This window comes from Meleagris gallopavo, chromosome 1, assembly GCF_000146605.3.
Source record: "Meleagris gallopavo isolate NT-WF06-2002-E0010 breed Aviagen turkey brand Nicholas breeding stock chromosome 1, Turkey_5.1, whole genome shotgun sequence".
Lineage (NCBI taxonomy): Eukaryota > Metazoa > Chordata > Aves > Galliformes > Phasianidae > Meleagris > Meleagris gallopavo.
Genome location: NC_015011.2, coordinates 49635357 through 49768077, shown reverse-complemented (window position 1 = coordinate 49768077; position 132721 = coordinate 49635357). Strand labels below are relative to the sequence as shown.

The following is a 132721-nucleotide window of genomic DNA, read 5'->3' as shown; positions in this document are numbered from 1 at the left end:
AGGAAAAAAAAAAAAAAACAACACAAAAAACAGAAGCAATTGTATATATCAGTTTGGAAGTTATTCCAGCTTTCTTGAATTACTGTGAATTACCAGATCTGTCCCATTCTGCTGTTCCCTATTCCCAGGTGGACCACATGTCTTGGCCAAAACACCTTTTCCAAGGTACATTCTGACCTCTCCATTTTGGTGCTTAGAATCAGGACACAAAAAATGACTTCCTCAAATTAGAGAAATTGATTTATAGCTGCTTAGTTTATACTGAGAATGCCAAGCCCAGATTTTTTTGTTCCAGTTCTTCTCAGTCAGTATTTTCCCTCACTTGAACTTCTGTCTCTTTGAGAAAAAAATAAATAAATCGATTTTGGCTTTTCATCTCGATCATGGATGAATATGAACATCAAAACATCCATAGTTCTATCATGCTGGAGTGACAGGACATGGACTGCCCAACCAAGCCTTGTGCTCATGGTAAGAACTGCAGCAGCTTGTCATGGCCAGATTTCAGTGATACCAATGTACAAGGGAACTTTTTCATTTTCGCAAACAAGCGAAAATACCGTGGATGTTACTCACCCAAAGGCATACACTGTGCTTGAGTTGTAATATCGACCCAGCTCTGTGGAATGAATGAGATCTTTCAACTGCAATGAGAAAGTCACTTGATAACAATCATGCAATGATTACAGTGATGAATTACATATGTCCAGCCCTCCATCCCTCTTGCTGCACAGACCCACCAGGTCTGTTATTTAGATGAGGATATTTGACCCCTTCCTCTTTCACTCACTGAACTGCCTCAGGGCCAGCTCTGGTCATAATATTGCCTTACCATGTTCTGGAGTTTAGCTGACTCCAGCCAGAAGGCTCTGGATTCCACCTGTCCAAGCTCTGAGAAGTATCGGCGATTGAGGACCTGAAGACTGCCAGAGTAAAACTGCAGGATGGTTGGTTCCAGGTGCCATGGTCTGTAGTCTGCCAACAGAAGACACTTATAGATTACCCTGCTGATATGTAGGAGAGAGGGATTTGCTCAGTAATTTACTCAGTTTTCATCTGTAAAGATCACCAAAGGTCACAAGTGCTCATTGGCCTGGATGTTGCCTTTACTGTACCCCATCCACCTCCTATGTAGGGATAAAATATGTTGAATTTTTACCTAGGAAGTACCATGTTGCTGCAGCAGCTCCAGCCAGCAAGAGAAAGACTATTCCAAGAGACACATAGCGGAGGTAGACACGTGAGTTAGTCTCTGAATCACTCTTTGAAAGGGAGCTGGCATCTTCCTCCTGTTCCTCGGCCTCCATCAGGGGTATCTAGTGACAGAGTTTACCACAATCGGGATGAGTTTCCAACAGCCTCTTACATCCATCTTGGGAAGTGCACTGTCAGCTCTGTGATCCTCTCCCCAGATCTATATCCCCCAAGATATCTGTGGGCTAACCATCAAACATTTTGCTCAGTGCAAATGCAAGTTGAACTTCTATACAAATAGAAGACAGGCTTCTGGGACACTGTCCCATCTGTGGTCCCTGGGAATCCCCCAATTTTCAAAGATAATCATAGAATCATACGATTTGAAGGGACATTTAAAGGCCACCCAACCCAACTCCCCTGCAATGAACCGGGACAGCTACAGCTAGATCAGGGTGTTCAGAGCCTAGTCCAGCCTTGGCAAGAATGTCTCCATAAATGGGGCATACACCAAAATCCCTGGATTTCCTCTCCTGCCCAAAACACAAGTGAGTACAATAATAAAATTCCCCATAAACAAGATTGTTGTCCTCTCAGGCTGGGGATGGTTTTAAAACTGATATTTTGTTGACCTGGAGATCAACACAAAGGTAAATTGGTGCCCTCAATTTCATAAAGAGGTCACACACAGCAGCCCCAGCCTGGGACCCTGAAGTTGCACTTTGCCCTCAGTCCCTACAAGCAAACAAACCATGCCATTCCCACCCAGACACACATCCCAGGGCTAAGCCCATGGTGCCCCTGACTCAGGAGCTGTGCTAACACAGTGAGAGCATGCAAACAACTTCCATCCTTGGGATCGTTCACAGGACAAAGACTTCTTGGCCTGCCTCCTCTCCCCCCATTACTGAGCCTTAACACTCCAGGCTGGCTTGCAGCACAGAGACATGTTCACACAACGTAAACACTAAGTGATCCACTCCAGAAAATCAAGCCTAGCTTGGCAAACATCGACACTCTGACATACAGCAGCACAGTGCTTGCTCTGAGGCACTCTTCCAGAGATACATGCAGTATAAACAGGCCTAGCAGGGCTTCCCTGCAGGGTCACCTTTCTGTAGGTTCTCCTCACCGAACCCATTGGCTGGCCCAGGGGAGACACTACCATAGGATCTTTACAGCAACAGCAGACATAAGCAAAGAACCACAAACCAAGGGGCAGGGTGAGGGGAGGAGACAGGAAACGACAGCAGAAGAACCTCTTTGTTTGAAGGTTTAATTGTAGACACAGGGGTTTCCCCCCAGAGTTACAGACCTACCTTTGAAGCCTGCTGCCGCCTTGCGAGGATGAACCCAAACCCCCATGCAAGGCAGCTCACACATGCACAGGGAGGGAGAGGAGAGAAATCTATTTACCCAAGCTCAAGGTCTCCTCAGGGATCAATAATTGGATGCCATGTCCCTTTAGCTCGGCCTTTGTCCTGCACTGTCCCGCTGTGGTGGGTCAGCACACCCTGTGCACTCAGAGACGGAGTTTTCAGAGGCTTGCTGAAGGAGATCTACAGGTTAGGTGCACCTCCAGCTGTGCCGAGAGCAACCCCGGAGGCTGGTGCAGGTAGTTAGGCTGTCCTCCTCAGGAGACAGAGAGTTGCTGAGCGACTGTTGTATGTCTCAGGCACCCTCCTTGGTCCCATTGGGTGCTGGCAAGCAGAGCTCCTTGGCTGACAGGTGTAGAAGGTTCAAAAGAGGGAAGCAGACTGCATGCATTGATGGCAGCAGTCATGCTGATGAAAGCGAAGCACAGTGTCCATCAGTACAGACCTGAAACAGTCCCTCTGGTCTTCCTGGGCTCCTTGCTGCCCATTGTCCTGCTGTGGTGCTCCTCACACTCAGTTGCACCACTACTCCCTGTTTCCTGCAGCATCTGCTGCCTTCAATTCCCAGGTCCTTCTTGCCTGCACTACTTTCTCCCTATGGCTCCGCAGCTCTGTTCGTGTCCCTTATTTTTCACAGTGTAAATAGAGCTATCCTGTCAATAAAGCTGGGAGTAGAACACATGGTCTACTCTTGACCCAGGATTGAGTTCCAGCCAATGGGGGGCCAACTTGTGGTTGAGTGGCATTCTGAACCTGCCTGTCTGATGTAGGACTGAGTACTTCCTCCTTGCAGTCTGTGGAGGTGTCACACAGTCGGGTTGGGTTTCTTCCCATCATCACTGTTGTAGTAGCCTTGTGGTGGGTTTTAGCAGAAAAAATGTTGAGGGTGGATGAAACCTGCAGTGTTTGACTGGGAACGTGTCAATGTGGTTATCTTGACTAAGCCATTGCTGCACCTATGGGAAACTGAGGCATGCAATGACAATAAGAAATGCTTTCAGAACTGTTTAAGAGATTTAAGTGACAAGATTGCACTTTCAGAAATGTCTCTGAGCCAAAATTTCCCTAGATAACTGAAGAATAGCTGTATCTCTAAGTGTATATGTATGGCTTTCCAAAACTTACGCTACAAGAGTTTGCCTCAGTGGGTCAGAACCCAGCTGAGGGTATTACCCAGTGGCAGAGATCTTTCCTTTCCTGGAAAGAAGCACCTTCCTTCTCTGGTGTTTTCAGAAGAACAAAATATACAGGATTTCAATCTGATCTATCTAAACATACCACATCTATCACCACAGCCTTTTGAATCAACCAAGGACCCAAAACCTTGATCAGATTTGACTTCAGAGGAATTCCTTTTGCAAATACTCTTTACTTACTGCTTCTCCACAGCAAAAAAGAAACATAATAAAAACAAAACAACCAACAAACAGGAGGAATGTGGGATGTGTCTGAGAGTGATGTTGCAAATAAAGTATTTTGGAAAGAGGGAAATGAGAGATGTGACAGCTATCTTTGTTACCTCCAGGTTTAAGATAAAGAGAGGACTGATGCCTGTGGCTGTTAGCTGAACTGCTGTTCAATTTCGCTATGACTCTGGTAGTGATGGACATTGTCATTTGTCTGTGGTCTGACTTGCACTGCATGTTCACCTCAGCTTGGGAGGGGAACGTTTGCCCCTGTGACATTTCCAGATAGCTCTCAGGGACCCAGAAGAGAAAGGGCCCCATATCACTGAGTGTTGTGTCACCAGTGTTCACAACCTGGGTTACTCACATACGAGACCACATGACCTCATCTTCCTGGAAGAAAGGTCCAGTTATCGACAGATCTTATGTTGAGGGCTTCCTGCCACAGAGTGTCACACATTCACACCCAGTGTGGCTGCTAATGCAGTGCTAACAGCTTGCCGGTTCGAAAGCTGTCAGCATTTTCACAAGAGGGAAAAGTACTGAACCAGCAGGATGGTCCTCAAGGCCCCACAGCAGGATTCACTTCCAGCTCTGCTCTCTGGGCACATCTCAGTAAAACTGCCTCCTTCTTATGGCAGTATGCCAAACTTTCTGTGTTTGCTGTAGCTAACACATCTTCCCTTCTTTCTTAACCTTGGCAACCTGTGAAGTGGTGCATCTCCCCCTCAGAACTTCAGTCCGACCCTACTCCTCTTTGCCTGAATGTTGGAGCTGACTCAGAACGTGCTGAAGTCCATAGGGGAAGTGCCATTCACTACGAATGGCTTCTGATGGTTTACTTGCAGCTGTGTCCTCCAGGCAAATGTCTTTTGATACATCCTCTTCCTTTGCCCTGGCTTCAAAACCCACTTGCCCACACAGTGCAAATACCCCCTGTTTTAGGTGGTGGTGCGCCTTGAGAAACGGAGGAGCAAGAGGGCTAAAGGTATGTTCGTCCCATCTTTACCAAGCTTTACCTAGTCCCGTATTTATAAAATCTTTTAGGTATCCCCCCTCAACTCCAAATAAAACACTGTAGATTCTTTAATATTTCTTTTATTTACAAAGAGGAAAAAGGGGTAGGTTTTTTATTCTCATCATAGCAGCAAGAATAATTGAGAAGCTTATGAAGGTCTACATAGGGACAGGAGAACCATCCATAGAACTGGGATCCTTGACCTATGCAATGTATCAATTTGCCTCTTGAGGCAAGGGATTCAGTGTCTCCTTTTGAGCTCCATCTGGAAAGAATCCCAAAGCACAGCAAATAGCTGGGCAAATCTTGTGCTTGCTCATCTAGGAAGCTGTGGGGATATTCTTCATCTGATATGTCCTGGAGGCAAAGGGTCAGTCTACATCTTGAGGCAGATGAAGAAGCTGATGAGCAGAGGACAAGGGTTGCCCCAGCCCCCTCTGTTGTAGGCACGATCAAGTCCCTTGAGCAGCTCTTTTGAGGTGATACTCAAACGAGTGGCAAAAGTACCAAGAGGTTTGACAACCTTGAAAGTTTTTGATTTTAGAAGAAAGATCTGTAGCAACAGGTTGGTATTTTCCCATTTCTGAGTAGTCCAGAAACATGGCAAGAGAAAAGACAGACAGTACAGATGTTGAATGCAAGGATGGATGGAAGCAGAACAGCATGTCTCGCTCTGCCTTAACGCTTCTCTTCTGTGTTATTGCTGTTTATCAACCCAGATCAGCAAATGCAAAGAAAAAAAGTAGTCTTTGCAGTCTTCTTTTTTTTTTTTTTTCGGTGTATGGATTGAAGTCTTCTTTTCAATGAAGGTGCTGATTTGTGAGTTAGTTTTCTGGGCTCATTTACCATACCTTTGCCGCTAACTAGGCAATGGTTTCCCCTGAGCAATGGAAGGAATGGGCAGCACCTTTACGACGTTTTCCACTAATACAGGATGTGGAATGAACTACTCTGCAATCAGCTTATCGTAGTCAAATAATGGTATTTTGCCAGAAGAGCAGAGAGGCTTTCGATTTCATGAAAAATATTGCAGCAAGAATGGGAAATTGTGTGTGTTCTTTTTACTGCCATCATCAGACTTGGGGGAGAAAGTGGAAGGGGAGGGGATTTCCTCAGTATTTTTAACCCAATAATGGGGATTTCTTTTTACACTGCACTGCTTAGACAGCTGACACAGCTATGGCTCTGAGCTAATCTTAGAACCTGAGTTTAAAACTAGAGTGAGCAGCTCAGAATGTACTTTGATTGAAACCTGACATGAGGAAGAACATCATAGGAAAAAAATAAAAGACACTCTTGGTTAGTCAGGAAGAGATGTCTTCATGTATTTTGTCATCAGACCCATCTATGAATTTACGCCTTGTCCACCCTATGCCTTCCGCAGTTTTGCATCCCTCTAGAGTAACTCTGTTCTCCAGCCTCGTTAAAGAACAGTTCCAGTGGTTCAGTGACTGGAGACTACATTCATGCTCTGAATAGGAGAAATGTCCATCTAATCTTCCTCAGATAGAAGGTATTTCCTATGCTTGTAGACTTCCCCAAGTGATCCTAGACAGAGCCATGGCTGTATTGGCTTTGGAGGTCCTTGAGAGAAAGGTAGGCACCAGTGTTTGGCACTTGGCTGGAAAAGGCTGTTCTGCAAAGATCCTCATCCTGGGTTTGCCTTGGAGTTGCAGGCTGAGCAAAGGAAGAGGTAGCATGTGCTGCTGGAGCACTGGGATCAATTGGAGGGCCTGTTTTCCCACTTGATACATCAGAAGTATTGTTGTCATGCAGGTCTGGTGAGTCAGGAAAGTCTATGTCCACCTGGCATGGGGCCTCAGCAGATTGTAAAGCTGCTTTGTCAGTCATCTGCTCATCTTGCCTCAGAACTGGTGTTGGTGAGGTGCTTGCTCTTGACAGGGAAGCCATGGCCCACTGGGCTTCACCTTGTGTCTCTGCCACGAAGGAGATATTTTGGAAGCCCTGGATCCCATTTATACTGTGCAGAAAGTTGTAGGGCAACACTGGCATGTCCTCTGACAGTGTGCAGAGGTCTGGGGAGGGAAGATCATGGTAAGTCTCGCTGTCCTCGCTGCCATTGCCCTCCTGGGTGAAAGGCTCATATGTGAAGTAGACCTGACAGGGCTCGATCTCAAAGGAGTTGGGAAGGTGGAAGAAGAAGTAGCCCTGGTTGGTGAAGCAGCTGGACACAGAGTGTCCACTGGTTTCTGAGGGAGGATCAGGTGCCAAAGTTCCCTTGGAAAGCTGGGATTCCTGATCGTTCTTCTGCATCACCTCCAGCATTGAGATTTCTGGGACTGTACTGTTCACACACATGGAAGATGTAGAGAATGGGGAGGAGAGCCACTTCTGATGGGAAAGAAATACAGGAGAGAGACTGTTATGCTCAAACATAATACAGTGAGGAACAAAGAGCCTCTCCTTCTGAGCTATTAAGTGACCTTTTCTTTGCCCAAGCAATTGGAACTGGGGATACAGAAATCCATGTCTGTGTTGTCCCAATTGCAGTGTTTCAAAGGCATTATGTGTCACTATAAAATCAATAGCAGTCTTGCAAACCCATTTTGAAATTTCTGGAGGTAATTGAGGAGGGATGACTAAAAGGAAAAGTGAGGAGAAAGGGAGAGAAAAGAGAGGAGAGGAGAAGAGAGAGGAGAAGACAGGAGATGAGAGGAAAGGAAAAAGATAAAATGACAAGACTGGAATGAAGAGTGGAGGTGGAAACAGAGAAAGTACTACTCAGCTGTGTCTCATGCAATCTATTCCTAGGAACTGAACCAATTTTTAATACTTCTACATGGCTGCATGCAGCTCTTGTTTGAACTGCTCTCCCAATTTGATTGTGACTGGACTTCTACATTCACAACAAGTTACATCCTGCAGTGTGCCGTTATCCTTATAAATAATCTGGTTTTGATAATATCCAACTTAGTTTCATTTATCGTCAGTAAAGCAAATTCTTCTAGTTTTTTCAACGCTGAGAAAGTGACTCTGATGCCCACTGTACCTCCCTCCCTGGCACTCTTCCCTTCTAAGTTTAGCTTTCAAAGGCTTTTTGCACTTAAGCTTTTTCAAAACTTTGCTGTCCTATGGATTCTCTGCATTTTGTCTCCGTCCTTCTTAAAGTGAGATTGCTCATGGGACCACCTTCCAGTATTGCATCTAATGCTCCCTTTAAAGCTGCACAGAATGGTAATTGTCTCCTTGCCCATACTCAAGAAGAAACTGGAGAAGGGAGAAAGAGGAGAAAAACGGGATGGGGAAGGAAAGGAAAAGAAAGAAGAATGTAGAATATGGCTAAGTATCATCCAGAATAATGGCAATTAACATCAAGAGCAGAGGTAAAGCCTTCAACCAGAAGAAGGGAGAAAAAGCAGAAAATCTGTGAAGAGCTGGGCAGTCTGGGACAGGTGGAGGGAAAGAAGCAGATTGGAAGGGGATCTGAGAGGCCAAGCTGCCTCCCACAAGTTCTTTTTATTTTCTCAGGGTGTCCTGTTAGTGGAGCAGCATGCTGAGGTTTGCGTGGTTTGCCGTTTCTCGGTTCTGAAATCAGAGATGCATCAACCGGGTGTCAGGTTTTAGGTCAAAAAATAAAACTCAAGCAGAGAACCCAGCATCTGGTGCTATAGACACATGGGCTGTGTGTGCACGTGTAGGTCCACACACCAGATGTCTGCCCGAGGCACATGCAACTGGACCATCCTCTCCCTCATTTCTCCCTAATAACCATCTGGACCCTTCCCATACCTGAATGTCGCCTCCGTGAACAGAGATGAGTGGGGGAAAGAACTTCTCAGGATCTGGGATGTGAATCTTCAGGATCTTCTTAAACCTTGAGAAAAGAGAAGGAGATTGAGAAACGAAGTAGGGACTGATCCTAACCTCTCTGGCACTGTGGTAGTGGAGGAGCACTGCAGCTCACGGCTACTATCTTGATGTGGGGGAAAGGTAAAGTATAAGAGTATAAGAGTGATCCCACAACCAACAGTTCACAGCCTTCTCTACCTTGGTAGTCACCTTAGCATTTCCATTGCCCTCTGCTCATTTATAGGTCTGAAAAGGTCTCTTGTTTCCACGGCCCAACTTCTGCAAGTTGTCCCTCTCTTTGCTCACACCACAATAACTCAGTGGACCACATGACGTGAACAGGACCTCGCCATATGATATGGAACTTATTGGATGTGCAAGCCCATGTGAGCATGCCATACAACAGTAGAATGACCTCCGCTTTACTGGAACTAATGTGTTGTCACTTGAGGCAGCATGAAGTGATATCATCTGCTCCTCGGTCCCTCCAAGAGGTTGGCTAATCCTGTCAGCACATTGCTGGTACATTGCTTTGGAAGCTTAGAGAAGAGACCCTTCTGACCTCTGGAGGCAATCAATGCATTCTCGAAGCATGAGAATTTGCTAGTTTTTAAATATAAACTAGCATCACTTGAACACAAACTTACATCACTGCAGATGCTATTTTTATTCATGCATGTCTAATCCTTCCTTGCATCTTACCTCAGCATTATCCTTCATCCAAACCCACAAGTTAATTACACTCTGTGGAGATAGGCCTCTTTGTCTCCCTGTGTCCCATATAGCTAGTCCTTCCTCACCTTTTTGTTACGACTCAAGGCAGAGCACAGTGAGCAGTGATTTCCCTTGTGTCCATCTTAAGTTAATACCTTTCTCCTTTCTTTACAAAGAAACCATCTCAACTTCTGCTGCCTTCTTCCCTGAGAACATTTTTGCCACCAGTATCATTTGGTGCTGCAGTGGCACAGGCTGCGCAGGGAGGTGGTGGAGTCACCCTGGAGGTGTTTCAGAACTGTGTCGATGTGGCACTGAGGAACATGGTCAGTAGGCATGGTGGGGGTGGGCTGATGGTTGGACTGGGTGATCTCAGAGGTCTTTTCCAACCTTAATGATTCTACAATTTTAGGATTAGTGCCCTGTTTCTCTGTGCCTGTCCTGAGAAGAGAAAACCTGAAGCCATTTCTAATCTCACCTCAAAATGCTGAGACGTGAATAATATGAGTCTCTCTGTATGCTGAGTAATGCTTGTTAAAAAATGAACAAGAATATAAAGGACACACAATACACAGCAGAACAACAAACAGGAAAACTGATTCTCATTTACCATCTTGGGGTCCGTAAGTTTATAAGGAAGGCAGACCCAATGATCACAAAGATGCAAGTGCTCACTATAATCGCTGGCAGGACTGGCCGGGATGTTCCTGCAGGATAGGAGACAAAGAGGGAGTTGCAATGAACATTTAGCCAGGGTTCTGGACGTTGGAGCTACAGCACATCCACAGCTATTCAGACTGATCAAACTAAGTTTTTCCATGTTATTATTATATGATGTGTTGCTAATTATAATAATAAAATATAATAATAATAATATAGTATAATGCAATGTAATATAATACAATATAATTATAATGAGATGGGATGGGATAGAAATGAATAGAACAGAATAGAGTATATAGGTCAGATAAATGAGTTCTTCTCTGTTGTGTAGGATGCCTTGGAGCTTTGATGGGTTTCAGTGTCTGCTTGGCATGGTTTAATAGATTATTCTCGCTAAACAGCTGGAACTCCCTCTTCATAACAGCACCACAGCTGAGGACTGCCATGGATGAGGTGCCGCAGTCCACTAGTAGAAGTGCTCAACATCCTGCCCTATTCATTGCAAAAGGAAGCAGGGAGTCCTACAATCAGTTTAAGAGGGGTTGCAGAATTCAAAGAGCATTATGAGTCAGTGGAGAAAGAATCAAGGGGTTCATGGGTCTGGGTTAGAGGGCAGCAGGGCCAAGGATGGACAAGGCTGGGGTCAAGGGCTTAGCCTCTTCCTTTGGATATCTGGAGGAGAGCTTTCAGAAAGCTACAGCTTTCCACCACACGCTAATTTTGATACTTGAATTGTAAGGATAGTACAAAGTGAGTGAATTTCCTCATTACTAGCTCTGCCAGCATTCCTCAACCTTTTCTGGCATCATCTCCAACTTTTTTAATCTGCCTCTTTCACACATCTCCCCAAGGCACCTTTGCCTGGTCATGCTGTTCTGGTGCCTGGCTCCTCTGCCTGCCACCCTCATCTCCCTCCATCCCTAAGGCCCCTTGCTCTGGGCCTGCACAGCTTTTCTGGAGCACTTGTGAGGAAGCAGAGAGATATGAAAGAAGACAGTTTTAGAAAGCCCTTTCTTTGCCCGTCCTTGAGACACTACTCAGATCACTTTGTCTCCTCTGCCTTTGGTACCCTGGTTATCTTTGGTTCTTGGTTGCTATGACAACTGGTTGCGGCTGTATCCTGTTCATTGACATCACACACTGTCAAAATTTGATCGCCACAGCAACGCAATGCCCTTTCTAAACATAGCTCCTGTGTTTATATCAGCACCAGAAACAACAAGGAGGGACTGGGCAGGGACAGAGCAGGATGACGTGAAGAGGAATAACCTCTAGCAGCTTGTTTTCCAGGAAAGATGTGGCAGAGACCACAGCCCATGATTCACTAAAGAGGCTTGCTCAGAGCCTTGTATTTCAAGGCTGTAGGTGTCCACCATGCTGTGGTTCATGGTAATGACTGGCGCATCTCTCAGCAGAGCTTTTTGGAAGGAACTTATACACTTGTAAATCTCTTTCATTCTCTATGAGACTTTGCTTCGTAGATTCAAGTTTCATTGCATTTTACCGATCAGTGTCTTCACTGAACTGACCCTGAATTGTACCTTCTGAATTTTGCCTGCCCTCTGGGAGGCAGAGGGGTTGCTGCTATTTAATCTGTTGGGACTGGGAATCTTTGTGCTTAAGCCCTGTTAAGCCAGACTGACCAGCCAGATTAGGAGGAACTGACAGTTTCCAATCATCTCATTGTTCTTCAGTTAATGCAATCCTTCCTATCCTTCTTCTTCCAGATTTTCAGCCTAATTTGGGCCTCCTGCCTTGGGCCTCCTGCCTTGTTTTATCTGAGTTCCCTCTTCCCCCTCCCTGTCAGGCTGCCTGACTCTGATCCTTACCTTCAACATGTGTGCTCCACAGTACTGTCTTGCTCCAGTCACTCCACACACCTTTGCAGAAACATGAGGCACCTGGCTTTGCACGGACAGCAGCCTCGTACTTCATGTTGGGGGAGAGTCTTTCAAAAGGTGCCCACATCTGGTCCTGACTAATGATGAAGGTCTCGGCCTCCTGGAATAGGGAAAAAATTATAGCATCCCCAGCATCCTGCTGTGACTCAGCCTCATATATTCATTCTTTCCAAGACCCTCAGAGAGGACCTGTCTCAGATCCCTCCACTTTGTGCATTGCTTGTTTGCACTGGAGGACAAATCTTCACTTTGCATTTTTCATCCCAGAGGATACCTGTCCGTTGCTTTGTATTTCTCATCACTTTCAGGTGTGCCCTGGAGCTACCTGGATTTCTTTTGTGACAGCACCAAGTAAAATAAGCTTCCCATCAGTTTCCATGTCATTACCAAACACTGGCAGCAGATGACACACATAAGAGGGAGAGGGGAGACAAGCCCCTCATTAACGATGGACAACTAGGATCATCAAATCCAGCTGTCAGTCCATCCCCACCATGTCCACTGACCGTGTCCCTCAGTGCCACATCCACACGGTTCTGGAACACCTCCAGGGATGGTGACTGCACCACCTCCCTGGGCAGCTGTGCCACTGCAGCACTGCTCTTTCTGAGAAGAAGTATTTCCTAATATACAGCCTGAACCTGTCCTGGCCATTCTCTATACTACAACTTGTTCCATTCTGAGAGGAATTTCCTGGGTGATGTAAGGAAGACCAGGTTTTGTATGGTGTCTACTCACCTCCCATGACTGACTCGTGGTTCGGTACCGCACTTCATATTGCCGGTTCCCACTCAAGTAGTGAGAGGAAATATTCAGGCTCCACGTTAAGTTGTAGGTGTTTTTAGCTTTGCTGAACAGCTGAAGATTTCCTGGAGGCCACAATTTTACTGGAAAGAGAAAAAGAACTGGAATGTCACCAGTGCACCATCTGTGACAGGCTCCATTGTCAGACACCATGGCAGCTGGGTTGGTACATAGGCACACAGGCCTTAAGCACCGTGGCTGAGTGAGATCCTTAGTGAGTTCCTTCTTTCTGTTCATCCTTCTTACCCACTGGCCCTGGTGACAAAAGGCCTGGCACTACAGTAAAGGCAGCTCCTCCAGTAGCCTGTGAGAATTGCCACTGCATTCATCCTATCTCACAGGGTTATCCACAAGGCAGTTGTATGGACAGGAAAAGAGCACAGTTGGGGTGACAGCTTCTTCTCAGCTGCTCTTTCAGAGAGCTACAGCCACAGGGGCAGGAGTTACACAGACTGTCTGGGATGAATCTTCTCAACCCCTGATTCCAGGCATGACTTCTTATGGCTCACATTGCAGTAACTTCACTGGATGTCTTCTCAAGCCAAATAAACTCACACATCCAGCAAAAAAAGAAAAAGAACTAAGAAGATGATTTTTGACTGGATTAGTGAGTTGAATCAAGTCAGCAGATTGATTCTTGGCAAAGCTGGCTTAAAGGAGAGTGGAAGCACATGTCTTGTAGGAGGGGCAGAGCAACAAGACTTTCTCTCCTTCTTTAGCACGTATTTTTCAGAAAGTCAGCTGAGCTGTCATAGCCTGTTTGAAGCCAGAACTCCTATCACAATGTGTTATCATTCACCAGTGTCCCACATACAGAGCAGGATGGGAAGTGGCTGAATGACACTGCACACTAAATGGGGTGGGAGTCAATATGGTCGAATTGCTAGTTGTAGCAGGGGACAATGAAAACAGGTAATTCTGCTGTGAGTGTTGCATAGTTGTAGACAGGGACAAGAAATTGGGTATCCCTTCATAGGGGAGCTTCAGGGACTGCAAGACAGAAGAGCACTCACTATTTCGAAGTGGTCTAAAATCCTTCAGTTGTGCAGGTATAGACCTGTTCTCCCCAATCTGGCAGTCTACAGTCATGTTAAGACTATCTGCAGAAGTGAAGCATTGCATCTGCAAAGAAAATTTACCATTAGTAACAGGGAGCCTTATCAATAACCACTGATACTTCCAAGCATTGCCTGCATATAAGAGATTTAAAAATTCTTGACAGTAAGTACGGGTGACACTTGTCTTTGAAAAGCATAAGCTTCAGTTTTCAGTAGAGGAAACAAAACTTTTTACTCATTTTTTGTTGTTGCTCACTGAAGAGCAGGGCACAAAATATTTTGGTACGGTATTTTGCTGGGATTGCTATACATGCTGACTAAGCAGGAAAAAGTTACTTTCAGCAAGTGACATTTATTGAGATAAAATATTTTGACTAAAATGCTTTATGTTCACTGGTAAGATTGAGATAACATTGGTATTCAATTTTACTCTTGAAATGAGTAGAACTCTTGAACTGATAGAACACAGTTCTACAATGATACTAAAAAGCTATGTACATCACGCAGAATTGAATAAGAAATGGGCCAAACAGCTTGATTAGAAAGAAAATATGTTTGAAAGAGTAGCTTACGGAGTTGTTTACCAGCCCTACAATTTGTCTTCACATATGATGTGTGAAAGTAAAAAAAGCTTGGCTGTTGTCAGAACTCATTGTGACTCTGCAAATAAGGGGAATTAGCTATTTTATTTTTTCTTTCTGAAAACACAGAAATTACAGTAATTTCTGGATATGACTGAGGGAAGTACCCAATAAGCCTGAAAAAAGAGACTGATTTAAATAACGAATAATAAGCAGAGGATTTGTATCAATATTGGTTTCATTGATGTACAGCTGTTGCATCTTGCATTTGGCACATTTTACCAGGTTCCACAGTAGTTAATAATTTGGAATATGGTACTGAACTCTTCAATGAAGATAAGGTCTAGAGGTGTCTTCAGAGCTGGGGATCATGGTCATTCCTCCTCAGAGGAAGAGATGGGGGCAAAACCTAGATAAATATGACATGGGATGCTGCACGCAATCTACCCTGCACTTCTGCATGACTCAGGCCATCATGACCCAGCTCACAATGAAGCCAGTCCCCACACAGGGCATCACACAACAAGCCCAAGCCCAAAACTGCAGTCAAGCCTTGGGATTTTCATAGTGCTCCTGAGAGTCACACTCTATATTCCCCAAATTGACATACCATCCTTATAATTAGCCAGGACATCCTAGAGGAATTACTCACATTATAGTCTTTGCTGAAAATCTTGATGCATCTCCTCAGCCCAGTCATGTGTTCTGCCTTGGGTAACGCACAATGCTCGGATTTTTCAGATGAAGAATGTAACCTGGGTTTTAAACAGGAGAATTCCAGTAAGCTGGGGAATCTGTTTTACATGTTATTACAATGTTTTATATTTTATCTGACACTAAAGGCCTTTCAAGGTATGTTGCATCCTACCATACTCTGAACAGCTTACAGTTAGGATATAGTCCCTCTTTCCCTCCCCACTGCATCACTCAGACAAGTTTTACGTGCATGGAGAACAAATGCATCCCAGATATTTCAAACCAAAGATAATAGGAGGCTTCCAAACTTCTGTCTAACTCGTCTGCTACATATTGATTTGGGAGACGGTTGCCAGTTTCAGTCCCTTTAGGGCATCTCCTTCAAGCCACTGACAGCCCTACAGCATCTCAGACACCAGGCAGGAGGCATCTTCCAAACCAGGTCACATCCCAGCCAGCCAGGAGCGTACCTTACTTTTTGATTCAATTCCACAGGGCAAGGACATGTTTGATTGTCAAGGTCCATGTACCCAGCCTCAGAATGTGTCTGCCTATCTCACCCCATTGGAGACATCTCTACTGACAGTCAGGAGCAATCTGCCCTTGCCAGAACCACCTAGTCTTTTCTTATGACAAGCACCCAGTGAATCCCTGGGTAGACCAGTAACTCTTCCTACTGAAAATGTCATACTTGGAGACCACAGAGAAACAATCCAGCCCCTGCTGCAGTACTGGCTGCATACCTACCCCTCCTCCTTTGGGAGAGGAAAACATCATAGAATCATTAAAGTCAGAAAAGAGCTATACGACGATCTAGTCTGACCATTAGCCCTCCTCACCATGCCCACTAACCACGTCCCTCAGTGCCACATCCACACGGTTCTCGAGCACCTCCAGAGATGGAGACACCTGTGCCCGCTCTTTCAGAGAAGAAAATTTCACAAATATCCAACCTGTACTTCTCCTTGCACAACTTGTGACCAATCCCTCTCATCCTATTGTTGTTATCTGGGAGAAGAGACTGACCCCCACCTTACCACAACCTCCTTTCAGGTCATTGTAGGGAGCAATAACGTCTGCCCTGAGCTCCTCTTCTCCAGACTGAACAATCCCAGTTCCCTCAGCTGCTCTCCATCAAACTTCTGCTCCAGACCTTTCACAGCTCCATTGCCCGTTTCTGGGGTATCATTGACTCAGAGGGACGTAAGGGCCAAGGATGAAAAACGACAGGAGAACAATATATTTCTTCACTCACTGTTGCTCAGTGTGCAATCATCATGTCCATCTGACTCTGGCAATGAGCAGAAGGTCCCTATATAACTTTAATTCCATCTCCCTCTGCCCCTTTCTTTGCACATTCCTCTGTTCTGTTGAAAATGGCCTTTAATACAGAGGCTTGCTACTAGGGATGAAGGATTTTTGCAAAATGAAGGACAGCATGACAGAGTTGGGATATAAGCGGTGCTAGGCAGTTTAGAACCCTCAGATGACAAACACTGAGCAGTGGCCAATATCTCAGATCACCTGGGGTCAGAGACAGACAGATTTCAAAGACAAACCCTTCAGCTGTGTGACTCTGCCACACCTGGCTTTGTTAGAAGGAGCCTACATTGATGTTCTCTCCAGGACACTTTTCATTCAAAGCATTGCCTTCTCTCAGCCTTTCCAGTCACCCACCTGTCACAAAATTTGTATATTGATGAAATCGTCAGATTGCATGGTGCATCAGCAAGGTCCCTGCCTGAGTTCCAGTCACAAAGGAGAGCTGCCCTCGAGTCATACCAACAAGTGAGACTGGAGTTGCCTGTCAGCAGGGAAGAGATGGACAGCATTGTGGTTGAATTAACAATTACTTGACTTTTGGCATTAAGCAGCAACCACTAACCCCAGACAATTCTGCCCCATCCCAAACTACACACAGACCCCTCAGTCAGATAGCTGTCTCCAGGTAAGAAAGGCAGAGCCACTGACTCCTCTGGCTGCTTTCTGTCTTTGGAGGTTGGAGTGCTCCTAAAAGCTCTCTCATTAATGCAGCCTCCTCTGGTTGTATGTTACAACGTGGGCATTACTCAACAATGACACCAACACATGAGATCATTTCTTACCTTGTGTAGAGCCTGATGCCAACGAGAGAGGAATCAGACTGAGCAGCCAGAGGTGGTGCAGAAGCAGTGAGGAGGGCTTCATCTGTTCTGGGGACACACTGAAAGAGAGAAGACCACCCCCACAACCTCATTCAGCAATGCTAATTAAGAATTTGTCAACTCACATTGGGTATCCACTCTCCCTGAGCTCAAAACCAGTGTTTGTCTTCCATGCTCGTAAACTCATACCCCTTCTACTCCAGCCTGCTTTTCCTCAGCTCTTCATTGTTTTCCTGCCTTGCTGCTGCTTTGCTCAGCACTGAGCAACACAGATGGGCTGTTTGCAGAGTTGATGTCTTCTGGAAATGTGTGTGAGCGCACAGTACTCTGCACATACTGTTTCAGGCTGCTGCTGACTCAGGTAGAGAGTGCTGCCGTGGCTGCATGTGGCTTTTTTTGGTAAATCCTGGGACTGAAATCACTAGGGGTCTGCTGAATGAGAAGGCTGCAACTACCAGAAGTTGGCTTGGGAGGTAGATTTTGAATGGCTTGCTTGGGACAGGGAAAATGGTAAAATCAGGAAAGTTTACCAAGTTCTGGAAAGGTAAAGATTTACCATATCATAAAATATGACAGTTGCACACAAATTATGCACCATTCTTGCCAAGCAGACCCTGCACTGCCTTGAAAAGAGGTGTGCTTTCAGGTATAGCAGACAATTCAGGCTTTGCAATCAGGTAACCCCTGCAAAGCCTGTGCAGCCAATCCCCACAAATGGGGCTTATGCTCAAGCAAGCATCCCCCCTGTACCCATCCAACTACACACCCGTACCTTGAGGTCTGTCACTGCCTGCAGGAGAAGGGACCATCCTTACCTCTCCACACAGGCAGGGCTGGGCACAAGGCAGAGCCCTGCTGAACTCTACTGGGGAAGTGGGAGCTGGGGGTTTTTTAAAAGGCTGGCATGAGGCATGCTATAGATCCCAGTCATGATAAAAGATTAGGATCAGAGGAAGAAAAACAGTATGACAACACATTCAAGACAAATGGGGAGAGAAAGGGAAAGAAAGAAACCAGACGAAGTCGTTTTGAGATGCGGGGTATGATCTGAGAGGATTGTGGAAAGACAGAGATAAATACGCACTCAGCCCTCCCCAGTGACAAAAATCAGCTTGTCAGACCGAAACTCCATCCAAGACACTTCTCAGATCAGCCACCCCCATGTGGGACAGAGCTGGCATCACTTGCATTACCTTCCAGTTCCAGGCACCCAGTGCTCCATGGGTGGGGTTGCGAGGACAGATGGATGCAGGTGCTGTTGGCTCAACTGGGAGGGGAGCAGGGAGCAGGGAGAAGGGCTGGAGGGGGGCTCTGCTCAGAGCACATCCACCCACCAGCCAGAGCTGCTGGCATGAGAGGAGACAGGCTGGTCTGCTGCGGAGCTGTTCCTCTCGTGTGTGTTCAGTCTTTGCTCCCTCTCACCTTTGCACAGGAAGCTGCTGCTTGCTTGCCTTGTCAGAATGAGACGAGGCCCTGAAGTATCGAAAAGGCTAGCGAGGCCGAGAATAAAAAGCCCCAAACCACGTCCTACTTCCTGCTGGTAAAGCAATAGGTGCAGAAACAAGGGTGGAGAATCAGGTGTTAGCTCACAATGCTCAGATATACAAGGGACTAGTTTGTAACAATTACTGGGAAGTAAAAGAGAGGGAGAAAGACCTGTCCTCTCCAGAAACCATCAAGAGACCCGTAGCTTCCTTTTTCAGGTACCCAGAGAGGCTCAGTTTCAGTGTCTGCATACATGCACAGTTCAATCTGAAACTGAGGAAGGAGTCACTCTGCTGTAGAAATACAAAATGAACCACTTAGTGAAAAATAGCTCGAGTCGTTGACCTAAGCAACACCAGAATGAAACCAGCGTTGCCACCAGTGCCCCAGTTTCAGAGGATCCATCCTGGGTCAGAGCTGAAGTGGAACAAGGGCAGCGCTGAGCGAGCCAGCAGCACAACCCTCACACTTTAGATGGTGTGACACCACAGGAACACCTGTCCTGTAGTGTGCCTACCCAGCAAAACACCCCACTCATGCCACAGAAGAACGAACCCTTCCCTGTGAATTGAACCTCTCAGTTCAGACAGTCTATGCTAGCCCACAACAACTGCAGTGCCTACTTCACATGACTTAGTCCATTCAGCAGGATGCAAAAAATACATCAGTTTTCTTCTAAGGCTCAATCTACCCCCAGTTCTCCACGGAACAGTTAATAATAGAAGAGCCGTTCACTGCGGGCATCTTCCCAACACAACTTGCCCTCCCAAGCCAATCCAGATTGCAGTCCATAGGCCCACTAGTTGCCTGGCTCATAAATAAACTTGCACACACATGTGAACCCACACACCTCTCTTTTTCCATACACAAATAGAATTCTCTGAAACACACCTCACATTTCCTGTTTGGTCTGGACAGTACAAAGATGGCCACTGGTGTGTGGCAGGAAGATGAGACTCTCTTTTTATGCACACGGTGGTCACCACTCTCCCTGCTCTTCACTTTTCTCTCTTAGAGCAGCCCAAGGCCAAGGCACATGTCCACCAGCACATTCTCCCAACCAAAAATTACAAATCCCAGGTCTCCAGGCAGTTCCTTTTTGAGGACTAAACAAACTTGGAGGATGGGGCTTCCTGTAACAACAAAGGGATGTTGGTTTCAGGTAGTGGAAAAAGGGTGTGGGAGGAGGATGGGTTCTTAGTCACAGGCAGTCCAGCCAGAGAGCGGGTCTCAAGAAGATATCAGATCTTAAGAAGAGAGAATGTTGGAGCAAAACAGTGATTTGAAGGCACAGGCAGAGGCATTTTGAAGGAGGCTGCAATGCTGGGTCCTGAAAGCCATTTCTGGCAGAGCATTTCGGTTCAGATTGCAACACAGCGTCAAGCACATGGACTGGTCTGGAGCACAACATCTCTTCCCTGCTCTTGACAGTCCAGGGATTTCAGAGGTGTCATCTGGATGCTCTTGCTGACAATCTGAAGACTGGCAAGAGAGAAACTGGAGAATGTGACCAGTCAGCCCCTGTTGAAGAGGAATATGAATGAGAATGGGCTGTATGCTTGCTGTATGCTTAGACTGCACAAATTGCACCTTGAAGGCTCCCATCAGGATTGAGAGAGGGATGGCGGATAGGTACCTTGGGACTTTGAGTATCTCTTAGTATTTCTACCAGCACCTGTTCAAATCAGATCTACATTTCCCAAAGAATAGGCTGCAATCCTACATGTCCCCAGGGTATTGGAGACAGCCATCGGGCCCAATGTGTGGCAACTTGCTCTCAGCTTCTCCTGAAACAAACTCCTGGCTTTGAGGGCTTTTCTACACCACATCCAGACAGAAGATTCTCCTGATATGGATCATCAGGACACAGCATTTCCCAGGAGCTCTTAGCATGACTGCAGCTACACTGGTGCTGATAGCCTGGATGAAGCAATGACGTGCTCTGGGATTAACTTCTTGGTATCACCAGCTTTGCAGCTGCAATGCAGTATTCATGTTTACCATCATTTTTCTCATTTATCCTTCAGACAAAGAAATCTGCACCTTCCTTCACTTTGGGAAAGAAAGAGCATAAAACACACGTTTTATTGTGCAGCTAATCAAGCAAAGAAAATCCCACTGATTTCCTTGGTATTTTGTTTTTGTTTTAATGTATAAGAATCAGAAACTGATTGATTTTTTCCAAAACTGTGGGGGAAGGAAGAATGGTCTGACTGATCATCTAACAGAAAATACTCATGCATGAATACATGGACTGCCTTAGTACTGTTAATATCTGTTGGAAACACGTTGAGAATATATTAAAACAACAACTTCATGGAGTAGGAAGAAGGGGCTGTGTCTAGACCCTATCTGATACACAGTTTTCAGACTCAGTTGCCAAGGACACTGCACTACTGAGACTTTGGCACTTTTAAACTCCTTTACACTGGTGTTCTTAGGAATGGTGCCATTTGCAATTTAAAAAGCCAAACAAACCACACCGTGAGTGATAAGTGCAAGGTGTTCTAGTGATTGCCTTCCTGTCCTTACAATGGTGACTGAGGCATGCAAGCTCACCCGTAAGCTCAGCTGTGCAGAGTTAAAGCAGCAGGTAAAAGTGCACAGTTGGGGGTTTGGTAAAAGGTGTTATTTGGGCCAGACCAATGTGTCAGAAGCAATGTCAGTTTTTTCCAGCCCTCAAGGCTGGGACAGGTTGATCTTTTGCCTCCCTTCTGCTTTCATAAGAGAAGAGAAGTGCTGCTGAAACTTCTCATTTTCAGTTGCACGTCTGCTGAGTGACTCTTCAAGGTGGACAGGGGAACACTCTCACTAAATAGAAAGAGAGTGAAGAAGTGTGAAGTACAAAAGCATGGCATGATTTATTGTCTCATTAGCTGGTTAGGCTAGACACACCACTTCCCTTTGCTAGCTCTCAGCTGGAGCTGAGGTCCCAAGCTCATTGGGATGCCTTGCTTGTGGTTTAGAAATCATCAAGCTCACCAGGGACAAGCTCGGTGGAGGGCTCTGTAGATCCATCTCAATGTCATGTCTCTGTGATCTTCTTAAGTTGAGTGGTGGGAAGGTTGTAGACTCAGCAGGAAGCATGGAGATGTGGACAGAGATGGCCCTGATGGCCACCAAAGCTTGCTTTCTGCTAGGATATATTGTGAAGATCTCTAGACGCTCGTCAAGTTATTTCTGGTACTTTCCAAAAAATGCTCTCTTAACCTTTACTTTGAATTTCCTGCCCTGCACATACAAGCGCTTCTCAAAACTACAACATTGCACTATATCTGCTGTTATCTTCCCCTTAAACTGTGGTTCTACTCCGAAAAACGTCTGTTAAAATGGCTCTGCGGGGAGCCACTGTTTATTGTATCAGTGATCTTTTTATCGAATTTATTAACATTACCAGGATGCAAGAGGCTCTGCTTTGTATCAAAATGGCAACCTTGGCGTGGCATTAAAGCATCAAACTGTTTTTGTTCCCCCGATCTAACATCCCTAGTGACACTTTTGTTATAGACTAGACACTGCCCCCAGGTTAATTGACATAACTGTGTTTAAGAGGAGTGGCACTTAAATGATGGAATTTAAGTTCTGGGATCACGTACTGCAGTGGAGTCACCGTGCTGGTCAGCAAGTCTAGCTTTTGTCCCACGGAGAGCGACCCGAGAGATCTGCCTGATAATAGCAGAAGACATCAGATATACAAAGAAACACATAAAGTGTTCAAGAAGAGAAATTCTCTAGTCCTGTAGGCTGTGGAAGAACATGGATAAAAGTAGTAGAAAGCTGAGTTATTTGCAGATGCTCTCACATGCAGCAAGTCTGAGGCTGTAGGTGGGAGGAAGTGTTCACTTTCTCTCCCTGCTGGTGATGGTCACAGGCCCAGAGAAGAGAAACAAGAATGGGAGGGGAAACGTGCTACTTTCAAGCAGTTTCACTCTTAGCCTGGTTGGTCATAAACTCATCTGCATGAACATGAACATGGAGCAGTCATGAGATGCTCTGTCTCGTGGCTCTTGGGGACATGGTTTAGTGGTCAATACTGGTAGTAAGTGAATGGCTAGGCTAGATGATCTTAGAGGTCTTTTCCAACCTTCTGTGATTCTGTGATTCTACAGAACACCCATGGGCTCAGTGACCTGAAAGAACACCATTATCTATGCCCTTCTCTGAGCACATAGACATGCTGTGGGGAGGAGAGCATGTGTTTGAGGCAGAGCAATGTGACAAATGGCTGCTGAATTGTAGTATCTGCATTTGTGGATGTTCTTAGCCTGGGACACCTGCGATGGAAAGCTTATCAGTGTGAAGTGGAAGGAAGGTGACGTATTTACGGGACTCTTGACGTATTTATACAGCTCTTACATCCTCTCTCTCAGTTTCCTCAGCATAAAAAGGGGTCTGAAGGATGTTTCCCAACTTCTTCAAGAACTGAGATTCTCAGAACAGAGGCTAGATCCTGCATGACAAACAGGTGTCTGTTGACCAGGTCTGAAGGGACATTATATACTTCTAGTTCCTGAAAGTCATCCTGGCATTAAAAGCTGAAGATGAAAGGCTGAAGCACCTTGTGAACTTCCTTATAGACCTGTACTGAAGGATATCTCAGGATATCTGCTCTGATCTAGAGGTGTGTAGTGCGGGATTTAGAGATCAGAGTTATACCGAATCTGTACCTAAGCACAATTAGCAAGTGTTCCACTGGCCAATTTACTATTCAGCACCAGTGACTGCTATTGGTCTTGGGGTAGATTATTAACTTGTTAGTTGAACAGGCTTGGTAATGCAAAGCCCTATTTTGTTTTGTAGCTTGCCAAGGTGTTACGTCTCTCTCCAATTAAAGTTGGAAGGCTTTGTGTGCAAGCCTAATAGGAAACAATAATGGCTTCCAGACCTAATAAATTGAGAAGAATTCAGAGATTTATTTTACATTCAAAATTGCTTGAGGGCAATATGTGATGCTGCAAGGAGATTCTTGGGAATAAACTCTCAGGTGCTCAGATAAGCAGGGCTGCCTCTCATTTCCCTTCCTTCTCTATGGAATTTCTGTTTTCTTCATCTCTCTCTGAGTAGCGCTTAGAAAGGGATTAATTAGACTATTTTATTTTCAAATAAGTTTGATGATGTCATGCTTTTCCAGACTTTTCCTCCCAGAGAGGCTGAAGTAAACCATCTGTAGCAGAGCACCTCTGCATCTTGACAAGACAAGGTGACGTAGAACTGAAAAATCAATTATTTTCTAGCTGGGGGTGCTGGCGTAGAAAGGTCTGCACGGAATCATAGAATGGCTTGGGTTTGGAGGGCCCACGAAGACTGTCCAGTTCCAACTCTTTACCATGGGCAGGGCTGCCACCCACCAGCTCAGGCTGCCCAGGGCCCCGTCCAACCTGGCCTTGAGTCTCCAGGGATGGGGCACCACAGCTTCTCTGGGCAGCTGTGCCAGTGCCTCACTGCCCTCTGAGTAGAGAATTTCTTCCTAACACCTAACCTAAATCTCCCTTCTTTTAGTTCAAAGCAATTACCCCTTGTCCTACCACTATCACACGATGTAAAAAGTTGATCCTTTCTTCTTGATGCTGAGACAACTGACCTAATCCTGGTAAACATTTCAGGATCATCACTTGAAGAAAAAAAAAGAAGCAGTATGAAAATGGCTGTTTTTTCCCATTGTGGCCTCTGAGAAGCCTGAAGGTTTTGCATGTGAGATAGTATCGTAGAATCACAGAATTATAGAATCATCAACGTTGAAAAGACCACAAAGGTCATATAGTCCAACCATTTGTTACCCCATTGACTATATTTGTGCCTATATTTGTAAATGGTGAAGATCTCAGAGACAATTGGACTTGGTTTCTTGAGAGGAGGATAAGAGCAGGATGCCTCTTCTCTCCTCTTCTGGTTGCTGAGAACGGTATGCACGGACACGAGGGAAAGGCTCTTTAGAACTTTGTTCCAACACTTCATGCAAAAGAAGCAGAAAAGTACGCAGAGCACTGAAGCAGTTAATAGTTTCACTCTCCCGCTCTCTTCAGCTCAAAAGAGCAGTGACAGCTGTTGCAGCCAGCACTGGGCTGGGAAGGCTGCTTTGGGTAGGGTGCTGTGCCGCACGGCTGGGAACAGGCTGGGGAAAAGGCCTTGAGGGGAATGCCCATTAACTGCACCTGTGCACACAGTCACACCGACATATGCACGTAAACAGCTGCGGCCAACAGGGGAAACACAGAGGGGATCGAGTGCTTGGCTCCGCTCGAATGCTTACCCTGGAAACAGCCCAAGGACAGCACACGTCCACAGGCACCAGGGTCCCATCCCTCAGCCACAGCTCCTCAGGTAAGACCTGAATTCTAAGGGAAATGTGCATCATACCTTCTATGTTTCAAGGACAGGAGTGCCAATGCACTTATCTGACCAACCATCAGCAAGGACCTCCCTTTCTTTCTTTGCAAGAAGCAGGTTCTCAATGCCTGGAGGGAAGTTAGCTCTGGAGAAGGACTGCTCTGAGGTTTTTATTCCCCTTGCATCTTGGAAACGATGCCGGCAGCCCCGTACAGCAGCTCCCCTCCTTCCCCCTCCCTTGCCTCAGCCCCTGTGAGGGGGGAGGAAGAGCGTGGGCGGTGGAAGGAGTTGTGGTCCCCAGATGTGTGAATTGTTGCCGAGAAGAAATAGCGCACCACGGACAAAAGGCAGAGCAGCTCAGCTGAGGGAGAGCCATTGAGCTGGGTTTGCGTCACTGACCTTTTCCTCTAGCCCTTCTCAGTCCTCACCTGACCCTCCCACTGCTTCCCCTGCACTTTGTAGTCAGCCATCTCTCTGCACAGCGCTCCGCAATGGTGATTAAAGCAGGCACGGGAGCTTAGAGAGGGGGAGGAAAGTGGAAAAAAAAACCACCCTAAAGCAAAAAGAGGGCATTGCAGCGATCATCTCCTCATTTCCCTTGAGTTCACATCGCCCATCCCACCACTGACCCAGCACACCGCAGTCCCTGTCTGCTGCAGACCATTGCAATGTAAGCAAAGTGGTTCTGCCTCTGTTGGCAGCACTATGGATGGGGGAGGAGAAGCAAGCTGTCCTGGGGTCAGGGGAATGCTTTAGACTGAAGTACATGAACAAATGGAAATGCTAAAAAAAAAGGGAATAACCTTGAAAATGTGGTGCAATTGCAAAAGTCTACATAAGTATTCTAGAAACTCAAACAGTGCCACCAGCAGAGTAAATCACAGAATCATAGAATGGCTTCGGTTGGAAGGGACTTTCAGAGGTCATTTAGTTCCAACCCCAAATGAAAAGAAGCGGGAGTCAGCACGTGGAGAGGATTTGGGAGGTGTTTCAGACCATGTGTGGAGTGGTATTGGTCCTTAACCCAAAAGATACGCTTGTTACTGCCTGTGGCTGCACAGGCAGGGCTGGGCTTCCATCCTTTCCACTGCTTCACAAGAAGAATCAAGGACACGTGGAAAAAAAAAAACTGTGTGTGTCAGGGTGGGAAGTGAATGGGAGGGTGCCATGAGCCAACAAAAGCATGTGTGAGCCTCAGGTAGTGAGCCTCAGGTACCCCATGGGTTTACCCATTTTTATAGCTATACCCAAAGATTCCTTTGCTCCTTCTTTCAAGAGCCATGTGGATGTGGCACTGGGGCACGTGGCTAGTGGGCATGGTGGGGATGGGCTGACAGCTGCACAAGATGATCTTAGTGGTCTTTCCAAACTTAATGAATTTATGACTCAGTGATTCTCTTTTCCTCACATCACCACGTTGGACCGTGTGTAAAGAAGGCTGGAAAAGGGCAAAAGAATAGAAAGTTTTCATCCTTTAGAGGTGCTTGGCCCAAGTCTTGCACTAGGACACTATTCTGTGAAACACCCAGAGTGTGTTCAGGGCTTTAGAGCAGGGAACCAGATTAGTGAAAATTGTGCCTGCGTGATGAGCTTCAGTGAGGCAAGAGACCTGCTGCCCTCCTTCTATTTTGATGGGTGTTTCCCACCCCTGGCTTCTTTGAAGAATTGCAACTGTCCTCAGTGGCAACCTGTGAGGTTTGGACTATTCTCACTCCTCACAGGTAAGCTGTTGTTTATGTTTTCTGGGTTCTGTGGTCGTTGAGGCACATTAACAGCTTTGAGGTTGATGCAGACAAGCCTTGCTTCTTGTAGGCATGGCTGCAAGTAGGTTAGCATGAATCGAAAGCCAACATAACCCCCACTTTCCGCCCATCCAGTGCTGGGTTTCCAGCCTTGCATTCAGATGGGCAGTCCATTGCCCCTTAAATTTTTGGACATATCTGCTCTCCATCCTGCTCCCTCCCATCTTAGCTGCTGTGAAAAGGCATACGAAAAAGCATGAGATTCTGCAATAGTTCCCTGGTCATTTGTGAATTGGTTAACACAAACTCAAGAGGTTGAACTGGTCTGTGGGTTAAGAAATTGTCAGAAGCCTTTGAGTGGGACCTTCTGCCTGTTCCTCACAGTGGTATGTATAACTGAGGAGGGAGATCGCAGAGTCTTGTGGGAGTGGAGGAGACACACATCAATGGAAGCTGTACTTGTACAGAAGAGCCTGGTTCCTCAACCCCCCTCTACCCACCTTCTGATAGCATCTTGAGAGTGAGCTGGGCTTGCAAAGGGCAATGGTTTCCGTTGGCAGGAAGGCAAGAGATGTCCATATGGGGTTGGTATGTGTGTGTGTACATATGTGTGGGTGTGACAACAGAGCACAGCTCTGAGCTGGCCTCTGAAGCCTTGCTTGGCCCAGCAAACACCCCTTTAACCATTATGGAAAACTCGCCCACAAGACTGAGGTCTGAATGAAGCTGGTTATCTGGGTGGTTTGGGAATGAGAGCAGGCTGGAGCTATGCTAGAGAGCCTCCCAAGTGGTGCAGAAATCCCTTATATGTGGCAGACCCTATGCTGTGGCTGGAAGCTAAGCTGAGGCTCAAGGGGATGCTTGAGACTTCCCCCATGACTCCCCTATGGTGCTTGCAGTGCAAGCACTCACACTTGTGTCCATGTGTAGCTTGTGGTAGCAGTGGTAATGAGAAGACGGTTGGACTAGATGATCTTATAGGTCATTTCCAACCTTGTGATTCTATGATTCTATGATGTGGACTCCTGCTGCAGAGCTGATGGTCTCCTTCTGGGCCTCCCGCTCAAGTACTAACTCTATTTCACCCTTTTGGCCTTTCATTCCCCTTTTCTTGCCCTGGTCCTCTCTTATCTTTTCCCACAGCTATCACAGGACAAGAAATGATTGCAGGGTCTCCAGCTTCTACTGAGCTGGCTCTGACATGCACTTCCTCTCTCAGAGACAGAACCATCTCCTGCCCTTTACCTCCTCTCCCCTCCATCCTCCCCCTTCATACCTTCAAGACCACAAACCCACAGGAAACCAGTTTAAAGGGCCAACTTCGTGGAAGATACCTTCATAAGATTTTCATGGGCTCACATCTCAAGCCCGATATACAGAAGAGATTTTTTTAGTAGGAGTGTGGTTATATAGTGGGACAGGTTGCCCAGAGAAGTTGTGAATGCTCCTTCCCAAGGGAACAGGTGGGTTGGGAAGTTTAGAAACCTGATCAAACCTCATCTGGGGAGATGTCTGTGCCCATGGCAGGAGAGTTGGAACTACAGGATCTTTAAAGGTTCCTTCCAAACCAAGCCATTCTGTGACAGTATAATTCAATTCTATACCTTGCAGAAACAAGAAACAAAGCAATGGAGCCCTTTGCAACAGGGCTTGGAATTCTCTCCTTCAGGGGAGAAGAGAGGTTCCCACCCTACAACATGCTTCTTGCTTCTCTCTCTCGAGAGGTGCTTGCCATCACATGGCTCACATGTTGCAAAGCAGCTACCCTGCATGGAGAACACAGCACTGGGGGTGAATGGGATGACTGGAGGTCTCATGGCCTTCAAGGCAAGGCTGTATCCACTGATACAGAGATGTCACCAACTTCAGGACTGTTCTTCCTACAGTACTACAGGGTCCAAATTGCTTGAGCTGAGTCTCACCTATGGCAGCTCCCCAGCCAAACCATGGTATGATGGGTGGCACGGGCCTCAGACTCTGCCAGCGGTGCATCTATCATAGCCTTGAAGAACTGAACTGAACAGATTGTTCAGACAGCATTCTTCTCTCCAAATGGACAAGCTGAAGGACTGAATTGCAGAAAGCTTTTCTAAAATGTTTGACTGCACATTTCCACCCCCCCTCCTCCCTTGATCCACGTATTTTTAAGTGCAACAGAAGCACCTCCAATCTACCAGCATCTTACCTCAAGGGGCCAGGAGCACGCACAAGCACAACCCTGGCATTTCCTGAGGACACATTTCTCAGAAGTGAATAAAAAATGATGAAAAAAAGTCTGTCTCGGGTCTGACAAAGTGTCATATTCACTAGCATACACACAGCCCAAACTCTAGGCCTGACACAGGACCAAAGAGGCCTGTGAAGCATATGGTTATGTTTTCCATCCCTTGCCAAATGGAGCATCTGGTACATGTCAAACCACAGCAGAAGCTATTTGAAGATGAACGAGTCTCAAAACAGAAGCTCCTATATGGGCATCTGCTCTTGTTTTCTTGCCCATTTCTCTATCCAGTTAGGAGTATTTGTCCAACCAGTCCAAACCCCAAACACTATTTTACCTCTTCTACCTGTACTGAGACCTCCTATAAGAATCATCTCCCTCCCTGGGACTCTATCCCTCCTAGATCTTCCATTTAAGACTCCAAATCTTCCCACCCGCTAACCCTCAATTTCACCATTTTCCCCAAGCTTATGTGCAATTGTGACTTGTCTTTTCACCTCTGATCTGAATCTTTGTATTATGCTCAGGTTTTCCAAAATAGGCGTCCAGATTGAATCTGGAACAACTGCCCCACCATTAAACGTACAGATGTCTAGTCAAAAGTTTAATGGTCCCCTTGCCTGCACAGCCTGGCTTTTTCCTCTTGGCATAGGAAACAGAAACACCACAGGGAAAACACTCTCTTATCATGCTTACTACGTGCCTGATGGAAAGATGTGCCAAAATTGAAACAAGACAAAGAAGCTGATCCCCTTCGGAAAAGTCCAGCCTTGGTCCAGCCTTTCTCAGTAGAATTAGTTAAGTGCTTGAAAATTAATCCTAATTCTTTTCTAATCCTTTTCTTGGGTTATTTTCAAAGCATTCTGCCTTGAATTTGCTTAAAGCTATCCCAGGAGAGAGAAGAGAGCTGTTATAACTGAAAGTCTCTGTGAGAGCAACTGTCTTTAAGGAAACAGAAAGGGATTGCCAAGGATTTCCTAAGGAAGTTCACAGCTGAATTAGACTTTGTACCTGTTTCTTTCAGATCAGTATCTTTTTTATTGCACTGTTTAGCTATAATTGGAGGTAGAATGGATAGACAGGGAAGAAAAAAACAGATCTAAGTGCAAAACAACCAAGGAAAAAAAGTTTAATATCAATGAAATTATATATATATATATACACACACAAAGGTTCTCAGAGTTTGTTTCTATAATATAAAGCACCATTAATTCCACAGTACTTTACAGCTCAGCCTATTATACCTTCCAGAAAGCAACCAAAACTTCTGAAAATTTATTTAGCACCAAGGGATTGCCATCTTGTTTAGCACCAAGAAGCCTGTTAAACATACCCTTTGGCCCACCTGCCTTCCTCTACCACATGCATCAAGCACCATCTGGATGCTCATGAGTAACACGTGAGATCTACCACTGGAATTAAAAAAACAAACAATCAGAAAAGGAGGAAAATAGAAGGTTGTTTTTGGAGATATTCAGTGTTATTCAGTGCTTGCTTCTCTTCAGGAAGATATGGGGCACTATACACTGTAAATACACAATACCTGGGTTTGCAGCCTGTGGCTTCAGAAGACAGAAAGGGATTCAGACCTGAGCATCAGTTGCAGCATGCTTCTTCCTTTCTACTGCCTGTAATCCTGTCTCTGAGCAATTCCATACGCTTGTTCTACTAAAGGAGAGGAAGAAGCTTAGTTTCCTTCCATTCCCATGATCTTGTCATCATGTGGTTCCCTGGGAAAGACCCAGCTTCACCTCGGTGAAACCTTGTTTTTATACACCTTTCATCAGTGACAACAGTGGAGAGGATCATGAGCCAGAAAGTGCCTGAAATTCATTCCAGTCTGCACAGCTTCCTTAGGAGAGCAGGGAGGGTAAGTAAGCAGGGCAAGAGAGAAAATGTCCTGCAATTCTCTCAAGCATTTTCAATAGTTAACTTGTGTTCCTGCACCTTTGCCATCCTGGGCTGAGTGTACCTGATTGAGTCCTAATATAATAATTTGATTTGTATCTCCAGTGGAGATCTTTGATAGTCCCAGTACTATAGACAGAGACCATGGCTAACCATGAGACTGTGGCAACATAAGTCAGAAGACTTCATTATCAATGATGGGCAGCAGAGAAATACAGTTTTTCCTGCTTGTCCTGTCCTGAGACTCAAAAAAGAGACAACTCTTGGCTCTGCTGTTTGTGGCAGCATCACAATACATGGAAGTGATTTTCCCAAAGTGCTGAATCAGCCTCACATCACCAGAGGGGTGTGAGTGAGGGCAGTGTGAGGCCAGTATAAATGGTACCCTAATATCCTACCACTGGCATCCTTTCCCACTGCAACAGCTCTGACCTGACAAGGAGAGCAAGCGTTTGTTTTAGCCACATGTTTTTCTCAGTTGCTCTAATGAGATTGCCAGAAAAAAGCACAAAACATGTGGCAGGGAAACTTTTAATATGGGTCGAATTGCTGAAGTCTTGCTTCCTTTCACACCACTGTTTTGCCTCTACTTTTTTCCATCACACGAGCAAAGAGTTGCCAACTCATCCAGGTCTGGAAACTGTGGTTTAACTGCAATTGGCCTTGCAACCTACAGCTCATATTGTGAAACAGCAGTCTCTCAACACCAATGTGAGAGAACCACCTTCAGGAGGAATGACATAATGGCATGCAGGAGCCAGGGCCATGTCATTGGTACCAATGGGTGCATCTCTGTCACAGGAGTGAGCAGAAATCAGGCTCACCAAAATGCACTTGGGAAAGGGAAAGCCCTTTCTGGACTGGCTGGCTTCCCACAGCTGGGGAACCGAGACCAAGTGGTACCCCAGCAGGCTTGGGAGGATGGTTTGTAGGGTTGTCCCTCGTTCTGTGCTTATGGTTTAATGGGAACAGAGTGGTGGGCTCTACTCATTCAACAGCAGATATCTCTGAATTATCTGGCTGAATGTCCAGCCTGGTACCTCCCAGAAGAGCTAGAGCTAGCACAGTGGAGGACTGTCCCCCCATGCCACAATTTTACAGCCAGCCTGGGGAAGGACCACAGGATCCAGGAGCCTGGGTCATAACTTGAGGGCTCTGAGACCCAGAATGGTGTCTATGGAAAGTCAATGATGTAACAGAAAGGCCAACACCAAAGACCTTTTTTTGGAAAGACAGTATCATCTCCCACCACTCCTAACTCTTACTCTGTTCTAAAGAAGGCCAGTAGACCCCAGTCCACTCACAAGGCTACAGGTGTGAGTGCTGGCATTAGGGCCACATTGCAGGCAAGACTGGCATGTCCAATTGGGACAGAAAGAAGCCAGGGCAACAAGGAATTTCCAGACCTTTCTATGGGAGTCCTTTGTGTAGGAAATCCCAAGAAAGGACACATCCCCAGGAGCAACATCTTAGTTCTCCTCCCACTTTAGGATCCTACAAGCCAGCCACATCCTGCTCGTGGACTTAGAACAAGCCAATCACTTAAGCTAAGTCATGAGATGAGGTATGAGAGACGATAGTGTCACGCTGTAAATGCACAGCTATAGGCCTGGCTGCTAGAGAGCGTGAAGTGGGAGCCAGAGCAGCAAGTTTCACACTCAATGCCTGAGACTTCACAGGCCCATTTCCAAGAGATTTGCAGTGGTTACGGGCAATAAGAAGAGAGAGAGAGAGAGGAAGAAGGCCAGAGAGGCTTTGGAAGGGAGGAGAGACAATTAGTCAAGGCTTGGCTTGACCAGATACCCACTGAAGGTGATGTACACATCAACATCATCACTGTAAATGGCATTCTCTCGCTCCCGCTTATAGAGCCTCACCCAGACCTCATCATTTTCCTGAAGATCCAGCATGAGGCTCTGGCTCTGCATGATGCTGCGGTCACTGGGTTGGGCATACAAGATGACTGTCTCTTCTTCGTTGCGCATGATGTGCATGTAGGTCTCCTTGAAGTTCCAGGTGTGGACGTTGAGGCTGAAATAGTAAAGGCCAGCTACAGAGCAGTAGAACTTGCCATTGAACATGTCAAACTGACTGTAGAGGTTGACAAAGACGGTGTCAAAGATCAAGACCTGGAAGCCCTCGCTGCTGTGCAGTGCTTTCCTGCGGCCAACAGAGAATGCAGCATACTGGTGCTTGCAAGGATCTCCTGCTGTGCCCATCTGTCCTTTGCTGCCTTTCTGGCCCTGGGCACCCCGCTCTCCACGTGGCCCTTCTTTGCCCCACTTCCCTGGCATCCCAGGCTCTCCTCGATCTCCTTTCTCTCCTACAAAATGAAGCAGAGAACACAACCCCTGTGTGATATCAGAAGGAGAGATGTAAGAAGTGGTGAGAAAACCCAGTGAGGAGACAGAGCATTGCTAAAGGATTGAGGAATGACAGAAGAAGGAACACTCTTTGATGGTCACAATATTGAGCTTTATGGAAAAGGAGCCAACAGAGCTATGGATGTGACTGGGTTTTTTTTCTTTCTAACTTTCTGTTCACTGCCTGGTATGGCTTTGCTGGAAGCACTAGGGTCTACTCCTAGGAGACTCCAGAGCAAGATGGAGAACAACAGTGCAAAGTACTGCTCTTGGCCTCTTCTTCATTCTCTACACTCCCTTACCCCCACCGCAGTATCTGCCTTCCTACAAACCTCTTTCAGGACCCAGTTATCCACATACTGCTCTTGCTACATGCTGGAAAAGGGGTTATGGGCAATAAAAAGAGAGAGAGAGAGAGAGAGAGAGGAAGAAGGCCAGAGAGGCTTTGGAAGGGAGGAGAGACAATTAGTCAAGGCTTGGCTTGACCAGATACCCACTGAAGTTGATGTATACATCAACACCATCACTATAAATGGCATTCTCCTGCTCCTGCTTGTAGAGCCTCACCCAGACCTCATCATTTTCCTGAAGATCCAGCATGAGGCTCTGGCTCTGCAGCATCTGGCTCATGATGCTGCGGTTACTGGGTTGGGCATACAAGATGACTGTGGAGAAGTACTGACATATATAGGAGAATATGATTAGAGAGGAGCAAGGAGTGAGACTGAAGAGACAGTGTCCAAACTTAACTGGTCAGTGGGAAAAGATCCAAGCTGAACTTTATGAGTGATGCAGCGTAGGTTAGAGGGCTGGTACTTTGACAATACCAGCATAATTTGGGCATCCTCTGTAATTAATACTGTAGCTTTACCCTGCTGGTAAAATGTTCCTCCTTCCAAAATGGTGTTGGTGTGTTGCTTGTCACAGGTTTGGGCAGACATTAAAACATAGAGAAGAGCACCAGAACTCACTTTTTGTGTATAAAGAAGGTAAAGGTCAGAGCAGCCTCCAGCAGAATTTCTAGCCTCCCAGATTTAAGCTTTGTTTCCCCATGTGTGCTAGGTTAACTGGTCTTGGCACTTTGGGGCCAAGATGAGCACTCACCCTTCAGTATGGTGATATTGATATAGGGACGGATCTCTGGCATTGGGTAGGGCAGGTGGTGGTGGCTGGAAGGCGGTGGTGGGGCATCTGCAGAAGAGTCTGGTGGGTCACAGCAGCGCCTACAAGCACCAGGGGCAGGTTCTGTGAGGTGGAGTTCATCAGTGGGTGCTCCAAGCACAACAAGAGGAAGAAGGAGGAAGGCCAGGGGTGTGCGTAGGTAAATTATGTCCATGGTGACCTGGGAAGATATGAGAAAGTGCCCGAGTGAAGGATAAGAAGGGAAGGACATGGGGGATTGAGCAGAGATCACCAAGAAACAATAAATCTTGGTGGCTGGAGCCAGCGGTGGGACAGAATGGCAACTGTCCTGTGAGGGAGATACATGCTTGGTGTCCCTGGAGACTCAAGGCTGCAATCTGAGTAGCAAGCATGTGGCCCCAGGAGGATGCCCCACACCCTTCAGCCCAGACCAACGGAGACTGGCTGCTAGCCCTGATGGAAGGCTTGAGCTTCAAAGCCTGTCACTAGGCAAACCACTGGAGCCACTCATCTCAGCTGGCAAACCACTGGAGCCACTCAAAGCTGCCAGGCTGGGATAGAGAAAGAAGGTGCAGAAAAAGACACAGCTCCTTCAGCAAAAGCACACTCCAATAGGATGATGAATCTGTGCGGACGGCTGTGAAAAACTTGCCCAGACCTCCAGTCAGTAGCTGTCAGCTATTCACAAAGTTAACTCAATATCCCAGCAGGAGTCACACACACGTCTCCCTCCAGCCTCTCTTTTCTCTAACATCATATCCCATCCCTCTGTGTTCCTTGGACCCCCACCAGAGAATCATAGAATTATTTGAGTCGGAAGAAACCCTTAAAAGTCATCGATCCAACTCCCCTACAACGAACAGGGACACCCACAGGTAGAAGAAGGTGCTCAGAGTCCCTCCAGACTGACCTTGAATGTCTATGGGAACAGGGCATCCACCACCTCTCTGGGAAGCCTTTTCCAGAGCTATTCCAATTCCTGTCCCAGTGCTCAGTAGCGTCTCAGCTCCTCACTTCCCTTTTGTCACAGGAGGAGAGCCAAACCCCAGCACCTCGCCTAAAGAGATGACTGACTCTTGCAAAAGGTTTGGAGTGGAGCTGAGAAAGCAAGCAGAGCAGAGCAGGCAGCTTTCAGACAAGTATGTATGCAAAAGACAGACATGCAAGCATGCTCAGACACTCCCCATTCAGCTGCTGCCCACCCTGCTTCTGCCCACACCCCAGAGCAGCTCACCCTGGATGTCGAGGCCTTCCTGCTGTGCTCTCCAGCCCCACTGCTTGCCGGCTGCCCTCTGCCTGCAGAGCCAGCCTCGGGACCCATGGCTTTAAGAGCCCGCGCTTGGCAGTGGCTTCTGAGTGCTGGCAGGGTGCATGGCCTGGGATTGGACCTGCTCCCTCCCCTCTCCTCCCCCTCCCTTTCCCTCCCTGGCTTTGGGCACATTGCAGACTGGCTTGGGTAGCAGAGCCTCTTAACCCTTTCCTAGCTGGTTCATTTCCCTCTTTTTCCTCCCCTGCCTTTTGTCTTCTGGAATGGATTGCACTCTCTGAAAAGGGTGGGTAAGGCAGAAGGGGAGCATCCCACCCCAAGCATCTTGGGGTGCAATGGTGCAGGATTCTTTCCTGTCTGCCAAACCCCTATGTTAGCCCTCCTCAGCCCTTCATCTGTCAGCCCATGTTTTCTCCCAAACTCCATCTTTCATTTTCTTCTGCATGGTTCCTCTTTGCGCATCACTGCAGTTTCTCACCTCAGTCATGCTATTTCCAGCAGGCTCATTTGCCAACTGGGAGAGGCACCGTTTTTTTCCTCTCTGGTCATCCTTCCCCAGGCAGAGCCCCAAGTCTCACACTTGAGCACGTGTCACAGCAAGGTCACATCCCGGGCAGAGAGGTTTGCATGGCAGGGGTTTGCCAGCCCCAAGCTCAGCCCTGTTGCAGCTTGCCAAAGTTGAGGCTCTGCAGCAAATAATGGTAGTGGTCTCTGCCCCAGCCTGGTGCTAAGTGGTCTCCTTGTGCCCTTTGGGTGAGAGCTATGTGGCTGCCCTGGGAGTTTGGAGAAAGGAAGGCTTTAGGGTTCCTATGCTGTGGCAAAGCTGGGTTTAAGATTTTATGCTCTATAGAAGTGCATATATGCAGGAGGAAGGATGGGCAATAATCCTTTCTGCAGGGGCCCAAAGTGGCAAGTCAGCGCTGCACATTTGCCAATGGAATCTGGAGAAAACTACCACATTTCTGCAGGGAAAAGGGTTTTGTGCGTGTCTACGTGTTCTTGGATATTTGTTTTTGGTTTTGTTTTACTTCTCCCAGTTATGCGGTTTGGGAATGGGAGGCCCTCGCTTCCCAGAGAGTGGCTGGTGCTTGGCAGGACCCCAGCACCACTGGAGGAGCAAGCGGAAAAGTCTGGGAAAATATGTGCAGTGAACTGGGGGATGGGAAGGAGGGGGCTGGGAGGGCTGGAGATTCTCTCGGGCTGTCTGTCAGCCTGCAACTTAATGAGCACAGAGCAAACAAACATCCGTCTGTGGCCAGAGGAGCACCACGGTACTCACTGCCATGTTCATGAGCTCCTAGGACAGAGACACTCCCCTCTCTCTCAGATTTCCCTGCCTGCCTCATTTCCAAGCATGACACTCCCCCTTTTTGCAGCTCCCTGCCTCACATCTGCCTTATCTCTACCTTTCCAACAGAGTGGGCAAAAGGAAGGTGTTTGCCCCATTTCCCTCCCACCTCTCCATCTGCACACTGGGTTTGCTCTCAAACTAGCAAATGTTCTTCATGGAGAATCACAGAATTATAGAATGGCTTGGGTTGGAAGGGACCCCAAAGATCATCTAGTTCCAACCTGAGCACCCTATTGGAAGGGCGCCTGCCATATTCTTGTCTGTGAGCAGGACTTTGTACCTAATGTCTTTCCCAAACTGTACTGAAACACTCAAGGAGCCAGCAAACAAAGACAAGGGGAAATGGTTTTGTACTAAAAGAGGGAAGGTTTAGATTGCGTGTAAGGAAGAAGTTGTTTACAGTAAGGGGTAGTGAAGCACTGGGACAGGTTGCCCAGAGAGGTGATAGATGTCCCATCTTTGAAGACATCCAAGGTCAGGCTGGAGGGGCTCTGAGCACCCTGATTAAGCTGTGGGTGTCCCTGTTCATTGCAGGGGAGTTGGGCCAGATGGCCTTTAAGTTTCCCTTAGAACTCAAACAGTTCTGATTCCAAGACTTGCTCTGGTAGCATCACCCTACTAAGCAGCAGTTAATGCCAATAAAAACACCTTTGTCAGGGCAATATTGCACTTCTCTCTGAAAGCAATGGGCTGCCCAGCAAAACAGTGCTGGTGCAGACACTTTTCCAAGAGGTTCTGGCTTGTGTGGCCAAGTGCTCCAGTGTATGGGTTTTGAGAGCACTCTCCCCTGTCCACGTGCCAGCCACACTGCTGAGCGTAACCTAACCTGCAGGCACCCTGTGTGTGTGCTCAGCTGTCCTCCAGCTCTCTCCTCACACACTGCCTTGGAGGGAGCCCAGGGAAGCTCTGGCCAGATTGGACAACAGCAATCCTTGCTCAAAAGCAGCTGTTTCCTCCTCCTGCATTTCCTCCCTTCTCCTGCAACCTTCTCCACAAAGGACAGAGCAGGGGGTAAGCCTGGCTCTCCCTCAGTCACTCCCCACATCCTATTAACCCTGTTTGCCACGAGCACAGAAGGAAGGAAGCTCCTTGCTGTTTACTCCCCTTCCCACCCCCTGTGTACAGCTCAGCTCTTCCTGCACACATGGACCCCCTATCCTGCTGCCTATGCACACATCTACCCACAAACACTGCCGTGCATCTCTTCCATCTGTCAGCCCTCTGGAGAAAAGGCATTGTCAGCACCAAGAGGCAGAGGAGCAGCCCCTTCTATTCTCCTTCTAGGCTGCTTCCCCTGGAGAAAGGCAGTTTTCCCCTTCCCCACCCCTCTTCCCCTGCTCTCCTAGAGCAGCACAAGCAGGAAGGGGAAGCAGAAGAGCTCTTACCTCCGTGCCCCTCCACAGAGGAGTCCCGCGTTGGGTTTGGTGTATCCTCAGCTGCTCCTGGTTAGCAGTGCAGGGAGGAAGGGAGCAAGGGGAGGGAAGGATGGAAGGAGGGAGGGAGGGAGAGCTGGCGGGGCCCAGCTGACTCCAGCCAGATGCTCGCCAAGTGCTCTTATGTAATTATCGTCCTTTCCATCCTGCCTCGGAGGCCTTGGTGAGTGCCTCCCCCCCACGCTGCCCCGTGTCAGGCTTGGCTTGTGCTCCCTCCCTCCTTCCTTCCACCCGCCTCACGCTTTGCTCAGCAAAACAGCTGATCCTTTCTGGAAGCAAAGTTCCTGCTCCTGGCTACTGCCTCTGCTGCCCTTGGGAAGGGAGAGCACATGCTCCAAGAGCACGGGACCAGTGAGCAGCGTGGCTCTGTTGCTCAGCTCCTCTCCATCACTTCTCAACCCTGGTGGTGGCCCTTGTATTGATCCCAGAAAGAAACATTGCGCTGACTCTTCCTCCATTATCCGTCTCATTTTCCAAAAGTGGAGAGTGAGGCACAGACAGAGGTGGGACATTCAGTGCCTGCAGATGGGGAGGAGAAACTTGCAGTACAGAAGGATAATCATAGAATCATGGAATGGCCTGGGTTGAAAAGAACCAGAATGATCATCTAGTTTCAACTCCCCTGCTATGTGCAGGGTCACCAACCACCAGACCAGGCTGCCCAGAGCCACATCCAGCCTGGCCTTGAATGCCTCCAGGGGTGGGGAATCCACAACCTCCTTAGGCAACCTGTTCCAGTGCATCACCACCCTCTGTGTGAAAAACTTCCTCCTAATATCTAACCTAAACCTCCCCTGTCTTGGTTTAAAACCATTCCCCCTTGTCCTATCACTGGTAACAGAGGTAACAGTGACTTTCCATGCTGCAGTGCTTTGGGGCGCTCCCAGGTCACCCCATAACATCCGCATGCCCTCTGTGTTCTCTGGATCACTGATCATTGCAGGCCTAACTGCAGAGTGGGATGGGAAAACAAACCTTGCCCAGCCTGCGGGCTTGTGCATCAGCCAATCCCTGCTCACCAGGAGCACCACCACTGCGTGAAACCTTTTGGCAGGGACGGCTGAGGATGTGCAGGCTTGCTAGAAGCTATCTGCGTGGCTGCATTTCACTCATAGCTGCTGCTCAAGCAGGGCCTGGCTCAGAAAGCAGTGACACGTTCCTTGGCCTTACGCAGGCAGCCGCAGCGTGTGAGGGCACTTCTGCCAGCAGCAATTCCTGCTGGGGCTGCTCTGTCAGCGTGGCGGCCTGGGCTTCCTCATACAGACATCAAGGCCTTCCAAAGCTGTCTGTCTACTTGTTTCTTTTTTTTTTTTTTTGTTTGTGTGTGTGTGTGTGTGTTGCTTAAATGCCACGTGGCTGAGGAGCAGCTAGGAGAGCTGTTCACCTACACTTGCAACTTGTTTTCTTCTGTCACTCCTCCTTAGGAGCCTTCCTGCCTAAGATGGGTATGGAACCAGCCTGACGCCAGGGGTCTGAAACTAAGTGTTTCCACCATTTCTTAGTAGCCGCATCCTGAACTCGTCTTAAACCTGGTCAGCAGAGTCCTGCCATGTTCTCTGGTAATTTGGTCCGTCACAAGACCGTGAGTCAACAGTGTTCCCTTATGACTAAGAAAGCCAATTGTATTGTGGGGTACATTTAGAAAGAGCATAAATGGAGGGGATCCTCTCCTGCTCCTCTCCCCTGCTGAGGCCACATCTGGAGTGTTGTGTCCAGTTCTGGGCTCCCCAAATCAAGAAAGGCAGGGAACTTCTAGAGAGAGCCCAGTGGAGGGCCACCAAGTTGGTGAAGGGCCTGGAGCATCTTTATGAGGAAAGGCTGAGAGCCATGGGACTGATCAGCCTGGGAAGACAAGGCTGAGGGGGAATCGTATCAATACTTATAAATACCTAATGGGTGGGAGTCTGCTTCTCTGGAGATATTCAAGACCTGCCTGGATGTTTTCCTGTGTAACCTGCTGTAGGGAACCTGCTTTAGCAGGGGGATTGGACTAGATCATAGAATCACAGAATCATTAAGGCTGGAAAAGACCTCTAAGATCACCTAGTCCACCTGCCATCCCATCCCCACCATGCCCACTGACCATGTTCTCAGTGCCACATCCACATAGTTCTGGAACACCTCCAGGGACAACAACTCCACCAACTCCCTGGGCGGATGATCTCCAGAGGTTTCTTCCAACCCTACCATTCTGTGATTCTGTGATTACTCCAGCCTCCAGGCAGAGGGCAAGGGCACAGGCTTTTTAACATAGCAATGCAGCAAAGCACCATGCTTTTTCAGTAACAGATCTCTGGGGGCTCAGCTTGGGGCCTCAGGACTGTGTGTCCCAAAAGACGCACAGAAAGTGGCTGGGGATAACATCCCAGTGAGTGGCAGCAGGGCTGAGTGCTGAGCTCTCCTCTACCAGCTGGAAGAGCCATGAGAGGGCACAGATGAAATGTCTGTGTTGTGCACACACTACACATGAGTCAGGGCATATATATTTCCTCTCTGCATGTCCTCTTTTGTCATGTTAGAGAGGGACATGCCACAGCTGGCTGCGCTGACATCCCAGTGTGTGTGTTTGAGCATGATGCACTGAGTGAGAGATCTGAGTGAGCTGGCTGTGTGCTGCGTGACGTTTGCATATTTTATGCTTGGGAAGGCAAAGCACACCAAGTTTTCATGAGCAAATATTTGCATATTTTCCACTCATTCGAGCAGATAAAGCATTTTGGTTCTCTGTTGCATCCTCAGGAGATGCAGAAGCATCTTCTTTTCAGGGGTATTTCCATTTCTTGATCTCCCTGGCTCCCCTTTTTCCCCTATAACAACTGGGTTAACTGCTTCCTGACCCCCCCCCATGCCCCCTTGTTCCAGAGTCCCATGTAGCAGCTGAAGCAGAAAGTGGACAGTACTGTGCTTGCCTGAGCTGAGCTGAGCCACTGCATTACCCTGCTGATTACAGATACACTGGCTCCCTAACAACAGCTTCCAATTTACATTAAAGTATGGGCTGCACTGGTAACAGCCTGGAAACTCACCCCCTTGCCTTGCTGCAGGACTTCTTCCCCTCAGCACCATTCCCCTGCCTTTTCTGTTAATGGGTCCAAAGCTGCCCTGTGCCACAGTTAGGATTGCAAAATTGTGCTTGGGCACGCATTCATCCAAGTTTTGTCTCATACACTCACAGATAATGCATGGATTAAAGCACCCATAGACGTGAATATATATGCATGCATTCACACATACCTACACGTGCAGCTACGTAAATACTCATTTGCATGCACGCAAACACATCGCATGCATATGCCTCCCAGTATCTGCTTTCTGACGTGTGCACACGAGCTCTCAGCAGGGTGGGCTCCCTGCAGCTCTTACACCCTTCTCCGTGATCAAACATTTGCTAGGGAGAGGCATTGCACAACACTGCTGAAATCACTGCGGCCCTTTCTAGTCCTGCAGCTCCAATCCCTACGTGATGAGAATAAAAACCTTTGTGCAGCACAGTGCTTGATGGAGCCCTTATCTCCGTGCCTCTGCACCCAGAATAGAAAAATCCATTTCCACATCTGACTGGAACAAATCCTCCTGAACTCGGCCATCATTTCACTGCGCACGGTCCCTGTGGCCCCTGGGGTGCCCAGAAACAACCTCACTGTCCTTAGGAGGATCAGAAGGGTAACTGGATTAACACTGTTGTCACAGAGAAAACTGAGAATTCACAAGAGGGAGAAGGAACTGAGCTGAGAGGCTGGTGGTGGGAGGCAGAGAGGTAACCTTCGTCATTCCCAACAGCCTTTAATTGATGAGAATACTTTGCAGAATTTTGTAACATTTGTTTTATCCTCGTGAATTGTAGGCAAAAATACTTTTTTCCCCCCTCCTCCAGTTTTATTCTTGGTTTATCTCCTTCCCCTCTCCACTCAATTTGTCACTGAACTACAGGATGTGGCATAGAGAGGAGAAGAAAACAAAAGACAGAAAAATACAACCATAGAATCATGGAATCAATTGAGTTGGAAGGGACCCTTAAAGGCCATTTAGTCCAACTCCCCTGCAATGAACAGGGACACCTGCAGGTAGAACAGGGTGCTCGGAGCCCCGTCCAGCCTGAGCTTGGGTGTCTCTGTGGGCAGGGCATCCACCACCTCTCTGGACAACCTGTTCCACTAGTTCCCTGCCCTTATGATACTTTGAACCTTTTTCTTTAAACTCCTATTTAAACTAAACACCCCAGTGTTGCTTTCTGCAGCTGAATCCCCTGCAGAGATGCCTTCCTACTGGGCTCACATTTGATGTACCAAAATGATGTCTCTTTGGCATATCCGCTCAGTGCTGGCATTGCAGCGCTTGGACTCTTCAGAGATGTAAGTATTTTAAGAAGTCAACCAGTTGGTGGAGTTTCTCGAATGGTGACTTGAAGCAGATGGAATTACAAAGGAGTGTGAAGTGAAGCCTCAGCTCAGTTTGGTAGGGAAAGCAGTGGCAGCCACTCTGGAGAAGGAAACCCTTACTATGCCTCCTCTCACTCCTCTCAGATGCTTTCAGGTTGGATATTAGGATAAATTTCTTCTCAGAAAGAGTGGTGCTGCAGTGGCACAGGCTGCTCAGGGAGGTGGTGGGGTCACCATCCCTGGAGGTGTTCCAGATCCGTGTGGATGTGGCACTGAGGGACGTGGTCAGTGGGCATGGTGGGGATGGGCTGCAGGTTGGACCAGATGATCTTAGAGGTCTTTTCCAGCCTTAATGATTCTGTGATTCTATGATCTAGTCCAATCCTGGAGTCCATCCTCCAACATCTCCATGGCTAAGGGAACTTTATCTCTAAATTGTCTGTGGATGAAAGTGCCCATATACTACCAAGGGCTCTGGTATGAGAATCTTCTTGGTGGCTGTAGCTTAGCAACAACATTCATGGAGAAGCTCACGGTGTGAGGACAGACAGAGCCTGTAGGAATGAAGCCAAAGTGAGAGACCTTCATCCCGCCCACCCTTGTGCATTGCTGCTCTTCCACAGGCCCACTTACAGCTTCCTTCCAGCAACTGATGCACACTCATCCAACACTCACAGCAACGCACGCCCTCTCGCACTCTGACACAACTTGTCACATGCACACTCACTGCTATATATACTTGCATGCCTATACTTAAACATCCCACAGTTGCATAAACATTCTTCCTCACCTGCATTTTTATGCACTTACACACACACAAACCTTTATCTGTACATATCTATACCCATCCCACAGTGCCAAACCCCTATGCATTCCCCTCCAACCCTGACTCCAATTCTTGACCCTATTCAGCCATTCTCACACACATACAGTCCATTGATCAAATTTTTAAATACAACTGCTTTCATACATTTGCAGGCACATCATTTCCTCTCCATCCAGAGCCAAACACTCCACAATTTCCCACAAGAACAGTCAGCTGCTAGTATTTCTCAGACTCCTCTAACACACATTGGAGATCCCTCTGCTTCCTGCCCCCATTCTCTGCTGATAAATACTTTGATCTCCTGTACCAGCCAAACATTCCTTTATACAGAGATCAGAGAGATTGTTATTCTCAGGAGAGCCAAATCTATAGCATCTCCCTTCTCCTAAACACACAGAATTGTTCTGCTCAGTTGGCTTTTAAGTCCAAAGGCATTTTGTTTATTTACAGCCAGGCTGAGGGAGAGAAAAAGAGAAAAGGCATTTCAGTTTGTAAGAAACACTGCCTCTAACCCGTGCCTCACTGGCTTATTTTCTACTCGTTACACCTTCTATCAGGGTGCAGTCACCAGAAAAATTTGATGTTTGTAGAGTTTGGGAAAGAAATGTCCCATTTGCACTGGTGGGTAATTCTCATCATCGAGTGGTCTCCAGCCAGGACCAGTGAGGGGATAAGTTGTCCCTAAGACTTCTTGAAGAGCTAAAAAGATGTCAGCCATTCATGCAACAGGCTGCTGGTGGGTCTTAGCTGCAGAGATTTGTCCTTCTTGTTCTTCCTCCAGAGTAAACTGCTTCTCATGTCCACAAGAAGACAACCAAGGCACTGGGATGCCTGTTCTAGATCTTCAGAGGCACACATCACTTATACCTGTTTGAGAACTCCCTTGAAGTGCCAGTCACATGGTAGCTGATGTTCTTCATAGGTGGGTGATCAAAGGTGGATCATGCAGCATAGGACAGACCTTGCTCTCTCCATATTGCCTGTTCCCATATCCTGTTCTGCTCTCCCTAGATCCAGCCCTTCCCTTACTTCTTGCCACACAAAACTTAGGTGTCCTTTCCAAAGCCAAGTATAATGCTTTTCTTTTTTTCCACAAAGCTCATGGAGCCCTCTTCGTCTTTAAGCATAATCTGTAATATTGCCTTGTATCGATCTCTCACATTGTCTCTGAGATAGGATAGTGCAGAAGGTGAAAGGGATCCCATGTCCCAGTCTCTTTCCCCTACACCATCTCTTTCATCATAAATAGCTGACATGCAGCTTGCTGCTCTTCGCACAGCCCACAGGCTCCTCAGGGAGTGGTTTTTGCTCATTGCTTTCTCCTGCCCTGCTGCTTAGAGGGCGCTCCTGTCTGTCATTGCCATTCTGGGTGATCTTGCTGATCTCCTTCTCTTCTCCTCCATCATCAGACTTTTCTGGGGGACATTCTGGCACTTCCTGGCTCTGGACACGGCGGGATGGCCTGAAGATGGCCCTTCGGAAGCCCTGCTTGAAGCGGTAGGAGAGGAAGCCATAGATGATAGGGTTGGCACAGCTGTTGGCATACGGCAGCACCACTACAAGGAAATAGACACCAAAGAGGGACGGCTCCTCTGGCAGTGGACAAACAACATTGATTATGTTGAGGACATAGAAGGGGAGCCAGCAGAGGACGAAGACAGCCACAACAGTCACCACCATGCGAGTCACCCTGCGCTCTGAAAGCTTATGTTTAGAGGAGAGAGCCCTCACCCTTCTGCCGGAAGAACGGACCTTCACAACAATGAGAAGATAGCAGAGACAAATCACCAGCAGTGGCCCGAAGAAGCCCAAAGTGGCAGTGTAGATGATGAAGCCAGCTCGCCAAACTGAGGCAGGTTCTGGCCACTGGATGTGGCATGTGCTCATACCTAAAGGGACATCTGAGAAGACCACCACGGGCAGCACCACTATGGATGACAGCATCCACACAGTGGCACTCACAGCCTTGGCCACTCGTGCTGTTCGCCATTTGGAGGACTTCCCAGGATGGACCACAGCCAGGTAGCGGTCAACGCTCATCACTGTCAGGCAGAAGATGCTGGTGAACTGGTTGATGGCATCCACGGCCATCACCAAGCGGCACATGAAGGACCCAAATGGCCAGTATGACAGGGCATTTTGTGCTGCCAGAAATGGCAGACCCAGCATGAACAGTTCATCAGCTAGGGCCAGGTTCAAGATGTAGACATTGGTCACTGATTCACTCACGGAATGTCGCAAAACCACATAAATGACCAGAGAATTTCCAATTAGCCCCACCACACAGACGATGAGGTAAACCACGGGGATGAGGACACCGCTGACAACCACACCAGGGCTGGTGGTGGTGATGGAGCTGTTGGGGGTGGTGAAACCTGCCCAGCTATCAGAGGCATTCCCCTCCTCTGACACTGTTGGCGTGGGGAGGCTGAAAGCAGAAGTGTCCATAGCAGAAGCAGAAAAGAGGATGAGGACAGTCTCCCTGCAGGATCAATTACCAACCTGGAGGTGAGAAGAGAAGAAAGGTATTTACAGCAACAATATGACAGCTGAACAAGCCATGGATAGAACCTCCACATTGATGTCTATGGGTATGAACAGGCGTGGGAAGTTGAGGTGGGTTAGTGGGTACAGGCAGCCACTGCAACATGCAGAACAATACTGATCCCATACAGACCTAGGAGGTGCAGAAGGCACAGAAGGATAAACAGGGACATGACTCAGTGTGGGATAAGAGGATATTCTCTTATAGGAAAAGATCCTCAGGGAAGAGTAGGTTAGGTACGGGGAAATTTCTTGTTTTCTGTTGATGGCTACAGCACTGGAGGAGCAGATATGAGAGACCTAATTCTCATTTATGAGGAGCAGGTGCCTTATGAACAAAAGAGGATGAGATATCCAGGGACAAAGTGCCTATGGAATCTTTGGATCCTCCATTCACCGAGTATTCTCTTGCTGAAGCTCGTTTTGGACTTGTGAGGTCACCATCGGGTTGTTAGCCTCACCTGCAGAAATTAAAGCATCTCCACTCTTATTTCAAGCCCTGAAGCTGAGCTCAGCACCCAAGCTGAAGAGTTGCTGTTCTGTGTTATGCTGGTTTGAAAGTAAAATAAGAGCTACATTATTTTTGGGTACTTCAGAAGGGATAAGCACGGATCTCTCCCTTGTCTCTTTGGCTTGTTTTCTCTCTCTCCTCTTGCTCCCTGAAAAACACTGTTAATTGAGGTGGCTCTGCCTGCCCCAGCTGTTCACAGCACCAAAGCAGTGTCCCAGGCTTCCTAATCTGAGTTGCCCAATTGCCCATCACATCAGGCTTTGGCATGGAAACCGCACTCTCAGCTCACTCAGAGAGAGCTTTGAACAAACAAACTCTCTGTTCTCTACCAGCTCTCTGCTGACACTGGGCACAGAGCTGCAGGGAGAGGAGAGACGGAGAAGGGGAGAGAATGCCTTTTGTCCTTAGTCAGGGCTCTAGAAATATAACAGAGTCCAAACTAGAGACTTGTTGGCATAACTTATGCAGGGCAGATGTATGATGTTTTCAGGGTCACTCCAGCTCTAGCAAAATTTTCTGGAGAACCACCTCCTTGGAAATTATGATGGGTTGGTGGAAATGCCAGGGACCCGAGGTTCCCCTTTACACAGATCTCTCAGGGTTCTGAAGCTCTTTTACTCTTGAAACGAAACCTGGAGATCTCAAAGGAAAGAACTCCAAATATTAACTACGTTCAGGAGGCCAGAAGCTCTCCAGAAATTTTTCTCCCAGTTGGAATCTATAGAGGATCTCAATATTGTTCACATATGTCTTGATAGTACAACTTTTTGTCTTTTTTGTTGATGTCATTTCGGCTTTTGGAAACCTCAGGGCAGAGTTGAGTTTTGGATGGTTCTTGGGTATCTGATAGGCAAAATCAACAGACTTCACAAGTGTGCCAAATCTTATGTTGAAAGAACCTCATCTGACAGACCACAAGAAGAGGCAGCTGGACAACTATGTCTTAAGCCCTATCATAGAATCATAGAATGGCCTCGGTTGAGAAGGACCTCAAAGATCACCTAGTTTCAACCCCCCTGCCAGGGGCACTAGAACAGGCTGCCCAGAGTCACATCCAGCCTGGCCTTGAATGCCTCCAGGGATGGGGCATCCACAACCTCTTAATTATGCAATTGATTACTGCATAAATGTTTTCTGCTATACTTAAATGAGCTTTGAAGGACTGGAATTGTTTGCATTTCTTTATGTGAAGATGCCTTGGGCTGTGACACACTGTCTTGATGGAAGCCCACCTCTTGTGGTTCTGCAGTACTGGGCTGTCCCATGCATGATGATTGTCTGCAATGAATGGACAGAGTAGGAAGCGATCTGACACTCTTTTTTCCAAGCTCTAAGATCTTTTTCCACTGCTGTTCCAGTGACACATGTTCCCATTAGTCTTTGTTGGAGGAAGGAGGAGGACAGTGTCTACTCTGAGGAAAAAGATCCTTGTGAACATTGACAGAGAACAGAACAATGTGTACATAAAAAGATGATCCTCTAAAATGTGGGAACATTGTTAGAAATCCCTTTAAGGTGTTCCTTCTACATGCACAGGAATTTCCAAAAGGGCATTTAGAGATAAAGCCCCACGGATAATAAATACAGATGAGAACACCTGTGATGGTATGAAAAGCATATGGGGAAATGTCTGGGGTCCAGACTTCAAAGCTGGTTGTTCAGATTGTTGTTTAGCAATACATTAAAGCCAGCTTCAGAGGTCCAAAAACCCTATAAAAATGCTAAAGCATGCAATATAGAACACTGATTCACTATACAGAACAGAAGATGAATTCTCCTGCTTGTACAATCCTGGTGGGCAAACTTTGTCTTTAAGCGGTGGGGTGGTCAATCTGTGTCCCACTAACTTTGTCGGGCACCATCTACCAGCTCAGACTCCACATCAGATGCCCTGGCTAGTTTGACAGAACAACCACAGAACATCAGTACCTCATTTGGGCTGGATCCACACTGCTCTGGCAGCACCTGCATAGGTGGAAAGTTGCGAGGAAAACTGGCTTGGGACTGAAGTGTGTTGGCATCTGCTTGGGATTTGTCCCTAATGATGTGGACAGAATCTGTTGGAGGAGACTTGGGGTCTCCCAACAGGTGCTGCCAGAATACATCTGGCCCATACAGCTGGAGAGCAGGTGTGGGCAGAGAGGAAGGAGGAGGCTGGGAGTTGGTGCAACCAATTTAAGTATCTATATATCTATATAGATATTTTTCTATATTTCTGCATTGACTGGGAGGAGGAGGATGCTAAAGCATGTCTAGAAAGCAGGGCTAAAAGCCAGGAGAGACCACTGAGCCCAGGAACTTGCTACCTCCTTGCCACCCTCCCCACCTTGTTTGCAATGGTCCTGTTCCAGCTCAGGACAGCCCCTGCCTCACTGCAGGTTAAGCAAGGTGGCAGGGAGCTGGCAGAGCTGGGAGTCAGAATGTTCCTCTGTGAGGTGGCAGAGTTAACTTCTGCATGGACTCATGCCCGCGGGAGACAGCTGGGAAGAGCAGACAGAGCTGCCTGGTACTTACGTGTCGTTGGAATGCACATTTTCCTCTGCTTCACCGTGAGAATCCGTGTCATAGTTTTCCCCTTCCCCTTTTTAAAGGAAAGCAGTCCCAGAAGGGAGGGAGTCTAAAATATCCTATCAGCAGAGCCACAAGTCCTTCTTCCTTGGACCTGCCCATCGCTCCATCCCTGACTGCTGCGGGACGTCTCCTCCTCACCCCCAGGGCCCACTCGTGGCTGTGGCCATCCAGGGGTGCCAGGCCCCTCAGCTCCACATTAGTGGCTAAGAGGACCCCGACAAATCCCCTGGTCCACCGTCAATCTGCAGAGAGGGGGGCTTGGCGGCCGGGGGCGGCAGATGGAGAGGGGTGGCAGCTGGTGGGGGACGAATCCTGACAACCAATGGGCACTCGGCACAGGAGAGGCGGCAGAGAATGAGAATGAGGGGCTGAGCGATGTGAGAAGAGATGAAAGGGAGAAAGGAGGGAAATGGAGAGGGAAAAGGGGAGAGATACAGAAGGGGAGTGAGGAGAGAGGAGGAGAGCACAGGGGAGGGGGTGGGAGACAGCGGGTTCGGTGACGGAGGAGCAGGGTGGAAGGAGGGGGTGGAGGGGAGATGGGAGGGATGCAGAGAGCATCTGTGTTGTGCGAGATGGTGTAGCTGAGCTGGGGGGTGGGTGGGGTAGCTCGGCTCTGCCAGGTTCTGTTCTGTGAGATGGGGGTGGCAGTGCAAAGCACTCTGCAATTCCCTCCCCACTCTCCCCCTGGAGGAGCAACCTGCTGGCAGCATCTTGCAGACAGGACCAGTGCTGCTCATTGCTGCAGGGACACAGCAAACCTTTCTGGCTGGTGAGATGCTCAGGAAGAGGGATGCTGTTGAGCATGCAAATGCTTATTGCTTCTGCTCTGCCCCAAGAGTGGGGAGGTAGATAGGCAAAGAGGGGGCTGTTTGTCTTAGCTCTCTCTCCCTTGGCTCCTTGCAGAATGTCATGTATTTTACACCTTCATTGGGAAAAAGAAATAATATGACAGCCCCAAACTCTTCCACTAGTTTGCACCTGTGTTGCAAGGGGCAGATCCAGAATAAAAGAGGCAGGGTAAAAAATTAAGTTCTTTTGTGACAGCACTTCTCCAGGAAGGAAATTAGGATTTCCCCATCTCATTCCCTGCTCTGAGTGCTTCCCTATACTTCTCACCACTTCTCTATGCTGCATCCAGCAGCTGTGACTCCTTGTACTGTGTAGTCATCTAGCTCTCAACATTTGGCACAGGAGTTATGGGCATTTGGCTGGTTCAAGCCTCAACACAAGCAGAGAGCATCCCTGTGATCAGAACTTAGCTGTGGCCTAAAAACTCGGCTTCTGAAACTGTTTGAACAATTTTATGTCCAGCCAGTGCTCCTCAAAGGTGAACAGGTGAAGGCAAGTTACAAAGCTGTCAGGATAACTGAAGTCTTGGCAACACTGTTGTCTGGAGACACAGAGGATGTGAGACCTCACTGGGGAAGGAATGGCATGGGCAGCACCCAGTGGTTGTCTTTGTCATGGCAGGGCAGTTGGCTGCAGCACTGTTCAGGCAGCCCACGAAATCGTGCCTTAGAAGGAAAAACCATAATGGCAGAGGTGCACTCATTTGGGCTTATCAGCATGGAATCACAGAATCATTAAGGCTGGAAAAGACCTCTAAGATCACCTGGTCCAACTGTCAGCCCACCCCCACCATGCCCACTGACCATGTCCTCAGTGCCACATCCACACGGTTCTGGAACACCTCCAGGGATGGTGACTCCACCACCTCCCTGGGCAGCCTATGCCACTGCAGCACCACTTTTTCAGAGAAGAATATCCTAATATCCAATCTGAACTTCCCCTGGCACAACTTGAGGTGATTCTCTCTCATCCTATTGCAGTTACCTGGGAGAAGAGGCCAATGTCCACCTGATAACAAGCTTGGAGTCTTGCCCCATTCTCAGCAGCTCCAAAAGGGGCTGTGCAAGCTGCTTGGGCTGTGTTGGAAGGAGAGCTCACCACCTCCAGTGGCAGGCAGATACACCAGTTTTGTTTCATGCATATAGCAAGCCTCTCTTCTCTGCATCACTGCATGCAGTAGGGGACAGAGCATTCAATGCAGTATGATGGTAAAAGCTTGGAAACCAGAGAGCGAGTGAGAATTCAGTGATTTGAGTAATGTTTGCAGTGCTTAAAGGAGGCTGGATCCCAATCTCAAAGGGATCTGTCCCTTGCCCTTCCACAAGTGCATGCCCAGATGTTTTTTCTGCTTCTCTGGACTGGTGTAGACACAATTTATGTTACCTTAAACCGGGCTTAGGCAATTCATTTGACAGCTCATGTGTAGTCTATGGAACTCGCTGCTGCAGGATGTCCTCCAGGGTTGCTTTGCAGATATCAGTGGCTAGAGTTCCATAGAACTACAGAATCACAGAATTCCCAAGTTGGAAGGACCCCGTAAGGATAATTAAGTCCAGCTCATGGCTCCATACTGAACCACTCGAAAATCAGACCATATTACTGAAAGCAGACCATATCACTGCATCGAGCTGCTGTACCCAGACACAACCATGCACTGAACTCAGAGAAGTTTCCCTGGCAGAAGGGTACCCCAGGGGCTTTGCCATGGTGTGTTACTGCTGACACAACTCATGCCACCCACTTGTGCAGGACACAGCCTTTGGAACTCAGCAGCAGATCTGCATCCAGGAGAGGCGAGCTGGCTTGACTCCACAGCTCCCTGTGCCCTCCCAGGACTGCAGGATTTTGTACTGCCAATCATCTCACCCGGAGCCCTCCTCCCACCCATGAGCGGTGGTGGTGGCAGTCACCCCATAGCACTTCTGCTTCTCAAGTCCCTGCAATGCATCAGCAAGGCAGGTGCTCACAGCTGCTAGATCCATTGTACCGCTGGGACCACTCTCTCCAGCTTAATTTTAGTGACTTGGAGGCGATTTGTCTGGGCTGGTGACTCATTCCTCTGTTGTATTTTTTATCTTTTTCTGCCCTCCCCCTTTCTGTTCTCGTTCTGCCTGTGCCTGGCAGTGTGACCAAGAGTGAATACTGATATGACTGCCTATGACAGCCGATCAGCAGTGTTTGTGCAGATGTGTTATGGTAAAAGGGTGTCCCCAGCACCCTGCAAACTGAGAGCAGTCTGGGGCTGTGTGACCCCTCCCAAAGCCTGCAGAGGAGAGAAAGCCTTGTTAGGGGATGAGTAAACTTTTTCCTGTGAATATACGGGGCAAAAGGCAAAGTGTGACCACCATGCTGTGCTGTCTTGGCTAATACAACATTTGCACCACGGGCTTGGCAAGGACATATGGACTGGTCTGTTTATTGGGTCTCATTCACTATGTGTGATCTGAGGGGTGGTGAAGATGGGGCAGCCGGGGCATGGGGCACTTGTTTAAATGGACAAACCAGTGCCAAAGACCCACAACAGTCTTTCAAGCTAGTAGAAGTAAAAAGCACAGTGACCGCCAGAAGGTACTGAGCTCCGGGATGGTGGAGGCATCACTCTCCTGCATGTGAGGCTGAACCTGGCATCAAGATGGGGCCAGAACCTGCAGCCAAAACAAAAACAGGCCTCATGAAACCAGCCCAGTCATACTCTTGCCCTCCCTCCTTTTGCCTGGTAGTGGGGAGAAGGAAAGGGCCAGGTCCTGCTTGGAAAGATCTTGCTCCTCTCTGTCCTTAGACTCTGGCCAACTTTGCCTTGCATCCTTGAATTGATGGATGGGCAAGAAGAGACAATGTGAGGAGCAAAGGAGTCCTGGGGGCCCATCTGCAGTCTGCTAATGCACAGCACCTCAGCTGAGCAGGGACTTAGAAGAGGAAGAGCTATTTGGGCAATTTCCCATAAATAAGGAACAGCTTTTTTACCCCTCTTTGTAGATAAAGGCTGTGGCTTTACATAGCTCACAGCAGGTCATCCTCAGGGCAATGTGGATGCTGCTCCCTCTATGGCAGAAGGTGACAGTTTCTGTGAGGGCAGAGACAAGAAATTCTGGGCCTCCCTGCATCAAGAGATGGGTGCAAACCTGCCCAAGGGCAGGCAATGGCAAAGGACCAGCTCAGGCTGCCCAGGGCACCCTCTAACCTCGCCTTGAGCCTCCATGGCCATGGCCACTGGTGTCTTTCCCAGGGATCCCTTTCACACTTACTGTCCTAGAGGAGGCTGCATGCTCGTTTCTTTGTTCGGGTGGGCTGTGGGCAGAGGACTGCTCGGATGGCCTCATCAAACACCGTCTTCAGGCCACGCTGCGTCAATGCTGAGCATTCGAGGTATTTCACAGAGTCTGTTGGGAGGAAAGCAGGTGCTGTAATGGGGAGGGAGGAAATGGGGGTAGGCAGGTTGGGTATGCAGGAGCTTGCTGTGAATGGTGCTGACTCAGAACCATGCAAGAGGAGGAGGAATACCACAGATTGCTGTCAAGATGAGAGAGAGGAATGTATCTGTGTCAGCGGCACAACTCTGGCTCCAATCACCTCATAGCCACAACATCCTCCTCCCTCAGTGCCTGTTTTGCAGATATGTTCTGATGTGTATACCTAAACATCACCTGAATCTCCTCTTGAGATGAGGTCCCAGTTTCCTTATGTTTCAAATGTCATTCAGACTGATCACAAGAACCTTTGGTGGCATCTTAAATCACACAGCACCTCACTTTTGGAGCTCTGCAGTCCCAATTCGCAGAAATCTTGTGCTGCAGAGCAAGGCACTTGGCTCTTGCCCAAACTGAATAAACACAACTCATGTGACCAAATCTATACAGCACAATCAGGGCATACTTCTCTGACTCAGGCAATCCTGACGGCAAAGCTGTTTCAGTTGTACAAGACCAGGACTTGCTTATTCCCTACTCCCATTGTCAGATCTGAGGCTATGTGACGCTGGCTATGCTATCCTGGCTTCCCACATTCTCTTCTGAACAGTCAGTTGAAAACATGTCCTTCAACTTGTGTTCCTCATCCTTTCTTCCACAGCTGAGACAAAGGGTTACCTGGTGCAAACACTTGTGCAACGTCCCAAAATACAGAGGGAAGCTGATGCCCAGAGGGGGGTGAGACACAGATATCTGAAGAAATTGTTGTTGCATCTCTTCCTGAGAGATGTTAGAAAACTCAGTCTTCTGCCTATTTCCGGAAGGCCTCTGCCCACACAGCAGCTGTGGCTTTCACAGGAAAATATTGGCCCAGATAGAAATAGCAGAGTAAAAGGGGAGCAGACTGTGCGAGTGCATATTTATGTGTGTGTTGAGGATGGTATCTAGAGAGAAGCAGAAGACAGAGGCTTGAGTTGTTTACGTTTCCTCAAGAAGCACACCTCCCTCCTAAGTCTCCTGAAGTGTGTTTTGTCCCATGACCCCTGTTCTTCAGATATATTTCTAAGGAAGCCTCAAAAGGTTGAGAGGAAGCCCTTATCTTCTGCCTCTCTTTTTTTGACGTTGCCTGCAAAGCACATACCGATTTCCTTGGCCAAGGCAAGACCCTGAGGATATGTAATAGGAGAAAGCTTCTTCTCCTTCAGCTTCTCAATGGTGTCTTTGTCATCACGAAGATCCAGCTTTGTGCCCACCAGGATGATGGGAGTGCTGGGGCAATGGTGTCGCACCTCAGGGAACCACTAATGAGGGAACAAAATTGCAGAGACAAGAAAGGATATGCATGAGTGAAATAAAAGGACCTCCTTAAAAATGTTAACAGGATACCCTGTCATTCCATGATGCCCTTCCATTGAGTCTACAGACATGGAGCTCAAAGCATGAGTTGAATCCCTCAGGAACTCAGACACCAGTGCAGGGGAATAGTGAAAAGTGAAAGGAGAGGCAGTGCTAAATACAATCTACTAACGAAAGCATAAGCTGTTCTCTATCCCTCACAGCTTTCTGAAACCCAAGGAGGAACTTGAGAGTTGCAGGAAGGAAATACTGTGTTTTTCTCCATCTCTCCTTCCTCCCTCACTTCCTATACAAAGGATGTGGGTACCAGCTTTTCATATTCTGTGGACAGTCTTGGATGAAAGGTGCCATCAGAACGTAAGCCTGTGGTCTCACACAGAGTCGCCCATCAAGAAGAATTATAACTCTTCACTGGGGTTGACCACTTCCTTTGAGCTGATGCATAAAAGACTCAGAAATCAGGCTGACATTCAATTCCTTCTAACGTATGCAGAAAACAATATTACCCCTCTAGCTCTAAACATCCCCTTAGTAGTCTCCATCCACAGTCAACTCTTCACATGACCAACTCCAAACTCATTCTCTCACCCACTGATAGACAAAGATGCTCTGTCTCACCTTAGCACGGACGTTTTCATAAGATGCTGGGCTGACAAGGGAGAAGCAGATCAGGAAGACATCCTGTAGGCATGCAAACATGGTACAGAGTTAGAATGACTGTATGGGATTGCAATACAGGAGGCAGGGAGGGGATTGCAGAACTGGGTGGGCACCAAAATGGGTCATGTTGGGGAAAGCTGTCTCTCAACATCTGACACTGTCCAGACTGCTGTTGATTGCCTCAACAGGGAGGGAAGAATATTTAGTCTCCTGACTCATGGTAACCATAGCCACCACTATCAGAAGAGACAAGCGTTTAGCTATGAGGATGGGGTTTTTGTGGTAAGAATATTCATTTGTGTGGGAAACAGTATTGAGAGTGCTCATTTCTCAGAGGACACCAGATAGCTGTCATTGCCTGCTGTTGAGACAAAATGACATTCAACCCCAAAAGTGAATCGCGGGAGGCAAATGAGGCAGAGTATGGATAAGCACTTCTGGGCATTGGCAGAATTTAGGCTTCAATTTAAAACAAAACAAAGCCAAAGCAACTCTTCAGAGTTACATTTATTTCATCCAACTTCAGCTATTTCGATCAAGAGTGCCAGGCCCAACCTACTCTCTGTCATATTTCTACAGCCACCAGAGACAAGCACGTCAGAAAAGTTGTACCCACCTATGCTTGGCACATGTCCTATGGTAGCTACAAGTATGTTGTTGAGAAATAGGCATGCTTGCAATGTCTGCAGAAGGAGCCTAGGCAGCCAGTATACATAAAGCATCTAACTCTCATGTGGCCAAACATAGCTGGAACAGACAGTGCCTCAATTCCAGCCCTTTTGGTTGCAATGGCAACCTTCAAACCAATGCTTGAGGCAGCAGATTCTTTCTGTGCTTTCCAAGAGACTTCTAGGAAAAATATCCTCCAGGGTAGGTGGGGAGGATCACCCATTTATTCTGCTAGAATAGTGGACTTAGCTGAGGCATCAGCAGATCAAATACATGTTTATAAAACTCCACTCTTTTAAAGGTCAGAAGCCAAAATAGGGGTTCACAGGAATGTGGAAAGCTCCTGCCCCTGCTCCTAAATTCCCTCATCCACTTTAACTTCTTAAGAAGGGCTTTGTTTCCCAGGGCTGTATAAAGCAGCTATCCCATATTAAAACCAGTGTCACCTGGACTCGTCAGTGTTTTGAGGATCTCAGTTTCCTTGCTTCTCAGTAATGAAGAATAGATGAGGGCTCCAAAACACTCTTTCATATCTTTTACCTTTAGGATTTCCAGGTATTGTATATCAACATAGGGATTCTCAGAAGAGGGCAAAGAGAGTAGGGAACAATCCTATCATTGCTGTCTGGCAAATGTTGATTTTGCAGCAGGGAAAGGACATATATCCGAAGGACAACCAGAGTAGGAGGAGGATGGAGTGTGACCCACCGTCTGTGGGTAAGAGAGTGGCCTCAGCCTGTCGTAATCCTCTTGTCCAGCAGTATCCCATAGCCCCAGATTTACAGGCTTGCTGTCAACCATCACATTGGCAGAATAGTTATCAAACCTGAAATGCAGAGACATACATTGAGGCTCAAAAAGTAGAAGAGGGATGGGGCAAAAAATTTTACTCTGTGCCTCCCAGGGAAAGGGTAGATTCTTCTCTGTTGTTTCTAGTAGATTTTTCATGTTTCATAAGGGAAACAAGTGACAGGAAGGAAGCAATGAAGACTTTTTGAACGAGCTCATGACACACACTACCACTGTGAGATAAGCCTTACTGCAAGGAGCACAAAATGGCCTCCTTTCATCATCTCCAACCACAAGTCTCAGGCATGAGGAAAAATGATACGCAGCCCACAGACACATGGCCATTTCACAGCCACTCCCAGGAAGGTATGGTGTTCTTACACAAACTGGCTTCCAAGAAGAGAGAGGTTCTTGCTGCTACAGTAACTACTTCTGCCCCTGTTGCAAATTGGTCCAGAGTAAAAACGAGGGCCCTCAGGTTTTCTTGTACCTGAGATGACAATCTGACACATTCATTTTCCCACTTTGGGGAGCATGTAGTCATATCTCAGTGGTGCTGTATGAGGATGCATCTCCAAACACACTTCATACAATGTGGGGAGAAAAATGCATCCAGCTTCTCCAACTAAGAATCATAGAATCACTAAGACTGGAAAAGATCTCTTAAGATCATCTAGATCAAATGTCAGCCCATCCCCACCATGCCCACTGACCACGTCCTCAGTGCCACATCCACACGGTTCTGGAACACCTCCAGGGATGGTGACTGCACCACCTCCCTGGGCAGCCTGTGCCACTGCAGCACTGCTCTGTCTGAGAAGAAATTACCCTAATATCCAACTGAACCTCCCCTTTTGCAGATTGAGGCCATTATGTCTAATCCTATCACTGTTACATGGCAGAAGAGGCCGACCCCCACCTCATCATAATCTCCTTTCAGGTCATCGTAGAGAGTGATAAGATCTCCCCTGAGACTCTCTGAGTCTCCAGACTGAACAACCCCAGATCTCTCAGCCACTCCCCATCAGACTTGTGCTCCAGACCCTTCACAGCTCTGTTGCTCTTCTCTAGACACACTCCATGGCCTCTATGTCTTTTTTTATAGTAAGGTAACCATAAGTTTGCTGCCCTTTCCATCCATACATCCTCTGAATTGCATAGACCTTCTGCTCTGGCATTTAGCTGAGTCCTGTGCTCTTACCACCAGGGTTATCAGTGCCTGGTTCTGTGACATCAGGTACCTTGAACAAGGAAGCATGTGTGGTCCCTCATGCAGAAAACCACTTTCTCTGGGGTCTGGTCCATTTTTTGTAGCCTGGCAGCAAGACTCCATCTACTACTTGTAAACTTAGCAGGCATTTAGATCCTTGGGTTAGTTTATGTTTTCCAAGTGTTCGATTTATACTTTGGTTTTATAAGGCCACTTGTGCTTCTAGTAAAAGGTGAACGACAACCTGAAGTCATGCTGGTTTGGCATCTCTTCCTCTGCTGGTATGGGGTTTTGTGACAGGGACTCTTTGCATTCCTTTATAACTTGCTTTCCTTGCCTCCCACCCACCCCCAGACTGCAGATATGTCACTCACACAGTGGGGATGTATTCTCCTGGAAAGGCATTGGTGGTGTAGCTGATAAGGAGACAGGTTTTCCCCACAGCTCTGGAAGAGAAAGAAGAAACATAGCTGAGAACAATGCTAGTCCAGGCAGTCTTCCAGGGGTGAGATGGAGAAACCTTCCCATGACTCAAAGATACAGTTTGTTAGGAGAACCCTGGAAGGGTTAACGCATTTACAAGACTAGATAGCACATAGCCATAGGTTTGACTACCAAATAGAAGGAAGACATGCTGTCACCCTAGCAGTTGGTAGCCTTTGAGCACAAATGCTTGTTTTTATGGTCTGGTATGGAGATCCCTCAGTCAGACTGCATCCAGGTGAGGATAAGAGCCCATTTTCCCAGTGTGCGCAGTGCTGCACACTCATAGCCAGGATAGCCACACAGTGTTTTGGTGCAGAAATGTCAGAACTAAGCTTTCCAGCTGTCTGCAGCCTTGACAATTTGCACCATCCATGAACCACTGTAAGCTGCACTATCACCCTTACCAAGAGCTGCAAGCCACCAGCAAGGTGCCTCTCCTTGTGGCTGACTGAAGCTGCTCACACTTTTCTTGCACATGTAGCTGGTGCTTCCTCCTTCCTCAGCCTCCCCCACCCACACACTGCATGAGGGTGGAGAGAAATAAGCCAGAGTAGCAGCACAAGACAGAATGGGCAAGAGCACTGGTGGAGACACTCCATCTGGCCATGAACCAACCTCCAAGCTTTTCATCTGTACCTGCAAAGTCTTCTTTTGCAGAGCTGTGGCTGTATGTATTGGTGCGCCCTTGACATGCACAGTTGGCATCTTTGCTCTAGTGGTGAAGCATCTACCTCAGTCATCACACTGTGAAGCAGCTGAAGATGAAGCAGCACTTCAGCATGCTCCGATGCTTCTTTTTCTCTCTGCCACCTCCCATTCTTATATTCACCTCAGAGTCCCCTGTCTTTCCCCAGCTTCCCTCTTAGCTCTTGTTGCAGATGACCACAACAGGTTGAGTTAGGCACGGAAGGGAGGGATGGTTTTGAATTAGTGTGGTTGAACTGAGAGGAGCACCAAGGGTCACCGAAGGGGTGAAGGTTATGGCAAAGCAGGTTCCTGTGATTGAACTCAGGGAGAGCTAAGAGGCAGGTGATATGTGATGGGGATGGCTATGAGGCCAGAACAGCTATGGGGGAACACGAGGGGCTTAGTTAAGTGATGGCAGAGGGTCCTGTGGTCAGTAGGGTTGAGCTGGTGGAGAATGACAAGGCTGGTATGGCTGGGAGGGAGGTGAAGGATGTGAAATAAAACCACAGAGCTTTGGGTGGTGACTAGACAACTAGGTGGAGGGTGGGGAAGTGTACAGAGAAACAAAACTATGGGGCGGACAAAAGATTTAGGAGGATTTGAGGTGAGAAGGACATGTAGTGGAGTTAGCCATAAGAGAAATGCTGCCTTGAGGGTGTTTACAAGAGTTGGCGTAATATGTGAAGGGGAAACTGTAGGTTAATAGGGCAACATATCAATGCCCAGTGTTGTTGTTCTTCCAGCTCTAGCCTGCACTCTTCAGGGGACTCTTCCAAGATGTAACAATGCTTACACACAACTCTCTCAGTCCCTGTCTCTTCCTTCCACCCTATTGCCCCAGCCCCTGAGAATATGTCTGACATCTATTGTTGTTTGCAGACTTCTTCCTCCCTGGGGTAGATCTGAAGGAGGAAGTGACTGTGGGGAGCAAGGCTGCTGCAAATGTCTCTTCATCTGTGGCCTGATAGCTGCCCCAGATAACATTCTGGCCAGCTCCCAGCTGGGAAATGAATTAACCAACTCCATGCCAGATGACCTGCTCACTGCTGGACTCAGCTCCCTTCATCCACCGCTCCCCTAGGGCAGTGGACCACAGTCCTTGTCCCCCAGGCAGGTCCCCAGTAGTACTGCGTCACTTTTTGTCAGCTTAGATCGATTTCCAAAGATCGTGGGACATGAACAGTGCATGCATCCAAGGGGTATAAACCTACACCCAACTCATTGCAATCTCCTTCTCCTTGTGCCCACAGAAACCCATCACCAAACACTCTCCCCACACACTGAAGAAGGGACAACATGTTGAGAAAGGCTGAACATGCAGACACTGGAGGATATATCATCAGGACCATAGCTCTGCATCCTCCTTTGGCCAGCCCCCGCGAGCAGATGGCCTTCAAGGAGCCATTCCCCTGCAGCAGGACACTTGCATCTCTCGGGTTTTCAATCTGACTCCTGCCCATAGGTTGAATCTGGCAGTGATGCCACTGCCTCCTGCGTGTGAGCCATATCTGCCAGGCCTGTGAGTGACAGTTCCACTTTTGCAAATGCCCTTCAAAGCACCCTCTTCTCCCTTCCCAGGCTCTTCAAAGCCACATTCTTTGTCACGGTGAAGAAAGAGTAACAAAAAATGCAATGCAGAGCTGCAAGAGATAGGACATGAAGCTGGGGAGGTCTCAGCAAGCAGCGACCTTCTTCCTCACCCCTCATCACCACTCCTCCCTCCCAGAGAAAAAGAAGGGGATACATACCCATCTCCCACCACGACACACTTGATGGCTTGCATGTCCTTAGACCTGTGGTGGAGGACAGTGCCTGGGGCAAAGGAAAGTCAGGTCAAGGCAAACAGCCGCAGACACGGGCAAATTTGGGTATCAGACCTTGAGCTGAAGCAAGGGGTCAGGTTGCAGGGAGGGAGGAAGTGGAAGAAGGAACTTCACTCAATCGCCCTCTGGTCCCTCCTCCCCTTCCACCGCAGCTCTGCAGTAGGCCGTTAGAAGGCGGAGCATGCACGACTTTGTGGTTTGGGAGATTATTGCTGTAATTTTTTTTCGCACCGCATGTCTCAACCCACTGCCTTCCTGCCCCATTCAAGCCAACAGCTGGGGGCACCAAACTGCTTTTGCATGAGAGCTGAGCCAATGTTAGAGAAGAGTGAGAAACTGGAAGAGTGGGCTTTCTCCTCTCATCTTTAGCATCCAGAGTTTGAAGGAGGTGTAAACAGGCCTGGGGATCTGCAGTGAGAGTAGCAAAGGACATGAGGCAATGAAGATTTCTCATATCTTCCCTGTATCAAAAGGACAAGAGGTAATGGCTTCACGTTGTTCTGGGGGAGGTTCAGATTGAATATTAGGAAGAATTTCTTCTCTGAAAGAGTGATGCTGCAGTGGCACAGGCTGCCCAGGGAGGTGGTGCAGTCACCATCCCTGGAGGTGTTCCAGAACTGTGTGGATGTGGCACTGAGGGACGTGGTCAGTGGGCATGGTGGGATGGGCTGGTGGTTGGATTGGATGGTCTTGGTCTTTCCAGCTTTAATGGGTCTATCCTTCGGTGTCAGTGGTGAAATATTTAGAGGAATAGTGTTTTCTGCAAAGACTGAACAAGGAACTTAAGCAGTCTCTTGGAAGCATGGCTGCTTGTCCCACCACTCCTGGAGCAATAAGGTCCTGTCCCTGTTCCTGAATTATTAGTATACGAAAAAGCATTGGATGTATCTATGTATTTGTCATGAAGAGGAATAAACGCATCAGAGGATGTAATGAATTTTCTTTCTCTTGCTGCTACTAGAAGAGCTAAGTCTTGCACAAGAGAGTCCCCACAAACCATTTTCTCCCTGTCCACTCTGTGCTCAAGCAGCCCATGAGAGCTGCTGATAGATTTCCTCATCTTGTCCTCAGAATTTTGAAGAGTTTTAGGCCTAAGCAACAAAGAGAGGGACGCAATCACCTTCAGAAATAAGAGATGTGGAGCTCTACTCCTTCTTTTCACTCCTCAAAATGAGTCTGAAGCTCCTCCTTTCTTCCCCCAGCTTGCAATGCTATGCCTGGAAAAGAGTGCACGTGTTCTTGTCTTCAGCCTGAATTGGTGGGTAGATAGATAGAGGCACACTTGAGAGAGGAAGGGATGCGGTGACACAGAATTAATTAGAATTTCCAGGTTTGTCAGGAGGCCTGTTAGGCCGAGAACAGTGGGTGTTAAGCCGGCATGTTCTTGAAAGAAGGAATGCTGAGGGAAACTGCTTTTCCAAAGGCTGGTGACCTTTGTGCTGCTGCAGCCATGGGAGGTTTTTGCAGTCGACCCATTCAGGTGTGTAGTGCTTTCCTATCCGTCACTCAGTGTTGGCTGCAACCCAAAAACATTCAACCATGAAAAGTTTCCAAGCCTTGCGGCTGTGTCAGAAGCACAAAACTAGCAGCTGTACTAAGTGTTCCATCTGCGGGTGGTAGGGAATGAGAGAGGAAACCCACTGGCTCCTCTGCAAGAGCAGGAATGGGCTGTGGAAATGCAGGGAATACAGGTCAGAGAAGGACAGAAGGGAGAGTCACAAATGCTGCTATAGGGACAGCAGCAGTAGGAACTGGAAAGGGCAGGCAGCTGCAGAAATATGGCAGGAGGTAGAGACTCAGTGGGAATAGAAGATGGCTATACATGGTTTTAGAGAATGATATTGGTGGAAGAAAAATGCCCAACATTTACATGAGGCCTGTGATACTCAAATGAAGCAATGCTGGTAGAGCTGGTAGTGTGCCACATCCAAACCCTAGATCCTAGCCTAACAAGTGTCAAGGTATATCTGCAGACCATGGACAGATGGCTGTAGCTACACTGTAAAGCCTACTATGAACAGTTGGTTGGTAAAAGGGACACAACTACCCGAAAGAAATTCTGAGCTTGACGTCAGTCCATTTGTCAAAAAACTTTGAAAAACTGTGTCACATCTGTGCTTGGAAGGTTTTGGAACACTGGAAATCCAGTATTTAAAGGGAGATTATAAATAGGAGGGAAAACAACTTTTTACATGGATAGATAGTGATAGGGAAAGGGGGAATGGTTTTAAACTAAAAGAGAGGAGATATAGATGAAATGTCTAAGGGACGTTTTTCACTGAGGGAGCAGTGAGGCAGTGGCACAGGCTGTCCAGAGAAGCTGTGGTGCCCCATCCCTGGAGGTTCAAGGCCATGTTGGATGGAGCCCTGGGCAGCCTGAGCTGGTGGGTGGCAGCCCTGCCCATGGCATGGGATTGGAACTGGGTGGCTTTAAGGTTCCTTCCAGCCCAAGCCATTATGTGATTCTATGATTCTATGACCTGATTGGAGTTTGCTCACAAGTGGATACATTGGGAGCTTTCTGTGGCAGATTTCTGAGTGACAACTGACGGTCCCTAAGGATTCAGGGGCGGGCACTCTGGGACAGGCAAGCAGGAAACTCTTTCCTGGAGCTGAAACTTTCTGAAACTGCATTTGGAATCATCATATCCAGAAGAACATTTCTGTTTCTACCAGAGTTTCTGTCTAAAGTTTTCAAATACCCCAGGATGCATGGTGATATGCAGGATGGCAAGAGAGTGGTCACCTGGGGTGGAAAGGCTGGGAGCTAAAGAGATGGAAAGAGATGGAGAACATATTGAATGTTACTTGGGACAGAGCGATGGTCACATGAAGACACTTGGTGTGGGATCCAGGCTAAGGGATACTGGATGAAAACCTGCCCAGGGATAGAGTGGGACCTGTTGGCAGAGATGAACAAGGACCACTCACCTGCTATCGAGATAAAAGCAGTTAGGGAGAAGGGACTGTAGAGAACCATGCCCAGATGAGCTCCATTTCAAAGACACTGCAGCTTTGTATGGCCAAAACTGAGCTGCAGAAGTCCTGGCAAGGTGGAATTTCTGCATCCTCATTCTGGGCAAATTGCTTTTGGAGGATAATTGCCTGCTACTCGTGTGGATAGCCAGTTTTCTTCCAAGTCAGAGATCTGTGTTGTGAATTTATAAACATCCCTCCTCTGCTAGCCACTCTGCAGAGGAATGGCAGAGCTCTACATGCAGAATTTTAACAGTTTTATTTCTATCATATTTAAATTATTAAAAACAAGATATTAAATTCAAATACACATTATAACAGCTCTGAGAACAGCTGGAGCCTGCTACACTGAAATATCTCTACTGTGCATGCTGAAGGAATGGGAAGGGAAGGAAAATGCAGAAAATTTCCTCCTAAGCCACTAAATGAGCCAATACAGAGCTTTTGCTGCTTTGATGTGCTCTCACACCACCAAGAGGTGCTCTTGATGTTAGTTTCCTTCTTCATGTGCAGCAGGGTCGAGGAAAGGCAGTCATCTGGGTTTTCTTGTTCCCTTTGCTGAGTTTGAGGAAGACACTAATAGGGAAGAATTGCCCATTCTGAATGACCCATCCGCACTGGGTTTGCACAGCGCCCATGTAGGACAGTAGGCAAGGGACAGGATACATGGCATTACCATTTTTTCCTCTAAAAAATAAGTGGGAAGTTTGGCTCACTTCATCTCTCCCTCTTTTTCTATGGTATTCTGCCATAGGATAAGACAAGGATGAGAGGGATCTGGATCCTGATATAATTTATGTTATCTGAGCTATTGCTCAGGCAGTCCTGTGTGGCCGTGAGATGTTTTCTGTGTGTGCTGGGCCTCCACCAGGGAAGACGTTTGTTCTCTGCAAACTGTCCCAGCAAATTTGATATATTTCCCTTTTGCCTCTTCTCACTTCCCCTTTCACACAGCTTCGTACCATCTGTCTGCTTGCTACCTTTAGTTCTTTCTTTGCTTCTATTATTCTACGAAGCGTCCACCCCTCCATTTTGCTGCCAGTCCTCACCCCTCACTGCTGTGGTTTCCATACTTACATACTTACATTGCCATACTTACTTGGAAGCAATAAACTCAGAGCTGGTATCATAACCGGAAGGGATGAGGCACCTCAGGCCATAACGCTCTTTGTTGTATAACTATACCAGGGGATCTCTACTCTAAATCTAACCTGTCAAGCAAAAGCTAATAAATAAAAATAAAAATAAAATAAAAATAAAAATAAAAAATAAAAAAGCTTCCGATCCTTAGTTTTAGACCCATATTGCTTCTAGACTTTCCTGGGATCTAGTCCTACTACAGCCATGGGGCAGTTGGTCCATAACATGTTGTGGGGACTGGTCTGCCTTCCAACTGGGGCTGCTCTCAGCTTGTAGGGTTGGGGCAAAATAGTTGCTCCACTGCCATCCTCTGTCTGGGGCAATAAGAGTAGTAGCTCATCTCCTTCATCTCTTCTCCATGATGTGCCTGGATAAGCAGAAGATCATGGTGTGGTCCTCTGAGCATTGAGGTCCTTGTGAGGGCTGATTTACACCTGTATTTCCCTCACTTGAGAAGTTGTTGGCAGATTCCTAAATCATACTGATTTTTTATTATTTTTTTTATGGCTTGCTCTTATCTGCTTCTCCATTTCTGCAAGGCCCTGGTGATTCAGATATCAGTTTCCATTCTTACAGTTATTTTGTTCTCATCCAGTGACATCTCCCACTTCACAGATACCACTCTCTTACTTAAGGCTGATAAATAGAGATCAATATCTGACTATACATCCTTTCTCACTGGGTGCTGAAGTGGTCCAATAGCATTTTTTCATCTGTCTGTTGTAGTGGAGAAGTAACTGTTCTGAAGATGGCATGTGTAAATTCTAATTTAGTGTAAACTGCTTGACTTGACTTCTTTGCACGTTAGCAGTCTTCACTGCGCTTTGTAAAGCCAGATCTAATGCACGTCTTTCCATGATAAGCTATAGGATCTTCTAGGAATGTTGAGGGAAGTGAAAAGAGCTGTTTAGAGTACTAAGGAGGTCTATAGCTACTCTTTTACAACACAAGTAGTACCTGAAGTACCAAAATAAAATCTTTCTTGCCTTTCTTGAAAATGTAGATGTCATAAAGCTTTAAGCTTGCCACAGTTCTGAGTCCAACAAAAAAATACTTCAAGCTCTTCATTTGAGTTTATCAGAGAATATGCAATCCTTCTGCAGTCTTTGTAATAGTTTGTTGTTCTTTTCCCCCTGTGGCCTCTTATAATTACTGTATTTCACCTTTAGAATTTATTCCGGTTCTCTGAATTAGTAAAAGCTTTTGAGAATAGGCTATGTCAGATACTTTGCACTAGTATCCTTACCTACTACCTGTACATTCCCATGCTGAACTATTGCTCTGCCTATCGCACTCTATGTTGCTTCTCACACTGGACAAGGATTAATTTGTTCCAATTGTTAGACAAAAAATAAAATGTGTTATTGTCTTTTCTGTAGTGCTGTTTTGCCATGCATCAAAATTATGTGTGTGCAGATCATAATCCCCACAGTAATAAGTGTTATAAATAATAACTGTTATATTCTCTCCTGACATGCTGCACTCCCTCAGCCCAAATGGAATTGCAGTCTAAACCCCCTGATGGGGCTATTGAAGCTATACAAACCTGTACTTTGCCTCTGTGTGTGCGGCTGTTGCAATACAATCAATGTGGTCAGAACCCAGTCATACTGAGCATTAGCTTCATCACTGTTTTTACTGCCTTGAAAGTAATAGGAAATATTTGTATTTCCTTTCTATTTACATAATTATTTTAAGTCTGTATTACTAGTCTGCCTAATGTGCCATGCTTGTTGAGATGAGAACTGCTGGCACAGCTTGGATGTCCACATTTCAAACTCTCCCACTTCTTGCCTGCACAGTCCAGCTTTATATATTTATATATAACCACAGCTGGGAAAGATGTGCAGTGTCAGTACCAATTACTGGATCTAACCCCAGTCCACTATCAAAAATACTACTTTCCAAGGATATGTCTCTTCCTCTCCCTGTTCCCAGTGGCTCTGGAGGCACAGGAGAACTGCTTTACATGTGGGCTGGTAAGTGTGAAGGAAAGTGATAGGAGGGGACAAAAAGGACCAAATCTGGCCTCGATCCAACCCAAGACATACTGGCCTGTCATAGTCTCCTTCAGTTACCTTGATATTGTGCAGGCTCTGCAATGTCCCCATTCCCTTCCAGTCTTCTCTTATTGACACAGCTTCTCTCGCAGTTGAGTGAACTTTGTTTGCAACTCTGGGCCAGAAGTCACCATTCACATCTCAATTCTTTGTCTTGTTAAAATAATCTCTGTCACCTGGAAAATGTTCTCTGGTTCTTCCTCCAGTCTCCTGTTTTTCCAAGAAATGCATTCCTTTTTGAGACATGCCCTTGATCTGATCCAGGTTATTCTTTTCCCAGATATTGCTGGTTTTCTTTTAATTGTATAGGCCACAGGTTTCTCCAGAAGGAGAAACATTGAAGAATCAGTGTTCAGAAAACCCACATCTTGAACATAGGTATCTTTCAGCACAGGCTGATTTTTGCTGCTGCTTGTCAAATTTTCCTTGCTTAGTTTGTGTTTGAGCTAGGCTGTATCTATGTTGACCTTGTTGACAGCAGTGGAGAACCCAGATGCTCTGAGCCTCTTGATTTGAGCTAGCTCTCACCACACTGTAAAACATCTCACTCTCATGTTCCCTAGGGTACATATGGTGTTTCTATGGCTTTGAGGTATAATTGTTTTTTCTCTGTTTCTTTCTTTATCTGCTACCTTCATTCAACCTTCATCTCTCACGCTCCTTCTGCCTTTGTTTTTTTTCCCCACTTTATCTGCTTTTTTTTTTTAACTTGAAATAATGACAGGAATGTGTTGTAGACCTTTCATGATATTTTCAGGCCACAATCACAGAAGCTATGTTATGTACATTAAAGGCATTTCCAGATACATTGCCGACTGGGATAACACTGCTGTCACCATAAATCTGTGTTGTCCATCTGGTATACTCAAATATATTAACCTATCATCTGGGTCTGTTTCTCATGAGAGAAACTGGTTGTATGCTTTAGGGTAAATCTAGAACCAGTGTTTTGTGTATGATGTGAATGAGCAGGGGAATAAAGTTATGGAGATGGGGACATAATTACCTGCACTTTTGAAAGAACAGGAAGTGCTCTAGGCTTATTTCAGTAGCACAATGCTTCTTGTTTCTTGTGTCCCCTTACGAAAAACATCTCTTGGAGATATTTCATTATTGCATGGATTCAAATTATGCAGTTTGCTAATGGTGTGTGCCTCATTCCAACTCCTTTAGCTGATATAAGTGGAAGCATTTAAACTGTTTCAATGCCAACCACTGTTAAAATCCATTGAAATAAATTTAGAAAGAAGGGAAGGGAAGGGAAGGGAAGGGAAGGGAAGGGAAGGGAAGGGAGAAACAGGATAGTACTGTTGGAAACAATCTTAAAAGATCATCTAGTCCAACTTCTTTAACACTTCAGGGCTAACCAAATGTTAAAGTATATTACTGAGGGCATTATCCAAATGCCTCTGGAATGCTGGCAGGCATAAAGCATAAACCACCTCCCACAGAAGCCTATTCCATTGTTTGACCACCTTCATGGTACAGAAATATTTCCTAAGATCCAGTCTGAATCTCCCCTGGTGCAGCTTTGTGCCACTGAGTTTTATCATTGATGACCAGGAAGCAGAGTCCAGCACTTCTACATTTCACCTCCTCAAGAATCTGTGGAGAGCAATGAAGTTGCATCTTAGCCTAATTTTCTCCAAAATAGAGAAAAAAATATCCTCAGCCTCTCCTCGCAGGATGTGCCCTTCAGCCCTTTTACCAGGCTTACCTTTTATCCTTTCTATATTGTGTAACCCAGAATGAGTAAGTAAGGTCCCAAAATGGAGTAGTCAGTGATTTTAAGCAGAAGATAGGCAAAGCTCTGGGAAGAACAAAACATCAAGGAGTTAAGATATGAAATATACATGAATTAGAGACATAGGTACAAGCTTTACACTGGTCTCTGCTGGAGAGGCTAAGAGTGTTTTTGCAGCGTACAGAGGCATCCATTTTGGTGTTTGCAAGCTGCTTGTGGTTTGACCTACCACAAACACATGCATATGAACAGATCTGACCAAGTTGCATATATATATCATGTGCTTGAGGCAGTTAAATAAGCTCTTTCAAGACAGTGGCTTGGCATGTCTGATTGATGTCAGCTGAAACACTGTTGAAACTTTTTTTCTTTTTTTAATGGAAAAAAATATATATATATGTCAATACTGGAGGCAAAATGCTGGATCCAAACCCAGTAGAGGAATTAGGACATCAGCTGTGAGGGAGTGAATTCTTTTCTGATGCAGCTTGAAATCCCAAGACAGGTTAAAACTCTTAAGACTGGGCTCTTGGCAAGATATGATCCAAAGGCAGGCTTCTCGTTAACTCTAAGAAGCTGTGCATGCTGAAGGTTAAGGCAGACATGGGTATGATAATTCAAAAACAGTTTGCATAATAAGACTTTTTTCTTCTCCTGCCTTTTCTCTCTTCCAAATAAGCTGCTAGCTTCTCCTCTTAAAATACTGACCCTGACCACAGCAAGTGAGTGGTGAATCTTTGTCACTAACTCTTCCTAACAATTAAAAATTATTTGCGACCTTGTTTACAGCTGCCTATGTGAAGCCACTTGGAATTTATTTTGCCTCTTGACACAATGCCTTCAATGTTGGGATATCTCCCATTTGTTACTGAAGGTGTGTTAAAACACTTGTCCTCTCCAGTAACAGCAATGAACCTATAGCACAACCATGGGTAACAAATAACAAATACAAAAGACTGAGAGGAAGGGAGGGCAATTTGTGTTTTTCTCTATGAGGTTGAATGGACCTCAGCCAAGCTTTCCACAGGGCCAGTTATTCTTTACAGAAGATCTCAGACAAGAATGAATTAACAGGAACATGGGAAGGTTGTAGCTCTTCCTTTTCTAATGAGTCATAGGTTTTTGATCTCACATAAACCCATTCTAAGTGGTGGCAAGTGCAGATAGATGTCAGCTGGCAGTGTGTAACGCATCTGAAGGTCATCTCTTATTTTTCTACACATAAGAGGCTCTTGAAAACTGTACCCTGCTGTCTCGTGGAAAGATGATATGTAGAAGTCTGGGCCATTTCTCTTTCCTGCTCAAAGTCTGCTGTGAGTACAGCAAGGGCTAGGAGTGCTGTGGACATAGAGTGCGCAGAGAGGTGTTCCTCAATAGCTTCAGTCCTGATATAGGAGGCAAGGCACATCAAGCCGCATCTGATTTGATTTTTACCTTGACCTATGTATTCACCAGTTCTTTTGGCTCTGATGTGCTGCTCTCCTGTAGCCTTTCTTCTTTTTTTTTTTACCCCACACATTACTTTTGTCGGAAATCTACCACATACAGCAAGAATGTTGGTGTATATGGTAACCAAATACAACTAACTCAGGGGGAAGTGAAAGGAACACAGCCTTCTGAGAATATGTGGAATTGATGGGGGAAGAAAGAGCATCTCTTTGCCTCTAGTGACAGCTCTTCCAATGGCAGAAGTACTGCTGAGTCTCAGACAGGACTTCTTTTCTCCTCAGTTCACAGCTTGTTGGTGGAAGAAAGGAGTAAGATTTACAGTGAGTAGTAAGGGAGGGAAAAGGAGAAAAAAAACCCTTCTCCTTCAACCAACCTCTAGAATGTTCATTCATACATACTCTGCTGCAGAATTAACACAGAAAGAATCTTTCCTTTCAAATAAAACCATTTCCTGAATCAGAGGGGTTTTCTGAATCAGGATCTTCCCTTTTTTCTCCATTCTCATAGGAATATGTCAGACAAAACTCTGCAGTACTGTCTCTGCAAATGTCAGTCCTCCCAGACACAAATGTGGGCTCAGACATTCCCTCTAAACCTGATGGGATGGAAGTACATTCATGGATTTGCATTTCAAAAGTAGTCAGAGAGCCTCTGTAAGGCCAGATCAGTTTGCACACAGTTTCCTTCACTGGTGCGAGCTCATGCAATGTGGTCGGAGGGATGAGGCGGAGCGACAAGGCAACCCGCCCCCCTCATGCTGCAGCGCTTTGGTCTCTAGCTCCAAGTTGTTTCAGTTCTGTGAAGCATCTGAACAAGCAGAAGGCAAGGAGAAACACAGCCCTTGTGGAAAATACATTAGGACTTTCAGGATGGACTTCTGTCCTGCTGGTAAGACTTCACCATCTTTTGTCTTGTTTTCTGTGGGGGCTGTGCACATCCTGAAATCCCAGTAGTTGGAGTGGATGCTGCAGCTGGTGTCAGGAGGAAGGAGATGGTGGAAGAACCCTGGTGGTATACAGCTAATTGCTTGTCAGCCTTGACCTGCATAATTTTACTTGCTCGCCTATAAACCAACTCCATTCACATCAGGAGAAATTCTCGCACTGAAAATGGTTTTCGTATGGAGAATGTCTATTGCTGTGGTCCCTTGTGCCCTTGTGATCATGACCTGAGCTGCAGGAACGGCACAGGGATATCAAGGGTTTTATGTGGCACTTGGTTGAGTACCTATAATTTTTGGCTTCCCTTCATGCAGCCTTGGCACAACTCACAGGCTCCTCAGTGGTGGTTCCCTGTGGCCTGCAGGAGACAGTTTGCAGAGCTTTTCATGCAGTTGGGTGTCCCAGTGCAACCAGCTTGCTAGGTTTTTGGCATTAGTGGCCTCTCTTGCATATGCACTTGTTAAAGGTGATTGTACTAGGGTTCCACCACCTCCAGGTGGGCCTGCGGGGTCCCAAAATAATCTCTAAGGCAGCTGCAGATGGGGAAAATAAGTCACATCTGAAGAACTGAGAGAGATCTTGAGTTTTATTTTCCTAGTTTGGCAGATGGTGGATAAAGTGGTTGGTGTCCTGCAGAGAAAGGGAGGCTTCTGGACAGAACTTTTTCAGCATCCTGGCTGGGGAAGTTTGATGTGTCTTTAAGTCTAAGCAAATGCAGAAGACAGAGGGAGAGGATAGGATATGGGCTCAATAAGCACCAGGGAGAAAAGGGATGATCTGGCAATGACTATGCTGTGACTCATCATCTGTCCTGGCCAGCTCTTGTGTATATGATGTAGAAAAGAGAGAGCTCCTAGATGGGTAAACAAGGAAAGAGCATGAAAAAACAGCATACCAGGCTTGCTTGCCAAGGAAATTGCTAGGACCTGTGGGAGCAGAGCTTTTGTGGGCATCTGGCTACGCACACTGGTGGAGGCGGTTCTCTTGAGAGCAGCTGGCCCTCACTACCTGAAAGAAATGATGGACCTAGTTAATGTAGGACCAACTGGGCAGGAGGAGGCAGAGTACTTCGTACAGATGGTCTTTCACTCAAGCTATGCATTAACAAACTATTTATCTTAAAAGTTACACACTGTGGTAGTGCAGTGGGATCCTGCTGAGGAACAACGTGAATTTGCTCAGCTTTGGCTAACAAACAACAGAAACTCCACATCTTTCCCTCTGTAGATGGAATGTGCAAATTCTACCTGTGTGAGCTCCATCTTGAATTTCTTCTGACACAGGCTGGCAGAGAACTGAGAACCGAGAACTGATTTGGTGCAGGAGGGAGACAGGTTTGGCTGGAGGGAACTGGGGAACTCGACAGCTTTCTTCTACCAGTCTGGCACTAGGATCGGTGATAGTCTGCAGTGGAGATGACACAAAACTCATATAAAAAAAGGAATGGAAATTCAGGTGAAATTCCCCTACCAAACAGCCTCAACCAGGCAGAAAGTGCCCACCAGAATGCTCAGCTCATGTGTTGACATGTGTGGATGTACCTAAACCCTTTAGCAGCCTCACGTGTTTAACAACCGTGTGGATGTGGTGCTCAGGGACATGATTTAACCGAAGCTTGTTAGAGTTAGGGTACTAGGGTTAGGTTGCGGTTGGACCTGATGATCTTGAAGGTCTTTTCTAACTTGAGCAATTCTATGATTCTGTGATTCAGAGCCCTGCATTGCCTTGCAAATGGGCCTGTGCTGTCATACCATGTGTGGGTAGCATGTAGATTAGTTGGTATCCATTCTACAGACACTGCCATCCGTGACAATCTTCCTCTGCTATTTCTGCAGCCCATCCTTCAGCTCTCCTATGTACTCACATCCCACTCCAAATGCTATATGCTCATGCATATATTTTCACCTGGGATTGAAGGTCTCACTTAGCATGTGGGCAGTTCTGGACAACTCGTGTCAATGCGAAATGAACTCAGCACCACAGTATTCTTTGCTGGCTACATGAGCACTCAGACTTTGGGATAACTCTGTCCTGCTCTCCAGATGGGGATGCTGAGGGCATCAGTCACCACAACTGGAATTGAAGTCCGTGTTTTGTTTTGAGAGGCAGCACTAAAAATACAAGGCTGGGCAATTAAGGAATGGTCAGGTCTTTGTATCTGAGAATGCTCTGAGACTGGAGAAGCAACCTAAAGAGCAGGTGAGAGTCCCGCATGTGCTATGCTCATGTGCTATCCTTTCAACATCTACTCTCTGAAAATAAATTCCAAGCAGCAACTTCAAGTCCTAGAGGATGCCAGCCGATATCGACATAGCTGTGCATGGGCCAGGAGACTGCAGAGCAGGTTTGGGTGACAGCATTCTCCTGAAAGCTGTGGGTATTTTTGTTCGCACCTGTTGGTACTCTTCATCAGTGTGAAATTTCCCTTGTGCAGAGAACCCTGAAAAGGGCTACGCTTCATCTAGTGCCCTGATCTAGTCCTAGAAAGAAGTGGAACTTGCTGGTACTGAGGACTTTGATGACACTGAAGCATTCCTCAGTGTTCTGGTGCAGGGCTGAATTCCCTCTGCATTGCACAGTTTGGAAGTGAGCAAAATGTTTTGCTTAGATCCTCCCTTTCCTGTTGGTGTGGCTCATTTTGAAAGTGGAGAAGGAAGGAGAGGCAAAGCAGTCTGCTCCTGTTCTCTGCTTCTCGCCCAGCTGCCTCTGCAGTTTTCTGTGCTTTGCTGTGGACAGTTCCCCAAACGAGCTTTTTGCATTCACTTCCTCTAATTATAGACCCCGATGCATGCAGTAATCTTGATGAAGAGCCTCAAAATAACCTTGAGTGGTGTTAGGCCTCCTGTTAGGGAGCAGAGTAGCATACAGGAACTGACCTCAGAATTATTTTCTGAAGAAATCAGAGACTTTGTTTAGGAAACTTAGAAAACCTTACAAGGACCTTTTCTGCACTTTAGTCTAAACTGCCCTGAAATTTTTCTCCATGTGTTATTTTCCTTTCTACTTCACCCTTTCCTGCTTATCCATGACTTGATTCCCTCCCCTTCTCCATGACTCACATGCATTTTCTCCCCCGACGTAGTCTTTCCCACATAGTCTTTCACACATAGTCTTTTCCACATTTCCCACTCTAACACACCGGGCAGGTGAATCACTTGAGACATGAGATTTTCAGATGTTCAGGAGGAAGGGAGATAGAGTTATTTACAGTGTCTGTGGGGGTCATGTGGGTGAGATGATGCCCTCTGGGAGCCTCAGGTCTCTTTGAGATGCATTAGGCTGCTTCAGTAGATGTGGAACAACTGAAGCAAAGCAACCAGACACCACAATCTTTGCGCATGGGGTGGGGGAAAGGGAGGTTCCTCAGGTGAGTCCTGCTGCAATAATACAGCACAAAGGGTCTGAATGAGAATTTGCCAAATAATCACCCCAGTGATTCCATAATTATCAGACCCTACAGAGGTGAATGAGATAAAGCTGGAGAGGCTGAGTCTGGCATCATCTCCTGCAGGCTCAAGAGCCATGGGAGACATAAGCCCAAGCTCTGCTCATAGGTAGGGCTGAATTCAAGGGGAAGTCAGCAGCCCGCCTAACAAGCAGCAAAGCCACGGATTAGGTTTTTTCCCCTCTCACATTCAGGTTTGTCCTGCCCTCTTGACTGGCCACAGCGACAGTCAACTTCTTTCAGCTCCTTGTGAGGGCTCTTTGCAGATCTGGGAGGGGAAATGGGCAGTTCCCATTCCTGTCTTCGTGCTGGCTGCTGGCCCAGTGCTTTCCCCTCAGAGGTGCAGCAGCCTCTCCCCATGGCTGCAGGAGGGATGGGGCACAGTCTTGTGTGACAGCACATGGAAACCCATCCAGACAAAAGGATGGGGGTATGTCCACGCTTGGGGAAGGCAGGTTTATCTGAGCCATTGTGGACATGGCAGGAAAGAACCACATGGACTCCAAGATGACTGTCTTTGTCCTCTTTTCCTTTTGTCTGTCTTGTCTTGTTCCTTCCCCTTCATCTCCACTCATATTTATAGCATTTGTTTTGCATGTGAGTGCCACACTAAGACAATTTCCAAGACATTTGGTGCCACTTCCCCTTTTTCCAGGAAGATGAGAGGTCCAGGGGATTTTCGCTTATGAAACAGCAGAGCAGGGTGTTCCAATAACCTAATGTGACTTCCTGGGAAAGCTTTATCTTTCTGTGTGTAGGATCTTCACTGCAAGTTGTGCACTGAGCTCCCAGTAGCATCACTGCCCTCAGCCTGTGTGTGTCCCCTATATTTTCCTGGGGCTTTCCATCTGCTGTGCCTCTCTGTGGCTTCAGCCTCCTTGTTCTCCTTGCTGAAGAGGCTCTGCTTCAGCAGGATTATATTTAGCAGCAGTGCTGTCACCCCAATTCTTCTAAGTCTTTTATGAATCATGTTGTGGTCTCTTTGGCTCTGTTATCTGTTTGACTTCCTGTGCAATACAAGGAAGCCTGTTCGCATTTCTGTATTGTCTGTAATCCACAGGGGGGAGGAAAGCAGAATAACAGCCTCCCACAGATGCTTCTTCTTCAGCAAGGCTTTCACCCCCTAGACCCTGTCCTCAAACTTGAAAGTCCTTGATTCTCTTTCTTGAGCCGTTTTTGACTCTAGCTGTGGTGGGTCAGTCAATGAAGCTGGTGTTTCTTCATGGGAGGTTTAGATGTAGATGGACTATTTAGGTCACAGCTTTCTTGTGCTAGAGGTCTTGTACATTGAGGTGACTGACACAAAAACCACCAAAGAGCATTTGGTAAAGCCTCTTTGTTGCGCTTGCAGTGAGTAAACCGGGTTGTGTAGGCAGGTGGGTTGCTACAGGGTTAGATCAGAGGGCTGCTAGCAGAGAGGCTGACTGTGAGGCAGGGTATAGGGGGCTGCTGCTGGCTCTGGACTGAGAATCATTTGCAAGACAAAGCTCAAGTTCAATGGTTACAACAGCAGGGAGCATAGATGCAGGAGCACAGATATCAAAGCTGCTGAGGCACTGAGAGATTGAGGCGACTTTTCCTGTGATATGTTGGCATCAACTATTCTCACAGGCACCCGTTTGCTCTTCCAGGGTCATCTGACCTGAGTGAGGCTGAAGAGGCTGAAATAGAGACAATAAGACAGCACAGAGAGGAGCTCTTGGAGGACATCAAGGTAAGAACCATCCTGTTCCTTCTATCCTGCCTAGCCTTCTCAGAGCTGTCTTCACCAAGGAATCTCTGCACATAACAGTCCAGACCATGCAGAAGTGCTTCTGCACAGGTCATATTTGCTGTGGCATGATCCAACTTGAATTCTAAGCTTCAGTCTGCCCTGACATACTTGTCACCAGCACTCATCCAACCTGTAGTACTCTCTGATGTGGAACTCATCAACCAACATAATGTGGTATTTGAGAAAGCAGTTCATTAACAGGGATTGCATATTTAGGATAAAGGAAAGAAATATGACTTTACTAAGTCATAAAGGCAAGGATTTGACTCAGCATTTACGGCTATTTTAAATTATCAGTCACCTTATCAGTTCTAGTTCTCTGCTGCGTCCCTCTGCAATTTTTAAATTTTTGTCCTTTTTGTGGACCTTGCCAAGTCGCTTTTGAAAGGTGTGATGGAAGGACCTTCAACACAAACTTCCGTAGCTGAACTTGCTTTTCTTCTTTTCCTTTAGCAGACTCAAACACTACTTCATTGACTCCCGAAGAGCCTGAAAATGACAAACTGAAAGTCAGTTAGTAATATCACATCACATCTACATCGTGCATGGTGGTGGACAGCTTTTTCTCTTCTGCTTCCATTGCCACAAAATGTACACTATCATCTTGCACTGATTTTTCCACAACATGAAGAGATCCACACTCCTGGGAAATAACTGCAGTATGTCTTCACATAAAGAATTAAACCAAGTTATCTGTGACTTCTCACACTTGCAGCCTTTGCATCCCTGCTGCAAAAACAGAAAGGCGTCATGTACCTTCTTCAAGAGTCTGTGGATGCACGTGCATGTGGTTTACTTGTGCACAGTTTTCATCTTTTCAGTTTCAGGATGAGCAATGGGCACTGTGGGACACAGGATATTTGAACACGAATCCTACATTTTTTTAACCTACACTGGGCACAAAAAAAGATACTAGACTACACTGACCCTTATTCTAAAACCCAGAGCCATTAACTAATAGGGTTGTCCAGTGGAGCAGAATGAGTTTAGGTGAAAGTGCACCTAGAACTAGAACATTTTTTACCAGGTGGATTTCTTCATTAACTATTTAGCAGTACTCTTTATCAAACAGACCTAAAGGGTGGTGCTGTCTGGGAGAGAGAGAAGGAATGAGGCTGAATTTCATCTTACTGTTATAGAGTGAAAAAAACACAATTATTTGAAATTCAAGAGATATGATCACAGCTTTGTGACATTTGTGCAATACCTGAAGCTTATTAAGGAACACTTTCAGCTCTGTCAGACTGATTAAACAAAATGGAATGAAAGTAAAAGCAAAACTTTAAAGTTGTGGGATATTGGAGAACTTCTCAGTTTCTGTACCAAGATTCATATCATAGCTGCATCCTCACTCCTAACTGAGGCTAGATTAGTCACATAGCCCTTCTTTCTCTGCCTATTCAGTTTGCTAAAGAAATAAATTGAGAGATTCCTGGAAGAGGCATTCCCCTTGGTCTGAAGGGAACCCAAAATGCAGAAGGGAAACAAGGAGATGCACAGATCTTGGTTTCCTTGGTAACACAGAACATCCAGCCAAGAAGGCTACCATTTATCATGGATCTAAAGGGAACAATTGGCTCTTAAAATTCTTTTTGTCCTCCTCTCTTCTTTCTCCGTCTAAAGACAGATATCCACTCACTGGTATTGAGTGACAGGAGCATTAGAAAGTATGTTTCTCTACCTGGCCACTTCAGATCCACATTGACCTCCCAGTTACTGGTTCCACTTCCTCTGTCCTGGATTGTAGCCAGGCTGTGCAAAGCAAAATCTAGAAGAAAATATGTCTGGTGGAGGGAATGTCATTTCTGACATTGTTTGAAGAACTAAAATCAATATTGGGATGAGTTCTCTGACTCCTCCAAGCTGACTGAGCTTGATTTTCCAGCCCTCAATGACGACACAAGAATATCCTCTGCCCTTCTCTCCCATTTCTTTCAGCTGAATTCCAGTTTGAATGGGAAAGGTCACCTTAGAGCGATGCATGTTTCACAGAAATCCTTGACTAGTTCTGAACAGCTGGCCTTTTCCTATGATGGAGGAATGAAATAAGACAGGCTTTGTACATTTTCTGTTTTTCCCTTCTCTGCCTTCACCCTCTTGATATTTCTTTTGCAGAAGCTGAAAGAAGAGATTGCACAAGTGTTTGCAGAGATTGAGGGCTTCCAGAATGCAGAGGAGAGGCAAGAGGCAGATCAGAACCCTGGTGAGAGGACCAGGTAAGTGAGGCTAGTAAGTATTCCTTTGTTTCCAAAACCTCCCTTAGTGTTGGGAAAACAGGAGCACTAATGGAATTTGGATCACAACAAGGCAGGAAAATGAAGCCTGGAATGTCCTTCTGTCCTCTGAGATTTCTCCCTGAACAGACACCCTCCCTTGATATCTGAGTTGCCTTGTGAGTGTTCTAAGTAAAACATGGCCCTGTATTCTAAGTTTGGCTTTTCTTCTTTTTGTTTGTAGCAAACTATCGCAGAGGGATAAACTTCTGTCCGTGGGTCGGAAGAAATTCAACATGGATCCTGAAAAGGTAGGATCTGATCATTCCAAATTTGAGGATGAAGCTGTGAGGAAGAGTTTCTGTTGAGTACTGGTCCCACCCAAGCCAAAGGAGCTATTTCCATGGACAGTGAGGCTGGTTTCCTACCTCGCTAAGGCTCTAGTCAGAAGAGTAGACCTTCTTTCCTATTTCTGAAATATTCTGTTAAGATCAATCTGTATTGCCTCCCCACATCATGTGTCTATAGGGGCCTATAGAGAATTTCATCAGATACAACCCAAAACTAAGAGAAATAAAGGGAGGATGGCTTAACACTGACAAGAGAGCTAAACATTCTTCAGTGCACTTCTTCTTGCTTGTGTGACGGTCAGAATTCATAGGATCATAGCATCATTAAGGCTGGAAAAGACCTCTAAGATGGTCTAGTCCAGCCATCCCCTTATCACCAATATTTCCCACTAAACCTTGTCCCTAAGTACCATATCTACCCTTTCCCTAAACACCTCCAGGGACAGTGATTCCACCACCTCCCTCCCTGGGCAGCCTGTTCCAGCTGCAGCACCACTCTTGAGAAAAAATTCTTCTTAATATCCAACCTGAATCTCCCCCGGCACAAACTGAGGCCATTACTTCTCATTGTATCCCTATTACGAGGAAGAAAAGGCTGATCCCCACCTTGCCACAACCTCCTTCCAGGTCACTGTGATAAGATTTCCCTTGAGCTTCCTCTTCTCCAGACTGAACAACCCCAGTTCCCTCAGGTGTTCCCCATCAGTCTTGTGCTCCAGACCTTTCACAGCTCCACTGCCCTTCTCTGGACACACTCCAGGGCCTCTATGTCTTTATGGTAGTGAGAGGCCCAGAACTGAACACAGCACTTGAGGCGCAGCCTCACCAGAGCTGAGTACAGAGGGATGGTCACCTCCCTGCTCCTGCTGGCTGCACTATTGCTGGTACAAGCCAGGATGCCATTGGCCTTCTTGGCCACCTGGGCACACTGCTGGCTTATGTTTGACCATCTACCCCCAGATCCTTTTCCACCACTCAGCTTTCCAGCCACCCTGCCACAGGCTGTAGTACTGCATGGGGTTGTTGTGACTAAAGTGCAAGACCTGGCACTTGGTCTTGTGGAAGCTCATACAGTTGGTCTCAGCTCATCAATCTAGACTATTGAGATCCCTCTGAAGAGCCATCCTACCCTCAGGCAGATCAACACTTCTGCCCAACTCAGTGTCATCTGCAAATTTACTCAATCCTCTCATCCAGATAGTCAATTAAGATATTAAATAGGACAGACCCCAGTACTGACCTTTGGAACACCACTACTGACCAATCATCAGCTAGATTTAATTCCATTCACCACCACTTTCTGGGCCCAGTCATCCATCCAGGTTTTTACTCAGTGAAGAGTACACCTGTCCAACCCACGGGCTGCCAGCTGCTTTTAAGGAAAAACCACAGTCTGCATTGAACAATTGTTCATTGTAGGCTAACTGCAGCTATCATCTTGGATGGCTGCTGGTCTGAGTGACAGCTTTACATGCCTCCCTGCTGAGACCATGAAGATATCTTCCCCAGTGTCTACACTGCATCTGACGTGCCTGCCAGCCTCTGGACATCTCTCTGCCAGTGGGAGCTGTCTTTGAGCACTGATAACAGTACATCCAGATCATGTGAGAGTGGATTCTCTTTTTGTCTTTCTGTCTGACCTTGAGGCATCTCTTTCTATGGCACTTTGCCATGACATGCAGAAATGCCTGAACGAATCCTGACCCCAAACCGTTTTAGCATTATTAGTTCAATGCTGATCAGCCTGGTCAAACTGCTGTACTATGTTCCTATATTGATTTTAGTTTAGAACAGGCACACACAGATCTCTGTTTATTGCTTCCCTTTTTGGTACGTAACTAGAGTCTGGTAGGACTTTCAATGCAGGGAACTTTCTTTGTCCCTGCTGAGGTTATGTTTCATCTAGGCAATGTTGATGAAATGAGTTCCCATCTCCAAGCGCTCAGGGTAAGTTCCTGAGGCTACAGGAGGTAAACACTAGAAATACAGCTGAACAGAATCTTCTGGGAGAAACATTCTAGTCTGAAAAATGGAGATCCACCATCACTGCAATAATTTGCAAAATTAAATTGATCTAGATGAAATTTCAACTGGGGAAAAAGGAAGGAAAATAGTGCGGAGAAATCTCCCAAACATTTCAATTTCTTCGTTTGAAACTCATTTTTCTTTGGGGCATTTTAGAAATATTTTCTTATATATTGCAAGGCAAAGTGAATTGATTCTGTCGAAGCTGAACATTTTGATATTTCTAAAACAATATTAATTCCTTTACTGTATTCTGTGAGGAGAATTGCATTGTGGTCTGAAGAATTGCAGTGTTTCTAGATAGTGCTCTTAAGCTGAACAAAAGCTCAAATTTCAGTGACTTTGGAAATGATGGAATTCTCTCTAAAATAAAATGCTGGCTGTTTGCAAACCTGATTCAGACTCTCTATCCTCCTTAAAGAACACACTCCATCCTTTTTGGCTTGGGAGAATGGAGTTTACCAGGTTGCTGAGTTTTCTGTTCTGTGGCCTGCAAAAAACTTCAGAAAAAAGATATAGGCCTACGTTTTTGCCTGAGTACCCCTTTTTGATAACATCTGCTTATTTATTTTCAAACATTTTTTTTTCTTTAAGTTTCTTTGGTGAAACCTGACTTTTAGGAACAGAACTCTAAGATATTTTGACCAAGAATGTTAAAACGAACCCTTTTGACTTTACTTTAAATATACATGGCTGTTTGAACTTTTGAGCTACACTGCCCTTTTCTGTTTGCTTGAGTTTCCAGTTCAGTGAAACATTTGTCCAAGTTTAGGGATGAAATGAGCATGATACCAGCCCACCACAATAGATAGAAATGGTGGGAATAAGGAGAACGTGACTGTGGTTTCCCATGGAGGGGTTGAGGAGTAACAGGAGACAATACTAACAAAGCCAGTGAAGTCTGACATTAGAATATTAAAGTTCTAATTTCACACCAACACAAAGATCTGTCTTACTTTGCCGTCTTGCTTGTCTCCTCCAGGGGATCCAGTACCTGATTGAGCAGCAGCTATTGTCCTCAGACTTGCAGGAGATTGCCAAATTCCTCCACAAGGGTGAAGGCTTGAACAAGACAGCCATTGGCAATTACTTGGGTAGGAGGTAAGAAATCAGCTGAGATAAAGAAGTCCTTTGGATGCCCTGTTCTGCATAATCCCTCTCAGGCACCATTTTAGATGGCCCTTGGCAGATGCTGAGACTGAATATGACCTCACACTACAGTGGGCTGGGTGGGCAGTGGACACTGGGAGATGTCTTTAGAGTGTGGCTGAGGTTGGCTCCATGGATTACCTATCTTTCCATCTATACTGGAGTCAGTCTACTCAGACAAGAGTGGTGCCCATGCATCTTGGTTTCTTGCTGGTTGAGGGGAAAGGGAGCCTGGGAGGGAGCAAAATGCGTGTGATCATACCAAGGAGCATCCAAATAGAGCAGGGTCATAGCTCTCTACTGACTTTCTCCCTCTCTCCTCTCCCAGAGACTCCAAAAACATTCAGATTCTCCAAGCCTTTGTGGCATGTCACCAGTTTGCCAACCTCAACCTGGTGCAAGCACTAAGGTGAGTGTTCAAGAAGTAAGAAACGGAGAGGATCCTTTCAGTCACTGGGTCTTAATACCCAGAGAGGTCATGAAAGCCCCAGTGAGATGAGATTGGGTTTCCCAAGGCCGTGCTGTGTGTGTTGGCTCTAGGCTGTTTTTCTGTGAATTGTAAACACACCTTTCTTTGGTGGACCTCTTTCATGGTCTTCTGAATGGACTAGCCATGTGCAGAGAAGATGGGGATAGTGAAGTGGGTTGTTGTGATTTCAGCGGATGGTGGGGACAGGGTAAGTTATTTTTTGTACTAGGAAATACGCTAGCTCACGGTGCCCAGTATGTCTGTGACAAAGTGACTCTGTCTTAAAGCATCTTATTCTCTTTAGGTAGGCCTTCTGGCAGGGCTCTTTCTCTTCAGGTCCCTGATGTCTTGCAGAATGCTCAGTAGAGAAGAGCCATGATTTACAGGATGCTTAGCTCTGCTTCTTTTTAGAATGTTTGAGGGTGAGCCTTGGAAATTTTTAGAGAAAGGAGCAGATATCCTGCTTGATGTGCTGCATTGTTTCCCTGCTGTGATGAGATAACTTCTTCTATTTCCATGGGCTGAGGGAAAGGATAAATATTCCTTGTACATAATCTGACTAACTCTCTGGCATGCTACTCCTGCTAGACAGTTCCTATGGAGCTTCCGGCTGCCTGGGGAAGCACAGAAAATTGATCGTATGATGGAGGCCTTTGCCAACTGGTACTGCAAGTGTAACCCAGGAGTATTCCAGTCCACAGGTATTTATAGGGAGAAGAAGGCCTATAAAGCAAAGAACCACTGTGTGTTAGAGAGAGGAGCCTTCCTTTCCCAATCACAGGGCATAGAAATCATCCTGTGAAAGTGAGGATGCTGTCTTTCATGTTCTCCTACATGAAGCTAAAGGAGGCAGATCAGAACTTTTCAACAGGCTGATGGTCTTTTATCCTCTTTCTTCTACTGTGCTCCAGCTCATCCTAACAGGGAGTAGGCTCCCAGTCCCACGTGAAACATACCTCATTGCAGCATGGGTACCACTTACAGGCACGGGTCTGTAGAAACTTGCTAGCAGAGCTTTTACCTGACCAGATCTACCCAAATTGCCTACTAGGGAATCATCTCCATCACAGGAGATCAACTCTCCTCAAGCCCTATCTGCCTCTCTTACACCAGGTAGAGGGGAAATCTCCTCCTAAATCTGGCAGGTTGAAGCTGTTCACCAGCAACTGGAAACCTAGTCACTTGTTAGCATGTGGATTATCTGCTCTGTAAGAAAAATGCCGTCAGTCCTGGTTTTCTTTCTCATTGACAGATACATGTTATATACTCTCCTTCTCTATTATCATGCTCAACACCAGCCTACACAACCCTAATGTGAAAGACAAACCCCCCTTTGAAAGGTTTGTGTCCATCAACCGAGGCATCAATGATGGAGCAGATCTGCCAGAAGAGCTCTTAAAGGTAAGGAAGGTTTTGATCTCCCATTTTATCATCAGTCCCTATTTTCTCTCTGGGTCAAGCTTCACTGTGAACGTAAGGTCCATTGATCTCAGTGTAATATAAGTCTACTGACTTTCTGCCCTGCAAGGGGAGAGCTGCTCAAGGAAAAAGGTATAAAATGGAAGCTGGAAAACATGAAAAAAGCTTTGAAGAGTGACTGCAGACATGCTTGTTGGTGAGGACATGTAGCAAGAGAGACATTCAGAGAATAGCAGTGAATAGTGACAGCCTTCTACACAGGGGCAAGTGTAGAATCCTGTGCCTGGGAAGGAATAACCACATGCATTAGTACAGGCCAGGGGCTGACCTGCTGGAAAGGAGCTCAAGGAGAAGGACCTGTGCATCCTGGTGGACAGCAGGTTGGCCATGAGCGAGCAGTGTGCCCTTGTGGCCCAGAAGGCCAATGGTGCATTAGAAAGAGAATAGCCAGCAGGTAGAGGGAAGTGATCATCCCCCTCTCCTCTGTCCTGCTGAGGCCACATCTGGAGTGTTGTGTCCAGTTCTGGTCACCCTGGTTCAAGAAAGGCAGAGAACTTCTAGAGAGAGACCGGGGGAGGGCCACCAAGATGATGAGGGGCCTAGAGCATTTCATCAGTCAGGACAACAGAGCCTGACCTCTTTTGCACCAGAATATATCTGTGCAAGTAGCAACATCAAGCCCAAAATGAACACCAGAGGCTTTTAAAACACCTCTTCCATTACCTTTAAAGCTCTCAGAGTCCATACCATCTCTGATCCCAGAGGATGAAGATGCAGAAGGGGGATGGAGGCAGGAGACACAGCTGTTATCAAAACTGGAGCTATCAGCTTCCCAGGGGCTCAGCAGGCACAGGACCATAGAATCATAGAATCATCTAGTTTGGAGAACACCTTCAAGACCATCAGCTCCAAATGCCTGGGTTCTGTGAAATACATCTCCTTATGGTTATGCAGATGCACGTATTGGTCTTTGCATGCAAGTTCTCAGCAGAATGTTTGGTTATTTGATAGTGCACCACCAACCCAGGGCCTAAATGGGGCTGCAGTCACTGTCACCCCCCTCCCACCCTCTAACTTCCTTAGTGCTACTTTGTTATACCCTCAGCTGTCCCCGTTGGACATGCTGTGGTCAGTCACTGCTGCCAGTCCTGATGAATTACATGGTTTCCAAAATGGATTTGCTTTATTTTTGACTCAGGGTGCAGAAAAAAGCTTGCAGTCACTCTTGAAACATTTTGAAGTGTATATTGAGGGCTGTTGAGGGCTAGTGCTCACTGTTACCTCCTTTCCCATTCACTCACCTGCCTCTGAGTAGAGTGATGTACCAGATGGACCTGAAATGATTGTGTACAACTTTTGTCAGAAATTCATCTTTCTTTCTTTTTATTTTCTCTTTCTCTCCTTGATCCAATGCTCTGGTGCAGAATCTGTTCGACAGCATAAAGAACGAGCCATTCTCTATACCAGAAGATGATGGAAATGATCTCACACACACTTTCTTCAACCCTAACCGTGAGGGCTGGCTCCTGAAACTAGGTCAGTGGGAGCCTTCCTCTAACTCCTCGGGATTCCTCACCTTCATGCCTTCCTCCCATCACAAATTTCCCCCAGAAACCCACTCAGGCATCCAAAACTCACCCTGGCACCAGCATCTCCATTGTCCCTCCCTCCCGTCTGCTGTGGTGGGCTGAGGCTGACACCTGCTGTTGAAACCAGCCGCCTGCTCTCTCCTTTCCTTCTGGCCCTGTTCCTACAGGGTGTCTCTGCTCAAAAAACAAAAACAAAGCAAAACAAAAAACCACCACCAACAACAAAAAAAATCCTGTTTCTATACATATATGTATCTCCCCTCTCCCCATCCCTAGCCTCATCACAGCAAAATCCCTCAGCATCCACCATATGGTGGTGAGTACCACTGGTACACTGGTGGTAACGATCATGTTTTTTTCCTGGGGACTGATGGCTACAGGGAGAGTGTGCATGTGTGTGTGTAGAGTAGGGTTGGGGGAAGGACAGCTAAGAGTGAAACTAATGGATTTTGAACCTTTAGGAGGACGTGTGAAAACGTGGAAACGTCGTTGGTTCATTCTGACTGATAACTGCCTGTACTACTTTGAATATACCACGGTAAAGGCTGAACTCTAGGTTGTGAACTTGTACTGGGTGGTTACAAGCTTCTGAGGGGTCAGGGAGGATAGGGGTTAAGACTGCCTCATGCTGACAGACTGAGTTCAGACCTCCTTCCTTTCATATACCATTTCCTTGACTATGGTCTGGAGAGAGTCTGTGCACCGAAGCTGTTGCTGGGATCTCTTGTTATCTAAGGTCCCCATAATGGAAATGAAGGGATCTCCCCAGGCACACACTGCTTTTGTTCTACAAAGGTGCGCATGTTGGGGAAATCAGAGGGGCTATGGCAAAAGTGTAGGGATGATGTTTGGTGTTAATTCCTGTTTCTTTGACTGCAGGACAAAGAGCCTCTGGGCATTATCCCCCTGGAGAACCTATCAGTCCGGAAGGTGGATGATCCCAAAAAGCCAGTAAGTCTCCTTTTCTTGGTAAAGCAATAGGAGGTCGGTGGGAAGAGAAGGTGCTTACATGCTAGTGAAGGCTGAGGTAGCTCTGGGAAAAGGGAGTAGTGGGGAACAACAGTTTCCCAGGCCTGCATGTACTGTGCTTCTCAAAGTGAAGGTGCCAAACTGTCTTGGAGCCCACTCTAAACACAGATGTATTTTAACAGACAACAACTGGTCTGAGAACCATCCTTTTACTAGCTTAATTGTATGTATATATGTGTATGTTGAAAGAGATGAGTACACAGAGCTGGCTTCTACATATACTGCACCAAGACTCTCCATAATGAGTTACATGATGTGTATTCCAGGCAGTGCTGTGGGGCTAAGAAACTTTCAGGAAGTGACACTTTTCCTCTGTGCATCTTCCATGGAAAACCACTTCTTTGATGTGACACGAGTTTGGGAGAAGTGCCATTTGTCTGTTCTGTGGTAGCAGACAGAAGAGAGGATTCTGTGTCTACCCAAAAGTGGAAGACATTCTCATGTGTGGAGAAGGATGACAGATACCATAATGCATAACTATTGCTACTTCACCTCTCCATAAGACCTGTTTTTATGTCTAAGCCCTCACAAGAGGCACGGTGCTTACCTAAGAGGGATGGCTTGAAGATCTAACTCATGGGGTGATTCTTGGGCAGGGAAGATGAGACCCCAGAGCACTGCAAAGACAGAATGCTCTTGTCCCTTTTGAAATCTTTCTCAGCCTGTCATCTATGGCTGAAAGCAACACAGCTTCCTTGATCCCTCCTGTCATCTGCTGCAATTCCATTTTGTTCCCTTTCTGACAGAACTGCTTTGAGCTCTTCAATCCCAACTGCAAAGGGCAGAAGATCAAAGCCTGCAAAACAGATGGGGATGGGAAGGTGGTTGAAGGCAAGCACCAGTCCTATAAGATCTCTGCAGCTACACCAGCAGAACGTGATGAGTGGATTGAGGCAATAAGGTGAGGAGACCTTAACTGGAAGCCTGAGCCTGCCAAAATGTTCACACAGTTTATCTGACTGCCAGGGAATACAGCCTGAAAAGGGGAATGAAAATAACTTTGTAGCCTAACAACCACTTGATGCCAAAGAGTTTCAAGGTTCCTTCTGGAGACCTCTAGACACAGCTTTGTTCTCTCCTATTTGTACTTCTCCACTCCTGCTTTTTGGTGAGCTGTTTCTCTGTGCAGGTTCAGTAGGTTGCCTGTGTTGTTCTCCAGCATTAAAATTCTTGCTCTTTCTCTCTTTTCTGCCTATTTTCAGGACTAGCATCACACAGAATCCTTTCTATGATCTCGTCTCGGCCCGAAAGAAGAAGATTGCCAACAGAAATTGATCCATGACCTGGTGGCTGGCAGCAGGAAGATGTAGTTGTTGGACAGCGTCTCTCACATGCTGGGCACTTTCAGGGAAGAAATTTGGGAGGATTGGCTCCTTCCCTCTTGGCACGAAGATGACTGACAGGACAACTTACCAGATTTGCTTCTTCTCCTTCCAACCCAAAGGCAGAGGAGCAATCCACTGAGGACTGTCAGAGCTGTGGGCACAGCACTTCCCATGTCATAGCTCAGAGGCTAAACATCAACTGGCCTTTGGGTTCCTCCATATTGCTCCAGGCATGAAGGGCAGAATTTGAGGAGAGACAAGAATGTCTCCAGAATATCTCCAGCCTGCAGCCGTCTACAACCATCAAATGAAGTATAGTTTTTCTATGTGGATGCTATCAAGACAGCAAAGCATAGTCCAGTCAGTTGTGGAGTAGATAAGATCCATTGGTTTTTCTTCCATTAACAGATGTGTTGTAGTTGTGTCAAGGTGCCACTAATGTTTCAGGACTCCAGGGTGAAACCAGAGCACAGAGGATGATAAGAATCCCTCTGTGCAGTTCTCTTCTATGCCTCTTCCTATAGCCATGAAGGCTGTAATTCTGGGAAGTCCCTGCTCTGCAGCTGAGTCACAGGCTTTAGGAAGTAATTGATGTTAGACAGGGAGATAGGGTATACACTCTGTGTAGAGAGGTTCCTGAGCAAGGGAAGCAGCTCTGGATCTCTGTCTCTGGGACTGGCTACTCTTGCTACTCTGGGACTCACCATAGGTCTCCCTAGGGAAGACCCCCAAACGCTATTTCTCCTTCTAGCTGATGGCTACCCAGCAAGCATTGCTTGCCCAAGATGTGTATCTGAAAGGTCTGCAGCCAGAAGGCATGAAAAATCAGAGGTGCATTTACATACACACACAAGCATGGGCACACAGAGGCATTCCCATCTTCACAGACCGGTTTCACTTGGAACCTACTGTTTTTGGCTCTTGTGTGAAGAAATAAAAGTGTCTGAAACAAGCGGAAACCTCAGGGCAACATGATTATTGTGGTGATAAAAGCAGAGGATGTGAGATAAGAGTGTCGTGTTCTTGTGCATAGCAAAACAGCCTGAGCTCCAGCGCAGCTCTGCAGTGCACCCAAGATGCAGGCTGAGCAGTGGCACCAGCAGTGGAGGAGGAGTAAATGAGACAGGAGAAAAGAGCAGGGAGTAGTAACACTGTCTGCAAGCAAGGAAGGGAATGGATGTAAATACCAGAGAATTGCTACAGAAAATTACACCTGCAAGATGAAAGAACTTGATAAGCTATTGCTATCTCGTCCCTTTCCCTTTCAGGGCTCTTCTTGTGAATAATGGTGCTCTGCTTCTGCCTTTTTGCTTCCTGCAGAGGGCTCTATCCACCAGGAAATCTGCAGCAGGGCCTGCACCACCGATTATTCATTTTGGTTATTTTTGCCCGAGCCACAGGAATGTTGAATTAATTTCAGGAGGCAGGGAGTGTATCTCGGAGTTGAAGCACGCGCACACCCTGGAGAAGGAACGTGAAGGTTTTCTTCTGCTTGCGCTTGTGAACGTCTCCTGCATTGAATCTCTGTGTCGCTGATGTGATACAGAGTGAGTTTTCTGCCCGCTGCTCTGCAGCACGTGCTTGCGCACACATCCACTCTCGCTGTGGGTGCAATGCAGGGAGGCAAGGTCATGGCCAGAGGTGGGAGGAGAAGTCAGAATCTGGTCCCTCATCCCACAGACATCTCCAGTGTATATAAGAGAAATACAAACAAGCACTTGGCTAGTATAAGATGCCCCAGAGACTAGTATTTGGGTAAGGAATTTCTATTCTACTGCCTCTCAGGCTCTTGCTCTGTTTGCCAAAAGCCATCAAAATGCAGCTCTTCTATCCACAGTCTGATAATTCATGCTGAGCTCTGCCTGAGCTTACCTGGATTCTTTCTATGACAGCAGTCTGTCCAAGCTCTTCCCTGTCCCATCAAGGAAGATGTGTAATGGCACAGGTTGCCCAGAGAGGTTGCCCCATCCCTGGAGATTCAAGGCCAAGTTGGATGGGGCAGCCTGAGCTGGTGGGTGGCAGCCCTGCCTACAGCAGGGGTTGGGAAATCGATGATCTTTAAGGTCTCTTCTGACCTAAGCCATTATATGATTCTGTGATCAAACTGATCACAAGACTGAGGTAAAAATGGACCAGATTTCCTCTCCCCTTAGAGGCTGAGGTAGGCAGAGACACAATATGTTTCCAGACACAATTAATTCCCAGACCCCTTGCTCAATCGCCTCAGTGCAATGAACACAGTAGTACCCAACGTTGCCCACCAGCATCGCAACTCAGGAGCTCTTCAAGTGCTATGCCTGCCCTCATGCCTGCTGAATACCAATATATTTGTACAACGAGGGAAAAAAAATGATAAAAATTGGCCAGAATGTTCTGGCTTCATCTATAAAACTTGACAGTCCACTTGTATTAAGTGTGCTTTGGCAGCCACGCTTGGAGCTGTCACAAACTTGTGATAGGAACGACTTGTGTAAGAGGAACGGCACCACCAGGCAATGAGTTTCTGGCTATCATCACACGTTCCCTTTTCTGAGGGTGCTGCACAAATGCACACATACACACAGAGAGCCCTTCAGGTACTAAATCTGACAGACTGCTCTCTGGTAGACATGTTCATTTTTCTGCTCGTAGGCAGCGTATGTGGGTCACACAGACACACATGCAGAAAACTGACACTTACTCTCTGCCAGCCCAAGGATTCCAGTGCACACCCAATAATTCATTTTCATAATAAATGTCTGTCTGTTTCCATAAAAGGGTTGGGAGGAGAATATCACTGAAGTGTAGGATAGAGCACATCAATGCATCTTGCCTCCTCCCCCTTCTTTCCTTCCTCCTGTCCCTGTTTATCAGCTACTTTTTGGAAGGCTAATACATTTTAAAAAGCCTTTCTAGAAATTGCTTGCAAGTGACATAGATGGAGCAGCAGAGCCAGCAACCTCATTCAGTACCGCTTAGGTATCTAAGCAAAGAGTAGAGAAAACCTTTGGGATTTGGAGGGGAAGGGCAGTGTAGGTGGTAGACTGAGCAGAATTTTGGATTTGGAGCCCATCAAAAGGTAGAACGTGTCTTTTCCCAGGGGTGTACTGCCTTTGGCAATGGGAAATCATCAGTAAATGGAGTGCCCATCTGACACCATCCATTCCTGGTTGGCCTGAATCTGCTCAATTCTGTGTCATGCATCCTTTAACACAAAAGGAAATTCAAACAACCCTTTTCTGCCAGCTAAACAGGGGTTTTGGAGCAGGACTGCAGCCTTTCATCTCTCTCTGTCTCTGTGATAAGCCATCCGCAGCAATGCAGGGGTTGCAGCCAAGAGAGGTTGACAGGTTTGCCAGCTCATACCATAAGCCTGGAGAAAGAAAAGGCTCTTCCAAGACCCAGGGGGACAAGAGCCAGACTTCATACCCTCTGGAATCGGTCATTTTAATGGAAAGAAGCACAGCCTTGCCATATCTAAGATGGTTTGAATGAAGCAGTCAGATCTGTGGGGGGCAGCAGGAGCTTCCATCCTGCCTCCCATCCCTTCTTGCCTGGAGGTGGGGGCTGGAGGAAGCCGAAGGCAGATCAGGATCCAAACCTGACTAGGCTGTCTTGAACTGTCACTGCTGTCACATATGCAGTGGCTCTGCTCTAAAGTGCCTGTGACAGGGGTGTGCAGCAGTCTCATCTCATTGTGCCATTTCCAATGCTGCTACCTCCCTGAGATAAGATGAATGTGACCTGTCCTGGGTTTTCATATTCCCATGTGTAAGCCTGTGTACAGCCATCAGTTTGCACCTGGAGGTTGATGCTGGTTGGCTAACTGCGAGAAGGCTGTGTGTAGTGACCTGAAGGGGATTATAGGGAGCAAGGAGGAGACTCAATGATGAACAGTGACAAGAACATGTCTTTCATATCATATCATATCATCATATCACAGAATGGCCTGGGTCAGAAAGGACCTCAAAGCCCACCCAGTCCCAAATCCACTGCCATGGGCAGGGCTGCCACCCACCAGCTCAGGCTGCCCAGGGCCCCATCCTACCTGAACCTCCAGGGATGGGGCACCCAAGCTCTCTGGGCAGCCTGTGCCAGTGCCTCATCGCCCTCCGAGAAGAAAATTTCTTCTTAACATATAACCTAAATCTCCCTTCTTTTAATTCAAAGTCATTCCCTCTCATCCTATCATTATCAGACATGTAAAAAGTCATTCTCCCTCCTGTACTCAAGTACTGGAAGGCTGAATGAGGTCTCCCCCAGAGCCCTCTCTTCTCCAGGATGAACAAGTCCAAATTCCTCAGCCTTTCCTCATAGGAGAGGTGCTCCAGTCCTCTGACCATCTTCACGGCCCAATTCTGGACCCTCTCCACATTACTCCTGTGCTGAGGCCTCAGGCGTGAATGCAGTATCCAGATGTGGCCTCACAAGAGCAGAGCAGAGGGGGACAATCCCCTCCCTCTCTCTGCTGACCACCCCTCTTTTGATCCAGCCCAGGATATTGTTGGCATTCTGGGCTGCAAGAACACGCAGCTCTGGAGCAGGGATGACAGAAATATCTAGACCAAGTAACATATCACATCTGGGCAGAACGTGCAGGGAGAGGAGCATATGCCCTGCTAGCACAGCACGTCTTCACGCCCTATCTTGCTGGAAAAACTGGGTTAGAGGTCCCCTTCTGATGTGTCCAAACAGTCGTGTTCTGCATGCTCACAGTCACACATACCCAAGTGTATCTGTGCATGTACACGTAACATGGACAGAATTTAGGAAAGGATTATGGTGCTAAGGGACATTGCAAGGAGAGACTTTTAGCAGTCCCTTTTCCTTTTGAGGTACTAGGCTCACCCTAATGCACCTACATGAAAGAGATGTTTTCTTCTGCTCCTTTAACTATGGTGAGTGGAAGCAAGGTTCCTGGGGATGGCTAAAGAGGTGGTGATTTGTGCAATTAATGTCTAATCAGTTCTATGAATATTTATTGCTCATCAGCAAGCTCCTGAATGACAGCAAAGCCCCATATGACCAGAATCACATTCACAGCTAAACCAGAGACTCCTGTGGGCTCCACAGATGTGAAAGTGTATAACCATCCCATTGCTCATGGGAGACATAGAAACTGCTAGAAAATTTTACTCCAATCTTTTTTGGAGGAGAAAAAAATTGACTTTTAAAAATCGACTGGCTGGGGAGAGACGCCTTGAAATACTCTGATATATTAACAAACTTAACCCATGACTGAGTTTGAGCTTGTTCTTTGTGTGTGTGCATGCGCACTAATTTATTTTCTATTGCAATGTGGGAGAGAAAATAAAAGGGAGAGAAATATCAATTCCTGCACCTGTTTGAAAAGTCACCTAACAGTCAGGAGCTTCTTGGAGCTTGTCATTGACCCTCCCCCAACATGACATAAAGTCTACAGAAAGATACTATTTTGCTTCCTTAAGAAATACCGTGTTCAGGACTTCCTGCCATCATCAGAATTCTGATGTTCACCCAGGAATTGGGCTTGATGATTCTTATGGTCCCTTCCAGCTTGAGTTATTCTATGATTCTGTGATATCTGTGCTCCTTTCCAGAATTCCCTTTTCTCTTCTTGCTCTGATTCTTCCATCTCATTCCTTTCTCTGTCTCTTCTTCCTATAGTGTCTCCTTCAGCTTGATCCTCTTCATAACGGTTCCATTACTGTTCCATCTCCAACAAATCCCAGGGAGGTGGTGCAGTCACAGCTCCTGGAGGTGCTCCAGAACTGTGTGGATGTGGCATTAAGGGACATGGTTTTGGGGCCTAACCATGGGATGGGCTGGTGGTTGCACTAGGTGATCTTAAAGGTCTTTTCCAGCCTTAATGACTCCGTGAATGATCGATTGTAAATCTGCCTCTTCTTCTTTTCCCTGACCAGCAATGCTGCTTTTCCATCTCTCCCTGCACATCAGCCAGGCTCTGCTTTGGGAACTCCAAGTCTGCCCTGGCAGAGCTCTGGGGAAACCCCCCTATTACCCATGCAAAGACTTTCTAAACCAGAGCCAAACTCCTCAGCTCACCTGCAGCTTGGGTTTGTGCTGAAGGCTCTGCCAAAAGTCTGTTATTACCTAAATGAAAAAGATACATGGCCCTCCTGGAGAAGGAAGAGACACAGATAACAGTGATTTGTCTGCTGCCTGCTGCCTTATGACTGAGAAAAAAGCCCCACATTCCAGCAGGGCTTCCATGACCAGCTCTTGGTGGAGAGAGAAGACAGTGAGGGCACTTGCACTTTCTCCATGGATAAAATCCCATTATTTCAGTGGTGGGGTGGGAGAAGAGCCTCTAAATTTGCATCACAGCTGTCCCCTTCCTCTCATGTGGTTGTGCTTGAGCCTGTACAAGTCTGGAATATACAAAACGGGAGCCAGTAATAGACTCAGAATAAACAGCAAGGTATCAGGAGAGGGCAGAAAAGAGGGTTGGCAAGCCCAAAACCATTATCATAGTGTGAAAGGGCTATGTTCTGCAAGTGTCTGGCAATTGTTTTCCTTGCTACAGCCACGTGCTTCGGAGCTGTGATTTCAATACCCAGGAGTTAATGTGCTGCTTGGCCTCCTCTCCACAGGGAACCATGCTTTGCACACAGAGAGGCAAGAAGGACTTCAGGGGAGGCAATGGGAAGGGATGGGGGAGCTGGCAGCTCGGGTCCGTGAAACCTCAGAAATTCCTGGAAATTCCAGCTGACCCTACACCCCTGTCATACACAGATTCACCTCACATTGGCTGATGTCCATACAGCAACATCTTTACTCTGCTGCAGTGAAAACTGATGTAATGGTGGGCAACACGGGTGTGCACGCACATATTTCTTTTCCAGTACAGTACCTTCTTCTGTCCATTCACCATTTCACCACATCCCTGTGCCAAGCTAGACCTAAATGTCCCCAATTTACCCAAATGTAAAACTGTATTTAAAAAAACACTGTGTTTTATGTGAATATCCAGGGGACCTTTGTTTGGTTATATTTTGAGGTTATTTTCTCTCTCTGGAGAAGAGGAAGTACCTCACTTCTCTCTTTCCTTTCTTGTATTTGATATGAGAATTGAAATTGTCATTTGATTCCCCCAACTCCAGGTGCTGAGGCTTTAAGGAAGATGTTAAATATCATGATGTTTAGGACAAAGCAGTGAGATTTGCATCATTTCCATGCAGTTCTTTCATCAGATAACTCAGCTCCTGCTGTAAAGTGTGTTGCTAGATTCCTTTCTTCTCCCAGATGCTTACCCTCCTCTGTTCCCCAGCACCTGATCAAAACACCCCTGTACCACATGCAGCTCTGCTCAGTCCTTTGTAATCACACACAGAAGAATCCTTTTATTCTTTATTTTTCTAACTTTTATTTTAGAAAATACCAATGTTTGACGTATGGCTCCACACGGCAAGGTACAACATCCCTTCCCAGCTTTGCCACAGACTCCTCCGTGATTCCCTGCTTTGTTACAGACTCACCTGTGATACCTCCTCATCTCCATTTCCCAAATTCAGCAAAAGCTCAGAATGTGTCAGGAAGTGTTGGGTATGGTGCAAGGTGATCCTTAAAATCATCCATTCTGTTGGGGTAACCCTTAGCAAACACATGGGGCTTTGCAGTGGGAGAGGAAGAAGAGGGAAACTGTCCTGCAGTCAGGTTTGGAGCTGTTGCATAATTCCTCCCCCCCTCCCGAGAGCTGCTCCTGTGAGTTGAGGATTGCTAAGAGATTGAAAACCTGTTGGTGTGAATTTCAGAGATGCCTGGCAGGGGCAGCTAGAGCAATGAAGGGTTCAGTGTATTAAACTTGCTGTAGTAAAGCCATAATAGGATTTTTCATGCTGCTGCGATCAGAATGCACAAACCAGCTCAGCATCTTGCTTCATCAGACGTGCTTCCAGTACATCCTTCCTGCTCTATAACTCTCTTCCTACCTGTAGTGCTTGTCCCAGTCCTAAGGCTTTGAAAGAATGCCATCTGCACAGGATGAAGGGGTGTGGGGGGAGGAGGGGGACTCTCCTCTTTTTACTCTACTCCTTTTAGGAACATGACAAGCAGCATATATAGGTAGGGATATGTTAGTGGTGAAGGGGAAAGGGCAGAAAATGCTCACTAGGAAAAAAAGGAGCAAGACAGTGAGTTTCTGAGGAGCTGGATCAGAAAAATATGGATAAGAAGGCTTGGGAAGAGGCAAGCCAAATGACAAGTGGAACATGATGGAAAGTAGTGAAGGAAAACGAGGAGGAGGGATGCTCCAGATCTTTTAGGAATGATCTGGGGGAGGGAAACCTTCAGAAGAAGGAGGATGTGGATCACTGAGTCCAACTGTCAGCCTATCCCCACCATGCCCGCTAGCCATGTCCCTCAGAGCCACATCCACACGGTTCTGGAACAGGTCATTGTAGAGAGTGATGAGCTCTTCCCTGAGCTTCTCTTCTCCAGACAATTTCAGTTCCCTCAGCTGCTTCCCGTTAGACTTGTGCTGCAGACCCTTCATGGGTTCGCTGTCCTTCTCTGGACACATTCAAGGGTCTCAATTACTTTTTTATAGTGAGGGGTCCAAAATAGATGCAACAGAGCTGTGAAAAGGCAAGCACTGTATCAGAGCTGGGTTTGCATTCTATGGTCAGGACAGCCATGGAACTGCCCACATGCCAGAGAGGAGCGTGCAACCAGTCTGCTTCTAAGACAGATGTGAAGGGCAGCCAACCTCCCCCTTTTCTGCTATGAATGAAGGTGTAAGAACCCCCATCCCCAAGACACTCCCTGTCCAGTAGCATGTTCAGCAAGAGATTCCTGCAGGTTTTCAGCCACCACTGCTATGGCATCCTGCCCAACCCTCCTTCACCTTCCCATGTCAGGCTGGGCTGCAGACTCAAAGACACCTTCTTAATCATGAACACAATTATAATTTGAATCACTGTCTGGAGAACCTGACTCCTATCTATGTGTACTTTCCTTTCTATTTCTCCTTTGCATTTCAAACTCTCTCAAGGTTTGGCTACTCCTTACCTCCTTTCCGAGCTCTTCAGTGGGATTTAACCCTTACAGTACATGAAAGGAGCTTATAAGCAGGACAGGGACTAACTTTTTACATGGTCTGACAATGATAGGACAAGGGGAAATGGCTAAAAGAGGGGAGATTTAGGTTTAGATATTAGGAGGAAATTCTTTATTCAGAGGGTGTTGAGGTGCTGGCACAGGCTGCCCAGAGAAGCTGTGGGTGCCCCATCTCTGGAGGAGCTCAAGGCCAGGTTGGATGGGGCTCTGGGCAGCCTGAGCTGGTGAGTGGCAGCCCTGCCCAGGCCAGAGGTTGGGGCTAGGTGGGCTCTGAGGTCCCCACCAACCCAAGCCATTATGTGTTTCTGTGATTCTATGAATGTGGTTGACTGTCTCCCAGTCTCTTCCCCTCACCACCATGAGGAAGAAGGCAGGAAGAATAAAGAGGAAAGGCACCATCCAGGTGCCACTTGGGAACCACTCTGTCATACTGGCTTGGGTAACCTGCCATCAAGATGTATGCTCCAAGAGCTCATATAACCTCACCCTAACACAGAGCCAGAGGCAGCCTCCCTGCTTCTCCAGTACTCTCAACCCAAAATTTAATCCTGAATGGAAGTGGGAGAGATTTGGATTAAAGTAAGGGAGTATTTATCAGTTAAGTAGTAATATGGAGCTTAATTTAGAGTGGTCACCTCTGGCCCACTGGGCGTTTGCACAAGGAAGGTGCGAGGAATTTCTGTGCTTACTGCTCCTTTCCAGCCCAGAGAAAGCCAGGAAGGTACTTGAAGGTTTGCTCTTCAGCTGTGAGTGAGTTTGCAAGGGAAATCACATTGCTTGGGTCACTGACAACTTGTGTGGCCAGAGCCCCAGGGGCAGTACTCCCTGGCTGGCTGGGTAACAAGTGCATCCATTTCCAGTGTTGGTAGTGTGGCACTCAGCCACTTGGCAAAAAGATGGATCAAATCATAACACAGCCAAGAAAAGCCTGGGAGGGAGACACAGTCCAACTCTGTCAGGCCAGGCTGCGGCTGCTTAACAGTAAAAGGAAAAAACTTAGTTGGGTTTTAATTTGGAATTCTGTAGTGTGAGGTCTGGGTATGGATAGATGGCAGTGGATTCCACGGTCACTATGAGTTAGGTTGCCATAGTTACTCCTCCATTAGATCTCCTTCCCAGCAACTAAACAGACACCATTCCAGTGCCAAATAGTCACCACCACAGGTATAAGGGAAGGGCAGGGCAGACTGAAGAGCATGAATAGAAGTTTCAAAAGGCATGTTGCTCCACCTCTCCCTAAAAGCACATTTCTTTCTCATTTTCTTTCTAGTACTCCACATACTGTGGTTTCCCATCTGCCTCTAAGTAGAGGCAGATCAGTCTCTTCTATTCTATGACACTTCCTTCCACCAGCTCTTCACCTAGAGTCTGTGTGGCACAGCAGCAAAGTGGTGAATCAAACCTGACCAAGGACAGTCTTCCACCACCAAGATGAGCTAGAAAGACCCAACCCACAGTGTTCCAGCCAGCAACCAGCCATTTCTGCCACATTTCTACCTCACTCCACTCCATAGGACATGGAGAGGTGGCTCCATACCCAAGCTTCCTTTGAGGAGTGGGCCTATTTCCCTTTTTCCCTCTCAAGGGCAAGGCACCATTCCCTCATCCTTGAGAGGAGAGCAGGTCTGAGTGATGGCGAATGTCTTCTCACCTAGAAACAGGTGTGCTTTTAGCAAACTGCACAGCACAGGATTGTCGTGGTAAATGAAGAGCAGAATCGTGGGAATAAGCTCCCTGACAAGAGGAAGGAGCAGCCCCATACTCAACATGTACAGTCTGCAGGCCCTAATTTCTCCCCTGCTTTGGGCTCTGTGTGCCAGGATGAGATGCATCAGGAGAGGTACCATTTTGCTAAATCTTGAAGCTGACACATTTAATAACCACAAGCATTGCTACCCTGTCAGAGAGCATTAGTTGAGATACAGGGACTGCTTCCTCCCTGATCCCTAGCCCCAGTCCCTACTGTCCCTTCTTGTCTCCCCAGCCCAGCCTGGCTACTGTTCCCAGCACTAACATTATCAATTACCTCAGGTTTTCTCCAACTCCTCCTTCAAAAAACATGTCATTGACATCTTTCATTAGCTCCTTCCCAAGGATTTCTGTCTCTTGAGGAAAGTATTTCTCTACACCAAGCACACAAACCCACATCCAGATGCATATCTAGTAAAGGACAAATGGGAAATCTTACCTTGTTCTGCCTCCAGGAAGCATATATGAAGCAGGGATAGCAAAGGATAAAGTTAGAAACACAGACTCTCGTATTCTTTCTTGGTTGCAGGGGTCAATGGAATCTGCTGCCAAGATCTGATTTTGTGACACAGTGCAAATTTCTTATCAAAGCCATTCCTGCCATCCCTCCACAAATTTGGGCTACCAAGCAATCCAAAAGCAGGATGGTTGCATCTTCTCTGCAGGGGGTGAATAGAGGTGAGGAGTGCAAGTAGGGTTTGCTCTAGATGTCTGTGATCACGTTAGAATATGGATCTGATTCTCTAGATGTGGGCCAAGCTGTCATGGACTCACTGTGCTCATTACCAAACTCAAGCGGCCTGAAAGAGCTTATGCTTGGATGGTTAAATTCTCCTCCTCTCTACTAGAGCAGATGGGCCTTATAAATGACCCTCGGCATTCATGCATCAAACCAGGCATGAACGTCATCCAGAAGATTGTTGATCTGCACAGTGCACAGCCATGAGTGTGAGTGGGCCGACAGTTGTGGTGCAGACAATCTGAGAACAACGCTCAGACTGTCCTGACTGTGTTCAGTGCAGATGTATGGCTCTGTCCATGGGCCTTCAGGAGTTTGGGGGAAATGGGAAGGGGACGGAAGGGAAGGGAAGAGATATGCCCCCGAACTTTCCAAACAAGCAAAAAATGTCACTGGGGAAATGATTTTAAGTGACTCCAGCAAAGAAAAGGAGTGATTTGGGGAGCAGAGCAGTTTTTTTTTCTTTTTCCTGGGGTGATGATGTCAAATATCAGTGACAGAAGAAAAATTATGTCTGGATTTTATCTTGGTGGCTGTGAGCATCAGTGTAGGTGTATAAACAAGAAATTGCAAAGGCTTGGAACTGAGATACTGCAGACCTGTGGGCCTTCACCCACAGCATTTTTGATCTACCTATCTCCTAGTTTTCATATCAGAATTCATCTTCTTTTTCCATATCAATTTCAGAGCTTTGGAGAAAAGAATAATGTTTAGGTATGCAGAAGGAGAGTATCTGCTCCCGTAATGGGATCTGCTTCAGGACCTTTTTCAAGGCAATAGGGGATAATAAGAAAGGGAGGCAGTGATGCAACCCGAGTCTGGTCTGTCACACTAATTGGTGAGGGCATTTGAGAGTGAGGGAGTGTTTATTCCCACAGGGTTTGATGGCAGAAGGAGGATTTGGTGGGAGTACAATATTGTGTACTTATACATGACTGTGTTTCTAACACATAAATACCCACCTGTTTGCAGTAAACCAAGTATGGACGTGTTTCTGATCACCTAGAAATACTGACAGATTTCTCTCCTTTTTTACAGTCGCAGTTTCAGGGGATATTATCCTCACTGGTCAGGTAAGAGTGGCAAATATATGCTTATTATGGCTCGAAAGAGGTGCATGTTAATTGTCAGGGAGCTTTTTGCTCCACGAACAAGGATGATTCAGGAGCTGAAGATGACTCAAGCATGTGCAGAGCAGCAACCTCACAGACTGGGGTAAAATACAGTATCACACAAGCTGGGCTCATGACAGCAGTAAGATCCATTAACAATCTCAGTTAAATAAAGGTGGTGAATCAGCTCTAGGATCCACATGGGTACACTTGAAAGACCCCTTCTGAAAGATGCTTCAAAGATTGTTAAAGAGTCTGGAGATATGCTAGAAATCAGGGGAAAAAAACTGCTTGAGTTATTTAGAAGGTGGGGAGACACTCCCTGCTGGGTCCAATAGCAATAGGATATAGTAAGGAAAGTGTTACCTGAAGTAGCATAAAAGGAAAAATAAGTTTTCTCCCTGCAAAGTGATATTATCACATTGCACCTTATGCTGAGCAAAGGTAAAAGAAGGAAGCTGAAAGGAAGGACAGAAATCAACAAGTGTTAATGAAAAAAGTATGCCAAGAGCAGTGAAAACAGCACTGCTGTGGAAAAAGGGAAGAATCGACTGAAAGCTTGAATTATAAACATCAGGATTCATTACAGTACATAAACAGAAAAAGCCCTTTAAGAAAGTGTTACTGTGTAAGTACATATCCAGAGGAGGTGTAAGAAAAGTCATTATCTCACAAAGACATCCCAATTGCGCACACACAGCGCTTTGATAGGCCCATTACAGAACCAATTCAATGGCACATCCAGCTTCTCTCCCGCGATCAAAAATACAGTGACTTTAGAAAATGGGCTGAGAAAAAGAACACCTACTGTGAGCAAGACCACAGAAGTGCTCTCAGCGCAGGTCTCTTGGCTGCCCTTGCTTCTCTTTGGATGCTCAGTGTCAGCCCCACAACAACGCCTCTTGCCTGTGTCTTTTCTGAAACCTTAACTGTTTCTTATTTCTGGTTCAGTTTTGAGATCGGAGTTTTGTCTGTGGGGTGAGAGATGTCTGGTTACAAAAAATGTGAAGAGTGCAAGCAGATGACACAAGAATGGAGTAGGTGGGAAGTGCTGTGCTGTCAAATTCCTGCTATTACACTGGATGAGTTCAGGTGGTTCACAGTGAAGTCACGAGAAAATAATGCAAGGTGAGATCTAGGCCTTTAACTGAGAAAAAAATGTAGAACAGCGATACACGCCAGCCTGCAGGACCTTTTCAGTGAGCATGCCAGGGAAATCATGTTCCAAGGCTGATCTCCAGATCCAAACATATCAGATTCTAATTGCCAGATTTCCATTTACTCATCTAAATGCCCATTGACTGTAAGGGGCTTCAAGCGTGAACGCTGGAGTCACTGTTTTTATTTCCCCTCACTGTGTTTTATTAACACAGACAATGAATGAATGAATTATTCAGCACCAAATTAATCTCCAGTTTAGCAACATATTCCGTTTATCATCAGGGAGGATTAGACAGTCTGCACTTCCATGCTGACCAGCAAGCTCCAGCAACTGCTACTCCTGGCAGCTCATGGCTGATTTGCCTTGGATTTGAAGCAACTGTTGTCAAGAACTTAAACCTCAAGAGGTGAATGGCAAGTCTCTTTAAGGTATCTTCTCTTTTCACAGCCATCCTGTCTCTTCCTGCTTCTTTAAACCCAACCAAGGGATGAATATTATTTTCTAATGACTGAAAGAAGACAGATAAGAGGCAGGTCTTCAGATTAAGAATCCAAGACTTGATTGCAGCTCTTATCATACTTCTTTTCCATTTTTTCCTTCTTCTTCCCACCAGAAAATAAATTGCTTCAATAAATTATGTCTTTAATCTGCATAGGGGACCAGCAGCCTGAGCTCTCATTTTAATATGTTCTATATCAAGATAATCAACACTTTCTTTTCACTGCGTGGAGCAAACTAATAGATTTTAAACAATTCTATTATTTGATGACTTCTCCTGTTATTAATACAAATTGTCTCTACTCGCTTTCAATTAGAGCATTTTTATTTTCTAATAAATCCCTAACAGGTTCTCTCAAACACCTCCTAGACACGGGAAGATTACACACCTTCCATTAAATAGAGAACATATCACACGCAGTGCCTTACCTCCCTTCATTTCTCATGACTTTCCTTCTACTGGGTTCTTCCTCTTTCACTTCTCCTTCCTCTCTCTTTCTCAGTAGAACCCACTTATTTTCTTCCCCCGCTGCTTTCTCCTAAATCTATTTTTATATGGCTATCTCAGGTGGTGAAGTCAATAAGACTCCCCATTAACAGTATTGATTTGTGCAGTCTCCTATTAATCTGCCTGCATTCCCAAGAGTGACACAGCTCACATCTAGTGCAAATGCTCTATCCAGGGCCCCCTTTTGCTGTCCTGACACATGGAAACGAAAATCTCTTCTAACCTTCTAGTGAGAGTGTACTATCGTGTGCACTGTTTGAAACACAGGCTGCTCAGGGGAAGGTCAGGTTGGATATCAGGAAAAGGTTCTTCGCCAGAGGGTGTCAGGCATAAAATGGGCTCCCCAAGGCAGTGTTCACAGCATCGGGCCTGCTGGAGTTCAAGGGGCATCTGGACAATGTCCTCAAACATATGGGCTGATTTTTGGGTTGTCTTGTGTGGAGCCACAAGCTATACTCAATGGTCCTTATGGGTCCCTTCCAACTCAGAGCATCTGGTGATTCTGTGATTCTGTGTTTGTGATGCAACTGTCCCCACCTGAAAGCAGAACTTATGTGGTCATTCATAGCTGGGGGAGTATTTATTTCTAGGACAGCTGTAAAAAGGAGTGGTAGGATTTCCTCTGCAGTTCTTAGCCTGGCTGCTTTTGATGGTGTCCAATTGCATGTTGTCCTGCGTGACCAACAATTGCATCTTGTCCTCTTGGCCAAACACCTTGGCTCTTAAATTTTCACTCGCTTTCTTGGGTCTCTGGTCATTGACAGTCTCTGAAATGAATGGTTGCCCAGAGTTGAGTACTGATTTATCACTGAACACTACACACATTTATTTGTTTGTTTGTTTTTCTCCAGCAGCACCAAGGGAACCCCATTCAAATGAAGCAGGGAGAAACTGAATGTATGCAATCATACTCCATCAATGAGCTTAGGACTCTGAGAGTGGTGGATGGAGAGGTAGTATTGCTGCTTTTATTTTAAAGCTGAATGAAAGTGGTGCAATACTCTCCACAAGTCTCTGGCAAAGTTAATATCCGAAGTCCCACAGGGCTGTCATGGCATCTAGGAGCGATCTAGGGTCCCCTTCTCAAATCTCAGTCATATCCATTATTTAATGCTATCACAGCACTGCTCAGCTTTCAAGAGGCACCATTAAATCCGATCTGGCAGCTAAGCAGTGCTGCGTGTGGGTGAGGAGCACCATGTGTGCCCAACACACCGGCAGCTCTCCCTCAGTGCAGTACCTGGGTGCTCTGAGCTGTGAGAGGTAGGACAGGGGAAGCTGACAGCTGCTGTGGCAATCTGTCTTGCCTTGCAACGAGCAGGACAGGATGAAATCAGGATAGGAAAGGTGTGGGAATAGATCACAATCTGGTTTGGGGAAATCATAGAATTATAGAATCATTAAGGCTGGAAAAGACCCCTAAGATCACCAACCACCAGCCCATCCCCACCATGCCCACTCACTATGTCTGTCAGTGCCACATCCACATGGCTCTTCAGCACCTCCAGGGACGGTGACTGCACCACCTCCCTGGGCAGCCTGTGCCACTGCAGCACTGCTCTTTCTGAGAAGACTTTCCTAATATTCAACCTGAACATAAATATGCAGAGATCATTAGCCTTCACCATCCTTCATCATTACAGCACAATTAAAGCTGTAGAGGCTGCACAACTGAATACGAAGAGGATGAGACTGCTTTGTTCACATCACCCACAGAGTATGCCACGCACACCCCCTCCTACAAGCTCACAACTCCACCTCGCCCCTCTCAGCCCAGAGGGTGGCATGTGCGTGATATCCACCCACATACTTTCTCCACCAGTGTTTTAGCAGTGCCGCTTGACATCAACAAACATCCATCTCTGCTCCCCCCTGCAGGCAGCTTTGCAATGTACTGACCAGCCCTACAGCTGCAGATGTGGCCCTCTGTATTGATGTAACCCTGTGCCTGCAATCCTAGCTCCCAGGATGCACGCATCACCTTTTCCAGACACACAGAAAAGCACAGCCCCTCTGCACACACCCTCCCTGGATTGCCCTCTGGCACTTCTGTTTGCATACATTGCCACAGCCAACTTTCCTCCTCCCCTCCTGAGCAAATTTGCTGTAAACAACTGACTTCCCCAGCACATATACATCCTCCCCTCCGCCCCAAGACTTTCTCTTGCCACGCCAGCTAGCGCCAGCCACCCACACACAAATACAGGCAGGCAGACACAGAGTGATGGCAGAGCCCTCCATGAGCTGCTGGAGCAGAACAGATGGCTTAGCAACCAAAAAAACAGTCACTCGCTCCACAAGTTTCCTCCTCGATGTTCTGTTTGTTTTCAGAACACGTTCATCGCCAGAATAAAATCCAGGCAAGACAAGCTGATATAAACAGCCCAGCCTCAATCCTATGAGGTGTGAAGTCCCACCTGCTTTTTGCACAGATCCCAAATAATTCTTTCTGAGCCATCCCCTTCTTCCCCCACAAATCCCTCTCCTTTGGCGTACAGATTACCTTCATGCTCTCTGTGATACTGTGCCTCACATCTCATCTTCTTCTTTTCCCCCAGAGGGCAAAGACTCTCTACACTTTGCAGTGGTGATTTCGGGTCTGCATCTGACCCACAGGAGCACACTGTCCCCTGTTTTATGCTGCAGATACCCACCTGGAAAGCATTTGCTAAACATTTGAGGAAGCTTTGTGGTGCATCTGGCAGCAACTGCCAGATCTGTGGCCATGGACACAGTACCCATCAGATGTCACATGCTGTTAAAAGAAAGGGTTGAGGAACTGAGGAGAAGTTGCAGCTTCCTATCATAGAATGACAGAATAATTTGAGTTGGAAAGGACCCTGAAAGTTCATCTGGTTTGACTCCCCTGCAATGATTAGGGACACTTACAGTTCCATGAGGGTGCTCAGAGCCCCTGCAGTCTGACCTTGGATGTCTCCAGGGATGGGGCATCCACCAAATTTCAGGGCAACCTGTTCCAGTGCCTCTCCATCCTTGTTATAAAAATCTTCTTCCTCATACCCAGTCTAAATCTCTCTTTTAGTTTGAAACCATTTCCCCTTGTCCTGTCCCAACACACTCTGCTAAAGAGTCTGTCCTCTTCTTTCTTACAGCCCCTCCTTTAGATACTGAAATTTAGATATTGCAATTGTATTACCCCATACAGTGATCTCCTGATTGGAATTTGGGATAGAAAATGAGACCCGTATGAGTTAGGGTTAACTGGCTCTTAGAGGCAGAAAGGAAGCTGTCATTATATTTTGATGCCTTACAGCCAAATGGGAGCTGTATCTGTTCCCCAACACATGGGTTAACAATCAGGTCTGCCTTCATCCAGTACCTATGGCAAGGGAAAGGGAGCTTTAGCACCACAGCTCTCTGCCTACTGTTGAGATAAGGGTTCCATATGCCTGCCATGCCTGCAAATGAGCGGATCTGCCTATCACCACCATCCTGGAGTGGGTTGCCCAGAGAAGTGGTGGGTACCCCACCCCTGGAGACATCCGAGGTCAGGCTGAAGGGGCTCTGAGCACCTGATCTAGCTGTAGATGTCCCTATTCATTGCAGGGGAGTTGGGCTAGATGGCCTTTAAAGGTCCGACTCAAATGATATTATGATTCTGTGAATGACCAGAGGCTTCTGGGACATGCTGAGCTGCAGCGGAAGGCAGTTTTTTTTCTCCCTCTGGTGATGTATCTGGAATAGGGCCTCACAGACCCACGGCCTCCCACATCTTCCCCAAAACCCAGTACTGGGTGCTCAAGATGCACCGCCCAAACTGCATTGCCAGCTCAAATGGAGCTGTTTATACAAGCAAGCCAATTAACAGCTCTGTCTTCATTCCCACACTGGCATTTAATGATGATGCCTCATGGGAGAGCTCACTGAATGCACAGGGTGGGAGGAGGAAAGCCTGAGGAAGGCTAACAGCTGTCTCCAGTGCAGCAGGAGTGGGGAACAGGTTTGGCTGGGGTCACTCCAGGCAAGTTGTCTCCAACATTGCCTCCTCCCTTAAGCGAGAATCTCTTCTCTTGTAATATTTTCTGCTGGGACGGAATTGCACATTTCTGTTTCATCAGTAAGGATGAGCTGAAATGCCAGAATGCAGGCAATTAAGAGCTGAGCAGTGCACAAGCTGCCTTTGTCTGCCTAGCAGCAGCTGGGGTAGTGCCCTCTCTGCATGCCACCCCTCCGTACTCCCCTCCCTGGGAAGTTAAGAAAAAATAAAAACATCTGAGAGATGAAAAAGAATTTTTGAAAAGGAAGGCTAGATGAAGAGGTGATTGACAAACACAGCAAACATGAGGAGAGGAGGGAGAGGGATGAGGTGGAATGGCAAAGGGTTGTGTCAATATTTCATGAGGAGGGAGTGTTCCCATGCTCTGGAGACTTGTATCCTCAGCCAGTAATGAATGGCTGTCCAGGCCAGGGCAGCAGGGAGGGCAGGGTGCCAGAACAGAGCTTGTTTCGTGTCAGAAAAGTGGTTTGGGTAGGAAGAGTTGAAAGAGACAGGGAGCTGGGCTAGGATGTAATGGAAAGTTTGAAAAGATAAATTGATCCCTTCTGGTAAATGAATGAGGGCTAAACAGCGTGATGGACACAGAGTAGAACTATTAACTGTAAAGAAAATTTGTGCTCCCACATAATTTTGCTAGGACATGCTAGGATTCCTAATAAGCCATCTTTCTTAGACTTAGGGAATCCTACTTACAGTCCCATTTGCACTACATGAAGTCATCCACGGCGTGTTCAACTTACACGACATAAAATTTTAGTATGAATGCAGTAAGTGGACCCTTTCTGCCTGCAGACATGCTCTGTGAGTTTGTGCATCCCTGTCCCATCACATCAGATGATGTGGTCTCAGCACACATTGGCTCAGTAGAGTACGAGGTTGCATTGCAGAGCACTGGCCAGAGCTGAGAAGTACTCTGGAGTGCTAACGCTCAAATTCAGCCTAAAAGATCTTTTCCTATGTCCCCAGGGGCCCTTCCAAGGGAAGAGGACATGAGTGCCAGCCTTGTCACCACCGTGAAATTGTGTGAGCAATTGTGCTACGCAGAACAGCAACAACTGTGAAATCCCAGAAGGGTCACAGATTCGTTATACTGTAATGTATCTGCGTCGAAACAGGGCAGGCAAGGAGAACTGACAGGAGAAGGAGAGCTGAAAGCCCTCCTTATGCACTGCCTCTCCTACGAGCAAGCAGCCAGCACCCAAACACTGTGATAGCTCTGCCTGTGCCCTCTTTGGGTTGCAGCAGCTTTTGGAAGTCTGCAGCTGAAGGCAGGGTAGGGAGGGAAGACCACAGCCCAGGGAGCCCTTCATGACTCACTTCCAGCTCTGATGGGGGTCTTAAGGGGATTTATGGGCAGGCTTGAGACCACCCAAAAGAAAGCTATGCCTACTGCACAGACTCGTAAGAGAAGCTCCTGTCTGCCCACTCAGCTTCCTCTACTAGATATGAAGCTTGGGGTGTAGAAGATGAGGGATCTGAAAAGAGGGAATCCAAAAGGCATCACAGCAAGTTCTCCCTGCAAGGTTAGGTCAACCAACTCCTTGAAGTAAGTGCAGCATTCCCTGGAGGTGTTCAAAAAAATGATAGATATAGCATCAAGTGACATGGTTTAATGGGCATGGCGGTGATGGGTTAATGGTTAGACTGGATTACCTTAGAGGTCTTTTCCAACCTCAGCGATTCTATGATTCTATGATATAAACTGTCATTACAAAGAAGCAATGCTGAGTTGTAGTCATAGGTGACTCCCTCCACAAGGGAACAGAGACTCCCATGTGCAGACCAGACCTTCTTTAGAGACCTTCTTTAGAGGAGTTTTCTGCCTCTCCAAGGCTATGATAAAGGACATCACCAGAAAGCTTTCAAGCTTAGTACAGTCTTCAGGCTATTACCAAATCCTCCTCTTCAACGTGGGTACCAACAATACTACAACAGGGAGCCTGAGGTCTATCAAAAGAGACTTAAAGACCATGGAAAAATGTCCAAAGGATTCAGGAACACAAGAAGCATTTTCCTCAGTCTTTCTAGTAATGGGGAGAGTCAAAGAAAGAAACAGGGTAAATCAGCTTATCAATGGTGAGATTGGTGCCTCTGCAAGAATTTTGGGAACACGGAAGAGTTTGAGGTAAGAGATCAGCTGACTTGATGGGGAAACTGTTTTTTTGCTTGTAACATGGAAAGATGGATGGAAAGAGCTTTATATTAGGATCCATGGGTGAAGAGGATACCATTAGGAATACTGAGGTTATGCTAGGGGATAGTACAGCACTGTATAAAGCAGGCCTGGCATCTGATCTACACTGGGAAGAACTGTGGGCTCAGGAGCACTTCTGAAATGCTTGTAATCCAATGCGTACAGTATGAGAGACAAACAGGGGGAACTGGAAACTTTGGTCCTTTCCCAGAGCTATGAGATCATTGATACAAGTGATACTTGATGGAATAAGTCCTGTGAATAGAGTGCTGGGATGGAGGGTTATCAGCTGCTCAGGAGGGATAGGCAGTGTAGTCAAGGTGGAGATACTGCATTATACTGGAACTACGGCAGGAAAAAGAAAATATACAATCTCTGCAAGTAAGATCTGGCTTCACAGGGAGAGTATAGAACAGTTCACATCTGCAGGTAGACAACAAGAAAAGCTAAAGCCCAACTTGAGATAACAGCAGCCAGTGAAGTGTCAGACAACAAAAAAAGATTTTTACTATGTCAATAGCAAGAGAAGGTTTAAGGAAAACACTGAAATGATACTTGAAGCAGAAAGTCACTTAATGAGGATGAGGAAAAGGTGAAGGCATTTAACACTTTTTATTTTTGCATCTAGTACCTGATTTAGTGGGTGGCAGCCCTGCCTACCACAGAGGGTTGAAATTAGATGATCTTTGCAGTCCCTTCCAATCCAAGCCATTCTGTGGTCCTGTGATTCTATGATTCTATGATGCTAAGATTTTGGGCTGCCCAGTCTTAAGATCTGGAGGACTATGGCAGAAGATGTGGGATGGGCACGAAGTTGAATGCTCCATGGGACATTCAACTTAGACATTAAGAAAAATTTCTTTACTTTGAGGATGGTTAAACAATAGAGCAGACTTCCTAGAGAGGTGGTTGACTCCCCAGGTCAGTGTTCAAGATGCATTTGGATAATGCCCTTAATATGCTTTAACTTTTAGTTAACCTCAAAGTGGCCAGGCAGTAGGACTTGAAGATATTTGTAGGCCCCTTCCAGCTTAACTATTCTATTCTATTCTGTTCTTTTCCATTCTAATTACTTTACATTACATTACATCACATTACATATTTCCAAGAGGGGACTGTTTTCTCTTTTTCTCATCTTCTTTCCCTCAGAGCACCAACAATGCTGTTTCTCCATGCTGGATAATCCTCTCCCAGTAAATAGTATTGACCTTGCATCATTTGCATCTGCGGTCCCCAGACACTAACCACAGCGTCAACCTGCTGTTGCCTATCTCCACCAGCTGCCAGGCTGAAAAATCAGGGAGGAGTAGAATATCACTCACAAAGTTAGTGGGTGTCTGAGATGCCAGAAAAGGCTCCTGATCCTTTCTTGTCTCATTCCATATGCAGCCTGCCATATGCCCCTCTCATCTAGAGACTGTGAGAATTTCCTCTGCCTCCTGCTTATACTGGGAGTGTTCTCACCCTTCAGTGGAGTATGGTGACCCCTCTTTTCTATCATTGTGCAAGATTACAATGATCTGGGAAGAAAGTGTGAGGGAAGAAAGCTGGATTCTCTAGAAAAGGAAGTCAAGAATTGGCAGGTAGTGCCTTGGCAGGACATCAGCAAAAAGGCAGTCTGGGAAAAAGAAGAGGAGAAGGTAGAGGAACAAGTAGAAGAAGAGGAAAGGCAGGAAAAAGAGGCAGGAGAAGGAAGGCAGGGTGGTAAGGGTATCTTCATCACCCTAGGGGGACTGCATCTTCTCAGCATTTTCTAAATCCCTAATTACAGTGACTTATTTTTTCATAGAATCATATAATGGCCTAGGATGGAAGGGACCTTAAAGATCATCTAGTTCCAACCCCATCAGACTCCACCTGAACACAGAGTTATTGACCACAACTCTCTGACTGTGACCATCCAACCAATTCTTTATCCACTGAATAGCTCAGCTTTCAAGCCCATATTTCTCCAATTAAGAGATAAGGATGTAGACTGGTGTGGGACTATGTCAAAGGCCTTGAAGATGTCCAAGTAGATGACATCAGTTGCTCTTCCTTGATCTACCAATGCCATGATTCCTCCAGTGAAGGACACCAGATTGGTCAGACACAATTAGCCCTTGGTGAAGCCATACTGTCAGTCTTGGATCATTTCTTCGTCTCAACTGATCCTTAACATCTCTTCCAAGAGGAAAATGTTTATTACTTAGTTTGTGTGAAAGACAGCCTTCTTCGTAATGTTAATGATGTCTTCAAAGAAAACAGATGCAGGGGTATTGAGAGATGCAGAGTCATTGGACAAGGAGTGGAAAGGGGCACACAGGCTTTTATTTGACACACATCAAACAATTTCACTGCAGGTCTTGGCACCCATGGGCTGACAAGAGGATAGGGGTAGAGGATCACAAAATGCAGATGGAGCCATGTGTGTAGGAGGTTTTCATGTGAGAAGACCAAATCAGAACATACAGATCACATTGTTCACGTGTTCAGGCTGCATGCATGTGTGTGTGTGTGTTTACCCACCCTTTGTAACCCAGTTGCTCAGTGTAAGTCTGTTGAAGCCTAAGTGGCAATCTGGATTTATGCCTACCAGGCTGCCATTGCACACTTGTGCAGCTACGTGTGTATGTGTGTGCAAATATATGCTGCTTTTCTTCTGTACCAGCTGAGTGCCCATGAAGCTGCAGGGCATATGATGTCCGGACAGCAGCTTTGTGCTCATGGATGTTGTGAATGATACAGGCGAGCTGTGGCAGTTCTCAGCAGCTCAGGAGAAGGCTCTTAACTTGCACAGACAGCCGGTGCTGGGGGCAGCTGGCAAGGGGCTGGAAGCCAATGCACTGTGACAGCTGCTCTGCCAGAGGAAGCTCAGGGCTTCTCTCTTCTTATTTTCACCACAAACTGGTTACCTAGCATGAGGCTAAGAGGGACTGCTAAATCCAACAGAAGTGGGATCTAAGGAGACATGCACGGAGTGCATTAAGCAGAAGAGCATCAGGAAAGCAAAGCACTCAAGAAGTGCACATTTCCTACTGCATGAGCTACTGATAGACACTGCTCTGCTCTCATGCTTGCTTCTTTTCCCAAGATCCTTTTTCTCTTCTGTCTTCTACTGTTCCTTCTCTTCCTCCCCACCTCCGACACATCCATCTTGTCTTTTTCCACGTCCTATGGCCTCACTGAGCACTCAGCCAGGATACTCCCACAGCTAGAGCCTCCCGTGTGGCTCAGACTGGTCTTTTGGCTACCATTTGGCAGAGATGTCTAAGAGGAGACTACAGCGATTCCCTCGCTGTTGCCTCACTTTGTTCAGCATCCTTGTCCTAACCTCTCTGGGAGCCCTTGAGCTGGGCAATGCGCCAGCTATCACAAATAGCTGCTTGGTCCCTGCTTCCCACTGGGCTCCTGACAGCGCTGATGAGCCTCATGCTATGAATAAGGGAGGAAACAATAATAGCCCTGAGCCTACTGAGGAGATCCAAAGGGGCTGTGATATCTCAGCATAAAGTCCATCCTTGTTGATAGCTATAGATTACAGGGAGGAGGGCTTGAGAGCAAGCATAGAAATTCTAATGTCCTGGATTACTCCTAAAAACCATCCTGAGTCTGCTCCAAGACTTTCTGCCCCCCTTATGTCTCATACTTTTCTTTTTATGCAGTCTCCCACTTTACTTCAATACAGTGCAGGAATTATTGTATTTTCTCCTGTTTTAGAAACCAGCTTGAGGAGCCAGTGAGGCTCCAGCTTTCCATCTCCACAAAGACTGGGAAAGAAAGAAAGAAAGAAAAAGAACACAATGAGTGACTTGGCAGTGAAAGCAGATTTGTTGCACATCGCCCCATAAATCTCATGCCTGTCAGAGTCTCTTCTGCTAGAGTCACTTAAAACCATGGCATATTATTGGGTTATATTGATGAATGGCACAAAAAATGGGGACAGCCTAAAGCACTGACTGGAGACTCTGCTGATGGCAGGCTCCCTCTCTCGTTCACATTCTGCTCCTTCTCTCCAATAATGGAGCCTTTCTCTTAATCAGAAAGTAACTGCTCTCTGTGTTACTGCCTGGAACATTTAGAGATTCTCTTCAGGGAGACCTGGAAACAGCAATGCTCAGGCCTTCAACAGAAGGACAGAAGAAGGGAAAGGACCAGCCACCACTGGATGTCATGTTGCTGGGATCAGGCTAATAGTTTCTCAGAGCCTTTCCTTGATTCCATGGTTTCAGCTCTTCTCAACCCAGTGTGCTGAACTAGGGGATAAAGGGTTTCCGAAGGTGTCTGCTTGACTTGGTGTCATTTCCTATCCCAATGTGATCTAAGTGCACAATAATGACTGAACATGACTCAATACTGTGTAAATTCATTTTTCACATCCATTCTGGGAGCATACACTCTGGCATGCAGGCTATCCTGTTTTCTCTGCACAGCACCAAGCATGAAGCTTCTGAGTTGCCTCAGTCCCTCTATTATTTTTACCCTTTCCCTTACACTCCCCCTTGTCTCATTCTCTTCTTTCACTCCCAGAATCCCATCCCACCTCTGTCACTGCTCCTCAAGGACTGCCTTCCCCTTTCACCTTCATCTTCACCCTTCTTGAATTCCTCAGCTATATTTTCCAGTTTGCTCCTGCTGCATTTTTTCCACTTGATATTCTCAAAGGAAATCTGTTCTGTTGTTTGCATCATTGTTTCTGCAGGTGCAGGACTCATTAAGCACCAAGAGCATTAAGTATGCTTCCCTCTCCTTCTCTTCTGTACCTGTAGTGGTTTGAGATACAAGGTTTTGGGAATACTCATAAGGTCAGCATGGTTTCTCTGTCCAAATCTCAGTCCAGGCAGGCACTTTTGGCATCTTTGGCATTTTTCAAATACACTCTTTGCTCAAGTATCAGGGAGTTGGGGCAAGGATACAGGATGACAGGTGAATTCTACATGTAGAATGGGAGTTTAATGGGAGTTACTGCCATGAAAAATCTTTGGAAATGAGGGACCACAGAGTAGTCTGTAAACCAAATCATAGAATTATAGAATCAGTATGGCTGGAAAAGACCTCCAAGATCACCTGGTCCAACCACCAGCCCATCCCCACCTTTTCCCTTGACCATGTCCCTCAGTGCCACATCCACACGGTTCTGGAACACTTCCCAGGGACGGTGACTTCACACCTCCCTGGGCAGCCTGCGCCACTGCAGCACTGCTCTTTCTGAGAAGAAACTTCTGAGTGGCCATTCTTCCTCCTTCTTTTGCTCTCTGGGAACAAACTGGAATCAGAGCTCACCATCTTTAACATGCTGCTTTCAGAACTACTGCCCTGCTTAGCTCCTGGGATAAAACCATGAAGGTATCCTGGAGAGGGAGGGAAGCAATGGAATTAACAGGCACTGCAGATACTTCAAGGAAAGTCTGGTGAAACAACAGCAATAGGGGACACATAAAACTCCTAGTGAGCTCCCAGCAGGTAGGCTAAGTAGAGCAAGGAGGTGTGCTAGATATAGAGGGACTTGAAGACTGGATAATTACAGCTGTGTGCAACCTACTGTAGGGATCCTGCTTTAGCAAGTGGTTGGACTTGATGACCTCCAGATGTTCCTTCCAACCCCTACAATTCTGTGATTCTACGTAATTCTGTGATGAGGAGGGCTGCTGCACTGATCTTGCACATGGAAGAGGGAGGGAGAACCACAGTTCGGGACAGGAGGAAGAGAGAGACTTAGAAATGTTGCAACTTTCAATCTCTTCTGCTTTGGTGAATACTTTGGAGCTGGGGCAACAGGCAGAGGCAGAGTCAGAAAGAGGACACTGACACACGTGGTTCCTGCAGGTGGTGAGGTTCTCCTAAGGTCTTGGACTGCTGTGTCATCCCTTTTGCTGTATTTTCACTGGAGAGTCTCCCTCCCTTATACCAAGAGCCCCATCTGTTCTTTAAGCAGCAAGAGACTCCTCCAGTCTCCTGACACGTGATCTGCCTTGCCCAGGGGCTCCTCAGATGGTTCCTGAGACCTGAGGGGCAGAGGGGGGTGGGAGCACTGCCTCAGTGTGGGTAAAGGACAGGGCAGGACAACTCTGTGTGTCGTGGAGTGGTATGGGAATGCTATCAGGGACAGCCAGGAGAGATGGCACTTCTCAGAAGTGCTGCTGCCTTTGCTTTGCATGTGTCATGGCATGCGGGACCTCTATCTCCTTCCAAGTCAGTTTCTCCCTTTCCCCTTTGGCCATGTGTAATCAGCCCCGGTGGTCAGATGGCACAGCTTGATTCACTCCTCTTTATCTTACAGCTCTGCCTGCTTGCTCCATTCACTGTTCTAATCCTGATGAGGCAGGATGGGAAGATCCCACTCCTTTCCAAAACCAAGATCGTTTTCTCTGTCAACAGCAAGAACATTTGGCTTCCATCTCCTTTCTCCTTTCATCTCCTGTCTTTCTCTGCGCACTGTATTTCCTCTTTTTAATGAGGGCAACACCTGCTTCCCAGGCTCATTTGAATCCCTGAAGAACCTTCCCCAGAATGTGCAGTAGGAGCTCAGAGAAGGAGTAGAAGGATGGGCAGAAACAACTGGAAGACAGTTCACCTCTCTGAATGTTGGGTAAAGAAGGTGAACCACTGCAATAGGATGTTGCATAAACTGCTAATTGTGCAAGATGCTTGTGAAGCTCAAACATCCTTCTGGCTGCAAATCTCTAGGTGTTCAGGATGTAACAGGTCACCCTATTAACCCTTCCCACATTATTTCAGAGCTTGTGCTCTAGAAGTGACACTCAACATGTCATCTTGTGGATCAGTAGGACAGGTCTTTGGGGAGGAGATATGAACAGAGAGATGGGGTCACTGCCTATTGCCATTTCCTGGACTATGGCTTGTTCACTGAGAGAGAGGTACAAAGGCTGCGTAATTGTGAGAGAGTATTCCCAGGTACCAGCCAGCCAGCGTGCAGCCCTCCTCTGAAGCAACAATCCCTACCTATTTTTTCACTCTGCAGACATGGATGAGCCAGCTGCCCAGCCAAACCTGGTGACTGTGCTAATTGGGAGCAGAGGGAGAGAGGCTCAGACATGTCAGGGAAGATGGAATGACTGAGTGAGCAGACGGCAGACGGCGGCACGGGGAGACAGTCAGGGGGAGAGGGGAGGATTGTGTGAGCGGGAGGTGCAGAGGAAAGGCAAATAGGCTGAGAAGGAGGGGCTGAGCAATGCCAAGTGTTGGAGAGAGCAGGCAAGCACGCGTCAGAGCTGCAGGCACTCGGGGATGGTGTTGCAGGCAAAGCTGAAATATAAATGGAAATTCTCACTGAGCCGGATCAATGCCATATTGGGGAGTGAAAAAGGGGGGCTGGAGGAGTGAAGAAAAGCAACACAGGCAGGGCAGCCCATCTGATATCTTGCCAGGCACCCCCAGGAGCCTATTGTGGAGGCTGTTGAATTGAGGAGTAGGCAGCCAAAGAGCAGAGCGGGAAAAGGGGCACTAAGCCATTCATTTGTCACTAATACACCAGAAAGGAGAATGAGCAAAGACACACAGCCATTTTTTTCAGTTTCCTTCTTGCCTTTTACCCCCTCCCAATCTCTCTCTTCCTCATGGCAACCAGATAGCCCTTCTTTGCCCACCAACCCCTACACCCTGCCTCTGTCTCCTACAGGATGTGTTTTGTGTATTGGCACTTCTCCCTAGAGCTCCAGGAACCCATCAAACATGGGGCTCTGATAGCCCCAGCTGCTAATGCACATAGGTATTCCTTAACTACATAGTTATGTCTTCCACCTGTCTGGTCCAAGAGGGGCTGGAGAGTCCTGGTCAAGAAGTTTTAACCAGGAAGTTTAAGGTGAGAGGAAAGTAGGGGATCTAAAAGCATAATTTCTTAAGGGTGCTGAGTTCTCCTTTGCAGGATGGTGTGGTTTGTAATTCCCCTGGCTTTTGCTTTTGAGTCCTACTCGTTATATTTCATTTAATTAATGTTTTCTGCTTGTCTAAGTGCCCTGGCCACACACAGCTCCACACGTCCACCAACCCAAACCTGAGAGTAACTTCTAGCCCCTGTCAAACCTGTCCTCATCCACCTCCCTTAGCCATACAGTCTTCTCCTCCAAAGTTCTTCTTTATCTAACACCTTTCTTCTCTCACCTCTCTAGACACTGAATTTCATGGGACTGGAAAGAAGACAGAAAAATCAATGTGGAACAGTGCAAATTAGTCCTGAGATCTGCCATTTCTTACCATCTGTCTTTATCCACTGCACATTCCCTTGTGTCACAAGAAGAAAGCTTCCTTCAGAGCACTGGGGAATGTATTCTCAGGCAGAAATATTGGTAATGAGAGCATAGGTGTTGCCAAAGCATTGAGATCTGCAAGCTGGAGAGTCGAAGGATTGAGCTGTGATGAACAAAAAGACAGAATGGTGAATTAGCAGCCTTTCTTGGTCTGGATCACCCATGGTCTCCTAATACCCCTGCCTCTTATGCTCACAAACAACATGGTGAACCTCTGACTCTGAAAGTCTCTGAGCCTTAAAGCAAAGGTGGGCCATTGTGAGAAAAACAAGCGCACTTTACTGCAGCATGTTCCTAGACTCATAGAATCATTAAGGTTGGAAAGAGCAATAAGATCATCTAATCCAACCACCAGCCCACACCTGTGAGTGCTCTAGGCCATGTCACTCAGTGCAACAGGTACCCTCCGGAGATACTGAGAAGTTTCTGGCTTTCTGAATCCACACGACCTATGTGTGTAGGGAAGCAAATATTTCCATTTGATCATGCTGAGGCTCACTGTTGTATACCATCAAGCCTACATCTCCTGTCTGACATTGATACCTGGCAGTGGTTGCCTTAGAGAGCATCAGAGAGTGTGGGTGTCATCATCATGACTTTGCTTTTGTGAGCACCACCATGCCAGCAAACGTAGAGGTTCTCCCATTTTATGTGAGTAGGACTGACTCAGGTCTTGCAAGGTGAAAAAGATTGTACTGCTAGGTAGAGATGCATTCTGTGGGAGATTAACTTTGCCAAAGTAGGCCCTATGAACACAAACACAAAGATTCATTTACTGCCCTCATCAGAGCCACTCACACGAGGGCTGTGAGGTTTCTGGAGCTCTGTGGAAAGGATGGCAACTTCATGCTGACACCTGAATCAGCTCGTGGTCACACAGTTTGAATGGAGTGGGACCTGTCCAAATGTTTATTTTAACATGGTACACCAGCAGCACCTAGAGTGGGGCTCTGCCTAAGCACTTTGTGTGCTTATTAAGTCAAGATAGAGTCGGCAATGTGGATATGCACCTCACACTGTGGTCAGACTTGCACATGGCATACATGATAAATATGGCATACTTGTCTCTCAGTTTGAAGATCGAAACACAGTTTTCTTGTGGGAAGCCAGACCTCGGGGAATGCATTCCACTCTGCTCACTTAGGTCAAAATTGCCTAAGGATGTTATTTCCCATTTGCCCCAAATCTGACCATCATCCTTGTACCTCACCCCCATCTACTATCCTGATAACTGAAACAAGAATGTCTCCCCAGCTTGCCTAACACCCTCCCATGCCTAACCCTGCTGGCTTCGCTTCTCATGCACATCACAGCCAGTTTCTGTGCCTTTGGATGTTTGTTTCTCTTTTGATTTTTCACAAGTGATTATCGAAGTCAGAATTTGTCACCCGCAGAATGAAATGAAAATGAACCTTCAATCACAGATGCAGATCTACCTCCTGAGAAAGAGAGAGAGGCAAGAGAAGCAAAGAGAAGAAGGATATGTGAATCAGAGTGAAGAGATCATGAACAACGTGAGCAAGAGTGAAGACAGGACGCGCAGGGAGGGGTGGGCAGAGGGATGAAGAGTCTGAGATGGGGAGATTAAATGAAGCAGAACAGCATAAGAGAGATCACTGTATCAGAAGAAACAAATTTCCTCAACCCCCTTTCCATTGCTTCCCCTGCCTCATACGAACTCACCACTTATCCCCTTTTGCTCCCAACACTACTGGTTCCTTATTGAAGTTGTGAGGCTATTCTGCCCACCTTGATCTGTGCAGGGGCAAAGTAAGCACTGCAGCCTGGATCCCCATCAATACATTGTCCTTGCTGCTGCCCTAAAACATACCCTCTCACACACACTTGCACATAAGTATTTGCATCTCTCAGATGGGAAGATAGTTATCATATGTCCTCTTAGTCATCACTTAGCAGAGCTAAACATATTTAGTGTTTAATCTTTCCTCATCAGTCACACTTTCCTTTGCCCCTCTATCTGCTGCTCTGTCCTGAATATTCCTTATTTTCTCTCCATCTCAGTTAATAAGCTGCCCAGCCAAGCAGAGCCCTCCAGAGAGGGGCAGAAGCTCTCAGATTTAGGGACGACCATTTTCCTCTCCCTCTCTTTTCCTGCTCCGCTCCACCTCCTCCAAACAACAGCTATGGATATCGTTTTGTAATCTTCTCTGCTCTTTCCTTCTTTACTGCCTTACAGTTTGCTTCCAGGTCTCTCAATGGCTCTTCTTAAAAGAACAAATTACTTGTGTCAGGTGAAGAGAGGACAATGTTGAGCTCTTGAGATATATATTTAAAAGTATATGTGTTTCTCTAAATTAAAAGGAACACTGTGTCGGTGAAGAGTTTGATACTAAGAAGCCCATATATTAAAAAAGCTCAAAGATCAAAAAGTACCAGGTAATCCTATTAGCATTTTAAATTTATTTTGATAAAGCGTATCTCACTTGCATGAACCTGAGGACCATTCATTATACCATGCAGAGATGCTGGACTGTGCAGCCACAGGGGCATCCTCACTGGGAAGGCAAGATGGAATCCAGGACAAGGCTGTGCTGGTCCATTGGGGATGAATAAAGGATGCTGCAGGTTTAATGATTGCTAGGGAGCCTATATTTGCTTATGGTAAAGGATGGAGGACCTGACTGTATTTTAAATGAGTGCTGCTACAAGTTGATCGAATGTCCTATAATTAGGTAGATTTAGATGCTGCCATTCTTTCAGATAGCTCCAGGACACTATTAACCTGCTGTATGAAGCAATAGTGGCCATCACCTACGCACAAGCATACATCACTGCCCAAAACAAAGATGTATGTGAAAGAGTATGAGAGAGGATTAAATAAAGCAGTGGAAATGCAGACTTATAAAAGGAAGAGATGAAAGGCATGCAGTGAAAAAGCACTGAAGAAAGTCTTCTGGGCATCACTGTGGATAACAAGGGCTTGGAGCTCTATGCAACGAAATTGCCACGTAGAATTTGCCTTATCAAAGCAGCAGTTTGTGTTTCCTTTAGAAAGAGAGGTTATCTTTAGAGAACTTTCTAGATCCATCATTTATTTGTCTCCTTAATGGAAAACAACAGAAAGGAGGCTGAACTTCAGCCAACAGCTTGCCTGTAAAAGATGCAACACAGTCTCAGGGCATAAGTCTAGAACAGGGATCCTGTGATGTACATCTTCCCACCTTACCACGTTTCCCACCAGTGGGATTCCAGATACATCCAAAAGGTCTGTGCTCAGTGAAGAGTTGTGAGCTACTGGTGCCAGTGATGACTCCTGCCATCATGGAATCATAGAGTCATTAAGGTTGGAATAGACCTCTCAGATCACCTGGCCCAACCACCAGCCCATCCCCACCATGCCCACTGACCATGTCCTCAGTGCCACATCCACACGGTTCTGGAACACCTCCAGGGTCAGTGACCCCACCACCTCCCTAGGCAGCCTGTGCCACTGCAGCACAATTTTTTTCTAAGATTTTTTCCCTAATATCCAACCTGAAACCATCGAATATGTACTACTCCTTGTACCTTTTATCACGTCAATCCTAGCATAAAATCTGGGGCCCCTGATTTATGCTGACCTCCTGCATATCTCAGGTCATTTATATTTTCCCATATTTGCTAATAACAGCTGAATATTTCAGTTGAATCTGTAAAGTCAGTGTTTGTTTACCAATAAAAATATGTGCTGCTAGAAGGGACTGAGAGCTATCAAAGTGTGAGCTTGCTCAAGGGTTTCTAAAGACAGGGACATGACTGCTTCCTGGAGCACAGAGAGTAACTTCATGCTTGTTTTTCTCTTCCATCTGTCTCTGTTCTCCTTGAGCACTCCATCCCATTCTGCTTGTCTGTCCCAGACTTTCATCTTTTCCCAGCACTTAGCTAGCCTCAAGTCAGTGGTGTGGGGGTACCTCTGCTCTTTCTCTCTCCCTCATGGTCGTGTATAAGCACAACAAGTCCATGGGATCATAGAGTTGCCTATGTATTTATCCCTGTAGTTTGGATTAGCAAAGAGAGAAAAAGAAGAGGATTGTCTAGAGTCAATTTAGAGGGAATTGGTAAGATCTCAGCCAGACCCTTTCCATTTCTCTGTACGCAGACTTCTCCGTCCACCACAACCTGCTCCACTGAAGCCAGGGAGACGTTTTCCCTGTTGACTTCAGTGGCAGCAGGAGTCAGCCACTAATTAGGAGCCAGGATGACAAAGCACGGAGCAGCCGGAGCACACCGCTTGACCACAGGTGCCTAGAGGCAGAAGAGGCAGCTCCTGTCCAAGGATCAGTTTCATTAAGACAAAGAACATGAAACAGCTCTCCCTGAACTGACATCCGTCTGTCAAAGGAGTCTGCAAAGAAAGGCAGAGCTGACAGAGGCCCCAAGGAGAATCTCATTAGCATGGTTTTAGAGAGGCCTCTTGATGAGAGAGCAGTGGAGACTATCTTCTCCCTCCCATCAGAGCTGGCTTGTGCCTGTCAGTTTGTTGTGTCAGTTCTCAGAAACTGATAGGGACGGACAGGTAACACTGATGGAGGTCACGGGCATGGGAATGTGACCTAGCAGGAGGCATTGGGCTGAGAGCAAAGCAGAGGAAGAAAGCACCAGAAAGCAAGTGCATAGGGCAGCGTGCAGGGCCATGACTCACGTTTTGGCTCTGAGGAGAGGAGCTCTGTAAAGGGCAGCTACTACAGAAAACACCCCAGGGTGAGTGCTGGGGTTGGAAGGGCATCACCTCACCTCTTTGTGCACATATGCACACTACGCAGGATTGAATACAGATACATTTCATTTAGGCACAGCTTTCACTCCAGGGACCCAGCTGCACATCCCTAGAAGTTCATCAAAATCTCAGCCCAGCTCAATTAACCCACGGCTCAACCTGGCAGACAGGGACCCTATTCCTCTCTCATGGGAGCAGTGATGAGGAAAGACTCCTTCTCTCTGTGAAGCAGCAGCAACATGCGTGTTTGTATGGGGGGGAGGTATAACCCAGGGACATCTGGCTCTCCTGGTGTGAGGTACAGCTCCACGAATGCAACATAGATCAGTGATTTCTGCAAGGCTTAGAACCAGGCATTTCTCTAACACCATGTCTCTCCTGAGGCACTCCTGCTGGTAACTGCATTCAGACACTTGCCCTGCAGTACAATGAAAAGGCATGAGCTCAAATTCCCCAGCTAGCTCTGATTCAGTAATCATAACAAGTGTTCATTAGTGCCTGTAGGGACATCCTACTTATTCGTAGTGGTCAGCTGGGCATTACAATGTGCTCAAGTGGTTCACCAGTCTTTAGTTTCTGGGTCAGACCTTGCAATTGACTGCTGCACAAGTCAGTGACATTATTCAGTGTCTCTGGAGGCTCACATGGGTGATATCATCACCTTTTATTAAAAGTTGCTTCTTGCCATCTCTTTATGTAGATTCAAAGCATTATATCTTTCGGTTCCTTATATAGCTCATTCTAATAGTCTGCCACACATGGCCTCATTTTGTTTTTTCTATAACAGTGCTGGGAGACCTAAAGCCCATAGGCTGGATGTGGCCTGCAAGTGCTCATGCGCCTGGGACATGTGGTATTCAGAAGTCCTGCACACTTGGGCGACACAGAAGATACCCCTGGCACAGGCCAGGGCCTTTGCATGTGTCATCACAGACTCAAATCAAAGATACAGCTCACAAACCGTACTTCCAACCAGTTCTGGATCCAACCAGTCCTGATAGCCACATCATGTTGTCACCTCATGTTATTGCTGTACAATGATAAATGTGACTTTAGGACCAGCTGAAAAGCATTGGGAAGACTTGTTCTATCCCCAGGAAAGAACAGGCTCGTGAGCTCTGCACCAAGACTTTGCAGTGATGACATCATCCAGACTTTAAACAGCTTTTCTGGATGATGTCATGTGATACCTCTGAAAATCTGCAATGCTGATGCTGTCCTGTGCCTGAGCCCTTAGAGGGCTCACATCAATGATGTTAGTCAAGGAGTGAGTCAGAGGCCCAGAAAATGGTGCGCAGTGCAAAGTCACCTACCTGTCTTTAGGTTCTCCTGAATATCTCCTGCAGGTCTTGTATGGCATTTGCCAGACCTGAGTAGATATTTCAGGGTACCAGAAAAGGACCTGGGAACCATAATCTCACCCTTTGTATCCCTGACATCTTACTGCAAAGACGCTGTCTGCCATCTACATAGCTTTGCTGGGATGCATTACTCTAGATTTTCCTCTCTTCTGAGGACAGCCATTCCAGCTTGGAGGGTTGTTGCCACTGCCTGGCTCATGGTGCTGTTCCTCCAGCTGTCAGAGGATTTGAGCTGCATTTCGCAGTGCACGAGCACTGTGGAAGCCCGCGTTGCATCACCATGTTGAAATTTCCCTTGCCCTTGCAGTGTTTGGAAATGTTCCGTCACTGAGCCCTGACCAAAACGAACAAGTCCCTGAGCACCAGGCTTGAATTCTTAAACTTCAGGAACTGTCAGCACTGGCAGAGAAAGAGGGACCAGAGCTGTGCCCTAAGTGTGACCTCTGTCCATCATCTTCCCTCTCTCTTTTGCTTCCGAGTCCTTGAGAACTGCTGTCTTTGCATCATTATACACTGGGGAAGAACTGGGCTGGAAGGTGAACACAGCAGCCAGCACACCACTAACACATTCCACAGGTTGCATCAAATGGCTGCCATTCTTCTCCCTCCACACTGATCAGTGGTCCGAGGAAGACAGCTACACTCAGAGGCTCAAGAGCAAGTGTCTGAATGCAGGAGTGCCTCAGGAGAGAAACACAGTGCTAAATAAATGCCCCATTCTAAGACTTCCAGAAATCATTGATATATGTTAGATCCTTCTTTTCATCTCCTCTTTCTCCCCTGCTTTCTGCCTGTCCCCAAGAGTCTGAGGTGTCTTATGAAACAGAGAATGTAAGGATCATCTTTCTGCTAGTCACTGCAATAAACAAGTTCAGGTGGGATGTATTTCTGGGTTCAGAACTGAAAGAGTAGCCCTCAATATCTTGAGCACCACATGCAATAATTCCCAACCTCACCTTTGTCAGCAGTGCCATTTGACTCTTAGTTAGTACTCCCTGTCTCCATCTGAAATGTGATTTCCCACAACAGCTCCTTGCCCCCATAGTGGCCTTCTAGGCAGAGGTGTTCAATAGGCTCCACTTCAGCTCACCTCTTTCCTTCTGTCTGCCTCTTGTTCTCCCTCTCTCATGCTTGCTGTCACTGTCTCAGGCTTTCTCACACAGTCTGTCTCCCACACATATATCTCTAACACAAACACAAAGGATGCAGGATATATGTCTCTCACACATTGTATAGGATCCTTCTCCCTCACAGTGTCTCACACACACTGTCTCTATCCCTCACACCCAAACTTGCATAAATGTCTTTCCTACTGCTTCATTCTCCTTCTGGCATTGGTGGGAGTTTCAGGGAGCAAGGCTCTGTCTTATTCCTCTGTTCACAGTATCTCACTCACTGCTAATGTGTATGGAATCATAGAATCATAGAATCATAAAGGTTTGAAAAGACCACTAAGATGATCTAGTCCAACTGTCAGCCCATCATTTGTTTTGTTTTATTACTAGTAGTTTCTTCATTTAGTAGTCAGTTCTCTGCCCTCAAAGAGCAAAACTCTTGTAGCTTAGCAAAAAACATATTCTAGTTCTTAGGATTCATTAGACATGCCTTCACTTGCACAAGGATTTTGCTTTGCAGCTTGGTCCATTTGGCTGTATTATCTATCAGAAAGTGATGCTCACAGCATATGGCAGGTTCACATGATTCAGCTTGAATGCCAGGCGAACCTAATGTGAAAACAAACGGCACGTAGCAAAGATCAACTCTGAAAGACTGTTGAAACTGCAGCTCAACTGTCTGGTAGAAGAGAGAATCCTCTTCCTCATTCCTGGTGTTGATTATAACAAAGAGTACCCATATTCAAATGGATCATCAAAACAATTCCTTAATCTTCTGCTTTCTTTTCCTTCCAGATCACTAATCAGTGTAGGGTATGTTATTGTTTTTACAGACTGCTCTCTGTGAAAATAAGAATTTATATTTTAACAGCAGAGTAGTTCTGAGTGTAATGTTTGAAGACGGTAAGATTGGTAAGGTTTGTAGAGAAGGAATAGCTATGGTATAGTTAGAAAGACATGGGCAGTATGTCATGAACACAAACAAGTCTGGAGGAAATAAATGCACCAGGCTCAAGGAAGAGCTTGGCTGTTTTTACATTTAGTTTGGCTTGTCCAAGAAAAAAAACAAACATTTATCTCCACCTACAAGCATTATACTATCAACAAATCACTGTTCCAACTTGACAGGAATCAGAAATGCATGGATTCCTCAAAGCAGCATCAACCCTTTTAAAGGCACACATCTCTAAAAAGACAGAGAAATTTCAGTTCAAACCTTTCCAACTGGCATGAACCTTCTCATGACTTCCTGTAGACTTACAATTTCCATAACATCAAAAGTATCACCCAGACAATGCTATGATAGTTTCACTACTGAAGATACAGGTGACATTTGAGTATATATTATCCCTTATTTTCACAGAACAGTTGAGGTTGGAAGGGCCCTTTGGAGGTCTTTGTGTCTGAGCCCACAGATGAAGCAGGGTCACCAAGAGCAGACTACCCAGAACCACGTCCAGGTCATTTTTTAGTATCTCCAACATCTCTGAGCAACAGTTCCAGTGCTCTGTCACTCTCACTGTTTCCCAGTGTTCAGACAGAACATCTTGTGTTGCAGTTTGTACCCACTGCCTCTTGACCTGTCACAGGACACCACTGAAAAGAGCCTGGCTCCATCCTCTTTGCACCCTCCCTTCAGGTATTGATACGCACCAATGAGAACATGCCCTGAGTCTGCTCTGTAGGATGAGCAGTGATAGGAGAAGCACTCCAGTTCCTTCATCATCTCTGTGGCCTGTTTTTGTCCTTCGTGTACCTGGAAATGCTCCCCAGAACTAGCTGCTCCATCGTCTTTGCAGGGATTGAGGTGAGGATGAGTGACTTGTAGTTCCCTGAGTTCTCCTTCTTGCCTTTCTTGAAGAAAGGAGTAATGTTTGCTTTCCTCTACTCCTCAAGCACTTCTCCTAATCACTGTGATTGTTTAAAGATTATTTAGCACCCCTGGCTGTCTCCTATCAAGGCTCGTAGACTTATGCACATTTAACTTGCTTAAATATCCTCTAACCTAATTCTCTTACACCAAAGTTATATCTTCCTTGCACCATTTTTCCCCCTGGACTCCAGGGCCTGGAATTTTTGGAGGCCAGTCCTTCTAGTAAAGACTGAGATGGAAAGGGCATTCAGTACCTTAGCCTTTTCCAGGTCCTCTATAAGCAGGACATCTTCCACATTCAGCCGTGGGCCTATAAAATACCAAGTCTTCCTTTTGCCACTTAAATGGTTTTGTACAATTTTGCTTGTAAGGTTCCAAATGGAGAACGCACCTGGAGGCTTACTCAGAGAAATTCAGATCTGTGTCCCATGTGCAAATAATACGGAGCATACCTACCATCTGCTCGAAGGAGAATGTGAAGCTGACTGTAAATAAGGTCATTAGCACATCTATTGTAGATCTTCATCTCCTAGGATCAATTCCACAGAAACCTTCTTGGCTTAAAACCAAGGTGATTTAAGTCATGGAGACATATGTTTCAGTTTCTTCCTTGTCTATTTTCACCAGTGATTTCTTTGTTTCTCACTCCACTCACACACTCCAGTATCTCATTGTCAGCAATTGCTGACATCAGCATTCCTATCACGAGGGAAATCTTACTTCTAGGAGGATTACATTGCCCCAGTGCAATGGCTTCCCCTCTCTCACCTGCTCTAACATACCTGGCTTTGGTCACAACACCTGGCATGAAACTGGGAGAGGGTGCATAAGACAACCAGTTCTCTGGGGCTGTTCTGACTTTATTTGATGAGAAGCCCAAGCAGAACTGCATGCAGTTCTGTCTCCCATTCATTTGATTGCTGCTGTGTATATTTAAGTTTGCTTTCTACCTGAGTATCCCACTTGCCCTTTCAGACCATGCCAAATAGTTGCAAGCCTTAGTTTTATTCAGGTACTCTCTGTGTACTGGGAGAACCGTCAACAGCAGCTGCAGAAGCCTTGTTCTGAAACCATGAGTCTCACTGCTGCAATGCTGGAAAGCTTCAGATGCAGCTGTTTTCCCATCAGGTCTGTCAGATGATCTTAACATCAGGCTAAAAGTTATCTGGAATTTCAGACTGCTGCTGCAGCCTCTCCGGGTAGACATGGGTAGCACAAGGCTGTCCGATGTTGAATAAGGTATGCAGAAATGTAGAAGAATGAATATATAAGATAACTGTGAAACATCTGTCCTAACGTTATTGTCTCTGATGACGTCCAGGGCAGGCTGGCTGGTCAAGAACAATGCATGAGCCTTCCTTTCTTTATTTTCCCCAATCTGGTCTTTCAGTAGTTTAAAGAGTTCCAACATCTCATTACAACACCAACTGGACAGATTCACAGAAAGAAAAGAAAAGAAAAAAAGACATTGCACATTCAAATATGTGATATCTCTGACTTGAGTATAACTAACTGGACAGCTTATTAAGAAAGTGCGACCACATATTGGCCCTGTTCTCTAATAACCTAAGCCTCAGTTCCTTCTTTCTGTGCAAGACAAGATAATGAACTAGTTATACTTTTGTGCTGGCCTAATTCAGCCTTTGGAATAGTACATTAGGTTACATTCATGCCATCCTACTTAGTGGTCACTGCTGGAAACTTGAAGTCTGGCTTCAGGGCTCCTGCAAATGAAGCAAGAAAAAGTCCTGGTTAGCCTATCCACAAGCAAGTTTCTAAAAATACTAGAATCACATGGGATTAAGCCTGTGCTTGCTCTATGCAGAGATATTGTTTGTTTAATAGAGCACTGCTACTCAAGAGTCTGAGGAAGACACTGAGATTTTCTTTCTCTGCCCTTTCAAGCTACTCTCTGAGCTATTATGTGTTGAGTCAAATTCTTCTTTTCCCTTTGCTGCAGTCAATACATGCTGAGTCTGACTCCTAGTTGCAAGAATAGCATGGTACTTTCTCTGCTTCAGTCATTTCTGAGGTGATGCCTCTGCCCAAATCTATTGGATTTCTTCCATATTGTGCTCATTGTAAAGAAATTCTAGCCTGTGAGTGGTGCCCAGATACTGCAGTAAGTTGTCTTTTGGATCAAAGCATGGAAGAAATTGATTACAGTTGAAAGCATTCAGTGAGGAACCAGGAGAGACCTTGCTCCTGGTACCTGCAGTGTCTCTAAGAAGCAGGACATCCTGGCTGCCACCATCAATGCTACTGGCAGTTCCCTACTTCTCCCCTCTGCCCAATGGCACCATTCACTGGAGTGGCCCTGAAAGGAGTGCACCATCCTCATGGAGTATGGTAACGTTGTCCTGGAAAGCCTTTCATTAACCTTAATTATCTAATTTGCCACTTCATCCCAGCAGCTCCTGCCACTCAACAAACGGAGTTAAAAATTCCAATTATCTCCCTGGCTGCCACTTGAGAAGCAGAGAGAAGGAGAAACAGGTGTCACAGGCAGGAAACTTGGTGAATGATGGGTGACAAAAGACAGAGAGAGAAAATGCACTATAGGGAAATGGGGGCAACAGGTCTTGGTCCACTTTACCAGGAGCTGATGGTAAGCTGGGATCTCACGTATCTTCTAAACAAATGTCTGATCTGAGCAGAGCCCTGAATGAAGTTCATTTTCTTCAGACAGCATGTTATAGGAATAAACAGACATTTCACTTCACTGAAGGTAATCATATACATCAGGTACAGCCTCTTCAGCCTTTAAAGCTTTAAACTGATAGGCTTAGCAGCTCCTTGCCCTGAGGAATTCACTTCATAGCATTGTTTTTCTTAGTTTGCCTATTTTCATTGGGCAGCTTTATCACTGTCCTGCAGCTCAAGATCTTGGTCAGATAGTGAATGGACCACTCCAAGCTGCTGGGAAGCCCCAGTCACACCCTTAAAGTCATCTCTGGATAAACTCCGGACATTCAGGTAGGGAAAGAACAAAGTCTAAGGAAATGTCCCAGTTCGTGTGAGCAGGAGACGGTCAGCAGCATGGGTTGGTCTCTGTCTACTTGCTCACAGGTCTGTGGGCAACTCTGGCTCTTCCTCATAGTCCTTGCATGACTATGCTTCTCCCTCTTTCAGTCACTTCAAGCAAAGGTCTCAACATCCCCCACCCTTTCTTCAATCTCTATGTTGTTATTCAGGTCCTGTTTGTCCCTTGATACTCATGGCAGCATACTCACCATCTTTGGAGCTGGAGCAAGACAAGCAGGACAAGGCACTAGGCCGGAAAATTGGGTGCAGAAGTTGCAATGAATTCTTAATGATGCCCTTTCTGGTGACATATACAGAGAGATGGAGCTGAACGCTTTTCTTTATTTAAGTGTTTCTTATTTAAAAAGTTATGAGGCTTTTGATCCATTTTCCACAGTAGTGTTGGCTGGGCCCCTGCTTACTTCTGCCTTGCTTAACAAGAGTCACCAGTACAGCTCCTTAGACTCGCTTGCTGTGACGTGACTTCTCCCTTTGAAGACTTATGCTAAATACCAGGCCCTGACCAGCATGGTAATCCCATTGCAAGATGCATCACGTAACCATGATGTGAGAGACAGGCTGTCCTAGGGAGCTCAGTAAGGGAAGGGAGGACACAGACCTTTGTTTGATATTTGGGAAGTTAAGGAATGGAGCATTGTCATAAATATGTAAGTGAGCTTTGTGTATGCAAGTGCTCCTTCTATCCTCCTTAACCCTTCACTCCTGTATCTTTTGCTGAGATCTTAGCTGTCCTATATGATTTCCAGCTAAAGTCTTCCGTCACTATGTTAGTCTTTCTTTTGCTGCAGCCAGTGATTTCTTGGTAAGTGGGGATGATGAAGAACCAAAACAGCATGGATGAAGCACAAGACACCAAATCATCATGAACCAACAATTACAGCCCTGTATAGAGCAGAAGAATCCCAGGGTATGATTGGAATCAGCCAAAGGCTGCTTAAATACCAGAACTGCTTGCCTCTTCCCTTATGGTGCAGAGGGACGTGGTTTAATGGGTGTGATGGTGATGGGTTGATGGTTGAACTTGATGATCTTAGTGGTCTTTTCCAACCTTACTAGTTCTATAACGCTGTGATTCTACGATTCTACAGTCCTTCAATGTGCCCCCAGTCCAATAGTCTCCACCTGGCTTCAGGACATTTGTGACTCCTGACAGTCTTTCCTTCCCAAAGCTTTCTGTTCCCCCTAGACAGCATCTGCAAATACATCTTGTCCTTTGTCCTCCCTGTGGCAGAGCAACCAGTTGAAATGCAAGGACTGTGGAAACAAAATTGAATTTAGCAACAAAATAAACAGCATGGGGGTACTCTACTGATGAGATTATACCTGTTTAAAATTTCTGCATTCATTCCTCTCAAGGTTTAAGATTCCCTATCTCCAACAGCACATAAACCTGCACTGCAGAGATGCAGATGCCAAGCATATTGTTTTGACCTGATGATCCAGCTTTCCAGAAAGTACACAGAGCCCTGATAAACCCTATCAGAGCTCCTCTTTGTTATGCACCATTTTCCATCCCCCAGAGATGCACAGCCCAGTGCCATTCCTTCCCACACTCAGTCATTCTTCCCAGGACCAAGGAAGAACATATCAGACTGTGAAGCATCTGCATGTAGTAGCAGCTGCCCTAGGCTGCTCTAAAATCAATTCAAGCATTAATAAGAGTTGCCAGTTACTGTGGCATATATATCCAGGAGCTGAAAGTCACTGCTGCGTTCATATTCACCCCCCACCCCCTAAGACTGCTTATTCCTGCCACTTTCTGCTCTAGGAAGAGAGGCTGTTACAGCAAGTCACAGCAGCTGCCTCCACGAAGGAACCCCAGAAGCCACAGTTAGACTTTTCTGATGGAAGAAGAATGTGCAATGGCAAAAGATGATAACTTCTGCGGGAAGCAGCAATACCACTCTTGGAGAAAAAATCAGGAGATGAGGAAGAGATAAGATATTTATGAGAATGGCTGCTATGTCACCATGCACAAATTGGCCTAATTATCTGTATAAATGCACCAATACACACAGATCTGCTGGCTGCATTCTTGCCTTGAAATATTGATGCTTAGGAAGAGCTGAGATTAGTGTATGTGGTTGTAGATTAGTCTACAGATTTCTCAGTCACTACCTACAGCCAAATTACCTGATTTCAGGGGCCTTTCTCCTGACAGTTCTGGGACTTGGGTGGAGAATGCCTTTTGCCACCAGCTGAAGATCTGTTGTGCAGACTATGGGTGAAGAAGCACTGTCCTACATACAGGCAGTGGTTTATGCATGCCTGGGATGGGACATAGCTCCAGGGAGACCTGTAGATGTGGGAGCAGCCTTTCAGTACCGAAAGGGGGGCAGTAAGAAAGAAGTGAACAGACTCTTTTATCAGTGTCTGTTAGACTGTTTATCCTGTCTGTTAGGACAGGACAAGGGGAAATAGTTTCAAATCAAAAGAAGAGAGATTTAGATTGGAAAAAAGATGTTTTTTATAAGAAAGGGTGGTGAGATACTGGCACAGTTACCCCAACCCTAGAGACACCCAAAGTCAGGCTGGAAAGGCTCTGAGCATCCTGATCTATCTTGGTGTCCCTGTTCAATGCAGGGGAGTTAGACCAAATTTAAGGATGCTTTCCAACTCAAATGACTCTATGATTCTATGAATAAGTCAACATCTAAGGGCAGAGAAACAGTGTGTTAGTGAGGAGCAGATGGGCACTGAGTGTCTGGGAGAATCCAGAATCCTTCTCCCACCATCTCACCCAGCTTTACTGGTTTCCCCCCATTCCCTCCGAATCCATATCACCTCTTGTGCAAAACAAAGCTGAGACAAAGACTCAGACTCAGAAGCAGCTTTTCACTTTTTTGTTTGTTGGTTTTTTTGGGTTTTTTGTTGTTTTT

The 132721-nt window shown here is 46.5% G+C and overlaps 6 protein-coding genes and 1 long non-coding RNA gene across 16 annotated transcripts in view; 2 read left to right on the top strand and 5 right to left on the bottom strand.

Annotated features, from left to right (window-relative positions):
• Positions 1–3218, bottom strand: part of TMPRSS6 (transmembrane serine protease 6) — a 19441-nt gene extending 16223 nt beyond the window's left edge. Inside the window, exons 1-4 of one of the 2 annotated variants that reach the window (XM_003202263.4) lie at positions 2611–3218; positions 1160–1316; positions 833–975; positions 577–644 (exon numbers count right to left, since the gene is read on the bottom strand). In XM_003202263.4, coding sequence (XP_003202311.1) covers positions 577–644; positions 833–975; positions 1160–1307 — 359 coding nt within the window. In that variant the 5' untranslated portion in view covers positions 1308–1316; positions 2611–3218. The other variant, XM_010711442.2, reaches the window with a different exon arrangement.
• Positions 3219–5754: 2536 nt separating this feature from the next.
• Positions 5755–19408, bottom strand: IL2RB (interleukin 2 receptor subunit beta). The gene is made up of 10 exons (XM_010711417.3): positions 18559–19408; positions 17327–17424; positions 16899–17025; positions 15178–15280; positions 13900–14008; positions 12821–12969; positions 12011–12182; positions 10129–10225; positions 8745–8829; positions 5755–7346 (listed from the first exon to the last, which is right to left on the bottom strand). The coding sequence occupies exons 1-10, from the start codon at positions 18585–18587 to the stop codon at positions 6543–6545; spliced, it is 1773 nt and encodes a 590-aa protein (XP_010709719.1). The 5' UTR covers positions 18588–19408; the 3' UTR covers positions 5755–6542.
• A 10847-nt stretch (positions 19409–30255) lies between these two features.
• C1QTNF6 (C1q and TNF related 6) lies at positions 30256–38870 on the bottom strand. Of its 4 annotated transcripts, none has more exons than XM_010711399.3 (4): positions 38558–38870; positions 35465–35652; positions 34516–34753; positions 30256–33371 (listed from the first exon to the last, which is right to left on the bottom strand). In XM_010711399.3, exons 3-4 carry the CDS (start codon positions 34745–34747, stop codon positions 32824–32826), a joined length of 780 nt encoding a protein of 259 aa, XP_010709701.1. In that variant the 5' UTR covers positions 34748–34753; positions 35465–35652; positions 38558–38870; the 3' UTR covers positions 30256–32823. The 4 variants fall into 4 exon arrangements, with proteins under 4 accessions (XP_010709701.1, XP_010709708.1, XP_003202312.1 ...); XM_010711406.2 differs by lacking the exon at positions 38558–38870 and adding an exon at positions 35789–35898; XM_003202264.4 differs by lacking the exon at positions 35465–35652 and having other exon boundaries at positions 38558–38867.
• A 4540-nt stretch (positions 38871–43410) lies between these two features.
• On the bottom strand, positions 43411–51075 carry SSTR3 (somatostatin receptor 3). Its single transcript, XM_003202231.3, has 2 exons — positions 49380–51075; positions 43411–46312 (listed from the first exon to the last, which is right to left on the bottom strand). Exon 2 carries the CDS (start codon positions 46256–46258, stop codon positions 45050–45052), a length of 1209 nt encoding a protein of 402 aa, XP_003202279.1. The 5' UTR covers positions 46259–46312; positions 49380–51075; the 3' UTR covers positions 43411–45049.
• Positions 51076–52673: 1598 nt separating this feature from the next.
• Positions 52674–61493, bottom strand: RAC2 (Rac family small GTPase 2). Of its 2 annotated transcripts, XM_003202232.4 has the most exons (7): positions 61298–61489; positions 58751–58822; positions 57086–57203; positions 55667–55729; positions 54834–54993; positions 53531–53665; positions 52674–52930 (listed from the first exon to the last, which is right to left on the bottom strand). In XM_003202232.4, the coding sequence occupies exons 1-6, from the start codon at positions 61330–61332 to the stop codon at positions 53535–53537; spliced, it is 579 nt and encodes a 192-aa protein (XP_003202280.1). In that variant the 5' UTR covers positions 61333–61489; the 3' UTR covers positions 52674–52930; positions 53531–53534. The 2 variants fall into 2 exon arrangements, with proteins under 2 accessions (XP_003202280.1, XP_031410376.1); XM_031554516.1 differs by lacking the exon at positions 52674–52930 and having other exon boundaries at positions 53605–53665; positions 54830–54993; positions 61298–61493.
• Positions 61494–61634: 141 nt separating this feature from the next.
• CYTH4 (cytohesin 4) lies at positions 61635–89421 on the top strand. 4 transcript variants are annotated; one of them, XM_031554509.1, is made up of 14 exons: positions 61635–61853; positions 76759–76841; positions 77355–77560; positions 79017–79117; positions 79359–79425; positions 82472–82590; positions 82967–83047; positions 83696–83808; positions 84360–84508; positions 85951–86062; positions 86577–86653; positions 86995–87066; positions 87891–88045; positions 88347–89421. In XM_031554509.1, exons 5-14 carry the CDS (start codon positions 79411–79413, stop codon positions 88417–88419), a joined length of 966 nt encoding a protein of 321 aa, XP_031410369.1. In that variant the 5' UTR covers positions 61635–61853; positions 76759–76841; positions 77355–77560; positions 79017–79117; positions 79359–79410; the 3' UTR covers positions 88420–89421. The 4 variants fall into 4 exon arrangements, with proteins under 4 accessions (XP_031410369.1, XP_003202282.1, XP_031410368.1 ...); XM_031554508.1 differs by lacking the exon at positions 61635–61853 and adding an exon at positions 71490–71629; XM_031554511.1 differs by lacking the exon at positions 61635–61853 and adding an exon at positions 71490–71629 and having other exon boundaries at positions 79017–79130.
• Positions 89422–98255: 8834 nt separating this feature from the next.
• LOC116216898 lies at positions 98256–102137 on the top strand. 2 transcript variants are annotated; one of them, XR_004160544.1, is made up of 3 exons: positions 98256–98669; positions 101032–101066; positions 102057–102137. It is a non-coding gene; the product is annotated as an uncharacterized LOC116216898 (long non-coding RNA). The 2 variants fall into 2 exon arrangements; XR_004160538.1 differs by having other exon boundaries at positions 98256–99932.
• Positions 102138–132721: the final 30584 nt, after the last annotated feature.

Coding starts and splice junctions, on each gene's coding strand:
- IL2RB (XM_010711417.3), bottom strand. CDS start 18,587: ATGGAGCACTGGGTGCCTGGAACTGGAAG. Junction 17,026..17,326: donor GGCATCAGGCTCTACACAAG/GTAAGAAATGAT, acceptor CCCTGCTGACAG/GCAACTCCAGTCTCACTTGT. Junction 15,281..16,898: donor ATATACAAATTTTGTGACAG/GTGGGTGACTGG, acceptor TTTAAAACCCAG/GTTACATTCTTCATCTGAAA.
- C1QTNF6 (XM_010711387.2), bottom strand. CDS start 35,875: ATGGGTCCCGAGGCTGGCTCTGCAGGCAGAGGGCAGCCGGCAAGCAGT. Junction 34,754..35,788: donor GGAAGGCCTCGACATCCAGG/GTGAGCTGCTCT, acceptor ATATCTTCCCAG/GTCACCATGGACATAATTTA. Junction 33,372..34,515: donor CAATATCACCATACTGAAGG/GTGAGTGCTCAT, acceptor TTCATTTTGTAG/GAGAGAAAGGAGATCGAGGA.
- SSTR3 (XM_003202231.3), bottom strand. CDS start 46,258: ATGGACACTTCTGCTTTCAGCCTCCCCACGCCAACAGTGTCAGAGGAG.
- RAC2 (XM_003202232.4), bottom strand. CDS start 61,332: ATGCAAGCCATCAAGTGTGTCGTGGTGGGAGATGG. Junction 54,994..55,666: donor ATGAAAACGTCCGTGCTAAG/GTGAGACAGAGC, acceptor TTCCCTCATTAG/TGGTTCCCTGAGGTGCGACA. Junction 53,666..54,833: donor TGCCTTGGCCAAGGAAATCG/GTATGTGCTTTG, acceptor TCCTCCCAACAG/ACTCTGTGAAATACCTCGAA.
- CYTH4 (XM_003202234.4), top strand. Junction 82,591..82,966: donor GGCAATTACTTGGGTAGGAG/GTAAGAAATCAG, acceptor CTCCTCTCCCAG/AGACTCCAAAAACATTCAGA. Junction 86,654..86,994: donor ACTACTTTGAATATACCACG/GTAAAGGCTGAA, acceptor CTTTGACTGCAG/GACAAAGAGCCTCTGGGCAT.